The sequence below is a fragment of the Notolepis coatsorum genome, assembly GCF_963971535.1.
Source record: "Notolepis coatsorum genome assembly, chromosome: 6".
In the NCBI taxonomy this organism is placed as follows: domain Eukaryota; kingdom Metazoa; phylum Chordata; class Actinopteri; order Aulopiformes; family Paralepididae; genus Notolepis; species Notolepis coatsorum.
Window position 1 is genome coordinate 97,878,087 of NC_140170.1, and position 144,179 is coordinate 98,022,265.

General features: G+C 43.9%; 5 protein-coding genes across 6 annotated transcripts in view; 3 read left to right on the forward strand and 2 right to left on the reverse strand.

The window, feature by feature from the left end:
- Positions 1 to 39,805, forward strand: part of cacna2d2a (calcium channel, voltage-dependent, alpha 2/delta subunit 2a) — a gene marked incomplete at its 5' end in the record, with an annotated part of 125,353 nt that extends 85,548 nt beyond the window's left edge. Inside the window, 16 exons of the mRNA XM_084315695.1 lie at positions 2,470 to 2,530; positions 3,947 to 4,044; positions 4,940 to 5,030; positions 23,130 to 23,192; positions 23,523 to 23,626; positions 23,767 to 23,865; positions 24,591 to 24,682; positions 24,775 to 24,822; positions 27,922 to 27,993; positions 29,565 to 29,717; positions 31,192 to 31,244; positions 32,159 to 32,214; positions 36,947 to 37,070; positions 37,651 to 37,760; positions 38,776 to 38,858; positions 39,458 to 39,805. Of these exons, the coding sequence (XP_084171821.1) occupies positions 2,470 to 2,530; positions 3,947 to 4,044; positions 4,940 to 5,030; positions 23,130 to 23,192; positions 23,523 to 23,626; positions 23,767 to 23,865; positions 24,591 to 24,682; positions 24,775 to 24,822; positions 27,922 to 27,993; positions 29,565 to 29,717; positions 31,192 to 31,244; positions 32,159 to 32,214; positions 36,947 to 37,070; positions 37,651 to 37,760; positions 38,776 to 38,858; positions 39,458 to 39,580 (1,430 nt within the window). The 3' untranslated portion in view covers positions 39,581 to 39,805. The remainder of the gene's footprint in view (positions 1 to 2,469; positions 2,531 to 3,946; positions 4,045 to 4,939; positions 5,031 to 23,129; positions 23,193 to 23,522; positions 23,627 to 23,766; positions 23,866 to 24,590; positions 24,683 to 24,774; positions 24,823 to 27,921; positions 27,994 to 29,564; positions 29,718 to 31,191; positions 31,245 to 32,158; positions 32,215 to 36,946; positions 37,071 to 37,650; positions 37,761 to 38,775; positions 38,859 to 39,457) is intronic.
- Positions 39,806 to 42,326: 2,521 nt separating this feature from the next.
- On the reverse strand, positions 42,327 to 49,461 carry abhd14b (abhydrolase domain containing 14B). 2 transcript variants are annotated; one of them, XM_084316163.1, is made up of 4 exons: positions 49,363 to 49,461; positions 48,003 to 48,217; positions 45,654 to 45,895; positions 42,327 to 43,635 (listed from the first exon to the last, which is right to left on the reverse strand). In XM_084316163.1, exons 2-4 carry the CDS (start codon positions 48,214 to 48,216, stop codon positions 43,516 to 43,518), a joined length of 576 nt encoding a protein of 191 aa, XP_084172289.1. In that variant the 5' UTR covers position 48,217; positions 49,363 to 49,461; the 3' UTR covers positions 42,327 to 43,515. The 2 variants fall into 2 exon arrangements, with proteins under 2 accessions (XP_084172289.1, XP_084172288.1); XM_084316162.1 differs by lacking the exon at positions 42,327 to 43,635 and adding an exon at positions 44,484 to 45,055.
- A 607-nt stretch (positions 49,462 to 50,068) lies between these two features.
- mst1 (macrophage stimulating 1) lies at positions 50,069 to 75,131 on the forward strand (the record flags this gene model as incomplete). The annotated part of the gene is made up of 18 exons (XM_084315696.1): positions 50,069 to 50,126; positions 50,764 to 50,908; positions 51,498 to 51,613; positions 51,738 to 51,852; positions 53,292 to 53,428; positions 57,132 to 57,252; positions 57,710 to 57,828; positions 60,692 to 60,863; positions 61,261 to 61,391; positions 61,687 to 61,789; positions 62,746 to 62,882; positions 63,034 to 63,066; positions 63,214 to 63,328; positions 63,764 to 63,841; positions 63,959 to 64,105; positions 65,326 to 65,436; positions 73,924 to 74,059; positions 74,853 to 75,131. The coding sequence occupies 18 exons, from the start codon at positions 50,069 to 50,071 to the stop codon at positions 75,012 to 75,014; spliced, it is 2,136 nt and encodes a 711-aa protein (XP_084171822.1). The 3' UTR covers positions 75,015 to 75,131.
- A 4,976-nt stretch (positions 75,132 to 80,107) lies between these two features.
- Positions 80,108 to 88,316, forward strand: LOC311229621 (uncharacterized protein; the record flags this gene model as incomplete). The annotated part of the gene is made up of 5 exons (XM_084315697.1): positions 80,108 to 80,212; positions 80,909 to 80,992; positions 84,682 to 84,732; positions 84,897 to 84,935; positions 88,233 to 88,316. 5 exons carry the CDS (start codon positions 80,108 to 80,110, stop codon positions 88,314 to 88,316), a joined length of 363 nt encoding a protein of 120 aa, XP_084171823.1.
- Positions 88,317 to 99,823: 11,507 nt separating this feature from the next.
- On the reverse strand, positions 99,824 to 117,153 carry cUnh3orf18 (chromosome Un C3orf18 homolog). Its single transcript, XM_084317808.1, has 5 exons — positions 116,846 to 117,153; positions 115,239 to 115,679; positions 114,513 to 114,538; positions 114,251 to 114,380; positions 99,824 to 100,160 (listed from the first exon to the last, which is right to left on the reverse strand). Exons 2-5 carry the CDS (start codon positions 115,497 to 115,499, stop codon positions 100,080 to 100,082), a joined length of 498 nt encoding a protein of 165 aa, XP_084173934.1. The 5' UTR covers positions 115,500 to 115,679; positions 116,846 to 117,153; the 3' UTR covers positions 99,824 to 100,079.
- Between the last annotated feature and the right edge of the window lie 27,026 nt (positions 117,154 to 144,179).

Consider the following 144,179-nt stretch of genomic DNA (forward strand, 5'->3'; position numbering starts at 1 on the left):
TAAGACATCTGCTCTTTCATTTTCCTCTGGTTTTGCTCTCACCAGTAAGACGTCTTGTCTCTTTCATTTTCCTCTTTTTTTTCTCTCGTCGAAAATGTTTTCTTTTCTCTCTTTTTTTGGAGAAAACAATATTTTTATTCAAACAAAGTCATTGAATAAAATATTGTCTGTGATCCCCCCCTCCTCCTCCTCCTCCTCCTCCTCCTCCTTCCTTCCCACCCGACTCCCCCCCCCCCCCCCCCCCTGTTTCTTTTTCTTGCTCCTTCTCTGATGGATCCACACAGTGTCATACACCAAGGGCAAGTATACACCATAATGGTCCCCCCCCCCACCCTCTTACTCGCTGTACCTCCTGTTGCCTCCTCCCACACCCCCTCGTTCTGAACCTCCTTCCCCTCCTGCTGCGCCCCCCCTCACCCTCACCTGTCCTAGCCTGCTTGCCTCTGTCTTGCCTCCTCCTTCTCTTCCTCCTTCTCTTCCTCCTCCTTCTCCTCCTTCTTCTTCTTCTTTTCTTCTCTCCTCCTCCTCCTCACTCTCCACCAACCCCACCCCCGCTGCAGCTCAGATCTCACATCTCTCTCACGGTGTGGCTCCAACTTCCAGTCCTCCAACCTCACACCACCCACCCTCTCCGCTGCTCCTACAGTCACACTGTGCTGCGTATGTAGAACACCAGAGGAGGACAGATCACATGTCCCCCTCTCCTTCCCTCTAACTGTGGATAGCTCCAGTGGGCAGTTCTGCTCTCTCTCTCTATTCTCTCTTTCTATTTCTCCTTTAATCGTTCTCTCTCTCTCTCTCTCTCTCTCTCTCTCTCTCTCTCTCGTTTCTTCCTATCACTCTTGTGTCTCTGTCGCTCTTTCTTTCTTTTAGTCTTTCTTCCTCCCTGTTGCTGTCTTACAGTGTCATGTAGCTAAGATATGTCTGAACTGATTATAACTCTAGTGTATATGATTTGAGGGATCATATTTTTTTTATATGTGTATAATAAGAACAGTCCCCCTGCTCAGAGATAATAGCAATAACCAGGAGCAACTGAGCTGTAAAATCAAGGGCTAATAATATGTATCACTCTTAACGTATTCATAGTAGGTTAAATACACAAGTACACAATCTCATAGAGCAGTTGCTAACTTTATGTAATCATAGTATTCCATTACAAAATCATCACAGACACAACAAGTGATCAAATAACTTGATCAAATAAAAAAAGTTGATTATCATTAAACAACCATGACCAATGAGCTGTGTTCGTGGCATTGGCACCCTATTGGTAGGAATGAGAATACTAAGTATTAGCACAAAATGGCTAGAATAAAGTAATTCATAGCAGAGTATTTTCAGGATCTGTATTATTTAGTGTAAACAACGCAATATGACTTAGTTTGTTAACCCTGATTAAAGAAATGAATGAAAGACTCCTATCTCATGTAAACCTCAGCCATCGTAGCTGAATTGGACTGCCGGCTGTCTCTGCAGGGCCCAGTGACGTCCTTCCCGCCAGGGTCCTCTCCGGTTGTCGGGTGTAGCGGAGTGTAACCCCCTGTCTCTCCATCAGCTTGTCTTCCTCCACCAGTCTCACCCCTCAGACTGCCTGGGGCTTGGCCCAAACCCGCTTCCTCAACAGAACCGCGACCCGGATGTGCACGGCATTGTGGGCGGAACACTACCTGGGCACTCTATTGTAGATGACAAAAGTATTCGTAGCGTTTTTTATTATTATTTTTTTCTACAATTCGAAGTGAACAAAACGTGAAAGAGTGTGTTAGATTTGGCAGGAGACTAGTAGTGTCTTGTTTAGGTGGATTCATAAGTTGCCCCTTGATATGCCCTTCACAATGCAATGCATCTCCTCCTCATTATGCGTCTCTCTGCGCCCTCTCCCACGCCAGTCTGAGGGGTGACCACTCTCCATCAGGACCCCCCACCCCTGCGCCACCTACCTCCCCCCTCCCCCCCTGCAATAGTTGGCCATGTTGATGCCTGCCTGAAAGAAAATTCAACAGATGAATAAAAGCACTGGTTGTGTGGGTAAACCTGTCCGAGAACTCGCTTCCTGACGTCACGTAACGTCTGGCAAAGTCAGTTCTCCGACATCCAAAGTACATGAGATTGAAAAAAAAACAATAATAATAATAATGAAATAGCGATTGTTGGATGATGAATAAACAAAACAAAAAAAACAGAAAGAAATAGAGTGCTGGTAAAGCAGTGTTCCATTGAGCGTCAGGTCTGCATTCGTCGAGGCACCATATTGGCTAACGCTGGTGTTCCCCTCATGATTTCCTCAGTGTGGCTATGGTAAACCTTTCTGCGTGTGTCCCCCCCCCCCCCTCCTTGCACCTCTGAAGAACAGCTGCTGTTTTTAATACCCCCACCCTTCCTCCTCCTTCCTTCCCCTACAACCCCCACCCCACCGCTGCTCTGCTCGCGGCTCTTCCTGGATAATCTTCGCCCTTTCTGTTGCAGATTTTGAATCTCTGCTGCCAAACAGTTTTGAGTCTGAAGGACATGTGTTCATAGCTCCCAGGTAGCTGTGTGTGTGTGAACGCCTGCTGTTCCCTCCAACCGTTTCCTCTTGACGGTGTTCACTGTTGTGGTTTTTTTTGTCTCCCCCTTCCTCTCTACGTCGCTTTCTCCCCCCACCCCCCGTCAGATTGATTTCTAACACGACACGTTTGTGTGTATTCATCGTTTCCTCATCATGAGTTTCACCTTTCGTCTTGCAAGGTTTCTGAAATTGTAATGTTGAGTTTTTTCTTTTTGTGTGTGTGTGTGTGTGTGTGCTGTTATTTTTATAAGTGGTTGCTGGTTTTCATCCATTTTCCATTTTTTTTATTCTCCATTTCTAGCGCTTGGTTTCTTCCAGCGAGGAGCGTGGCAACACGTGTGTTACAACGCCCTTTAACGACAACAAAACAAAGATAGAATTCATCTTAACTCCCATTATTTGGAATCTACTGTAGTATATCCCCCCCCCCCCTCCCTCAAGCTAACCCTACCATACCACAAAATATATATACCTTCTTCAATCCTAAGCACATTGTCTATGGCATGTGAAGTTCCTTCTGCATGGTGCTACGGTGGTGCAGCATGTTTTCATTTGTACACATGTACTGGTTAACCCTTCAAAAAAAGTGTCATGGTATTTGCCAAGAAAGTGTCATGGTATTTGCCAAGAAAGTGTCATGGTATTTCCAAAAAGGTATCATGAAAATACCATGATATTACCATTGGTATCATGGTTTAAATTGGATTATACCATGGTATTATTTAAGTATTATTTAAGGCAGTGTACAACAGAAATTACCATCAAAACCATGATACTTTTTTGTAAAGGAGTGTTCACTTGAGAATGAAACGGTTACTGCACTACATACAGTAGGCTACATCTCAAAGATAGGATGTCGTGCGGGGAGAAAGAGGACAAATGAAATCCTCTTTGCGTGGTTTCTTTTGGTTCTCAACCCCTCGCGGACCTCAAGCAGCGGCCCCTCGTTCTGAATAACTGACAGAACTCACTCCGTCACCGTGTGACCTGTGCTGTGTTCAGCAGCCCTGTCCATTTGTCACTGATGACAGCCAGCCTCGTCAGCACGTCGGTGTATACGCTCTCAGGATATGCATGCAGCGCGCATGCATGAGGCTTTGAGTGACGCGCCCACACATGGGCTCAGGCACCTGAAAAAAAAACATTATTCTATCCCCCCCTTGCATAGAGGATAGACGAGGCAAGAGGGAAAGTAAACATTCTGTGTTGTGTTTGTGTGTGTGTGTGTGTGTGTGTGTGTGTGTGTGTGTGTGTGTGTGTGTGTGTGTGTGTGTGTGTGTGTGTGTGTGTGTGTGTGTGTGTGTGTGTGTGTGTGTGTGTGTGTGTGTGTGTGTGTGTGTGTGTGTTTTCACGTCCTTGCCCCGGGGGCTAAAAATTACTTGTGGGTGTCCTCAGGGAATACTGCAATGATCTGGAGCTGTCCAACAACAACACAGAGTTCCTGCTGAACTTCATTGCCCTCATGGAGAAGGTGACGCCCGACTCCAAACAATGTGAGTTTAAGTCCCTCCGTATGGTCTTACGGCCTGTGGAACCGGAGAGGTTAATTATGCGCGTGATCAGATAATCTTGGTTGATCCGGATTTATTGTTAAAATGTGGTAAATCGAATACAAGTTAGTTTAGGAGTTTTGGTAGAGGACTTGACTTTCTCTGGCCAAGAGAATTTGGGTCAAGCTCCCTCCCTCTTTGTGGGGCGGTTAGCACTGTCGCCTCACAGCTAGAAGGTCCTGGGTGGAGTTTGCATGTTCTCCCAGTGTTTGCGTGGGTTTCCTCTGGGTACTCCAGTTTCCTCCCACACCATAAAGACATGCATGTTAGGCAGGGACTACAGATGAAAACTAGCTCATTAGCTAATTCTATATGCCCACTTTCCCACTGTATTGTTACTTCATTCTAACTAGTGTAGATAATTGTATGTGTGTGTAATTCCTTGTATGTGAAAAGCATACTTGGCAATAAAGACCTTTCTGATTCTGATTCTGATTCTGATAATTCTGTCACATTTACATTGATGTGGAAACTGAATATGTTGATTAATGTGCACTGTCCCTGGGTAAAACATTTAAATAAATAAATAAATAAATAATAAATAAACTTTGTCAGGTCACCTTATAAACTTATCTGAGACAAAGAAAGGGGGCGGGACAGGATGACCAGATGATAGGGGAGGCGAGGCGATGGGAGGGGAGGGGAGGGGTATTGTGTGTATAGTATTGTGATATATATGTGAGAATATGGGAATAGTAAATCAAATAAATCTGTTGTTTCTGTGTTCCTTTTAAAGCACATTTCCCATCATGTTCTGTGACTGGATGTTCTGTTTGTGTGACTGATGCGTTTGCCCCTTCCTTCCTTCATTATCATATCTACTGTGTTCATTGTCCAGGTGACAATCTGCTCCTTCATAACCTGATCCTGGACACCGGCATCATCCGTCAGCTGGTGGAAAAGGTGTGGAAGACTAAAGACTTGAATACGTGAGTACAGTACGAGTAAGAAGGAGTGGTTTCCCAACCAGGTGACTTTGTGATGGGTTTAAATAATCCCAAGACCAAGTGAACCTTTAAAGCTGCTGTAGGTGAGTGAGTTTACCTGCCCAGCAGAAATACACCAAGCTCTGCATCACATTTGAAGCCCATGTACGACACACGCAACAAAGGTTCTCCACAGACTCCCAGAGGCATCAGCAGCTTTAAGCTGAATAAAAAACAATTGGGCTGTCAAAGTTAGCGAGTTAACCCTTTCACTACCACACTACCAAATGGTTAACCCTTTCACTGCGACAATACAGAAGGTTCTGTATCGTAACGGCTCTCGCTCGGCGTCACTCACGCACTGTACCTCGCTTGTGCACGCGCACTGAATAAAATTCCACAATGTACCTTTATCCCAATACCTTTATCCCTCATCAGCTTACCTTCATAAGCAGGTGTGTGGCCACCTACTCGCCTCCTTCTTCGCTTTTAACACAAGGAAGTGCCTTCGGAGATCCCCACTTGACATGTTGCTAGTTGAAGAAAGTTGAGACGTGTTTACATTGTGCTTATTTTTTTCTTCTCTCATAACTATTCAAAAAGGAAAATCTAAGTCATAATGTCTACCTCGGAGAGTAGACCCACTCTTCACCAGCGGTTCTCCATTCCCGCCTCTGTCGTGCGCGCTGGTGCGGGGCTGCTGCCACTTTCGTGGTTGCCAGCCCAGCCCAGGAGACAGCCGATGGGTAGTTTGCCTCTCCGAGGAGCCGGTGCATCGGTGCCGCCGCCCCGGCGGTGGCCTGATCCCGACTCTGGTTCCGGGGAATCGTCCGTTCGTGAGCGGCCGGTTCCTTTGGTTCCGGAGGATTTGCGACGCAAACTTTTCGCGTCTGCCCGTTCACGTCGCAAAATGGTGTCCTGCAGGCGCGAACGGCCTGGGTTTGGGGAATTGCTGGAGACCAGCGAGGATGCGTCGGTCTCTGCATGCCCGATGGAAACTGAGGATTACATGGAAGAGTCGGACGGATTCTTGTTTGAAGGCCCTGTGGAGACGAGTATCCCTCCTGTCCAGGTAACACTGGAGGGGGGAGAAATGTCTCCTTGGGGCGCCTTGTTCGAGGATGTCGGGGAACCACCTCGGCCTCATCGGCAGGATGCCCTGCTATCAGCCACATCAGACTGTGGCTCCTCAACCGGTCGAAGCCTGCTGCATGTGAGGGATGCGGGTTCGGTGGAGGAAGGTCAGCAGGGGGAACTGCAGGCTTTGTTCCCCGAGCTCATGGTGGTAGCTGCCGCTGCAAACGGCGTGCCGCTGCCGCAGCCATTGCCTGCTCCTGCCCCCGATGATCTCATAGGTCATCTCTGGCAGCGTCGCCCGGTGAAAGGGGTGGACGTTGTCTACCCATTTTTCCCCTCAATGGGGGCCTATGTTCGTCGGGGCCAGGTGGTGTCTCACATCATGGGACTTACCCCCGCCTACGTACCAGTTATGCGGGTGGCGGGGTTGGTCAAAGGTATGAGAGAGGGCGTGCCACGGCTTGATAGGCCGATGGCCGCTCTCCTCTGTCCGGATGTGGTGTGGGAGCCGTTATGCAAGCCGGTTCTCCAAGGAAAATCGGCTAGGCGATTGGCATATTGGGGTGACCAGTCATTTGTCGCTGGTACACAGTCGCTGGCTGCTGCTTCTAACATCGCGCAGCTGGCTAGATTTGTATTGGGGATAATGATGGGCGGCACGGATCTGACCGAGGTGCAACGCGATCAGATCATCCAGGCGGCAGGAGCTGTACTGCATCTTACCCAGGTGCAGGCCATAGCCTCTGGGAAAGTGCGCGCCCTGGCTACCCTGATCCAGCGCCACCTTTGGCTGGAGCAGGCTCGAGTGCCAGAGAAGAAGAGAGCCCCTCTTCTGACGGCCAACCTCTCCGATGCTGGACTATTCGGGAAGGCCCTGCAGCTGATGACCTCAACGTGCAGAGAGATGGCAGAGGAGAGATCCGTTCTCCAACCCCATTTTCCGCCTCCCGTCCTTGCCGGTGGAGTCAGAAGGCTTCCACGACGTCGAGCTCCCTCCGCCGTGCCTACCACTGCCTCCGCCGCCACTGCTGGCCCGTCCAAGAAGGCCAGGAGGAGAGACGGTGATTCTGCTGCCGCCGGCCCATCCACGACCGGAGGAGACGGTAGGGAACGACGAGACCAGCAGCCGATTAACTACCGTCCCTCCGGGGCTTCTCGGGGTGGCAAAACCCGAGCGGCTCGAGGCAGCAGACGCCGCTGAGTGACTTTTTCCCCCTGTGGTCCCCTCTATACCCTCCCCGGCCCTCACGATAATTTTGTGCCTAAATAAATAAAAAAGTCCTCTTAAAGGGGGACTGTATTATTTGGCCAAACAAACTGTGTGTTTCTTCAACAATACATATGATGAGGTTGCGAAATGTGAATCTGCATTGTTACATTGAGGGATGAGTCACGTTCGTGTTATGAGATTAAGCAAGGTCTGCAAGCATACACTCAGTCATAGAAAGGTTCTATCTTAGCCTGACGCTCCACATGCAGGTAGAAGCTGGTTGTATGATCTGTTGCTTAAGCAAAGTAATGTTGATCCACAACACTGTTGTGTTAGTTGCAGTAATACTCGTATACACACGTTCCACGGCCTAGCCGTTATACTCTCTGTCAGTGTTTTTTCTATGTACAACATAGAAAGCGGGTGTAGGATTCACACACACACGACTTGGTTTTGTTCACAGTCTGTGGGTAGCGGGCATTGTATTAGCTTACGCTAGACATTAGCGTTCTACCAAAGGTCTCAAAATGCTACAGTTGTTATTGTGTGTAGGGAAAAAGGTTTTTTTGTGAGGGGGTGCCGAATAAACCCCTCCTTCCCACTTGATTGGTCAAGGGGGTTTTTCTCATTTCCTGTTGAGCCAGTCAGGGCCGAGCCGTTCAACGACTTGGCGGGGGAGGGGGGGGGGGAGGGTTGTCCTGACACGGCTCCTATTACAAACAGGAGTCATGTCCGGGGTTTCCCCCGTCATAGCATATACGTTGCTATGACGACGGCTTCCGTGAGTTAGATCTTTACAGATCTTTAGTCTGTGGTGTTAAAGTGTCGGGTTAGAGCGTAGGGCTTACGGGTCTGCTACACTCGATTTTATGTGTAAACTTGAGTCAGTTGGTCACGTGACTCACAGTTGACATGTCTTTTTCATACTACGACTCATGTGGGAAGGCTTTCTGGGGAATTTCGGTCTAAACCCTCTAAGTAAGGGGTGACTGGATGTAAACATGTAAACAGTTTTTACTCCCGGCTGTGCAGCCTGGGTTTTATGCTGTTGATGCTTCTTTCTTTGTTATTAAAAAGAGTTGGGGTTAGGAAGCATCACACCCCTCTTGTCGTTCCCCTGGGCGCCTTGGGGATTCAATGAAAGGTCTAAATAGCCTGTTTATTGATGTGGATATGCCCGACGCACACATAGTGCTAGCTCGGGGTGTTCTGTTGAACATCAAGCAACTGACTGGCGCGCCTTGGTTGCTTGGGGTTAAAACAGCGTTTTTATAAAGCAACTGGGATGGGGGTTTTTCCTCTTCCGACGGCCTATGTTGGTTGTCGACGGATTCTCGTTCATATCGGGGGATGGTGACGGAATGGATCTGAACATACGTAGAAGGGTCTCACACACTGGGGGTGGGCCACCGGGCGCGGTTCGCACCGAACGTCTGGGTGGCGCCTTCTTTTCATGTTTAGGATCAACACGCATATCTGCCCCTTCTCCTGGAGTTGGCATGTCGGCGTGGTTAGGGCACGGGACTGGTTCTGATCACGCTGGTCCGGATCAGTTAAACCCGTTGTCCGCCGGGGATGCAGATCTGCTGTTCTGGTACCCTGAGGGACTTGGGCTTTTTCCAGGGGGAGAAATGCCAGGTCGGTCCGGGTGTCACAGGGTTAGGCGCTATGGAGACCCTTGTGGGTACATAGTACTCTGCACTGTCGTAATGGCTTACGGCCGTGCCAACCTGTACACGCCCGATCTCGTCAGATCTCGGCCGCTACGCAGGTTGGTCTTGGTTAGTACTTGGTTGGGAGACCTCCTGGGAATACCAAGTACGGGGTGCTTGGGGCTGGTTCTCCATTCTTTTCGCTCTTCTCTTACGCATGGCGAAGAGGGGCCTGTTGGGGTGGTCTTTGACCTCCTCGGGGGACCCTGTGCTCCCCGTATCGCCGGGCCCGGTCCGAAGTAATGTTTCGTCGACCCGTAGGCCTGGGATAACCCTGTTGGAAACTAAAACACTTGTACTGCGGTAGTGCCCGCAGGTAAGTTTTGGAGTTTTTTCTTGAGGGGTTATGGGACCAACCACCGCATAGGGTAACGTCTGGGTGGTTGGTTCTCTGGTGTGTTGGTGCAGTGTCAACTCCCGGGTTGCCCGGTTGAGTGTGCCCCTGCACGTTCATGACGTCTGCCAATCGTGTCAGCCTTCGCTGCCTCATTGAGGGAGGCTTTGTCATGGTGGTCAACAACGCCAGCATACGCCCCTTCCGCCGGGGCGGCTGTTTCAGCTGACCCCTCTGGCGCCTGTCTCGTCCGCAGTACTCCAGGCTCGGGTTACAGCCTGTTGCCTGGTTTTTCCCCGGTGCGCTGCCTGCTTCCGTGGTAAGCCTTTGGTTCTTACGGCCATGCTGGCTGCCTGTACTGCAGGGTCAGTGTGCCAGGCGGTGTGCTATTGGGGGGACAGGGCCCGCTCTTGTGAGGGGCCTTTGTCCGAATACGCTGGCGATGTGGGGGGCGGGGTCACTAGGTGACCACCTGGTGGGGTCTTGATGCTGGCATCATGGACTTCTCCGGGCCCCTGTTTTCCAGGGGGTCCAGTCCCTTTGGTGGGTCTGGGTCTTCCTTCGCGCTCCGCTGCTACGGCCTTGCCACAAGGTTGGGTTTGCTCTTGACCCCGTGATTTCTGGGGGCAGTAACGAGGTCGTTCCTTCCTTCCGGTCGTCCCGGGTGGCATGCGGGTTGTGCGTGTGGGTAGTCGTGGGGTCAGGCCACGGTCTGCTCACCCTGTGCGTTGAGTTGCTTGAGTGCCTCTTCGCACGGTCGGGTCCGTCGCCCTCCCGTGATCCCCCAATAGGGGGGGTGCCCTCCATTAGGGGGGGTCGGGGGGGCTCAGTCCTCCCTGATCTGATGGTTGTGGGGGGCCTCAGCGGGGTATATTTGTCGGCCGATGGCTCTCGCTCGGCCTCCCTTGTGCGTGAGTGACGCCGAGCGAGAGCCGTTACGATACAGAACGTTAGGTTATAACTATAACCAAGTTCTGTTAGTAATGGTGACGCTCGGCGTCCGACGCCGCTGCAGCCCTTGATCTCACCTTGTGGTGAAAGCTTGGGAAGGAGGCGAGTAGGTGGCCACACACCTGCTTATGAAGGTAAGCTGATGAGGGGTGTGGTCAGACGAATATTGGGATAATGGTACATTGTGGAATTTTATTCAGTGCGCGTGCACAAGCGAGGTACAGTGCGTGAGTGACGCCGAGCGTCACCATTACTAACAGAACTTGGTTATAGTTATAACCTAACGTTAACCATTGTGTGTTGATCTGTCTAAAGCGTTTGACTCTGTGGATCATGCATTGCTACTGCAGAGGCTTGGCTGCATAGGTCTTGGTAAAATGGCTTTGAGCTGAAAAACTCAGTGTGTCTCAGTAGAAGATTATACCTCAGCTGCTCTTACTGTAAACAAAGGTGTTCCACAAGGTTCTATTTTGGCCCCTGTCTTATTCTCCATCTTTATAAATGAACTAGGAAATGGAATAAGCCCAGCACGGTTTCATTTATACGCCGATGATACAGTTGTTTACACAGTGGCTTCCTCTTTAACTCAGGCCATAGAGCTTCTACAGCAGTGTTTCTCAAAGAGTGGGGCGCGCCCCACAGGGGGGGGGGGGGGGGGGGGGGGGGGCGCAGAGGCATGACAGGGGGGGCCTTGAGATTAAAAAAAATAAAAAATGTGGATTACATAAAATTATCACTAAAGTGCTATCTGTTGCAGCTGCACTGTTCTCCATGAAAATACCATATTTGGATAAGTTTGACCATTTCTCAAAATCTGAAAATCATTATTTAATAAAACACAGAAAAGGATCACCAAGTTACTCTGGATAAAAAAAAACTTTACAGACAACATTGAGACAAAGCTTCCTGACACATCTCCATCCAAACTCTTGGAAGAACTCATTGAAATCTCATCTGATACCACCTGGAGAGCTAGTTTCAGAGTGTGGTGCTGAGTACCAAGTATCTCATGATGCAGCAGTTAAGGTGTTGATACCATTCAGCACCACATATCTGTGTGAAGCTGGCTTTTCATCCATGACAGCTCTGAAAACAAAATGTAGGGCCAAGTTGAGCCTTGAGGATGACATGCGTGTTGCCTTGTCAAAGACTGACAGCAATAAAGACTGTTTGCTTATTTCCTATGTTCGCTTTGTAAATTCCCAGTCACTGAGTGAAGATCTGCTGTTTTGCAAATATGTCAAAAACAGAGCGACAGCTGATGAGCTCTTCAAAATTATTGACAGTTACCTGACAGAACATGGACTGAAATGGGAGAACTGTGTGGGCTTTTGCTCTGACGGTGCGCAGGCCATGGCAGGGAAAAGGTGGGGGCTACAGGCGCTCATCAAGGGGGGCCAAACGCGCAATGGACGCACTGTAAATTCACAGAGAGGCGCTAGCGTCAAGATAGCTTAGCCCTGAGCTGAATGAGGTTTTGACAGAAGTTATAAACGTGGTAAATTTCATCAAAACCCGACCCCTGAAACCGCGCCTGTTCTCTGCGCTGTGTGAGGAGATGGGAGCTGACCATTCTGCAGTGCTGTTTCACAGCGAGGCAAGGTGGCTCTCGCGAGGGAAGGTGTTGTCAATTTGAAAGGTCACGATATTGGTGTTATTTCAATAAATTTAAACATGGCCCATTTCATGACTATTTTGTTGGGGCAAGGGGGGGGGGGGGCCCAAAATATTTTGGTCCGCCAAAGGGGGGCCTGACAGAAAAAGTTTGAGAAGCACTGTTCTACAGGATGCGTTTAATGCTGCAACACTCCTTGCTAAGGCTAAGGCCATGTCCACACAAATGGCAAATTATTTGATCGCTTGCATCGTTCTGCCACACGGAACTGCGTTCTGGCAGCCTGAAGACGGTACTTTTTGATACTAGCTCCCAGAGAGCGCAATTCTGAAGACGGCCCCCGTTGCGTCACCATATTTACAAGCGATACGCATCTTCTCCTGAAACGATGACGCGTTGGCCCACTTCTCCCTTACCCCGCATGCGCAAACTCTCAGCCAACATCACAACAACAATGGCGTCGTACAGAGTAGTTGTGTTCGTGGTGCAGAAGTTATTGAGCCTGATCGGGCTTTTGCGGCAAACTGTTCCATAGCATACCCCTTCAAGTTTCAAGTTTCTTTAATAGTTGTCATACAGAAGTACAGAATACTTTTGTACAAAATGCTTCTTACTGTTGCGCTCCAGAGACTGTGCAAGACAAGATAAGTATGAAATAAAAACATAGTAAAATTAGAAGTAAAAAAAAAAGAGGTCACAGTGTTCAGTTTAGACATATGTACAATGTTCGATGCAGAATAGACGTAGTTACCATACAATATACAATACTGTGCAGTGTACTAATATACAATACTATATAGTGCAAGGCAGAAATGGAGAAATGGGACGAGGTGCAATTTAGGTACAATTCACAGTAGGTGTACGAGTTGTAGTGCAAATCCTTTATCAATAAATATAAAGTGTAAGTGTGTTTGTGTGATCTAAAGTGTGGAGAGTGGGTGCTGCAGTGTGTTGTTTGTTTGAGTGAGTGTGTGCGTGTGGGTGTGTGTGCTGTGTGCATTTGATGGTTGTTGCATAGTGATTATGCAACATGTGATTATTGCATTCAGTTGATCATGACAAATCCTCTCTTACCTTGACGATTAAAAAGCCTCCATAATTTAGTAGATAGTATCCCCATGGCATGGTGTTGAGCTGTAGCCAGCAAGCTATGCTATCAATATTAGCTAAATAATTAGCGTCACATAGCTGGCCTTTTTCTGAAAACCCAAGCACATATTGTTCCATAGCATACGCCTTCAGTTGATCATGACAAATCCTCTCTTACCTTGACCATTAAAAAGCCTCCATAATTTAGTAAATAAATCTGTTGCCAGCCAGCTAGCATTGATGCTATTCAAAATGCTATCCACATTAGCTAAATAGCTAAGCAACTAAATACAGACAACGTTTGCTAGTCGAAATGACTGGACACACACAGGGACAAGTTAAACATCAATCAATTAATTTATTCCAACAGGTAGTTTGAGCCGCGGTCTCTCTCTCTCTCTCTCTCTCTCTCTCTCTCTCTCTCTCTCTCTCTCTCTCTCTCTCTCTCTCTCTCTCTCTCTCTCTCTCTCTCTCTCTCCACTCCCGAAGTACGTTGCGCCGTGTGTCACTGGAAAAGTAGGTCAGCTCAAAAGCACAGAACCGGCCGACACAAGTTAAGCTGCTAGCAACAGACACTATAACACTTCCGGTCGGGGGTTTTCAAAATAAAAAAGGAAAGACATTTGTTTTGTACATTTGTGGCATGCACTTATTATCTTGAGACGTTTTCGTTTTTACAGAAACCTTAAAATGAAACGAAAACGAAACAGAGGAAAATCGTTTTAGTGTGGACATGTCCTAAGACAGGTCCTTAACACTTTGAGTGCCATGGGTCCGGTGCCCCGGAACCCCGTTGCGTGCCACCACCCACTTCAATGACAGAGCTCTCATATTTGCGAACGCATAAACTATATCTTAAATTATGGCTATGTGTCTAATATGGCCGTCGCTTATCAATGACTTTTTTGCAGTCAACATTGTCAAAACGGATTGTTTTTTAATCGGTTAATTTCCGTTTTGTACCATTTTGAAAAACGCTCGTTTCTTGAAAGTTTCCGAAAATTTCAGAAGATTCTGTGATAATCGCCCTTTACTGGAATACACTGGAATACACAAAACACGTTGTCATTTTTCGGCCTATTTATGAATCGTTTTCAAATAAACGCTAGTATATGTGTACTTATGCACGCTATATACACACATATGGCACACGCTGCTATATAGGTGAAAATAGCTCTGATTATCTCAAGACTGGTAAAATAGATTCCTTACCTCAGATCAGATGTTCTCCAAAAAGATTATTCCAATTCCTGATCGCCATTCCAAATATCGATTGCGTTTATTGATCCAACGCTGGGTACTGGAAACACACATTTTCCGCTGTTCTGGTGGTGGGCGATTACTTGGATCGTCTCCGGTTACTTGTCTGACAAGTAAAATGTGGAAGCAGGACTTTTTTTTCTCCATGCGTTTCATTCAATCCAATCCAAAGGGGTGCAGTACCATCCGGAGAGACGATAGGGGGCGGTATTTTCCCTGTTCGAGTTCAGACAGATCCCCACTGGTAACATGAGGCTAGATTGATGAAAAATTTATGGAAATCGATAATAAAAAAAAATAACAATCAAAAACTAGATCTCTCGTCTCTCTGGCACTCAACGGTTGGCATGAGCTAACGAGAAATCTCGTCGTTGGCACTCAAAGTGTTAATGCAAAAAAGACCAAGTACATGACCTTTTTTCGCTCTCGAGCTAATACAGCTGTCCCTCCGATTCTGACACTGGAAGGGACATGCCTAGACAAAGTAGCATCCTACAAATATCTGGGCATATGGATTGATGAAAAGATGCCCTTTGATGTACATATTGGGATCCTACTGAGAAAACTTTGGCCTAAACTAGGCTTTTTCTTCCGTTTAAATAAATGTGAATGAGTTCCTTTCTGTTTGTATTAGACTATGGCGATGTGATTTATATGCATGCTCCTTCCTCCCTGCTTAAAAAGCTGGATTCTGCGTACCATGCTGCTATACGTTTTGTAACGGGTGCAGGCTCTCGCACCCACCACTGCACGTTGCATGTCTTTAGGATGGTCCTCTCTGTATCAAAGAAGACAATCACACATGGTGATTTTTATCCTGAAGTCATTGTTTTTCTTTTTTCTTTTTTTGATTATCTTTTTCCCCCTCCTTCTTTTTCCGATTTTTCTCCCATCCCACTGTTAGTCGTTATGCCAATTCCCAACCCCCTTCCTGGTTGTTGCGCACTTTCCCCTACTGTTGGTCCGAGAGGCCGGAGACTGTCACATGCTTTCCTCCGACGCATGTGCAGCCAGCCGGCTGCCAGCCTGGCCACGCAGATTCTCACCGGGAGAGTGTAACGTGTGGAAGGTCGCACTACCTCTCTCCAGATCCTACCCTTGCTGAGCAGGCGCCCCGACCGAACTGTAGGGGTCGCTGTCCACAACGTCCAGGACCCACCCACAGCTCCCCTCCCCCTAACTCAGCCAAACGAGTTAGTATAGCGATCAGCCCGAGCCAAGGCAATGCTGACTCCCCGGGAGTTGAGACCGCAGTCTCTTGCATTGGTGACGAGCACAATCTCCGCTACGCCACCTGACCGCCTGAAGTCATTGTTAGGTAAGCTGCCTTTATATATCTCCAGACTTCTGTCCTTTTATACTTGCTTTTTTAATACCAGACAAGCAGCAAATGGGATGCTTTTAAATGTTCCTTTGATGCAGTCAGAGCTTGGTAATACTGCATTCTCCTACTATGCTCCCTTTTTATGGAATACGCTGCAAGTGAGATTTGGTCTAGAGGCACTTCCTACTGTGAATGCTTTTAAAGGTATGCTACGACTAGCCCTTCATGAAACATGTAACTGTTTTACCCGATGCTATTGCTGATCTGATTATGCTTCTTGCCACTGCACAAATGGCCATCTGTGTTTGTATTTGATTTGTATGTTTTTTGTTTAATGCCCTTGTTTTTATGTTGAAACGTGTTGTGTGCCGTGTTGGTCAGGACTCCCTGGAAGAAGATATCTTGTTGTATCTCAATGGGACATTCCTGGATAAATAAAGGATATACTAATTTTTTTTACCTTCTGTAGTGTGGTAGTGAAAGGGTTAACACAAATGCATATCAACACCACTATTTCTTTTTCACATTCAGTCATACCAGTTCATATATCAAGAACAAGTAATGTCGTTTTGGTGACTTCTTCGGACAAACATTTACGAAGAGTACATTTTAATTTCTGACGTGCATTTCTTCTATGTGTCTGTGTCAATATGCCCAATGAAAATAACCTCTCACATGGTATCGCGCGAGAGGGGGAGAGAGATAACCTCAGTTTTACTGTACAAAACTATATTAGTCTGTAAAAGGTTGGCAAGAGATTAACATTGGACTCCATTCAGTTGGATTTGTGACACTGTTTTGATTCCACATAGTAGAAGGTGAGGTCTCCCTTTATTTTCCTCATGTGAGGTTGGACACAATTACATTGTGTGACTTGCTTTAGAAGTGTGAGTGATCCAGGGAATGATCCTTGAGTAATGGAAAATGTAGCTCACCAATGTGTCTGTTGTTGCGACGCCTTGAGATCCATCGTTTGGTTTAATGCTTAAAACAAACAGGGGATGTCTGATTGGTTATTGATGTGGGGAGCTGTTGCTTTTGGCCAATCAGATGGTTTTGGCCCGCCAAGTGGTGTTCCTGGGGTCGCATCGGAAATCCATTGCATTGCTCGTGATAAAAATACAACTCATGTGCAAAACCACCTGCTGAGGCTGTGAAATATATATATATATATATGTAACGGTTGTGACAACGTCACCTTAAACTTTGATGCCCCGAGTGGGAGTCGAACCCCGGTCTCCCACGTCCGAGGCAACAACACAGACCGCTATACCAAGAGGTGAATTCACTACTTCGCAACGTGTCTATCTGTCTTTGAGGATGTGAGAGTGAGTTTAACCCATAGCACCGCTACTCACCCCAGCCCTTCTTGACTGCGCTTCACGATACCATCCGTTACACTCACCCTCTCAAACTCACTCCACTCCACCCAAGGCACTTCGATGCCCCGAGTGGGAGTCGAACCGCGGTCTCCCACGCCACAGGCAACAACACAGACCGCTATACCAAGAGGTGAATTCACTTCTTTGTACAGTGTCTATGCGTCTTTTGAGGATGTGAGAGTGAGTTTAACCCATAGCACCGCTCCTCACCCCAGCCCTTCTTGACTGCGCTTCACAATACCATCCGTTACACTCACCCTCCATAAACTCACTCCACTCCACCCAAGGCATCCGGGTCAGTCGGCACCATTGTAACGGTTGTGACAACGTCACCTTAAACTTCGATGCCCCGAGTGGGAGTCGAACCCCGGTCTCCCACGTCGCAGGCAACAACACAGACCGCTATACCAAGAGGTGAATTCACGACTTCGCAACGTGTCTATCTGTCTTTGAGGATGTGAGAGTGAGTTTAACCCATAGCACCGCTACTCACCCCAGCCCTTCTTGACTGCGCTTCACGATACCATCCGTTACATATATATTAATGCTGTTAATCGATTAAAATATTTAATCTGATTAATCGCATGATTGTCCATAGTTAACTCGCGATTAATCGCAAATGAATCGCATTTAAAAAAATAATAATAAAATGTATCTACCTTAAACAGATCTTTTTCAAGTTCCAAGTTTTAATACTCTTATCAACATGAGAGTCAACAAATGCTTGCTTTATGCAGCCATTTAACACAAGAGGATGACCCTCATGCATTGCAAATTTGCATCAAATTCAAAACAGAGTGATGCACAAAATAACTTAAAAGAAAATAATAATTTAAAACAATGAATAAAGTGTGCAGCTCTCTTTCTCTCTTGCCCCTTCCTCATCTCTCTCACCCCCCTCTCTCTCTCTCTCTCTCTCTCTCTCTCTCTCTCTCTCTCTCTCTCTCTCTCTCTCTCTCTCTCTCTCTCTCTCTCTCTCTCTCTCTCTCTATATATATATATATCTCACACACACACACACACACACACACACACACACACACATTTATAAATAAAAATCGTAAAAGTTAATCGTGAGTTAAAAAAAATAGTGGCGTTAATAGAATCGGGCAATACCGTGTTAATACCGCGTTAACTTTGACAGCCTTATATATCAGGGTTCATCTTAAAGCTGCTGGTGCCTCTGGGAGTCTGTGGAAAGCCTTCTGTTGCACGTGGGCTTGAGAAGGGATGCAGAGCACTATTCAGCTGGGCAGGTAAACTCACTCTGAAGTTGCCTACAGTACTGCAGCTTTAATTCAAGTATACAAGAATCGCCAAAACTCTCTCTCTCTCTCTCTCTCTCTCTCTCTCTCTCTCTCTCTCTCTCTCTCTCTCTCTCTCTCTCTCTCTCTCTCTCTCTCTCTCTCTCTCTCTCTCTCTCTATATGGGTAATGCATGTATTCCCGGTAACCTGCCCCATTTCTAAGCCATATAACCCAGGACGTTATACGAACAACATTAAAATCTTTTCTCATGTCAAGAATGATTGTTAGATTTTTGCGGCGGCCATTGAACCCCTGTCCATAGCTCTTAGAGCTGAATCCTTGTTCTCTGGCATTAGGAGGGGAGGTAGCGAGCATAAAGTATCTCTTTATGCAGACGATCTATTGCTCTACATATCAGACCCAATGGCTGGTATCCCAAATATTTTGTCTCTTCTAAAGGTTTTTGGAAGCTTTTCTGGCTACAAATTAAACGTACAGAAAAGTGAATGCTTCCCAATTAATGATCTCGCCCGGAATATTTCCCATCGCCTTCCATCTTTCCAGATAGCGGATACTGGTTTTAAGTACCTGGGCATTAACATCTGCCAATCTCTTTGCTCTCTTCGAAAACAAAACTTTACCACATTAACAACAAAGGTAAAGGCTGACTTACAGAGGTGGAATGGCTTACCCCTGTCCTTAGCTGGCAGAGTACATTCCATTAAAATGAATGTATTACCCAGATATTTATACTTATTCCAAAGTCTCCCCTTATTTCTCCCCAAAGCATTTTTTCTTGATCTGGATAAGATGATCTCTTCATTTATCTGGGAGGGCAAAACACCAAAATTATCCTTGCTGCAAAGGGATAGGAGTCAGGGAGGAATGGGCCTACCAAATTTCATGTTCTATTACTGGGCCGCCAATCTTCACAAAATTGTCTTGTGGACGAGTGAACCGGACAGCAGCTGGGGTCAACTTGAGGCCAGTTCTTGCCCAACATCTTCCCTTCAAGCTTTAGCTTGTGGTGAAATGCCACTATCACCAACAAAATATAGTAAGAACCCAATTGTTGTTTCCACATTAAAGATATGGGCCCAGATGAGAAAGATATGCGGGTGGACTAAGCTCTCTATGTCAGCACCCATCTGTAATAACCACCTTTTCTTACCTGCTACACTGGACGCTGGGTTCGCTAGATGGAAGAAAGAGGGACTAATCACTTTGAGTGACTTATACATAGATGGTGTATTTGCAGAATTTGGGGACCTATGTGACACATATAACTTACCTCACTCTGACCGGTTTAGATATTTCCAGATTCGGCATTTTGTGAGGACCCATTCCCCTACGTTTCCACAGTTGCCCCCTCCATCAGGTGTGGAGCGTTTTCGACACTCGGCTAGTATGGATAGGGGCCATGTTTCATATCTCTATGATACCATACCTAGAAAAGACACGGCCATAAACAGGATTAGGACGGGGTGGGAGACTGAACTAGGGGTAGCCTTCTCGGATGAATGGTGGGGGGACGCACTAGAGGGAGTTAATACCTCTTCCTCCTGTGCCAGACTTGGCCTTATTCAGTTTAAGGTCCTTCACAGAGTCCATTATAGCAATGCCAGATTGGCTAAAATATATCCCAATGTGACAGACAACTGTAACAGATGTGCACAGTCACCAGGGGATCTAACCCACATGTTCTGGTCCTGCTCGAAACTGATAACATTCTGGAAGTTCTTTTTTGATACCATCTCGGAGGTACTGGAGATTACTATAGTGCCCTGCCCCCAAATTGCTATCTTTGGGATCCCCGAGGAGGATGTGATCTTGACCAAAAAACAACACAATGTAGTGTTGTTTGCCTCACTGATTGCCCGCAGGAGGATACTCTTGCATTGGAAAGCAGAACCTCCCCCATCATCCAGATTATGGCTGAATGATGTGATGTCATTCCTAAAACTGGAAAAAATGTAATTTACAATTCGAGGATCAGCTGATAAATTCTACACACATTGGCAACCGCTAATCTCATATGTAGATAGAATAGATCCGTTTCCTCCTGACTGAAGTTATGTCGAGTGCCATGTAGGGGGGGGACAGTTTTCACTGAGTGGGCTTACCTGTTGATTGGGGTTGTTGGGGACAGTAGGCGTGTATTTATTTAATCTCCCACCTCACGTATTTAGGGTCATACGACCTGGCTTGTGTATCGGACCTGGAGTTGCACTTATGTTTCATTATATCCATAGCAAATATACTTATCCTTTAAGAGTACCATATTGCTGTTAAAGTGGATCCTAATGTCACATTTTGTATTTTTCTTATTTTATTTTGTATGTATTTATTTACTTTTGTACTGTCTTTTTTATTTTTTGGGGTGGGGCGGGAGGGAGGGATATTCAGTAAGGAAAAAACAAGGGACATGACATATGTATGCAAGATATGAATGTAAATGTAATCTTTGAATAAAAAACTTTGTTTATAAAAAAAAAAAAAGATTGTTATAGATGCCAAAAAAAAAAAAAAAACATCATGTAATGAGGGATGGCGGACCTCTAAAGTTGACCTAAGTTACCGGGAATACCAATTCACTATCTCCTCCAATTTAAGAGAGAATTAAGATGTTTTTGTTGTTTTGTAGGGATATCATCATCATGTAACATAATACCATAGTTCTCTCCGGGTTATCTCAAGAGAATTCAAATGTAGCTGAATCTGAAGGAAAAATACGGGTAGAGGGATATGAGTCAACATAGTTCATGGCCTTCAATTGATGACAAACAAAAAAGGCTTAATTTTCATGGCAGATGCATGATATGTTTTGGGCATGATCTTGGCACCCCAATGAACAACCAAAATGAGTTTCGTCTTTTGTGGCCAATTATTTTAGGAGATAATTACGTTTCACATATTGATCCCAGGTTACCGCGAATACCTATCCTCACAATTCCAGATAAACACTTAAATCTCCTATTTTACTAAAGATTGGTGAGATTTTATTTTTGGAAATCATAACAGCAATAATAAGGGTTATGTGTAAACCAGAATTACTAGAATGTGTTGTGTTTTGTCTGTTAAAATGAGCAAAAACAAGGAAAGGGTATTCCCAGTAACTTAACAAACAGGTGCAAAAAATACAGTTCTAGAACAAGTATTTAAATTTTTTCTATATTCAAGAAAGTGGAAAGGAACCCAACATTTTCAATTGTCTGCACACAATCGTTGTTTTGTTATTCCAAGATGGCATTTGAACAGAATTTTGGAAAAAACAGGTATTCCTGGTCACCATGCCCCTAGTCAGTCTACACCAACCTGCCCCTAGTCAGTCTACACCAACCTGCCCCTAGTCAGTCTACACCACCACCATGCCCCTAGTCAGTCTACACCACCACCATGCCCCTAGTCAGTCTACACCACCACCATGCCCCTAGTCAGTCTACACCACCATGCCCCTAGTCAGTCTACACCACCACCATGCCCCTAGTCAGTCTACACCACCACCATGCCCCTAGTCAGTCTACACCACCACCATGCCCCTAGTCAGTCTACACCACCACCATGCCCCTAGTCAGTCTACACCAACCTGCCCCTAGTCAGTCTACACCACCACCATGCCCCTAGTCAGTCTATACCAACCTGCCCCTAGTCAGTCTACACCACCACCATGCCCCTAGTCAGTCTACACCACCACCATGCCCCTAGTCAGTCTACACCACCATGCCCCTAGTCAGTCTACACCACCACCATGCCCCTAGTCAGTCTACACCACCATGCCCCTAGTCAGTCTACACCACCACCATGCCCCTAGTCAGTCTACACCACCACCATGCCCCTAGTCAGTCTACACCACCATGCCCCTAGTCAGTCTACACCAACCTGCCCCTAGTCAGTCTACACCACCACCATGCCCCTAGTCAGTCTACACCACCACCATGCCCCTAGTTAGTCTACACCACCATGCCCCTAGTCAGTCTACACCAACCTGCCCCTAGTCAGTCTACACCACCATGCCCCTAGTCAGTCTACACCACCGTGCCCATAGTCAGTCTACACCACCACCATGCCCCTAGTCAGTCTACACCACCATGCCCCTAGTCAGTATACACCACCATGCCCCTAGTCAGTCTACACCAACCTGCCCCTAGTCAGTCTACACCACCACCATGCCCCTAGTCAGTCTACACCACCACCATTCCCCTAGTCAGTCTACACCACCATGCCCCTAGTCAGTCTACACCACCACCATGCCCCTAGTCAGTCTACACCACCACCATGCCCCTAGTCAGTCTACACCACCACCATGCTCCTAGTCAGTCTACACCACCATGCCACCATTCTATTATATATGCTAGCCTACCCCTGATAATATTAATACATTTAATTAATGTGTTAGCTTGTAGCTAACGGCCTGGGCCTCCATGTTGTGTTGTTAGCTTGTAGCTAACGGCCTGGGCCTCCATGATGTGTTGTTAGCTTGTAGCTTGTAGCTAACGGCCTGGGCCTCCATGATGTGTTAGCTTCAATTAATTAATTACCGGAATACATATAAGTTACCGTGAATACCTATATGGTAATAGTATTCCTGGTAACCTCTCCTTTTCACAAGTCACCGGAATACATATCAATATCAGGTTACGGGAATACCTATTTAGGTAACCAAGAATACCTAGGCATGGTATTCCTGGTACCTAAAGGTATTCTCGGTTACCTATAGGTTACGGGAATACCTTTCTCCAGTTACCGGGAATGCTTTACAGATACCTCTCTCTCTCTCTCTCTCTCTCTCTCTCTCTCTCTCTCTCTCTCTCTCTCTCTCTCTCTCTCTCTCTCTCTCTCTCTCTCTCTCTCTCTCTCTCTCTCTCTCTCTCTCTCTCTCTCTCTCTCTCTCTCTCTCATAGGTATGGCTTCCTGGCCGTGTTCGCCGCGACTGACGGAGGCGTCACCAGAGTCTTTCCCAACAAGTGAGTCTCCTCCTCTCTTTCAAGGCCATGCATGCATCTGTTTTGATTGATTGATTGATTGAAAACTTTATTAACAGATTGCAGAATGGGTACAGTACAGTACAGCTCAATACATACAATTGTTAAACAAAGTTTGCCTTTGACGCCACGGCCCTGAGTTACAAGTGCACCCCCCCTTAGATCTTTCTTCGGAGCGGCTATACATTTAGCAGTTTTTAAACCGTCCCACCACCGTGAACATCTAGGACAGGAGGCTGACCCTTGGTAAAGCTGGGTGTATAGATAGATGATAGATTCACAGCTTGGATGTGTGCCGACTTAAAACCCCAGGGCGGCGGAGACATGGGAGGAGGACCCCGAGCCATTTAACGCCAGCTATTACCGCCGCAGCCTGGACAACAAAGGCTACATCTTCCGCGCGCCTTATCGGACCGGTGAGTGATGCTCTGCTCTAAAGTGGCCAGGCCAGACCTCCGGACTCGCCGCTGCTTGTATATGATGCCGGTTCTCCTTTGTTCCTCCCTCCCTCCTGACGGGGCTGAACCGCTGTGTTTTGTGTCCTTCTCCCCGTCAGCGAGAGATGAGCTGCTCAACCCCGAGAACGACACCATAGGGGTCCTGGTCAGCACGGCAGTGGAGATCACAGTGGGAGGGAAGACCATCAAACCTGCAGGTGAGAGAGAGAGGGAGGGGAGGGGAGAGAGAGAGAGAGAGGGGGGGGGCGAGAGGCGGGGAGAGAGAGAGAGAGAGGGAGGAAGAGAGAGGGAGGGGAGAGAGAGAGAGGGGGGGGAGAGAGAGGGGGGGTAGAGAGAGAGAGAGGGGGGGGGAGAGGGGGGGAGAGAGAGAGAGAGAGAGAGAGAGAGAGAGAGAGAGAGAGGGAGGGAGGGAGAGAGAGGGAGGGCAGAGAGAGAGAGGGGGGAGGGAGAAAGAGAGGGTGGGGACTGGGGAGAGAGAGAGAGAGAGGGGGGAAGGAGGGAGAGAGAGAGAGGGGGGAGAGAGAGAGAGAGAGAGGGGGGGAGAGAGGGAGAGAGAGAGCGAGATAAAGAGAGAGAGGGGTGTGGGGGAGAGAGAGAGAGAGATAGAGGAAGAGAGAGAGAAAGAGAGAGAGGGGTGGGGGGTTGGTTCTGGACTCATTGTGGGTTCTGTATTTTAAAAGATAATTATGTCTCTTTTATGTTTGTTGTTTGTAATATCTGGCACCTTGTGTGTCGTGTGTCGTGTGTGTGTGTGTGTGTGTGTGTGTGTGTGTGTGTGTGTGTGTGTGTGTGTGTGTGTGTGTGTGTGTGTGTGTGTGTGTGTGTGTGTGTGTGTGTGTGTGTGTGTATGCATGTGTCTTTGTCTGTATCTATCGGTCTGTCTCTTTTTTTTCTCTGTATTCTCCTCATTCATCTCTATTAGTGGTTGGAGTGAAACTAGACCTTGAAGCGTGGGTGGACAAGTTCAAGATCCTAGCCAGCAACCACACTGACAACCGCCAAGGCTCAAACACGGTAACATGACAACAAACCTGCAGTTTGTTATGAAAACTATACAGCTGCAGAATCAAATGACGTTAAGATGATCTATGTGTTTTCTATGGCAGTGTGGACCAAACAGTGGCTGTGAAATGGACTGTGAAGCCAACAGTGACGTAAGTCATTTAACATTTTGAACGAGATGCTGAGATGAGATGAGATGAGATGATTTGAGTTTAGTTGAGTTGAGGTGAGCTGAGTTGAGTTGAGTTGAGTTGAGTTGAGTTGAGTTGAGTTGAGTTGAGTTGAGTTGAGATGAGATGAGATGAGTTGAGATGAGATGAGATGAGATGATTTGAGGTGAGATGAGATTCATTCAAACCTTTATTTATTCTCGAATAACAATTGAGGTCACTCTCATTTTCAATGTCATCGAGACTTACAGACATTTCAATGCATACATTTTTTATAATATAATAATAATAAATAACAACTCTATCTATATAGCACCCTTCACACATGGACCGCAGCCTAAAGTGCCCCACAGCAAGTAGCACAAAATGAACATAGGCATAAAATCAGCATACAGTCGACAGAATAAAAACAATGTATAAAATGGAGACAGAAGAATAGGTATAAAAGACAATAACAGTAGTGCAACGTAGAACGTGCAGAGATAGGCATAATAGGCATAAAATAAGTACAATAAGTACAGTGTTGCTCAAAGGCATGTGAACCCCCCTGGGAACAGCCAGTCCACAAACACCCCACACATCAATCCCCATCACATCCCCATCCAAGACCCTGATAAAGCATGTCATGATCAAAGGAAAACATACAGCTCGCGTGCCACTCACACTCACACACCGCCATGTATGGCAACGGGGATGCCACCCCCGAAGAGATGAGATTAGATGAGTTGAGTTGAGATGATAACATTAGTTGAGTTGAGATGATAACATTAGATGAGATGATAATATTAGATGAGTTGAGATGATAATATTAGATGAGATGATAACATTAGATGAGTTGAGATGATAACATTAGATGAGATGATAACATTAGATGAGATTAGATGAGTTGAGATGATAACATTAGATGAGTTGAGATGAGTTGAGTTGAGATGATAACATTAGTTGAGTTGAGATGATAACATTAGATGAGATGATAACATTAGATGAGATTAGATGAGTTGAGATGATAACATTAGATGAGTTGAGATGAGTTGAGTTGAGATGATAACATTAGTTGAGTTGAGATGATAACATGAGATGAGAGGAGATGATAACATTAGATGAGTTGAGATGATAACATTAGATGATATGATAACATTAGATGAGTTGAGATGATAACATTAGATGAGTTAAGATGATAACATTAGATGAGATGAGATGATAACATTAGATGAGATGATAACATTAGATGAGTTGAGATGATAACATTAGATGAGTTAAGATGATAACATTAGATGAGATGATAACATTAGATGAGTTGAGATGATAACATGAGATGAGAGGAGATGAGATGAAATGGTGAGATGAGTTGAGATGATAACATTAGATGAGTTGAGATGATAACATTAGATGAGATGATAACATTAGATGATATGATAACATTAGATGAGTTGAGATGATAACATTAGATGAGTTAAGATGATAACATTAGATGAGTTGAGATGATAACATTAGATGAGATGATAACATTAGATGAGTTGAGATGATAACATTAGATGAGTTGAGATGATAACATTAGATGAGATGATAACATTAGATGAGTTGAGATGATCATTTAAATATAATAAAGCAACAGATAAACAAAGTAGAAAAATTACTTGTTGACATATCTACGAGAATCAGCAGATTGCTACAGACATAAGGAGGGTTATGTACTCTAAAAAATTTGGACAATCTTTATCTTCTTTATTTTATCTCGATAGATCATTGAGGAAAAGCCCTCATTTACAATGACATTGAGAGTACATATACTGTACGATAAATATAATAAATAATGCTAAAATAATACAAGAGATAAGAAAGAAAAGAAAATATAAATTAATGAATTAAAATCAACTGCAGACTGTGGTGGAATGGTCGGTGATTAGGGATTTAAACAGACTAGTGTATTGAGTTTTTTTTTTTTTTTTTTTACTTTATTTTTTAGCGTTTATCGCTTTCCTGGTCAAGCATGACCGACAGTTGCAGGGTGAAACGGGAGAGAGAGCAGGGGGAGTCATTCGGCAAATGACGGCGAGTCCGGGAATCGAACTCGGAGTCAACCAGATCCGTGACGCAGCACGGAGTCCCGCGCGAGCGCGGTAACATGGTGTGCTACTGGAGCACCCCTGTGTATTGAGTTTTAGCACAGAAACTAAAAGCAGATTTCTCCAGCTCAGTACAACTCTGGGGACTTCATTGAGTCCATCATCATCATCATGCTAAGGTCCAGATGTTCAGTCTAATATAATAATAATAATAATAATAATAATAATAATAATAATAATAATAATAATAATAATAATAATAATAATAATAATAATAATAATAATAATAATAATAATAATAATAATAATAATAATAATAATAATAATAAAATAATAATAATAATAATAATAATAATAATCTAATAATAAAAAAGTATTACAAGGAGGAATATCTCCAATAATGGCTTTATATAAAAACAGAAGCCAGGTATTTTTGCCAAAGAGAACCACCCAACCTTATTGTACAGGATATAGTGGTGAGTACCATAACTATCACCGGTGATAAATCTGAGGACTGAGTGATATACGGAATCTAAGGTCTTAAAGAAACACGCCAACATTTTGGGAAATTACTGTAGCTTACCGTCTTCTCCAGAGAGAGACAAGAAGATACATGGCCGGTTAGCCTAGGCATTGTCCAACTAACACCTCTCCCGAAGGCTAACCGGCCATGTCCGCTTCCATTCATTGTGCTAAGCTAGGCTAACATGCAGCCAGATAGCTTTCTACTGAACGCACAGAGAGGAAACTGGTATCTATCTTCTCGTCTCTCTCTGGAGAAGACGCTAAGCTAATTTCCCAAAATGTTGGCGTGTTCCTTTAAGAGTGGAAGCAGCAGCAACGTCTATAAAATACATCTCCATAATCCAAGACAGATAAAACTGCTTCAACGACTCTCTTTCGGCTAATCATTGGGGGAACTGGTTCCTATATGAGAAGCGTATCGTTTCCCTATTGTCTGTACCTTGACATCTGGGGTCTCTCCCATCATCTCCCCCTCTGGCTGTGTCTCCAGGACCTCCTGTGTTACCTGCTGGACGACGGCGCCTTCCTCATCATGTCCAACCAGAAGGAGGACTGGAACAAGGTGACGGACTCTTCTTCACACTGAAGGTCATGTGGGATATTGTGGATATCATGAAGAACGTACTCAGTCAACTGAGGTCCGATTAATAAGGTTTAGCCAGATAGATAGAATATTATACAAGATAGTTAGATACATGGCTGAGGCTTCCGCCCCAGGTGATCAGCTGAAATGACCCAGGTCGAAAAGACAGATTGGTGTCGGGAGGAGCCCTTTATAGTGTGAAACAGGGGGGGGGGGGGGGGGGCTATATTAATCCCAGCCGAAGAGTGCAAGAGCGCTTCCGCATTCTTCCCCATTCGCCGGTAAGCAATGCGCATTTCCTTTTCCTTCGCCCAGGTGCTCGCCGCGCATGCGCATGAGGTCCTCGCTTGGTTCAGACCCCCATTCAACACGGTTAATCACAGATGCCAGAACGCGCCATATTAAAGCCTTTGGTTCATATTAGCAATGCTGGTCGCAACGCTGGTCAATCACATTAACGCTGGTCAATCACATTAATCACAGAACACGCCATATTAAAGCGCTAACTTGTCTTGACTCACTGTTACTAACATTCGCTCTATTAAAACAACAACTGTGATATATCTCCTGCATCTTCTCACCGGTCTCTCATCTCGCTAGTGAGTTCAAGGGAAAGCTTCAAGTACAGGAAGGAGACATTAGACTAATTGCAACACAGTCAGTCACACAGGTTTCCATAGGCGTATATGTCACACTGCTATAGTACGTAGCATCAATGGACTTGGAACTCCTATTGTACATTTGACTGCTTTTAATCCTTGCCAACTATTTACTGACTCATTTCTGTCTGTGTGACCCATTGTCTGGCAGTCCTGCTGAATATTTAGCTCTGCAAACACGCGTAACTACTTCAGTTAGCTTATTCAATTGGGTTAAAGGGTAAATTGTTAAATGATTGTATTTGTAAAAGGACATTACATCTCCATCTGGTAGTCTATATTGATGTCTTGGTTTTACCTTCACTCTATGAACAATGCCCAGTCACTTTTTTCGTTGTTGTATAAAGTTGGCATTAGTCATATTAATTTATTATAATTATAGTAATATTTTTTTTTTTTTTTTTTTTTTTCATATTGTGTTCAACTTTACATGAGTTGCTTGAGGATACTGCAGGCTACCAGTACGTCCATCGACATGAATGAATGAATAACGTTATGGCGTTATGTGGTCCTCGTTTGGATAATATGTAAAGTACAGTTGACAGCTGCGTTGTGTTAACGTTACAATGTACAGGGAAATAACGTTATGGCGTTGCGAGTGAATCTGGTCCGCGTCGCGATAATATACATGTATTCCATTTCGGCGTCTGAGCGGGGAAAAAGAAAATGCGCATTTGGAGGGCGTTACCGAAGCCAATCAGGGCAAAATGCGGAAGCGCTCTTGCACTCTTCGGCTGGGATTAATATAGACGCGGGGGGGGGGGGCACAGGATAGTGGACAATGGGGATGGGAGGGTGGACATTTGATATCCACGACAGTCATCATCAGAGGATCCTCCTCCCGACGCAGAGCTAACGCTACTCGTCTGCCTCCACCACCTCTCTCTGCAGGTCGGCATGTTCTTCAGTGACGTAGACCCCTCTCTGATGCACGCCCTCTACAACAACTCTTTCTACAACAGCAAGAAGTCCTTCGACTACCAGTCTGTGTGCGAACCCATGCCTAGCAGCAGCACGGGGGCCGCGCCCAGAGGGGCGTTTGTGGTGAGAACCTTTATACTAGATTGTGCTACTGGAGGACTGGAGGACTGGATGATGGATGGATGGATGGATGGATGGATGGATGGATGGATGGATGGATGGATGGATGGATGGATGGATAGATAGATAGATAGATAGATAGATAGATAGATAGATAGATAGATAGATAGATAGATAGATAGATAGATAGATAGATAGATAGATAGATAGATAGATAGATAGATAGATAGATAGATATATAGATAGATAGATAGATAGATAGATAGATAGATAGATAGATAGATAGATGTAGATAGATATAGATAGATAGATAGATAGATAGATAGATAGATAGATAGATAGATAGATAGATAGATAGATAGATAGATAGATAGATAGATAGATGTAGATAGATGTAGATAGATAGATAGATGTAGATAGATATAGATAGATAGATAGATAGATAGATAGATAGATAGATAGATAGATAGATAGATAGATAGATAGATAGATAGATAGATAGATAGATAGATAGATAGATAGATAGATAGATAGATAGATAGATAGATAGATAGATAGATAGATGGATGGATGGATGGATGGATGGATGGATGGATGGATGAGTAGGTGGGTGGATGGGTTGATTAATGGATAGATAGGTGGATGGATGAGTAGGTGGGTGGATGGGTGGATAGATGGATGATGGATGGATGGATGGATGGATGGATGGATGGATGATGGATGGATGGATGGATGGATGGATGGATGGATGATGGATAGATGGATAGATGGGTGGATGGATGGATGGATGGATGGATGGTTGAAGATGGTTGTGGGCGACAGTGGCTCAGGAGGTAGAGTGGTTGCTCTGGTAGTCGGAAGGTTCCCGGTTCGATTCCCGATTCCCGTAGCGTGTCAAAGTGTCCCTGAGCAGGACACTTAACCTCTAATTACTCCCGATGTGCAGGTTGGCACTTTGCATGGTTGCCTCTGCCATCGGTGTGTGAGTGAATGGGTGAATGTGAGGAACAAAATTGTAAAGTGCACCAAAAATGCACCATTGACAGACAGACAGATGGATGGATGAAAATTCTATAAAATTTTACTTCATTTAAATAATATAAATGTCTTGGAACACAATTAGAATGTGCAAGATGCAATAAAACATTACATAAACACAAAGCATACACGTGTAGAAGAAATTAATTAATTAAGTTAAAATGTACACAATCGGGCGGCCGGGTAGCGCAGCGGACTAAGTGTCTGTATACCACCACAGAGACAGTGGGATCGAATCCAGCTGTGGTGCTTCCGGGTTGGCCGACCGTCCATACTAACACAATTGGCAGTGTTAGCGGGTGGGAAACCCGGCGAGGGTGGGTCCTGGTCGTTGTAAACAGTGACTCCTACATTAATTCAGTAGGATGGAAATACTGTACTATTACTGTACATCATCCATTGTGTTTGTATGTTTCTCATCACTTCTCCACGTCTCCAGCCCACCATCGCAGACTTCGTGAGCCTGGCCTGGTGGTCATCAGCAGCCGCATGGTAAGAACCTCATTCAGCGAGAACCTCATTGAATATAAAACACCTGCAACTTCCCATTTCAACTACAGAATATTACGCATACATACTCTGAAGGGGTTTTATTCCAAACATTTATTTACAATTTATAAAAAATACAAAGTGATTGCACCGTCAGAAATGTCAGCAAACGATTTTGTAATGTAAACGCCCGAGGATAGCTGCTGATGGACAAACAATCTTTTTAGAGTAAGATGAGAGTAAGCAGAGTAAGAGTACATGGACGCTTTAATATCTCACATGGCACTTATTTGGTTGATAACCTTGTACCATTTAAATTCATCATGTATACAATGCTATACCGCTTGAACTGCTGCGGTCAGGCAAGTGCTACCGGAGTCTCATGGCCAGTACAGAGAGACTCAGAAGGAGCTTCTATCCCCAGGCCATCAGGATGCTCAATGACTCCATGTAACAACCCATCATCTGCACTCACTGCACACACATCCACATGCACACACTCACTTTAAACAAACACTCACCTTACCACTCACTTTACTCACTTTAGACACTTTAACACACTTTATATTTATCTATTATTAAAGAGATTTGCACTACATTCATACCTCATTTGCACCCTACCCTAAGTGTTGTACCTCATTTCTGCATTGTACCTCACTGTTACTCATGTTACTCTGTATTGTATATTCATTGTATATATGTTTATTGACTGAACATTCCTTTACTTACTTTTTACTTAATTCTTAATGACTTTTTTTACTGTATGTAGCACACTCTCAGGGGCTCATACAGAAACAAGCATGTCATCATAAAGTATTCTCTATTTTGTTTTGACTAATAATAAACAAACTTGAAACTTGAAACTATATCCACCAGTCAGCCTACTAATGCGGTAATGTACTAACCTCTTCCTCCAGGTCATTGTTTCAACAGCTCCTCTATGGGATGGCCTATCACAGCTGGTTCATCACTGGTGCGTTCAACTTTTAAGAGACATTTTCACAGAACATTTGATTGTACTATTTTGTGCACTTCCAGATTCTATTTTCACAGCACATTGGCACATTTTAATTTCAGCTGAACACAATCTGTGTACAAGCATAGATCTACACACAGTATGTTTTTCTAAATCTGTACTGTGTCATTTTGGGATAGAAGTGTGAACCTCTGAAAAGTCTAAATAGTGTCTGACAAAATGTATCTTTACTTAAATAAAGATCGCATGGGGGCATCTGGGTAGTGTAGAGGTCTAAGCACTCGCCTACCACCGCAGAAATACCTCCGGCTTGGTCAGTCGTCCCTACGACCATAATTGGCAGTGTTCACATGTGGGAAGCCGTGGGGTATGAGTCCTGCTTGTTGCAATAGCGACTCCTACTGGTCAGTCTGGGCGCCTGTTCAGCAGGGGAGGGGATCTGGGGATCTAGAGGTTGACTGTTTAACAGCATTGCAGATTCTCACGTTGAGATCGGAAACAAGTTCTAAGCATTCACTGTTTCTTTTCTGATTGTTTTTCTATTTAAAATCGTTCCTCTCAAAACAACAGATAGCTGTTGACTTTAGGTTTGATATCTCTTCAAAGGTCACTTTAAAGGAAAAAAGAACATAATGTATGTTCTGTATAATATAGTTAGTATAGCTAGGATAGTTTAGTATACATAGTATAACTGTATATTGTATAGGATATTGTATAGTAGTGTACATGGGACCCATTACCTTTTAATTCCTTTAATTTAAAGCGCTATATGAATGCAGTTAATTTATAAATGCAGTCCATTTCTCTCTATTGATTGGAACATTCCGTATGAATGTGTATGCATGTGAATGAATGTTGGTGGTGGTCGGAGGGGCCGTATGCGATGATTATTCACCACGCTTCCGTGAGTCTGCCTCAGGGCAGCTCTGGCTGCAATAGACCTGTCGCTAAACCACGCCCCCTTTGAAAACTCAGTCAAGCTAAGCCGACCGTGGATGACTCTCGTTGACGATGGCCGTAGGTAGCCCCTTTCCTGACTGTGATGAAAGCCTTGCTTCACAGTCACGAAAGGGGCTATGCCGTGGGAGATTTACCACAGCAGGTAATAGACCTGTTTTTTTTTTAAAGATAACACAAATATTTCATCTAGAAGCAGACAGAGAGGGTTACAATATGCAGTGGAAAAGTACGTTCATGAGATACACATTTACCTTAGACCTCCATGGTGATGCAAGCATTAGCTATAGATAACGTCGCATTACTTACAGTTGACTTGATTGAAGATTACAAGAACTATGACGATAATCCATGATTATTACTATTGCTGATACATTTAGTTTAGTGGTCCAACGCAGTATACGAGCTAGACCGACAGTTGTGTCACTACTAGTCACTAGAATGAGGAAAAAAGTGAGAGCTGTCACTTGTCATAGTTGTCAACAATCCTCCATAAAGGGGTGAGACGTCAGAGAATGGTATGCTGCACATTCTAGTGTACATCAGGTCAAATGATTGATTACACTAACTATAAATGTATAGTGATAGAGACCAAAGTAAAAATACCTAATAATAAAATAGACCTAATAATAGGGGGCGACAGTGGCTTGGGAGTAGAGCAGTCGTCTGGTAATCCGGAGGTTCCCGGTTTGATTCTCGCTCCTCCCGGCAGCGTGTCGAAGTGTCCTTGAGCAAGACACTGATGAGCAGGTTGGCACCTTGCATGGTTGCCTCCACCGTCGGTGTGTGAATGTGTGAGTGAATGGGTAAGATGTGAGAAACAAATTGTAAAGCGCTTTGGATAAAAGCGCTATATAAATACAGCCATTTACCAAAATACCTGTAAATCACAGTATATGGGTACAGGACATTTTCTTTTTCTTATAACTTTTCTTATAACACGGGCGGCTACGTGGCGTAGTGGGCAAGTCGCTCGCCACGAATGCGGAGACGCTGGGCTCGCCTGTTCGAGCCCAGCGCTCCACATTGCTTTCAGTTTAGCTGGTCGTTTATACTAATACACATTGGCCGTATTAGGGGGTGGGAAACTGATGGGTGGGGATCGGGCGTTGTGGACAGCGACTCCTACAGGTCGGTTGGTGCGCCTGTGCAGTAGAATCAGGAAGTGTCGGGGGCAGCGTGAGCCTCCCACGCGTTACTCCTCGCCACTGAGAGATCGAGCTGCGCAGGTGAAAAGATGCGACTGCTGTTACCTCAAGTACCGGAGGGGACTTGTGCTATGTATGACTTAGTCCACATTGCAGCCGGCTTGTGGGAGGCAAGAAACAGCGTTCGTGACAGGGGAGGGTTGAATTGGATGATACGAAAATTGGGATGGGAGAAAATATAGAAAATGGGAGAAAAAGTGGATACAAAAAAAACTTTTCTTATAACACTAAGTATAAGTTATATTTAATATAAATATAAATAAATGCATATACAACACATTCTCAAGATAGATCACTCTGATTAGAAAAGAAAACCCACAACTAAAGTGTACATAAAAAATAGCCACTATTTTTAATATATACAATAAATATACATGGATTTACAGTTACACAAATGGATGTTCGATATAAACTGGAATAGCAAACAATATCATGTGTTGTTGTGATACATCTATGGTAATGTAACATTATAATCTTCTAGTACCTCCATTGTGGATTAATAGCCTGGTCTGTTGACATTTGCAATATCAGCAACTGTTGATGAAGATTAATTACTTTAACATTGTAAACCAGCAATCTGAGGGACACAAAGCAGCATAACTGGACCACTTTAACAACCTTCAGGTCAATCGAGGGTTGAATGCACTGAAATACAAGAACACCCTATAGAATATGTACTGTACTTTTACTTTTGAAACTTAATACAGTACTGTAGTGATTGTAATGGTACATAATTCACCCACAGACCTATTGTTAGGAACATTCTAGAAAATTAGTGCCGCCCGAACATTCTGGAACGTGTGTGATGTCATGGCAGTACATTATAGAACCTTAGTACTGCCCGATCATTCTGGAACGTTGGTGTTGATGTCATAGTAGGCCCTTCTAGAATCTCTAACATTCCTATTCAATTTTAAGCATTCTTTAGCTTTCTAGTAATGTCCACCTTCCGCGGAGCCTGCTCCACAGGCTGGCACTCCTCATCTGGAGTAAGAGGGGAGGAGAGAGGGGTGATGGATAAGGAGAGAGGGGTGATGGATAAGGGGAGAGGGATGAGGGGGAGAGGCAGTAACATCTCCAGCACACCTCATTCTGTGAAAAAAACACAAAAAGCTGAGTATTAGCTAAGCATAGACAGATAATAATAATAGTTCATTTATGGAGCATCTTTCATACATAAAATGCAGCTCAAAGTGGGTTTTATTGATTCCTACAAACCGGTTGATACACTCACACTCATCTGTGGCCTTTTGGAATAAACCTAGTGGCTACAGTCAGCGTTAGAGTATGGTCAGGGTTAGCTTATGGTTATGGTTGGGGCTAGGTTATGGTTATGTATATAACCTTTATTTACCAGGGTAGGTTCGCTGAGCATGAATGCTCTTTTTCAGCAAAGCCCTGCTTCACATTCACACAGTTCCATTCACACCTGGGAGCTTTACCACTAGCTGGCTCTACTAGTACTAGCCCTGCTATCAATCCAGTCCAGAGTATAAGCTAACGTTATGATGCAGAAAGCTAACCTTATGATGCAGAAATATCTGCGGTATCGTTACATGTTGGCAGCTAACGTTAGCTAGCTGCTAACGTTAGCTAACTGGGCTGGATATACGATAGCTAGTTCGCAGTCAAAGTCAAACGTTAGCAAACTAATAGTTTGGTCTACGTTTCTAATACATGCCGTCAAATATTATGTCTTTATGAATTGACCTTACCTTTGAGCAAACATATAAGTGTCCTTGGTAATGGTAGCTGCTAACTTTAGCTAACTAGGCTGGATATACAATAGCTAGTTCGCAGTCAAAGTCAAACGTTCGCAAACTAATAGTTTGGTCTACGTTTCTAATACATGCCGTCAAATATTATGTCTTTATGAATTGACCTTACCTTTGAGCAAACATAAGTGTCCTTGGTAATGGTCTTCACATTCAGTTGTGTATGTGGTCGACGACACAGTAGAATCCACCGCTTGCACTTTTCGTTTGGGCTTCGGAAAAGGTATGAAATATACTCCTCCATCCAGTCTTTCAGGGTACAGGTGTCCGAATTACAGGTACCCCACGCACAGCGTTTCACCATTGGATATTATGTAGATAATAACATAAAACTGAACTCTTGACAGTGGTTTCGATCAAAGCCGTCTGGTTTGATACAGCTTACAATCCTAGTTGACCGAGGTTTGTGCAGCGAGGATTTTGCTGTGATATGATTGGACAAATTCTATTTTGGGGCGTGGTTTAGCGACAGGTCTATTGTAGCTTACCACCACCGGTATGACTGTGTATGAACGAATAATGGACTCTGTAAGCGCTCTGGGTGTCATGAAGAGCGCTATATAAATCCAAGCCATTATTATTATTATTATTATTAATTCATAAGCTTAGCATTGTATTTGTATTTTAACTTAGTACTTTTTATCATGTCTATTTTATTATCTATTCTATTATATTGTATTTTTTTGCACAATCGAAGGCGGGCATGGCCACCTTCATTTCACTATATGTCTTGTGTATGTATGTGACAATTAAACCTCTTGAATCTTGAATCTTCGTGTTTTGCTGTAGATGAGGTGGAGGCAGAGGGGATGGACTCCAGAGAGAGAGGCTGTGTCATGATCCAGACCCAGTTCTACTTCAGTAACATCAGCAGCACCTACAACATCCTGCAAGACTGTGGGAACTGCTCCAGGTCTGTAACAAACACCACAGACACAGACTACAGACACAGACTACCTGCACAGAATACAAAAACATCTACAATCATGTTAAAAACAGGTTAAACAAAGAAGTATTTAATGACAAGAAGCCTGCACACTGGACTCTTATTAACCCTGTTTACTGAAAGACAGTAAAGTCGCTTCAGTCAAACGTGGATCTTCATCAGGTCCAAAAAAGTATTAGGGATGTCGTATACACACATACACATTACACACACACTTGCACACGCACACATGTGTGCACACACATACACACACATGCACGCACCACAAACAAACAGAGCGCTAAGAGCAGCACAGTTAAAAAGCTAGATTTATGGTTCTGTCGGCGCTAATGAACATTACTGATGATTAACCCACAGCAGAGTTAATGAAATGGTTATATCATTGGCTAAATGAGCCTTATAAGACTGTCCCATGAAGCTAGCTGATCCATTAGCAAATGAGCCTGTGATGTAAGAGAGAGGGAGAGAGAGAGAGGGAGAGAGAGAGAGATGGAGAGAGAAGGGGGGGGGGTAGTTTTTGTTGACAGGAGTTTGTCTCTCTCTGCAGGCTGATTCACGCCAAGAAGATAAACAACACCAACCTGCTGTTTGTGGTGGCAGAGAAGATGCCCTGTAACACGTGTGAGATAGAGAAGCTGTCGCAGGAGGAGGAAGAGTGTATCCTTTCTCACACGCCACGCCAGCTGGCAGCTGGCCTCTCTAATCGTCACGTTCTATCTCTCTCTCTCTCTCTCTCTCTCTCTCTCTCTCTCTCTCTCTCTCTCTCTCTCTCCCCGCTATCATAGCTTGACTGTGGGCTGGCTGCTGCTTTGTCTGTCTTCCTGGATTCAGTTCAAGGTTATTGTTATAGCTGGCTACCACGGTGTGATGAGTTATGTAGATTAGTCTGTCATTTACATTTGTATAACAGGGGCGGGAGCTTAAGAGGGCCATTTAGTGTGCAGGTGAGTTCAGTCGTGGGAAATGGTGGAAAGCCATGTAATGTTGAATCCAAGAAATAGATCCAGTATAAAAGATAGTAATAAAGGTACTTTCAATTAAAAAGTATCCTTATTGATGGCAATTGTTGTAATGCCGTCAAACAGCGACCTCTTGGCAAAATAGCCCCTCTTGGTACTGCACTTTGTTTACATTTGTTTTAGTTTTGGTCTGATGTGTGGGTTGGAGTTGAATTGGGATAGGGGAGGGATTGCTATTGCTGGACACACCTTAGGCTCTGCCAAAAGAGATCTGGAGTAATAACTACTATACTAGAATGCTATATAGCTAGAATATATATATATATATATATAAAATATATATTTGTATTATATAATATGTATGGTATAGTATAGTAACTTATTATACTGTGAATTTCTCCAGAGCCTGCGTCCTTCTTCTTCCCCTCCTCCTCCTCTGGGAGCAACAGTGGCTCAGGACTCAGAGGTAATTGGAAGGTTCCCGGTTCGATTCCCACTCCTCCCAGCAGTGTGTCGAAGTGTCCTTGAGCAAGACACTTAACCCCTAACTGCTCCCAATGAGCACCTTGGATGGTCGCCTCTGCCGTCGCTGTGTGAGTGAATGGGTGAATGTGAGGCATGAGTTGTAAAGCGCTATATGAATGCAGTTAATTTATAAATGCAGTCCATTTCTCTCTATTGATTGGAACATTCCTTAGCGCTAACGTTCACAGTCAAGGAGGAAAGTCCTTGTATTGAGATGCCTGCGATGCGGTATAGAAAAGGACCTTCAACCTGCTTCGACAACAACCGCTCTGTAAGCCTTTATCCACACCACACTGACTGAAAGCATATAGAGAAGCCATTTTGCTCTAATGTCATGCATATGAGCATGACATAAGAGCAAAATGGCCACCTTGTGAATATGGTCCATTGTAACATTTGACTACCTACACTTTCCTACAAACACCTTTTGATGGATACTAATCACTTTTGGAAATGTACCATCATATATTTAAAAGATAACAGCATTTATGCAGTAATTACTAGTAGTTTTTCTTACTTTTGCCTAGTTTGTTATTGTTCTATTTTGTTTGTTTTCTACTATTACTATATATTTACTTAGACTGTTTTATGGTTATCACCTTAGAGATGTCCATCTCTTTTTCAAGTGGGCTCTGACCAAGAGGGCAGCACAGATATAGTTTCACATATAAAACATAAAACAACCATAAATGAGAGCAAGTTAGTAAAAGCCAAGTATTCAAAATAGAAGAAATTGTCTTCATGTAAAACATGTACTTTGTTTTATTAGTAGATTGGGATTACTATTGTTATTATTATTACTATAAATACCCTACTATATTGTCAAAATCTACTAAATAAGTAATTATATCCACAATCTTCCCTCTGCAGGAGAACACATCAGACTGTGGGCGGGGCTACTCCTTTGGCCCCTCCCTCTACACCCTACTGGCCCTACAGCTGGTCCTGCTTTATCCAATCATCAGCCCCCATATTCTATTTATCCTACTTTAATTCTGTCTCCCCTCCTCACATCCTCCTTTTAGTCCCTCCCCTTGCTCCTCCCCCTCTGCTAACCTGTACACCCCGCCCCTATGCCCTACCCCTGCTCTAGTCATAGGTAATAATGGGACTTCCCATCATGTCAAGCTGGAAGCCCTGAGTACCGCACTAACCCAGCTAGCTTCAGTCCTTGTCACTTAGTAACGATGACAGGAAGACGCTCGTCGTGTCCTCTGCCAGTTACCCTCATCTCCAGGAAGAGTGGGTAGTTGTCGACACCACCTGGACAATTCGAGGCAACATCAGAAGAAGAAAAATCACCCCCCCCCCCCCCCAACCTCCCGTCAAGAGGAGGAGTTGAATAGGACAGGTTGATGTCCTTGTCCCAGAAGACCTCCCACCACACATGGACTCAAAAAGAGTTTAGGTTGCCCTGTCTGTCCACCTTTACCTCTGTTAGTCTCTCTCTCTCCTTCTCTCTCTCTCTCTGTCATATCAGAGTTTTCAACCACTCTGCCATTCGCCTCTCATAAGGGGCTACGGACCATGATTCAGCCATAATAGCTACCATAAAAGTATAGGATGGAGAAGAGAAAATCAAAACAAAAGCGCAAACCGCCTGAAGTGACGAGTATTCAAAATACAATCCCTAAGTTTTAGATTATCATTTGCAAAAGGGAGAAGTTGTTAGGTGTTACTTACAAAAAAAAAAAAAGACATGAATTAATTTATGCACTATATCTACTTCTTGCCAAAATGAGATAGACTTTCATGTGGTCTTGTTTTTATAGCCAAATTAGTAAGAGAGGCGGGGGGGGGGGGTTAGAATTAGGACAAGAGTTATAAAAGAGACAGAGGCTGAATACTGGTTCATGTTGTACAGCTCTCATGTTCCAATGCTCAAAATATCTAAGAGAGAGAGGTAAGAGAGGCTTGTGCCTGTCAAAAGATGTCCATTGTGATTATGGCGAACGATCTTCTGTGATGGTAATGTCATTGCTCACAGCAGTGTTTCTGATATCCACGGAAGCCAGGTAAGGGCTACAGTATATGATCGGACCACACTCAACTCTATTGAAAGATTGTGATTCTTGTGTGTGTGTGATTGCTGTACAATGTGAATCAGTGTTCGGCCACTGCACATGTAGGATCTGGAGTGCTGTAGGTGGGAGTGTAGTATTCTCCTTTCTGGTCAACTGACCTCTGACCTCTTGCTTTTGGACTGATGGGGGGGGGGGGGGGAATAAGAAAAAAAAAGAAACCTGTCTACTCTCTGATGTGAAAAGCTCATCTTCTGCCAACCCTCATCATGGCTGCTCCAGTAACCTCTACCCATGTTCTTAAAATGACTATCTATGTGCTTACTCCTGTATACAACAACCAGATGCCGATAACTCTGCCTCATGATCTTCTCAGTAGTTCCAGGTGGGCTTTTGTTTTGGGCAGACGTTTTTAAAAGCTTGTATTACCTTTTGACCGATGTCGCTCTGTAACTTCAGACCATTCGCTGCTGGGGGGGATAGGGGCTTGTCAAACCTAACCCCCCCCCCCCCAGACAAAACTCGAGTGCAACAGAGGCCACTAAATATGGTGATCACATTGCAGTTGTAATCTTGTACATGTAATCTTGTACATGACAGTACGTCATTTTGATCAGTATGAAGTGAAATGTCATTTAGACTCCGACGTGTAGGAGCCGCTCTCTGTTTCATAGTGCCTTGATGCACTTTGTTTTTTTGGAACGCTTTTGGCTGTATACAGTAGAGCTACTGTATGGTACCTTTATAGAGCAGCCGTGTGGACTGTGGATGGTACCGAATCCTGATAGGAGTCATTCTCTTGGCTATAAAGTTAGCTTTACATAGAGCCACCCTACTGGCTCCGGCTTAATGTAGTCCTCCACTTGGCTGTCGTCACTGTCCCTCCGCACTGCTACCTGACTGCCGTCCTATACAGTTACCGTACCGTTCATTTACAAAGCCATGTATAGAGCAATGGTACACTATCAGTATAAAGCCACTTAACTGGCTGTAGGACGTTCATAGGGCCACCTGACTGCTATAGTTGCGTTTTTCTGCCTGAATCGTATGTACGTTTGTGGTTTGTGTGTGCGGATGTTTGTATGTTTTTGTTTTTATGTTTTACCCCTTAAAGGGAGTGTCTTTTAAATGCGTCGTGCGTATGAGGGATGACAAGTGTGGTAGTATAGCCGTTTTCTCGTTCCTATATCGCAATGGACAAAGTGTTATACAATGTTGTCACTGGGGAGGGGGGGGGATTTTAAGAAAACAAAACTATCCAATCCATCGGTTTGCTCAACGTTGTCCTAAGCGGGCAATACGCCCCCCCCCCCCCCCCCCCCCCCTCCGATTCACAGAGGTGTCTGAAAGAATGTCTAATATGTCTGTGTGTTTTCTGTTTCCAAGGCAACATAGTTACCAAGCCTCTCTAAATGCCTTAGTGTTATACAGTATGAAGCTCTTAGTCAGTGTTTTCCCTCTTATACACACACACACACACCCATTACGTCTTTTGCTCTCTCATCATTCACATGCACACACCAACAGAGAGTCTCCTCTAGGCTGTTGGTGTTCTGGAGTTAAGTATAGTGCGGTCTAGTTTTGTATTTCAACACGTCTAGAAATGGTGAGCTCTTGTTTCACAGCTGTTTGATTAACGCTTGAAGTGGAGGGAGTTTTAAAGTGGAAACCTCTGACCCTGATCCGCCCACACACACACACCTCAGTGTGTTCCCCAGACAGACAGTCTCACACAACAATATTAACGTTGATCACACAATCTGTACAGAGTCCTAGACACCATTTGGTGAGACGAACATGCTGGAATAGTAACCGTGGCACAGCTACAAAACAAATTAAATAAACAAATTTCTCTGAGAGACGGTTAACCGAATTTAACATTTTAAATTGGTATTTACAATTGGCTTCTTCCAATATTCCATGCAGGATCATGCATCCTGACACAGTTGTGTTGCCATTCTATTCTGGCATTGCTTTGTCGTCTGTGTCACCCTCCACCAAGTTAATTCTGCCTGTAAATCCTTATATTCACTCGTCTGTAAATGAAACGCTACACTTGCCTGTGGAAATGTACCCCCTGTGACTTCCTCTCTTATCCTGGCTCTGTACACTTTAACACACATACAACCCACGAACACACACAAGTACGTAGGGCTACTGTATGCGCTCACGACGCACACGTGCACCCAATACGCGTTATGCACAACGCACACACATACATATACAGTATATAATGAGCAAACATACGATGACACTTGTTCATGCCGGCCCCTGTTGGGAGATGCTCAGCATGCCCCCCACCCCCCGGCGCTTTTGGTTCCTAGAGTGAGTGAACCCTGTGGGACATCAAAGAGACAAGCTCAGGGCGTGGGTCTCCACAGAGCAGCGACGAGACTGTGTCAAACGGAAGGTCAGAGAGGGAATTGTGTTGATGTCTGTGTGTGTGTGTCCCGTCGAGGGACTCGCGCAATTGTGTGAAGGACACAGGTTTGTTTTCTGTGGTTTCTGGAGAAAAAAAATTACTTTTTGCCAAAAAAAATAATATATATATGATAAGAAAAATGGGAACAGCTTGGGGTGTGAGAGGGAGGGGTCTGCTTTAGGACCAGTCTACACACAAAAAAAGGGAGGGTATCTGCGGAAGCCCCGCCCTCCCTCCCGACACTCTGCTGTTTCAGTGGTAGGTGCGTCTCTCTGTGGGAAAGATACGTGTGTGTATGTGATTCTGTAGTCTGTAGTCTGGTGCTATGTGACCATGTTTGACAAAAATGTGTGGAGAAAAAAAAGTAACAGTAACAAAAAAATATTAAACAAGAGTAAAAGAGTGAAAATCAAGTCAAATCTTACGTGAAGTGTAAAAAAAAAATACCGTACCAATGCTACGTTTGAGATCTTTTTTAATATTATTTATTTGAGTTTGTTTCTTGTGCGTGCGTGTGTGAGTATGAATGTTCGTGGGCGCAGAAGATTTAGCTCCTTCTCTCTGGGCATTGGTCCGTGTCGCTCCATTCTTTTGTACAGATGAAGCTAAAAAAAGAAAAGAGAAAAAAAAGAGGGCAAAATTTGTAAAATATTGTGTCTGTGACTCCTTGTAAAATATTTTCAAATTGTTTATTACAGAGAATCAGTTATTAAATAATGTTCATATTTTTCACTTCATTTCAGTGTGGTGCTTTTTTCCCCCAGTTAGTGAGACAGATGATTCTTATGAATTGCTTTGTAGATTAGTAGTGTTTCTAAGCATAATTAATTATATCTATGAATGGAAGCGGATAGTGCCGGTTAGCCTTTGGGAGAGGTGTTAGTTGAACAATTCCTAGGCTAACCGGCACTGTCCGCTTTCCATTGCTTTAAAACCACGGCCTTCTCCAGCCCGCCACCTGAAGAGGATCCAATTCAGGTAGGAAGCAGGGGGTGTTCTAACTTAGGAATTATTTTACACCAAGGGACTAATTACTACTTTTTTTCCCTTGGTAGCTATAGCATTATTATTATTATTATTATTATTATTATTATTATTATTATTATTATTATTATTATTATTATTATTATTATTATTATTATTATTATTATTATTATTATTATTATTATTACCGTTATTATTATTATTATTATTATTATTATTATTATTATTATTATTATTATTATTATTATTATTATTATTATTATTATTATTATTATTATTATTATTATTATTATTATTATTATTATTCATGGTAATATTATCATTATTATTATTAATATTGTTATAGTTATAGTTATGGTAATGATTATATTATTATATTATTATATGGTATGAAGCTGTAAAGTGCACTTGAGCTGACCATTATGTTAAAATAAATATGAAGTTTGAAAGGGGGCAGGAAACATACGTTTTCTTCATCCTGCTCCTTTCCGGCCATGGGTGTATCATGTTAAAAAAAATATGTTGGTGACATTGTGCAAAGATTAACTGTACCCCCATGTACAAAAAAAAACTACAATCAGAGCCATTGTGATCAAACAATTGATCTGCTGCCTCAGTGAGCTTCAGAAAATAAGACCTTTGTGAATTATGTGAATATGTACTGTTGGATTGTGGTGATTCCATGTACGAATAAATAAATTATGTATTAAATTAATTTCAATCTGAAAAATAATTAGAAAATATTCTAAGTTGAGTAACTTAGAATGAAACAAAAGTCATTTAAATGCAACAGTGGAATGGAGGCTGTAATCAAAGCGCTTCTGGAGCGTCTGACGAATGATGCGGGACAAGTGAACTGGTTCACAGGGCGTTGAGGAACTCTGTGAGAGCCGCGTGCCAAGTGTCCGGGTCGTCCAGGTAACAGGGGTGTCCCGCCCCTTTCATCACCACTACTCTGTGATTGGGCAGATTGCTCAGGTTACGGAGGGACACCTCTCCAAGCTGAGCATCCTGGTCACCATAAACAATCAGGACTTGAGTCTGGGGGGGGGTCAAGAGGGAAAGGGGTACACATGAGAACAGATGATGTCACATTCACTAAAATAGAAGAGGACAGTGTTGACCTATCTCAAGCTCCGCCCTCTTTTCTTGATCCTCCAAGCAACAGTTGTGTTTGGAGGATCATGTAAGGAGGGCGGGGCTTGACAGGTCAATTGAAACCTTGAGATGAAGAACCATAATAATTATGTTAGTTTCTTTCTGGACAGTCCGTGTATTTTCAGTTGTGTGAATGTGATACGTCCAAAATAACTCAAACTCTACCGTCTTTAACTCCTCCAACTTACCATCTTGAGGTAATTGGGTTTGAAAACTTTACAATCTGAATCACATGGTTCTTCCTCTGAAGGATTCATTTAAAGGGAAATGTCATCTATTTGAATAATTCACATGTTTCTCCAGTTAGTATTTGTGAACACGCACCACTCTCTTCTCTGAGAAATCGGAGAGAAATGTGCAGGTAAGTACAGACAGGTGAGGATAGGTATATATGCGGTGGGAATAAATATGGTATATACAGCATTATAGTTATCACGCTGTCATACAGAGCTACGGGTTATGTGCAGGTTGTGCGCTCTACCTGAATGCCTTGGTATTGGTCTGCGGTGAGCTTGTCGGTGCATATGGGAGCTATGGGGATGTAGGCCTTCACCAGGTCCTGGTGCTGGAGGAGGAATGGGAGGGAGTACATCCCGCTGAGCGAAGGGCTGATCAGCACCACAGGGCCCAGTTCTAGCCCCTCACACACCTGCTTCAGGAACCCAGCGGGGGCCAGCTCCCCCATCGCCGCCGGGGCCTCCGCTGACTTTGATTGGCCGAGGCCTGCGTTTGTTCAGGAGGAGAGAAAAGGAAAATTAACTACAGTCAGACCTGTGGTGTTCCAGTCAGTTTTTTGCCCAAAGCGTCAAGAAATTACTAGCTATTTTTATTAAGAAGCACCATGTGAAATGTGGTGGCAATATCTAGTTAGCATGAGAAAGATGTGTTGTGCTTAAAGGGAATAGATCCGTTCGAGAAAATGGCCATTAAAGTGTTTTCAGTAGCTTTGTGTACACAATGCAGTTCATACATAAATGAATGTGATATGTATAGTTGCTTTCTTTATGTTTAATGAAAACACAGTAATTGTAGAGGCAATTTATAATTTAAAAGAATGTTGACGGGTCTGAAATAGGGATGGGCACGAGTAATGTTTTCCCAGATGGAGTGATCGCTTGAATTCCTCGAGGGATGATCGATTCCTCGTTTAGGGAAATCTATTTTTAGAATGCATCTTCAAGAACATGACAGCAATAGATAAAATAGATCCATTACCTCCTGACTGAAGTTACCGTATGTCGAGTGCCATGTGGGGGAGGGGAAATTATCACTGAGTAGGCCTACCTGTTGATGGGGGTTGTTGGGGCCAGTTGGTGTATATTTATTTAATCTCCCACCTCACGTATTTAGGGGCTTATGTATCGGACCTAGAATTGCACTTATGTTTCATTATATCCATACCGAATAGACTTATCCTTTAAGAGTACCATATGCTGTTAAAGTAGATCCTAATCTCACAATCTTCGTATTTGTCTTTTTTATTTTGTATGTATTTATTTATTTTTGTATTGTCTTTTTAACTTTTTCTGGGTGGGGCGGGAGGGAGGGATATTCAGTAAGAAAAAACAAAGAACATATGACATCATCTGTATGCAATATATAAATGTGAATGTAATCTTTGAATAAGAAACTTAAGAACATGACAGCAGCAATAACAATGCACAGCAATGCACAGCAATGCTTAATGCTTTTGCTCAATCAAACAGTGCGTTTTCAGATTTCTTAAGAATTTTTCTTTTTGTGTTTTGGTACAGGACGTCTTCTCTTCTAGCAGTAGTAACAGTGTTTGGGTCGATGTAATGTTGGCATAATTAACGTTAATAGTTAGTTAGTCACAACTTCAGCATGTCTCATCGTAGCAATGCTCTATGAATGCTACGCGGAGTGCGTGACATTGCTGGTCTATAAGGTGCTTCTGATCTACAAATAAAAATGTCTGCTATACATTGTGTTATTACCCCATTGGGGGGGTTAACCATCCTTTATTGTGTGCAGTGAAACTATGGTTTGTGAGATTAATCTAGACAATAGTTGGTGGTGGAAGAAGTATGTTGACTTTACTTAAGTAAAAGTACAAATACCCAGATAAATTTGTATAAAAGAGTACTCTGGTAAAGGTAAAAGTCCTCCATTCAAATTCTACTTAAGTAAAAAGAGAGAAGTATTTGCCATTGAATGTACCTAAGTATCTAAAGTAAAAGTATGCATTCTACATGACGATTATGTATTCCAGTGCTTGGGAGCATGCAATCCTCGATCCATCGACCTCTAAAGGTTCTGTTAAAGTGGTATGTGGTCCAGTTATGCTGCTCTGATTAAAGGTTCTGTTAATGTGGTATGTGGTCCAGTTATGCTGCTCTGATTACATCCTCTTGAAGTTGGCAGGCTTCAAATGTGAAAGTATATAATCTTCATACATTTGTGCCATGTTTTCTATGCAAAGTCTTTTTCTTCAAAGTAACTAGTAACTGATGGGTTCAGATAAGAGTAAAAAGTACAATATGTCCTTTGAAATGTAGTGGAGTAAAAGTATAACGTTCCCTAAAATGTAACGTAAAGTACAAGTAGCTCGAAATTGTACTTGAGTACAATACTTGAGTAAAAATACTTACTTTCCACCACTGACGATAGTGCAACGTTTCCTGGTAGAATTTTTTTTTATTATCTCTGAAACCTCTTCAAGCAACCACAACAAAAGTGTTTAATTTAGGCCAGAGTAAGGGTGATCTTAGATTATATCTACTGTAGCTTAATGGGCTTCAGGAGTTGGACGGAGGGCTGGTCTGTAGCTCTATACAGAGCTGAGCACCTCTATCCACCACAGACTCACCTGGTAGGTCAATAGCGACCGCACGGCACCCTGCCTTGGCCAGGGTCTCTAGTGTACCAATGTTGAGCCAGTTCTGGGATGAGAAGCGTATGCCGTGAAGGAGCAGGACCGACAGCCTGACGTCCCCTGTGGCCGGCTCAGCTTGTCTGTAGAACAGTGGTGCCTTGCAAGACTCCACATTCAGACTCCCATCTGTCACTTTAACAGATGACATCCTAAACATAAGATAGAGAGAAAGAAAAATCTATATCACACACACTGTAAGGGGTTCAACTATAGGCACTAGTTCAACTAGGCACTACTACTATAGGGCAAAGTATAAACTGGGGTTGTTAAAGGGGAACTTCACCGAAAAACTATACTGATTTATTTAGCACATCATTTCACACACATTCAAAACCTCTGTTTTGGGAGATGGTTGCCAATGTTTATAGATATTGACTTAACTGTCCAAGATCATTGGAATAGCACCATGTAAAATCCGTTTGTGCACGTGTGCTACTGCCAACTAGGAGCACACGTGCACAAACGGATTTTACATGGTGCTATTCCAATGATCTTGGACAGTTAAGTCAATATCTATAAACATTGGCAACCATCTCCCTAGAGACTTATTCTTCACAAATAGAAACTAACCTGTACAGTATTATAACAGTTCATTCTATTTTCGGGTTGACTGCCCCTTTTAACTATTAAATTACTTCAACACCACGCATTATCCACATATAACAATATATTTGAATGATATACATTCCTGTTGTAGGCTAATACCAATGTAATATAATGATGAATGATTTTGACTTCTCCAGTTTTTTGTTTATCTTGTGTTATGTTTATATTGTTTACCTAATCAATTATGCACGTATGTAGAATTAAAACTTTGGTTGTGCAGATTAATTCAAAAGCCTAGGGCGGCCTACTTCATATACTTTCAATCGAAATAGCAGTGAAAGAGAAGGAGTTTGTAATGCCAAATTGTCTGATCAAAATCCAGATCTGACAACATGTATTTTGCAACATCAAATACCACAGCCTTGCACAAGTTGATTGATTGATTGAAAACTTTATTAACAGATTGCAGAATGGGTACAGTACAGTACAGCTCAATACACACAATTGTTAAGGGGATGCAGACCAGAGAAAGACTTTCGTCTTGTTTACATCAGGGTCCCCCATTTTCAATTCATCATAACATAATGACATACACGACATACAGATAGACAGTACTGCTACATCTATACATTTATGACATACCAGATTTGCAAATACAGTACTGTTTGTGATACAAAAAGAGTCCAGAAAAGAGAGTATATTGCTTCAAAAGCAATGAGCAAAAAGAACTACCTTTGTTTTACCTTACCTTGAAGGCTTGGGCTACTATGTAATGTATAATGATGTGGATGAAGGTATGACCGTGTCTGTGGTGTAACTTCTTCACCAACAAGACAGCTCTCCAGCCAGTTCCCCCTTCTCCCCGGAAAGGGGAAGGAAACCTAAAGTAATCCCTCTACTGACGTCTAGCGTTCATCGCGTGAATTACCTTTTCATTCTTGCGGCGAAGAACTGAGTTCGAGGTATGATGTCAGCGATTACACTTTTCTGTATACATTTCTACTTGAAAACAAAGTTGAACCGTTCAGATTGACCGTCTTTGACGTGCAGAATAATCCAATATATTACACTTTTTTCTTTTAAAACGGCCTCATGATAATAAAGGAGCCAAATTCACTGATACGCCATTTTCATTAATGATTGATGTTATTGATTGGCTGTGTTTTGGGGATAAGGACCTTTGTTTGAATAAGGTCTCAATGTTCATGTGCGTGGGTCTTCATCAATTTATTTCTTAACACTGAATTTCCCCGTGGTTTGCCATGCATCTCAAAGCTATTATTAGATACAAAGTATATTCATATGGATATGAGTGTTCTGCTTACAGACCCATGCTGTAGGTCTTACTTCGTAAAAAAAAAGCGTCAGAAGGACACGAATCCAGAGCACACGTCTTTGGTTGCCTCCATCCAGGAGCGATAACTTAACAATACACCTTGTCTTCCACAGAAACAATGACACTGTTGCTCTCCTGCATTCTCCTCGCATGTCACAGTGGATTGGTAATAATAGGTAAGAACGCTGTATCATTTATGTGGCTAATACAACCTGCTTTATACCTACTATTGTTGTGATATATTGTCAAAACGTGTGGTTTTTAACGTGTAACCTGAAGTCACAAATATGTGAGGAAATCATGTGCTTCTGCTCATACCTATATTTAATTGAACATTGATACTCTGTACAGTATAATATCATTATCACAAAACGAATGGGCTCTCTCATTGGAGCCCAAGCATAATAATGAGCTAAATGCTAGATAACTCAGTGTAATTTAATGAATAGCCCACCAGGTAACAATTGGATACATTATGTTATTAATTATCATTCCATTACAGTACACAAAAGGGAGATTATTGCTAATTCATTGCTTTTCTAATGGGGTAATTGTTACTAGCTTCACTAACAGTTGCAATGTCTTGGTCCAAAGGTTATTATTTGTGCAGGCCAGTGCCCAAAATGTTGATTTGTTGACTCTCAAGTACCCAGCATGCATAGCCAGCCACACACACAACCCCGCTGTGAACAAGGAGTGACATTGGAAACCAGATAAATCCCAGTAGAAAATGGCAATTGTATTGTCATACCAGATACAAAACAAAGGTTAGGAGTAAATCCTGTGAGCTTGTGTGTGTCTCTACTCACACAGGACACCGCAGTCCACTGAACGACTTCCAGCGCTCAGAAGGAAGAGAGCTGGTTCCTACATCATGGAACTCAGCTAGAGTTCTGCTGCTACCGGGCCTGAGCCTGGAGGACTGTGCCACACGCTGCTCCCAGTCACTGGAATGCAGGTGTATATCAATACCCCCCCCCCGTCACACACACACACACACACACACACACACACACACACACACACACACACACACACACACACACACACACACACACAACCACACACAACCACTGAGGGTGACAGTGGCTCAGGAGGTAGAGCAGTCATCGCCGGTAATCGAAAGGTTCCCAGTTAAATTCCCGCTCCTCCCGGGCAGCATGTCGAAGTGTCCTTGAGCAAGACACTTAACCCTTAACTGCTCCCGATGAGCAGGTTGGCGCCTTGCATCATGGTTGCCTTTTCCGTCTGTGTGTGAATGTGTGAGTGAATGTGAGGAACTAAATTGTAAAGTGCTTTGGATAAAAGCAATATAAAAATGCCCCATTTACCATTTTAAAGGAACACGCCAACATTGTGCTAAGCTAGGCTAACATGCATCCATATAGCTTTCTACTGAACGCACAGAGAGGAAACTGGTATCTATCTTCTTGTCTCTCTCTGGAGAAGACGATAAGCTAATGTCCCAAAATGTTGGCGTGTTCCTTTAACATGTTGATATAACGGTGTATGGAAAAACGTGTCATGAAAATGTCCCTCAACACCAGAGCCTTCAACTACGAGACCCGGCCCGCCGTCAGCTGCAAACACCTGCCCTGGGTGAGAGACGGGAGCAACGCAGAGGTGAAGCGGAACGTCAACTGTGATCTCTATGAGAAGAAGGGTAAAGACGTGATACCGCCCCCTCTCTTGTCATACTGTTACTGCAAAGTGTTTTTTTCTGTACAGATCAATGTAACCGATCTAATTATAGGACCCGGGCTGATTTGTTCTTGCATTATGCGCAGTCTACGTGAGGCAGTGCATCATGGGTAAAGGAGAGGACTACCGTGGCAAGGTGTTCATCACGAGGAGCGGACACACCTGCCAACAGTGGTGGTCCAAGTTCCCTCACGACCACAGGTGAGACCGTCGGTTCAATGAATGAATGAATGCATTTATTTCGGTCTTCTTTTACAAAGCAATGTACATTTTAGGACATCTATAAAAAAAAAAATATTACAGAAAAAGGGGTAGGCTGAAGCCGAGGCTTATAATTGCCTACCCTTTTTACATTACATTATTAACAAAAAAAACTAAAAACATAATTCAGTACATAATTTTGCAAAAACAAAAGGTTACAAAAGTTTCATAGTTTTATATACAAAATTGAATACAGTTATGTTATAATAAAATATAATTAGGATAATAATAATAAGGTTTTATATTTATGTATCACCTTATATTTGAATAATATCTTAAATGTATGTATCGAACTACACATTTCTTATTCGTTGTCACAGTTATTCCATAGTTTTACCCCTTTAACTTTTTATATTTGTCCTTGCCTTTGTGATATTGAAGACACAAGTTCCCCTGAGTTTATACCGGCTCTCTAGTTTGGAACAACTCCTGTTTGTTCTCATCTAAACCTCCTGTCGACTGTGGTGTTCTTGTGCTATTCTTGGAAGTGATGGGGGAACGCACCTGCTGCCTGACTGTAATTACATGGTGTAGAGATGGTGCCTACATTTGGTTTATCGTTTGAAAATACAAAAGAAGTGTAGGGGGGTAGCGCTCCCCTTCTCACTACATCCCTTGTCAAAGTGGAAGTGATTCATGTCGAGACTGTACAGCAGTCCTACCGCTTTTGTTGCTAGGATGGATAAGGTTACTGTAATCTGTTACAGGTTGCCGATTACCTGTTTAAAATAGAAATCAGTATAATCCATTAGATTACACCAAGCGAGTATCGTAATATGATTACTTTCAATTATTATTATTATTATTACTTCCTTCAAAATGTGCAGAATATAAAGCTTAAAATCCCATTTATTCCAATTGAAGTTTACAGTAGGGATGCTCGATATTGGCTTTTTTACCGATACCGATATTCCGATATTGTCCAACTCTTAATTTCCGATACCGATATCAACCGATATCAACCGATACCGATATATGCAGGGTTTCCCCGTCCAAAAAACGGAATAATTTCAGGTAACTAATAATTTCACTGGATATATATATAACAAATATTGTTATTGTTATTGTTTTTTTTTGTTTTTAAACCGATACCGATATTTTCCGATATCACATTTTACTGCCGATATCGGCCGATAATATCGGTCGGCCGATAATATCGGACATCCCTAGTTTACAGTATTCTAAATTGACTGCAATTTCAATGTTGTTGTTGTTATTATCATCTACAACCACGATAAACCATGATTCCAAATGACATACATTTTTATTTTGTGTACATAATCTGAAAAAAGAAAATGCCTTTTCATCCCCAAACATGATTCTTAGTAATCCAGCAAGTAATCCCATTACATTGAATGTGTTACTTCCCAACCCTCCAGGTGGACTCCCACCGCCACCAACGGCCTGGAGCTGAACTACTGCAGGAATCCGGACGGGGATCGTATCGGGCCGTGGTGCTATACCACTGACCCGGAACGACGCTACGAGAGCTGCAACATCCCCCACTGCAAAGATGGTACAGCCCACTCTCTCTAACGCAGTCGGAGCATCAGTCAACATAAATCAAACATCATATCATTGCTGGCACATAAACACTTTGGAACTGCAGTTCTAGCGATTGTTATCTTTTTAATTTAAATGAACGTTTACATGGTTTTGAGTTAAAGTCCCAGTCCGGATTTATTTCTTATTTTTTGGGACAATTTATTATATTCTATATGTAATGTATTCACATACACTCTTGAAGAGTTTTATCTGTGTAGGTGTGTGGCCCTATGTGTGTATGTGATTCTATAGTCTGTAGTCTGGTGTGTGTGTTTGTGTGTGTGACCATGGTTGACTAATGTGTGTGGGGAAAACAGTAAAAGAAAACAAGACTAGGTCAAAACCTAGCATATGGCTGGACTGTGTATGGTCAATGTTTCAAATTGTGGCCAATTCCACTTCTCAACAACAGACATTTGTGTTAGTGAGCAGCTGCTACAGCTGTGAGGGAGTTAGTGACATAGAGCTGCTTCACATATAAAAACTAGGATTCATTATTGACGATTTACTGATGAGATTTGACTGATCATAGAGCAATTAGGTTATTGTAGGCAAAGGGATGTCGATAGGATCTGTGGCCATTTTCCACCTGAGAGGATAATTATTGTTAGCAGCTTTAATTACTAGGCATATCGTCAACCAAATAATCAATAATGGACTCAATGGTTCATTATTGACCTATTCCACGCTTAGTGTAACAGTGGATGAAAACGCTAAAGGAACTGTGTACTTCTTCCACCACTGCCTCCGACGGTGATACACACACACTACTGCCTACACACACACACACACACACACACACACACACACACACACACACACACACACACACACACACACACCGCTGCCCAACAGCCCCTCCTCCTCCCGTCACAGTGCTGACTGCTACTCAGCTCTCCTCTCTCGTCTTGAAAATAGTTTGCAGGTCTTGTCACTGTTAGCTTGTTGAGTATGGCAAGAGCAGAGCCTCCACGACCGGTTTTGATCAGGCCTTGTACTTTATCCTCCTGCACACACTCAGAGCTGATACTCCTAGCTCTCTCTAAAAACAGCAAAAACAACAAGAGTGCTGGAAATGCTTCACGTTTGAGGTGAAACAGTTGTACCCTTCCTGCTGACTTTAAATCTGCACATTTGATACCGGTGTTGGTGCCATGTACAGGAGTGCAGTTGTGGATGAAGAGAGAGTAGGGAAGGGGGCCTTACGTGCATTAGTCCTGCTTAGTGTGGCACACACATCAGTGCGGGAGAAAGTGAGGGAGGTTAGCAGGCAGAGCAGCCTTGATGGGCGCTTCCTGGTTGTCCCTGTCAAAGCGGGCATAAAATGTATTACGGGAGGGGTCAGTGGTTTGGGGGGGAGTTGTTGGTGGATTTATAATCCGTCATGGCCTGGATGCCCTGCCACATGCATCAGGGGTCAGAGTGGTCGAAGTGCTCTTCAACCCGTAGCTTGTGGCTGTGGTTGGCCCGCTTGATTAGCATTAGCATCCGGTGGTATATAGGCTGCACACTGCAGTCACAATGGTAGCTGTAGATTCCCTGGGCTGGTAGACCATGCACCATTAACCATGAGATATTCCATGTTAGCAGAGCAGTGACTCTTAACACTTTGGACGCCAGACCCGATGATAGTCGGGTTTACTCGCCGACGCTTGGGCGCCAAACCCGAGTATAGTCGGGTTTTCATCGTTATTTCTTTTATTCGATATTTCCATTCATTACAGGCACACGGACATCTGGGTTAACATGGGGAATCATTCTGAGAATGCCAATGTGCAATACCGGCCGCATCCACCCAGGTGGCAGTATCGAGCATGCTTTGAAACATGATATCTTGGCCTGTGGGTCGATCAGAAGTCTCCGGTCGGATTTCTATTGGTCGGGCAGCGTGTATATTTTCCCCAACGGAGTTTCACTTCCGCATTCAATTTGCGCAATCTGATTGGCCACTGAGGTTTTTCTCAGCGTCAATCGCGTTACTCCTAACAAACTGGTTAAGCTTGGCGACTCTTTCGAAGTCGCTCTCTTTCGAAGTTGGTTAAGGTTAGGGTTAGGGTTAGTTGGTTAAGGTTAGGGTTAAGGTTAGGGTTAGTTGGTTAAGGTTAGGGTTAGGGTAACAGCCTGCTGGCGCGATTGTTAGGAGTAGCGCGATTGTTAGGAGTAACGCGATTGGCGCTGAGAAAAACGTCAGTGGCCAATCAGATTGCGCAAACCGAACGCGGAAGTGAAACTCCGTTGGGGATAATATACACGCGGTCGGGCAAGGGGACCGGTTGTCCCGATCTGAGTGAGAAGCGTGAATTGCTCCCGGATGTGTGGCGGATTATGTTGGCGACACGATCGACACCAATACTGGGACTCGCAATCAGATAATTGGAATATTTTTTTTGGGGTACATCCTAGTGACGGTAAGGCCTATATGGTATCAATTCTGCTGTGATCCAACCATGAATTCACTTCGATCACAATATATGTGTGTATTTTACTCCACAACGTGTGCCGTTGGTGATGATCAAAGCATCAAAAAACTACCCCCCACCCCCACCCTTTCATGCATTCATGATGAAACATAATACCGATAATATAGATGTGATTTCAAAATAGTAGCGTGTACAGGCGAGAAATGGCAACGTTTTTAGTGAATTGCACGTATTGCTGCATAGCGTAATTTTCTGGGATTAGACAGGATTATTCTAAAACTATAGTCATATTCACCACGGTATAAAACGGGAATGTATGGATGAAAAAAGTATTTCTTAAACACATATTGAACGATAGTCGATGTCAAATGGGCCATAGTATTGTATCCATAGCTATAATATAGAATATAGTTATAGCCCTGCAAACACCGCCACGTGTTCCTATATTTTAGAGCGTCGCGCTTTTAACAACACATCACGCATATCCCTGCGGCGTCCAAAGTGTTAATGGTGATATGTGCACCAGGTTGTGTTTACATAACAAACCTTCACCTCTGGTCTTACCGGAGCCATCAGCTGTTCTGTCTGCCCTGTGAGGAGTGTGGCCTGGTAGCTCAATAGCGCTGTCAGGAATTCTGTTCTTAAGCCAGGATCCGGTGAAAATCATGACGTTGCAATCCTTAATCCATTTATGATTGATGACCCGTAGCTGCGGTTCATCCATTTTGTTCGCCAGAGACCGCACATTGACGAAAAAGATGTTTGGCCAGTTGAGGATTATGATCTGACTCTGATCTATTCTAGTGCACCGGGTTTGCATCTGCAAAGAGCATTTGTAGCACTCAGTCAAAAAATAAATAAATAATATCAGATATAGGTATTTTTTTACTGTTTTACATTACCAATGTAAACAAACCTTTTATAATATAATATAAATAATATAATATTAAAACCTCATATTTATTAGTTGTTTAATGTAAATTAAATTACCCATTTCTGTATAAATGTGGATTAGGGATTGAGCCTTTAAGAGTATTTCATAAAGGCTGGTTTAGGAGCCAGTGTGGTACTTCAGTGGTATGTGGTCAACAACGTGAAGGTCACGCGGTGATGTCTGACTCCTGGAAAGTTATCTCTTTGTAGACACAGCGTGACAGCAACACAACATTCTTCTCAAGGGGCCAGTCTGTCACTCTGACTCTCTCGCCCACATGTTGTTTACCGCTGTGTTCTTGTTTGTATTTCCTTCCACAGCGGTGTGTATTACGTGCAACGGAGAAGACTACAGAGGCCAGGTGGACCACACCGTGAGCGGCCGAGAGTGTCAGAGATGGGATCAGCAGCATCCGCACCAACACATCTACCAGCCGGAGAAGTGCTCTTACTCACACACTTTGTGTTCTATTAATTTAATTTATACATTCGCCTGCACGCCTAATTATGTCAAATCCTAACTGAGATGAAGTCAATAGGCGTTTAGGTGTTTGTGTGGGTGTGTGTTTCAAGTAAAATTTTTGTTTTTATTTGTACATTATAGTGAAATGCTTGGTTCTGTAGGAGCCTCCTGAAACAGTAAATGTGAGGAACAAATTCTAATATAGAGCAAATTAACAATGCACCATATATAAGATGTGATGTGGTGTTAAAACGTGTCTATAGTGAATGTTAAAGTGAGTGTGTGCATATGGATGTAGAATGGATGGGTTAGTGTTGCGTAGAGTCCACATTGAGGCATCCTGGGGATAGAAGCTCCTTTTGAGTCTGTACTGTACTGGTGTGTGTGTGTGCGTGTGCGTGTGCATGTGCGTGCGTGTGTGCTTGCTTGCTTGCAGGTATCCAGATAAAAGCTTGGATGACAATTACTGTCGCAACCCTGACGCGTCTCCGGTGCCCTGGTGTTACACCACTGACTCGGACGTGGAGAGAGAGAGCTGTGAGATCACCAAGTGCTGTAAGAGAGATGAACCACGACCCCACGCCACCTTCCCACTGCCCATGATATCGCTTCTAACTGCTAAACCATTGTCTTAGCGTCAATTGTACAGTCCTTCTCGCTGATGTCTGCGATTTCCAGAGGACAAAACGCAAACCGTGTGTTGATTCACCTGGTTCTGAGAACATGGCGTGTTCAGCAACACATCAGACTTGGAATCATCTTTTATTTTTCTTTATCCACTTTTTCTCCTTATTTTTAAATTATTTCTCCCACCCCAATTTCGCATTGCCAATTCTCCCCTCCCCTGTCTTGAACGTTGCTAGACTATGCCTCCCACTGGTCGGCTGTAGTGAGGATAGAAGCCTTGCATCACGTGTCCCCTCCGGTACATGAGGAGGCAGCCTGTCGCATCTTTTCACCAGACAGCGCGGACTCTCAGTGGCGAGGAGTAACGCGTGGGAGGCTCACGCTGCCCCCGATACTTCCTGATTCTGCTGTACAGGCGTCACCCAACTGACCTGTAGGAGTCGCTGTCCACAACGTCCAATCCCCACCCATCGACTTTCCACCCGCTACCTCTGCCAATTGAGTATGACGACTGGCCCAAGCCGCAGGCAATGCCGACTCGGGGAGTCGAGACCGGAGTCTCTTGCATTGGTGACGAGCGCAATCTCCGCTACGCCACCCAGCCGCCTTTGCCTGCTGTCTTTTGAACAGAAACATGACACGTTCACATTCATCAAATATTTCCACTGAAAGCCAAGTTAATCTCTACATCTGCCTTACAAAGGCAAAAAGCGTTCACTTCAGTTACTATAGTTTGCCTTTGTAGGGCAGTACTGATATAATGGTAATAGTACATGTAGAGATGTAGAGATATAGTGGTATATATACACATGTAGAGGAGTACAGATATAGTGGTATACATACACATGTAGAGATGTAGAGATATAGTGGTATATATACACATGTAGAGATGTAGAGATATAGTGGTATATATACACATGTAGAGGAGTACAGATATAGTGGTATACATACACATGTAGAGATGTAGAGATATAGTGGTATATATACACATGTAGAGATGTAGAGATATAGTGGTATATATACACATGTAGAGGAGTACAGATATAGTGGTATACATACACATGTAGAGGGGTACAGATATAGTGGTATACATACACATGTAGAGGAGTACAGATATAGTGGTATACATACACATGTAGAGATGTAGAGATATAGTGGTATATATACACATGTAGAGGGGTACAGATATAGTGGTATACATACACATGTAGAGGAGTACAGATATAGTGGTATACATACACATGTAGAGGGGTACAGATATAGTGGTATACATACACATGTAGAGATGTAGAGATATAGTGGTATATATACACATGTAGAGGGGTACAGATATAGTGGTATACATACACATGTAGAGGGGTACAGATATAGTGGTATACATACACATGTAGAGGGGTACAGATATAGTGGTATATATACACATGTAGAGGGGTACATATATAGTGGTATACATACACATGTAGAGGGGTACAGATATAGTGGTATACATACACATGTAGAGATGTAGAGATATAGTGGTATATATACACATGTAGAGGGGTACAGATATAGTGGTATACATACACATGTAGAGATGTAGAGATATAGTGGTATACATACACATGTAGAGGGGTACAGATATAGTGGTATACATAAATCAAAGTCAACGCTCTCTGTACAAGCCCTGCAATAAAGGCAGAGGGCACGGCTGGGTAGCGCAGTGGACTAAGCACTCGCCTACCACCACAGAGACTCTGGGATCGAATCCAGCTGTCAGCGGTACCTCCGGCTTGGTCAGTCGTCCCTACTAACACAATTGGCAGTGTTAGCGGTCGCCTGTTCAGCAGGGAGGGGATCTGGGGGAAATAGCGTGAACCTCTGCACACGTTACGTTCCCCCAGTGAAACTCCTCGCTGTCGGGTGAAAAGAAGCGGCTGGCGACTCCACATGTATCGGAGGAGGCATGTGGTAGTTCTACATAGGGGTGGGCAATATGACGATATTAAATAAATATCGGGTACAGTTCATTAACGATACACTTTCTAAACATATCGTGGACATCGTGATGTTTTGCACAAAACCTCACGTCGGGTTCTAAGCCGCCACGGCTGAGATGAGACTTACTTTAGCGTAGCACGTTCCTCTCTCCCTCACACAGACACACTCGTCCAATTTACGTCACATACACACACATACGCCTAGAGAGGTGGTAACTAAGTTAGCTAACTAAGCTAAGCTAACTAACGTTAGCCGCCAACCCTGGAAACGCTCACAGGGGAGTGATCCACGACACCAGTTCCAGTAGGGGGGAGGGCTTTAGAGGAAATGTCAAAATATCACAATATATATCGTGTATCGTGATAGAGCAAAAAAATATCGTGATATAATTTAAAGGCTGTATCGCCCAGCCCTAGTTCTACACCCTCCCCAGGCCGACGGTGGGGCAATGCGCACAACGTCCAGGAAGGGAATTGGCATAACAACTAAATTGGGATGGGTGAAAAATACAGAAAGCCCAAAAATAAATTGAATAATACAAAAAAAAAAGAAATAAAGGCAGAAACCTACTTTGGGTGCACTGTGGAGACGGCTTCAGCATGTATTTCAGGGCTTGTACAGACCGGAGCGTGGCCCCATTGACTTTGTGTTAGTCCGTGACAAACTACCACAAAGCTGCAGGTATTCAGGATGAAGAATGGCGCAGATTGTGCTGAAAAAGCACTCTTTATTGATCGCCAAAGTTGCGGTTATGGACGGCACATCATCCCCTCATCTGCTCCCCTCCTCTTCTCCCCTCCTCCCCTCCTTCAAGCTGCTGTTCCCAGGAAGCGCCACCGCTCCAGCTTCACCACCAACTGCTTCCGCGGCCGCGGGGAGGACTACCGCGGCAAGGTGAACGAGACGGCCTCGGGGATCCCCTGTCAGCGCTGGGATGGCCAGTACCCCCACGAACACCCCTTCTACCCCAACACGTACGAGTGCAAGTGAGTCAGGCACAGAGGAGGGCGACTGAGGTCTGGATGTAGCGAAGGACGAGAAGCAGGATGATGGTTTTCTATTAAACGTTTCTAAGGGTGACGAGTGGTGAAGGATTTGGCGATATTCACACCTGAAAACTTTTTAGGAATGAAAAAGAAATGCAGTCTTTGGGTGTAGTCATTTATTGAAATGTAACATTTTAAATTAAATAAACTTTATACTTGAGTTCTGGGCCTCATCCATGTTGAAACTGGCCCCTTTTTTAATGTGTGTGTGTGTGTGTGTGTGTGTGTGTGTGTGTGTGTGTGTGTGTGTGTGTGTGTGTGTGTGTGTGTGTGTGTGTGTGCGCGCGCACGTGTGTGTGTGTGTGTGTGTGTGTGCGTGTACCACATTGCATCCCAGGGGCCTGGAAGAGAACTACTGTCGTAACCCAGATGGTTCGGAGGCTCCCTGGTGCTTCACATCTGTGGCTGAGTGGAGGACTGCTCTCTGCCTACAGATCAAACGCTGTGCAGACGACATCGAAGCTGAGGGTACGCTGCCCCCTGCTGGTCAACATGGCTCTGGACAAGAGATTCGGATCTTAAAGGCAGACTGAATTGGACACTGTATTGATTAGTCACTAATGTTAGCCCTGGAATGTTACCCAGTAATCATTAGCGGGTAACATTAACAATTAACCTATGGTCCGATGGATCTAAAACACTTAGGAATACTTGAGGGCAGATGGTATCTGTCTTAGATTCTTGTCGCTGTCTAGATTCACACTAAATGCTACAAGTAATTCAGCCAGATCACTTTTCTTTTCTTTCTTCTTTCGTTTCTTAGATTGCTACCATGAAAATGGTATAAATTACCGGGGTTTGGTTCGCAAGACCCGCAAGGGTATCACCTGCCAGAAATGGAACGTCAACACGCCTCACACAACCAGGTAGGATTTAAAAGATTACGAGATACATAGCAAAACTAGATGAGCCTGGCTTCTCTGTACCTGTCAGAGAAATTCTATCAGGACTAATCTCATTGCGTCCAGTTGTTTTTAAATGTGTATATCCAGTGTCTAGGCAAATTATAATAAATTATAGGCAGTTTGTAGGCGGCTGGATGGCGCAGTGGACATTGCGCTCGTCACCAACGCAAGAGACACCGGGTTCGACTCCGGCTGTCGGCGTTGCCTCCGGCTTGGGCCAGCCATCATATTAACTCAATTGGCAGAGTTAGCGGGTGGAAGTCGATGGGTGGTAATCTGGATGTTGTGGACAGTGACTCCTACAGGTCGGTTGGGGACGCCTGCACAGCAGAGACAGGAAATGGCGGGGGTAGTGAGCCTCCCACACGTTACACCTCGCCAATGAGAGTCCGCGCTGGCAGGTGAAAAGATGTGACAGGCTGCCTCCTCGTGTATCGGAGGGGACACGTGATGCAAGGCTTCTATCCTCCCTACAACCGGCCAGTGGGGGGCATATGCGAGCAACGTTCAAGACGGGAGGGGAGAATTGGCACAGTGGAATTGGGATGGGAGAAAAATAGAAAAAGAGGAGAAAAAGTGGATCAAATATTTTTTTAATCATTTACAACTACTATTCACAATGATCTTAAAATGGGACAAATGATGTTAGTGTTTATATTTTAGTGTCATACATCTCACAATATAATGTTTTGGATTCAATAATTTTAATCCAACAAGTAATTAGATATAATAATACAAAAAAAGTGCCTGTAATTGTTTTAAACGTGTTTAAACAGTAGTGGATTACAGATACCAATTTGTTATTGTAATCATATTTAACTTGTAACTGTAATCCAGTTACAAGTGATCTAGTTCATGGTTAATGGTGCTCGTGAAATGTTAAATGTGCTCCATGGTGATGTTGTGGTTTAACCCAGGATAAACCCAAGGACCCACCCAGAGGCCAACCTGACGGAGAACTTCTGCCGTAACCCTGACGGGGACCAGCATGGACCCTGGTGCTATACCACCGACCCTAAGACCGAGTTTGATTACTGCGCCATCAAACAATGTGGTACATTTTTTTTTTATCTAAACATTTTTATTTTATGATTCCCTTATTCTGTTTTTATATAGAAAGTGGGGAAATCATCCTTAGCTGTTGTTGTTGTTGTTGACAGGCAATTCCACAATGAATCTGCTTCTCATTGTTTTTCTTTTAACAGCTGGTGAGAACCACAGCTGGACCGGACCAACAGGTTAGTTTCTGATTGCATCTGACACGACCGTGAATAATAATTCCAACCTCAAGGTCAACTTGTCCTCATCTTTTTTTTACCTCATAGACTGTAATCTCTGTGTTTCACTTTTGCGCACGTGTCATCGTGTCTTGTTTGTGGACACAGAGCAGGTGGAGTTTAGCGAGTGCGGGAAGAGAGACGACCGTGTGGCCGAGACCAGGATGCGTATCGTAAACGGCGCTCCTGGGAATTCTCCTTGGACCGTGAGCCTCAGAGACAGGTCTGTCTGCTCTGACATGCATAACCGCTAGGGGTGTAACCATACACACTTTTTGTGATTCGATACAAATTCTGAGATCACGAATTCAGTTTGATTCTTTATGCATTAAAATGTATTCATACTACAGAGAGGATTATATATGTGTATAGAGTATATACTGCACAGCTTGGTTTGGCTCAGAGAAATACAAATAGTGTGTGTGTGTGTGTGTGTGTGTGTGTGTGTGTGTGTGTGTGTGTGTGTGTGTGTGTGTGTGTGTGTGTGTGTGTGTGTGTGTGCGTGCGCCGTGCGCCGTGCGTGCGTGTGTTCCCTCCCCTCCTCCCACTCAGAAGAGAACCAGAGAAGGAGAATACAGTTTTAAATGTCAATACACTGTATTGAATATATATAGAGAGATTGTTCCACCCCTAATAACCACTGACTTCTTGTGTGCAGGAAAGGAAACCATTTCTGTGGAGGATCACTGATTAACTCCAACTGGGTCATCAGCACCAAGCAGTGTTTCTCCTCTTGGTAAATATTCTTTATTTACGAGACAACACATTTTAAACATTTACAACTGCTGTTATGATAAGGCATAGATCATGTACAATATTGTGTGTGTGTGTGTGTGTCTGTGTCTGTGTGCAGTTATGTGGACCTCCCAGGATATACGGCTATGATGGGGACCTTGTTTCGAGATCCCGCAGAAGGCGACCCTGAAGTTCAGACCATCCCTCTCACCAAGATAGTCTGTGGACCGCCCGAGTCTCAGCTGGTCATGTTACAACTGGAATAGTGTGTATACTCCAGGGCCGTTCTTGACTCAAATTAAAATGTTATTTCATTAAATTCTAGTTAACATAAAGGTTTAGTCATAATACGAATTAAACCAGGCCATTGAATGTAGGTATGTAAAATTGTGTTTCACACATTATTCTTCCTCTGCAAATGCAGTCAACACAGAAAGGTGGAACTACTTTAGAATCCATTAAATTAACACATTTTCAGAACTCGTACATGTTATTCCTATTGTCTAAGACAGTCCAACAGTATTTGTGAACTCCCTTCTAAATCCAAAAACTAAATTGGTAAACTTAAAGGTGCTGTAGATCACCTTTTTTACGTAGAGACAGAGCTTTTAGAAAGGTGCTGAATTAAAAGTATTGCTTCCCCCCCTCCCCCCCCCCCCCCCCAAATGAATGAATTTATAATTAAAATAAATAAATTGCAGAAATGTTGTTGTTTACATGTTGCAGGCATCCCTTCCCTACTTGTCATCAGGTATAAAGTCCTGCTTTATAAAGTGTTCGCCAACGACGTCATGACATTATGTGCGTGCAGACCCGAAGCAGAGAGGAACGTAATCCTGGTCAGAACAACGGGGCAGATTACAATAAATTTGTTAGCCATGCTAGCGATCTGAACAATCAATCCATGCCAAAGCTAGATATGTAAAAGGTGAAAGAATCACACTCGCAGCCATGCTGATTTGGCTAAATGACATTCAGCCATTTTAGTTTGAAACAACTTTTAGTCAGGGGAGTGCCATGGTTTCTCCATAGAGCCCCATTGTACTTCTTTGGGCGCAGCAGCTCGCGCAGGTCCGGGGTAACTTAGTCACATGACTCAGTTGGTATTGCTGATTGGCTCGAACATGGTATGTTTGTAAACAGCGAACAGGTCTATGGACAGTGAATTGGGAAAGATGGTGAAGGATGGGTGCTGGGTCCGAAAATACCTGGCAGGCTTGAACAGAGAGATCCAAACACCAAACAGCTCCTTTTTTAAAGGACTTTTATTTCCTGCTATTGTGACGTTTCGAGCAACAAGGCTCTTCCTCAGACTTCTGACTGGAAGAAGGTAGCTCATGGCTCCCCATGGCCATGGAAATAGCTTATTGGAATTCTTAATATGGGTGTCGTTCCCCTTTAAGACCAAAGCATATTTTTAATATCACACATACTCTGCCATAATCCATGGACTTTTCCTTTGTGTTTCCTTCTCTTGGTCCCTAGCCCCGCCCAAATTAATGACCGAGTGTCTCAGATCTGTCTTCCTCCAGAACGCTACATCGTACCAGAGGGGACCAGCTGTGAGATAGCCGGATGGGGTGAGACTAGAGGCAAGTACTCTGAACTTTGACCTTTCTGCGTCCCTTTATCCTTTCCTTAACGGCCCAGTCTGAACTTTGAGAAGTGAACATTTGATCAGTTTCAGTTTCAGTACATAGGGGTGTAACAGTACACAAACACCACGGTTCGGTACGTACCTCGGTTTTGAAGTCACGGTTTGGTATGGGTTTTCGGTACAGTGGGGGAAAGTTTGGCTTTCCATGTTCCACTCGGGTGATGTAGTGTGCAGTTACTGTTAAGTAGGGCTGTCAACGAATATTCTATATTCAAATGAATAATCGACTTGTACAAAAAAAAATATATATATATATATTATAATATTAGATTGTGAAAAAAACAGCCCCCGGTGGGCGTCGGCCTGAATGCGCTGCATGACAGAAGGTAGACACGCAACATCATCAAGAACGTGCGAGTAGTAATGAACAACAACAACAACAACTGTGACCATCTGTCGTGAAGACAGTGATTGCACTCTGAGCAATCTCAAGCCCCGTTTGGAAATACTTCGGATTTTGATTAACTTCGAGACAGTTTTATGCAAGCTATGGAAACTACAGCTGGCTAACGCTATTTTAGGAGTTCTAGCGTCAATAACGTAAGTAGCCTACTTTTCTGTTTTAGCACTTATTATATATTGTAAATCATCCCTCAGGGTAAAACGTTATTGAATAGAGAAAAAAGTGTTGCAGGTCCCGTTTCATATAATTAATTTGATCTCCGAGAGACCGCCCCTTCTCAATCAAGCACCAATTCCACCTCACGCGCTGAGAGAGAGGGTGTGTGTGTGTGTGTTCGCCACACTATGAGGCTATGCTAAATTACAGGTAATCTCTCAGTGTTGTGCGTCGGTTGAACGAACACCCGGCCCTTTGCGCAAATTATATTTTGGGAAAGGGAGTCTTTAATAAAATGTTTGCATGCAAAAAAAAAATTCTGCATGTGCGTTCCGTTAGTGGGCAACATACCGTTGTATTAGTTCGGTACATAGCACGAAGGTCCAGTACTGAACTGGTTCGATACGGATACGTGTACCATCAGGGCCGTTTCTTGCGGTTGCATAGAGCCCCCGAACTGCCATAAAAAATATATTATCATTTAAAAAAATATATATATTCACTCAATACACTGTAGGCTATATATATATATCTTGTAGGGATATAACAAATCAGCTTAAAATGTAACCGATAGGCTACTGCTTATGACCGCAAGTGGGCGTTTCTTTTTAATAAAAGAAAAAGAAAAAAACATAAGTAGCTTACTGACAAAAATGTAGTTGCATTTCCATTTTAAAGGGTAGTTTCACAAAATGGGGGCCCCCAAAAAGCTAGAAACGGCCCTGTGTAGTGTTACACCCCTAACAGTACACATTAATCAACATTTTAAACATTTTAAAGCAGCATTAATGTTAGGGTTTGAACCGACCTCAATCGCACGGCACAGACAGGAAGTTCAGAGTTAGCCAAATACTAGGGCGTATTTATTTACAGAGTCACAAAAGGGGTAAAGTAACAATTATGAAACAACAAGGGAGACTGCCATCGGCAGAGTTCTCTGCGGCTCTGCAGATCCTCCTGGTGATAGCAGTGGGGAATCGGTATTTGATGTTGTAGCGGCTCTGCAGATACTCCCAGCTTTAACTCGAGGTGGAAAACGGAGAGAGAGAGAGATATCAATAACAGTCCAACGAAACACAGAGGCAGTGTGGTTCCCTCCTCCCTTAGCTGTGTCCAGAACCAATGAACAGTAACAATCTTCAGTGTTCTCCACAACACACAAGTTAGCTGAGTTTAGTGCAAACAGAAATGATATCTTCAGTGTCTCTTCTAAACACACACTTCAACTGAGTCCAGTGCAAGCAAAAATGATAATCTTCGGTGTTCGTCACACACACAGACAGAATAATCCAGAGGGGTTTGGTTCCAACTCACCCAAGCGCAAATGCGTAAAGCGGGTAAACGAGGCGCAGCTCCAAACGGGGAACAAGGTTCTCATCAGCGGATCTCCACAGAAAGTCCTGGAGGGAAAGTAGACGAGGTACAGCAACGGGGAAAAAGCAGGCAAAGCAGTTGTATTTCAAAACGACCCGACATCGATTGAAGGGAAGTCCCAGTATAAAAAGCCTCTGGGGCGCTAATCAAAAACTATGACAGGTGCACGCTGGAATTGATACTTGCTCCAAAAGCGTGTGGCGGGGAATGCACCAATCAACACAGCACCTTAAAGGAGCGGAGCGTATGGCGGGGAATGAATCAATCAACACAGTACCTTAAAGGAGCGGAGCGTGTGGCGGGGAACGGACCAATCATCACAGTACCTTAAGAAGCCTGTGGCGGGGAATGAACCAATCCTCACAATTAAAGAAGTGGGGCCTGGTAGACAGCGCTGCATGTGAGTGTGGAGACCCTGAGCAGACTGTTGAGCATATCCTGACCATCTGCCCCCAATACAAACCGCCCTCGGAAGCCAGCCTCTTTGACGTGGGACCAGAGTTAAGGCCATGGCTACAAGATACGGAGTTGGACCTCTGACGTTACACGAAAGAGAGAAGAGGGCATACAGTGAAATGCGGGATAGTGTCTTTGTTATAATAGCCAGGTCTTGAGTTTTTTTTTTATCGTATTTCAATTGGTAGGATGTTCCAAAACTGAGTGGCTTTGACTGCAAAACAGGATTGACTGAAGGAGCTGGACCTAAACAGCACAGTACAGTCCCCTCTCTGGGTAGATCTTGTGGACCTGTTTGACAAAAGTACTGAGAGGTGGAGGGGGCTTGCCATTTAAGATCTTGAACAGTAGGCAGGCATCAGTGTATTTTGTCAGGTTTTCCCAGCTGAGGATTCTGTACTTGCTGAGGATGTGACAGTGGTGGTAAGTATATGGTTTTCGGTCCAGCACCTTGAGAGCCTGTTTATACAGAGAGAGAATGGTCAGTGACGTAACAACGGCTGCTGGCCATTGAAGGCCATTGAGTATTACAATTCCAAGATAGAATACACAGAGAACATTCCAGGAAACTTGCACCAGAAAGGGGTAATACAGCTATAGTACTGTGTTACAACCCCTGAGGTCTAAGGGTAAAGGGCTGTAACATAAACATTGGTTGATAGAAAGGACAGACCAGGTTTGTAAACAAATTATATTTATTTATATGCAAAGGAAGCACAGGTAACTCAAGGGTGAGCCAAGGTCAAAACAACAAACAAACACCACTATTCTCCAACATAAACCAACCTAATCCATGGTAAAATAAATGACTTAAACTACCCTTACCTAACAAAAACTGGAGAAAACAATATCCAAAGGAAATGGCAGCTCACCCCATCCGTGCTTCCTGAAAAGGGAGAACATAACACATAGGGATACATACAAGAATGGTAAACACATAATAAAACAATCTATAGCTCTCAATGGCCACACATGCAATTTCCAAAACAAAGGCAATTTCACAAAGGCAATTTCACTAAGGCAATTTCACAAATAAATGCCATTAAACAAAATACCAACAATACCAAGTTGCCAACAGGCCTAGCCTCACACCAGAGAGAGAAGACTGATCTGAGCAGCCATGTCTTAAACAGGGTGTGGTGATCCGGGATTGGGTGGTGGGTGATGGTTGTTGATTGGGTGCAGGAATCCTGAAACCCATAACTTAACATTATTTTAATTTCTTTATTTATCCAGGCAGGTAAATTAAGAAGAAATTCGTATTTACAATGATGGCCTGGCGAGAGGACAAAAGGGCCTCTCGAAGGGTAGGCTGGTAAAGATATGCCTCCTAAAGTGTGTAAACGGAAGTACAGGCTGCCTGTTGCTTAATAACAGCGGAACAGTGCAAAAATGCTTCCGCATTCGTCACCGCACGCCACTACGGTAATGCGCCTTTCATTTTCCTTCGCCCAGGTGCGTGCACCGGCGGCGTGCTTGCTCAGGTGCGTGCGCCGGCGTGCTCGCGAGGTGCCTGCGCATGCGCATGAGATCCCGCCTTGGTTCGACACATATAACACATTATTGGTTCAATTTGGTTACATATTAACACGCTTTGGTTCAATTTGGTTAATCACCATACACGTGATGGACGCAGCAGGCGATCACTCCTATTGTTATTCAGCTGCGCCGAGGTACATGATTGATTGATTGATTGATTGATTGAGCAACATGAGCTAACTGCTGAGCTAACATGGAGCTAACACGCAGCTAACTACTGAGCTAACATGAGCTAACTGCTGAGCTAACATGAGCTAACTGCTGAGCTAACATGGAGCTAACATGCAGCTAACTGTACATGATTGATTGATTGATTGATTGATTGATTAATTGATTGATTGATTGAACATGGAGCTAACATGAAGCTAACTACTGAGCTAACATGAGCTAACTGCTCATAGTCTCCCAGTCCCTCCACTCTGCAGTAAACAGACATCACTGATATAGAGTGTCTGGTCAGTAACATGGGTCTAGAACCCACCTCACCCCTGCCCACTTTGACAACCTAGGATGGCTTAGAGTAGACGACAGAGGCGTAGTACATTTTCCTTTTTGAAAATCATCTGACATGAAGATGGAACACATTTTTGTTGTTAATATTATTTATATTACTGGTAGTTCATACAAGACATTATCCTCTCAAAACATTGAAGCTCATAGTCTCCCAGTCCCTCCACTCTGCAGTAAACAGACATCACTGATATAGAGTGTCTGGTCAGTAACATGGGTCTAGAACCCACCTCACCCCTGCCCACTTTGACAACCTAGGATGGCTTAGAGTAGACGACAGAGGCGTAGTACATTTTCCTTTTTGAAAATCATCTGACATGAAGATGGAACACATTTTTGTTGTTAATATTATTTATATTACTGGTAGTTCATACAAGACATTATCCTCTCAAAACATTGAAGCTCATAGTCTCCCAGTCCCTCCACTCTGCAGTAAACAGACATCACTGATATAGAGTGTCTGGTCAGTAACATGGGTCTAGAACCCACCTCACCCCTGCCCACTTTGACAACCTAAGATGGCTTAGAGTAGACGACAGAGGCGTAGTACATTTTCCTTTTTGAAAATCATCTGACATGAAGATGGAACACATTTTTGTTGTTAATATTATTTATATTACTGGTAGTTCATACAAGACTTTCTTTGTAAAATATGTCATAATGACTGTAGCATTTGTGTGTGTAACGTACACTGTAAAAAATAAATGTTTTTTCACAGGAAATAAATTCACTATTATTTTACAGATTACTTTTGTTTTTCTACTTTAAGTGTAAATGCCATACAAATATAGTAAATTACCTTTTATCAAAATATTAACCATTAAATAAAGGTTGTAATTCCTTCATAGTTAAATACAGTAGAGGTTGCATACTTCATTATCTAAAGATGGTAAGTTAGAGTGTTGTGTTCACTCATAGTTAAAGACTGTAGAGGTTGAGTACTTCATTATCTAAACATGGTAAGTTAGTTAGAGTGTTGTGTTCAGTCAGACAGTAGACAAGTAGAGGTTGAGTACTTTATTATCTAAACATGGTGAGTTAGAGTGTTGTGTTCATTCATAGTTAAAGACAGCCGAGGTTGAGTAGTTTCTTCTGATATTCCATAGTAAAGTACACGTTAACGTTACAATGTGTTGTGTTCACAACACTGTTTAGTTAAAGACAGCCGAGGTTGAGTAGTTTCTTCTGATATTCCATAGTAAAGTACACGTTAACGTTACAATGTGTTGTGTTCACAACACTGTTTAGACTGACGACGCGTCGTGAAGTACACGTTAACGTTACAATGTGTTGTGTTCACAACACTGTTTAGTTAAAGACAGCCGAGGTTGAGTAGTTTCTTCTGATATTCCATAGTAAAGTACACGTTAACGTTACAATGTGTTGTGTTCACAACACTGTTTAGTCTGACGACGCGTCGCGAAGTACACGTTAACGTTACAATGTGTTGTGTTCACAACAGCGTTTAGTCTGACGACGCGTCGCGATAATATACTATATTCGCGAAGTACACGCTAACGTTACAATCGTCGCGATAATATACTATATTCCATAGTAAATTACACGTTAACGTTACAATGTTGCGTTGTGTTCACTCATAGTTAAAGACAGTTGTGTTCACTCATAGTTAAAGACAGCCGAGGTTCCAAGTGATTCGTTGCAATGTACGCGGAAATGCCATAGCATTTGTCTAAGTGGCGTGAAAAGAAAGGCGCTTTACCGTAGTGGCGTGCGGTGACGAAAGCGGAAACATTTTTGCACTGTTCCGCTGTTATTAAGCAACACGCGTACAGGCTACAAGCTTTCCGGTTTCGACAAAACAATTATAGAAACGTGTGAAGTGCACAATATTTCCTCGTTTAAGCCACTGCAACGGCTTTGCCTGAAGAATTTACTACATGACCGGGACGTTCTAGCTTGTTTGCCGACAGGATTCGAGAAAAGTTTGGTCCGTTCGGAGGCAGCTTCCAGGGGAAGTACATACACCGGAAATGCTACCCCACACTTTCGGCCGTAGTTCTTTACCAGGCTTTATCTCACAGAGGAGATACAACTGGGAACGAGGTTCCTTGAAGGGTAACAAGGAAAGGGGATACAAAAATAAAATATAAAAGAGACAGATGATACATACATCACAGAGGTAAGGACAAATTATTAAAGGGGAACTATCTTATAAATGGCCTTTTCCAGGGGTTTGCATTGTTTTCTAGCAATGTGGGGTTGTACCAACACTGTCTATGTCTCTAATTCTCATGTTGGCGCATTCCTCCAGTTCAGATGTCACGAGATCCTCCCCCACTGAACTAAGCCATTCTGAATTTACGCGTACAGTACCTCTGACGTGTACAAATTCTCATCTACATACCTAACGCCCCCTCTATGGTTGTAGTCACCGCCCACACTCAAGCAGCGAATATATCCTTGCATTCATTTCCTGATGATGTCGTGATCCGCCAGCAATGGGCCAAGTTTGTGAGCTATGGTGATCATGACTTGTGGAGACTATTAGAAGAGGACAAAACAATCACACTTATGGATGATAACGTGCGTTTTCACCAACTACATTGGACTCAGCACTTCTGGTAAATCATAAAAATACTATAGTCATTGTGCCGAATTCGGACTCCCTGCCAGAATCCGACTCCCCCTCGGAAAGGTATCCCCGGTTGCCCCCTCGCGTGAACGCTCATACACTCTATCAGCCTACCCAGCATGTAATACGTTCTTTGTTAGAACTCAACTCGTTATTATTGGCGCATACACTATCAGATTTCTGTCATAAAACGATAAAGCGGACAGAAATGCGGGAACGTTCGAATTATATTTAAAAGGTTTTGACATTGTAAAACGAAATAAGTAGAGTTTTGAAGCTGTAAGCAGAATACAAGTCATATGAACACCCATGATATAGGCTACCTGTATCCAGAGCATTATTGTTTTATGACAGAAATTTGATAGTGTATGCGCGTTCACGCGAGGGGGAGTCGGATTCTGGCAGTGAGTCCGAATTCGGCACAACACCGGCTGAGGAGGTAACATTATTTGTCGCCGAGTTGAGAGCTCCCCAGACTACAGCTGGGCGATCGCCTACAATGGCGATCGCCTAGAGCCAACTATTGGATATTATTATGAAGAGGAAGAGGGCAAATGGTGATGATCCATCCATAACACATTTTCACCAGACTATGTTGGATTCTAGTATTTTCAAACAGGCTGTTTGGATGTAAGTTCCTGGATGTAACGTATATAGAGTAGTATGGGCGGAGCTATTTGCTATAGTGCATGTTGGTGACTGTCACTCAAAGCGCATTGCGAGTATGGGCGGAGCCCAGCCAAAACAGCTTGGTTTTTTTAAGGGGAGAAAGTCCTGCTCTACAGTACTTGATGAGAAATACAAAACAATGAATTTATTTGAAAAAAAAACCTTACAGATGTGTTCCATATACTTACAGGAATTGTGTAAAATTGCCCAAATAGTGAAAGAAATAGTAAGATAGTTCCCCTTTAAAACACAAACATCAAACAAACAACCAAATAAAATTACAAGGTATGTAATACATGAAGCAGAACAGTCAACTGCTGGGTGGCAGTTGCGCGTGTGTGTAAACAACTCTGTGATAGATCCTTAAAGGTAGTGAGGGGGATCTAATGATGGTGTCACACTGGTATACTGGCCATTGAAAACTAGTGGAGTGGTAGAATTCTAGGATAGGATTCTTAGGAAAGATTCCCCAAAAAACTCACAATTGAAAGGGTTAGACACTTTCTTCACACACTAAAAAAAAAGCATCCCAGATGTCTGCCCTTGAAGGATCGCTTTCACTAATGTTGCATCTGAATGAGATCGGGGTTGAGATTCTCAACCAACAGATGGTGTTATTTCCAGAATCACACAGCGTGTGTCCACTTTTCTCTCTCCTTCTTGCCATCCTCCCTCATCCCTCCTTTAAAAACCCACTCTTTCTCCCTCTGTCTATTCTCAAGGTACCGGAGATGAGACTGTCCTGAACGTGGCCCAGATACCGGTTCTCGGCAACAAGGAATGCAACAAATACTTCCGGGGTCGCGTGCGGGAGAACGAGATGTGCGCCAGCTCTTTCCAGGGCGGGGTGGGCGCCTGCGAGGTACGGCTTCTGTCCTCGGTGTGCTCCAGGGGACCTGTTCAGGAATAGTGAAGGAATAGGGTTCCAAACTTCCTTCAGAGGGTCAGGGCGAACAATATTGCTACAGCACAAACTAAGATTGAATGCTGAAAGAAACAGTGAAGATTACAATCATTCCAAGTGCATCATTTCAATTAAATGATGAAATTATATAGTCCTATAGACCTGTTCGCTGTTTACAAACATACCGTGTTCGAGCCAATCAGCAATACCAACTGAGTCACGTGACTAAGTTGCCTCGGACCTGTGCCAACTGCTGTGCTAAAAGAATACAATGGGGGTCTATGGAGAAACCATGGCACCAACCTGACTAAAAGTTATTTAAAAAGAAAACGGCTGGATGTCATTTTGCCAAATCAGCATGGCTGTGAGTGTGAGCCTTTCACCTTTTACACATCTAGATTTGGCATGGATTGATTGTTTAGATCGCTAGCATGGCTAACAAATGCAAATATATTGTAGTCTGCCCTGTTGTTCTGACCAGGATTATGTTCCTTTCTGCTCCGGGGATGCGCGTGCACACTGAGTCTGACATACAGTATACAGCGAACAGGTCTATAAATCAAACTTCTCTGCTCACCATGTATTATGCACAACCAGAATATATAATAAGAATGATGAGCCAAGGAAATATATATATATTATATATATATATGGGGAATACTGTTTCCGGCTTCAGCAGCAGGCGTAATAAGTCAGAACAGAGTGAAACAATGTGAGCTGCGTATCAGTACACTGTGTTGTGTCGCTGCAGAGAGACTACGGGGGACCTCTGGCCTGTCAGAACAGTGACTGCTGGGTGCTGGAGGGAGTGATCATCCCCATGAGACGCTGTGGACACCCAGGTCAACCCAACATCTTCATCCGTGTGTCGGTCTATGTGAACTGGATCAAGAAGGTCATTAAGATGGCTTAGGAACCAATGTTTGCACAGTGACCGATCTGCCTACCAACTATGTTAATAATCCAATTTAATTTCTTCTTTTTTTCTTTCTTTTCTCCCCCTCACAGATACTTCTCTCACAGGCAATATTTCCGCAATAATCCAATTCTAAGCATTATGTTTATCTCTATTATCTATTATGACATTGTTATAACAAGCAACAATATCCTATTTTTATGTGATGTCACAATGCTTCTGTGGAGCCACTCTGTGGCAGCCTTTTTGTGTCCCTGCCATTCCATACTGTTTCATTAAATTAAGGACACGCAATGGTGCATGTGAAAACAAGCCATCGATATAAAATAACAAATATAGTCTTCTGTGTTGTGTTGTTGCATACAGTCAGTGGTGAAATTGGTGGGACAGTAATGTGAAATGAGTTGTATTTGTATATATGTGAATCTGAGACTGTCAGTGATTGATTCCATGTATTTGCTTACATCTTAAAATATGTAAAAACTGTTGATATCTAACCTGACCTGGTCTGTTACACAGAACCATCGGGGAAGTTGTCCATTGAAACTGTTTGGAATAGGGCTGGCACCTAGCGGATTATCTGCCCGTAGCTGCCGATAGTTCGCTGATTGGTCCGAACAACTGTGGTTCGGGCACAAGTGCATAACTCGAAGCCTCACAAAATGGATTCTTGCATGATCTTGTGAAGTCATCTGCCATGCAATGTTAGTTGATATCAGATTTGAGATAATTTTACCCAAAATGTGGCTTTTTCCATTGCAACTCACCTGCAGGCCTGTATGGCACAACATGAAGGATTTGGAATACCGTACTTTTCGCACTATAAGCCGCACTGGACTATAAGCCGCAGGTGTTTTAATGTTTAATTACCACATGTAATTAGCATTGGGACACAATACTGTCGGACAAATAACAAGAATTAACTAATTTACAAGTTGTATTAAGTTTAGCAAATAAGGGAACAGATAAATAACATTTCAATGCAGTCAAAAAAGCAATATTTTGATTTTAACATTTTCGGGTTTGGTCACGTCAAGTCACATATAAGCCGCACCGTTATATAAGCCGCAGGGTCGAAAAATCTGGGGAAAAGCCGCGGCTTATAGTCCGAAAAGTACGGTACATTATGAATGACTCCATGTCCTACCATAAAGTAGTTTTGGTGTAGTTTAACAGCCAATAACCAATATCACCACCACCACCATCATAAACCCAGAAGTGGGGTTGATTTTTTAAAACCTATAGCCTAGATGAGCCTGCTGAACTGATCCTGTTTAACCCAAGAACAAACACTTTGTAATTGTTTCAGGTAACAGCAGGTTAACCAGGTTAACAGAGGTGGGAGGTTTATGGTTGTTGATTTAAAAGCCCATAACCAGCTGTGTATTTGACACTGTACCAAAGTGTGGGACGCTATTCATTAAACTGCCCCATAGAAACTGCAATTATGGCTTTACAGATTATCCCAAATGAAGATATCAAAAATCAAACTATGATGATCAACCATAAGCTTTACACACTTACAAACCTATAATTTGTTTGAAGTCAATGTATCTCATACCATACTGATTCTCGGTTGAAATTTGATGGACAGACCAAATAACGTAGACCTACTCGCCAATGAACACCAATAATCAATAACTTAATGTCTGTGCTTTTGCATTGCGGCCATCGGGTGATTAGAAATGCTAAATGTCGTGTGTGTGCAGCAGAAACAACCGATTTCACTCAACTGTCCTCGTGCTTTGCCACAGACTGTATGTGCGTGCATCGTCCGTTTGTGTGTGCACGCATTGTGAGTCTTTTTGTACGTCAAGCTTTTTAACTTCCTAATGTCGCCTGAAAACACTCTTGTCCTCTTACCACACAGTTGTACACCTCCCTCTCCCTCCCCTGTGCTCAATGGAGCTCCGAAATAACTTCTTTGCCCCCAGCCTCTAAAGAAATCCCTCCTCTGCCTGTCTTTTGATGCCTGCCCCCACCTCTAAAGACATGCCTTTGTGCCTTATGCACAACTGTATGCGCTGCACATTCTTTCTGGTTCTATAGGAGGATTTTTGTAACCCGGGCCTGATGAGCCCACGGAATTCAGCTTAAATAAACCTCAAGATCAGAGGCCAGCACAATCTCAGACACACCGGCCTGCCAGTGCTCTCTCTCTTCTCTCTCTTTCCCCCTCTCTATCTACGCTTCTATCTGTCTCTCTGTACCCCCCTCTCTTTACTATTCTCTCTATGTACCCCCTCTCTACTATTCTCTCTGTACCCTCTATCTCGTCCCCCTCTCTTTCTCTACCCCTCTTTCTGTCTCTTTCGCTCTACCCCTCTTTCTGTCTCTCTCCCTCCCTCCCTCTGTAACTTGCATACCAATGCTTTTGGACACATTCTTTTGCCTGTACACTTTTACTGTGTGTGTATATACTATATATAACCTACTTACAGTGAACAAGTAGGCGTGAATGGTGAAAGTACAGAAAATGTTCTCACATCCACTGACCAAACACTCACAATCACACCACAGCTTTCTATCCAGCTTCAATGGCAGCTTGGCAGTTATGAATGATTGTATCATTCTGTTCACTTTCGTCGAGTAATATTTATAGTAGATGAGTAATCAGATACACGAGTGACTGTCGAGTTCTCAATGACTGTTGAAAAGAGTTCTGGGTGAAGTTGACTGAGACAGTTAATAAATGAGCAATTCTGCTGCAGATACATTCTTATCAGTTCTCCTTCCTTTCATTTTAACTGAGTCATTCATTGAACTGAGTTTTTCGTTTTCCCAGCTCATTCATCTACCATGAGATTTGGTGAATTATATGAATATGTACTGTTGGACTGTGGTAATTCCATGTACGAATAAATAAATGATGATGATGATGACTTCATGAATAGTTCGACATTAACTGGACCGGGAGGGTGTATTCACCTGTAGGCTTTAGACCTTTTCTTTTGTTAGATATAGTTAATTAAAATTGCAAACTGAAGCTGAAGTGGGGAGAGTGAAATCCCTGATCAGAATAACCACTCTTTATTTATCCATTGTGCTGATCTCAAGTAAATAAGAAATTCAACTATTCTTCATTTTCCCCGGGAACCTGATCTCAAGTAAATAAGAAATTAAACTATTCTTCGTTTTCCTGGGGAACCCTCCCAATGAGTCCTGCAGCGTCAAACTAAGGAAAATGAACAAAAAATACATTTGCTAGACTTATGTTTTAAGTAGCCTACTTAGAGGTGTCATTTAGGAAAGTGTTGTGATATCCACCTCTATTTCGTACTTTTGTTTAAATGGTATAGGCCTTTGTGCCGAATTGGCCAGTGTCTGATTGTATGAACCAAAGCCAGTATGATGCCCATCTCACTCAAGTGGGTGGTCCAGTGAACATTAGGGGCGGGGTCACCCGTCTCAGCCCACCCCCGTCCTGAAGCATGCTTTAATAGAGAAAGTATGCAATGCATATATATATTGCACAGCTCCAGCCCCTATTATACTTCATCTGGGTGGTTGTGACCGAACGTCTAGAGATCACACATGCGCGAATAGAGGAGATTGAGTGAAAGAGAGAGTGAGGTTATCCTTTAATTCCAGCCAATGAGAAGATCTATGTTTGAGGTTGATAATTAAGACCAGTTATATTGTTCAGGTTCAGCAAAAGTCGACAACACGACTTACTGCAACAAGGTAAGTTACAACACGCGTTTGATATCATGTAGCCTAATTCTTCTCATATGTCATCGTTGCCATACATATTGTAGTAGCAGGACTATTCTGATTGATAGACATGCAAGTCTATTTGGAACAATTTAATATTTTACACCTGTATCAACAGCATTTAGCCGAACTGCATCAACTTTAGCTGTAGCTGAATAATGTGAGTTTGTGTCAGTGTAATGTATTCGAGTGATGGAACAAGGCTAAACAGGGGATGTGGAGATACTCTTGTGTTGGTGTTGAGGGTGGAGGTTTATATGCGATGGAAGTCGACTAGATAGCCTACATGTACAAACCTAAGGCTCAATTTCTACTGTAGATGTGACAGGTCCACACGTTTTAAAATGGTTAGTTATTATGTGCGTGTAATTGCGGCAGGCCTAGGCACACTAAATTAGACCAATTTGTTCAAATGTGATAACAATCAAATCAATATTATTCCTAAACACGTTTGATGACAGAACAATGCTAGGAAACCCATGTTGAGTTATCTGAAATATGTACTTGTTAAATGATCTTTCTATGCTGGATAGAGGATGGATAACCCGGATCAACATTTTGGATATATGATATTGAGTTGTGAATATCTGTGCTACTTTTAGTCTCTGCAGTTCGTTCGCATGTTTCCCTTACAGTACTTCCTTACCTCCTCCTCTCCGTCCCCTATGGGACATACGGCTGCAGTGAGATCTCTCCGTTGCGGTCTGGCCTTGGCACCATGCTGTGCTCCTCTCTCTCCCCATGACAGGTTCATCTTGTCCAGATCTGTCACAGTTCTGCACCAGGTGGTTTTGGGCTTCCCGGGTTTTCCTTTGCCCGGTGGTGTCCATCTTAACCCTTCTGTAGTGTGGTTGTGAAAGGGTTAAGATAGACACCACCGGGCAAAGGAAAACCTTGTGAAAGGGTTAACCCTTTGGTAGTGTGGTAGTGAAAGGGTTAACTCTCGGGATCCGGTCCTGCTCCATTCTTAGCGCATGGCCCAGCTATCTCGAACGTCTGTGTGTGATTCTATGGTGATGTTTGGTGATTTCTTGAGATTCTCTGAGATTTTGTTTGGCCAAAAGATATGACATCTCATTCGTCTGAGGCTATGGCTGCTGCCAAGGCTTACATAGGGTTAATAGGTGTTCATTTGTTTGGGCAGAGAGAGAAGTTGATGTGGAATATGTACCAATTTGAATTAAATGCCAGGATATTAACACTCTTAACACTAATAGATCCATACATTTAGCCACTTAACAAGACAAAAATCACCTCGTTATGTTGTCCCCAGGTAACCCCTGCTCCCGACACTCAGGTCTTCCCTTCCTTCATTTGAGGCCTGTGCTTTGGGCTTCAATGCCTACGGCCCTTGACGCTGGTGGACACACACAGGGATGAGCAACAGTGGGACCAAGGAGCCATCTCCTCAGCCAGGCACGGCCCAGTCACCCCCCCAGCCTCCACGCAGGGGCAGGGGACGGCCACGGAAACAGCAGCAGGTAAGACCTTTGACCTTAAAGGTACTGTAAGTGGTATTATTTTGTTAAAATAAGTGTTAAATAGCTCTACACTCTGACAGCCATCACTGATATGTTGGTCAGTGTTTGGTCAGTAACATGGGTCTCCCTGTCCCTCTGCTCTGCAGTTAAGAGAAAATACATTTTCTGGTATCCCTTCCCATTTTATCCAACCAGGAGAGAGAACCCTAGATATTTTTACTTATTTCAAGATTTCTTGCCACGCCAAATTATTACTTCACTGGTAGATTATTTTACTTGTTTCAAGGACACATTAGCTTATAACTAGTTTTTATTTCTTATTTTTGTCAGACAATTGGATAAAGTGAGAAGGGATACCAGAACATTTATTTTGTGTTTACTGCAGAGCGGAGGGACTGGGAGACCCATGTTACTGACCAGACACTCTATAGCAGTGATGGCTGTCAGAATGTAGAGCTATTATTTGAACACGTACGTACTGTAGACCACTTATTTTAACCCCAAAAAACACCACTTACAGCACCTTTAAGTCACACAGTATTTCATAATATACATGGAGAAACATTTAGCTCATCATCCAGCGCAGCTCGCCTCAACTCAACTGCGGTCCAGCTCAGTTTCCTGGCTACAGCAGACACGTTATTTATCCAATCCAGCTTTTGTCGTGGGTCACAGTGCCACGTCTGATCTCTGCAGGAACCCACTGGACCCCCGACTCCAAAGCGACCCAGAGGACGACCCAAGGGAAGCAGGAACAAGGGCCCTCGCGCTGCACCAAAGGTTAAACACACTGGGCTGATTAACACGCTGGTCAGAATGTAATGGTTGAATCCTTAGTTGTTGTAACACCATTACGAATGTGCTACAATGGTAGAATTTATTGTATTTTTCCAACTAGATATTGAATAGTAATTAAGCAATTGCGTCATTAGTGCAACAAAAAGAAAATCTGTGAACTCATAATTAATGTAGAATGAGGTTTGGCATCTCTGGTTAAAGTATAACTTTATAAAAGTGTGATGCATATTTTGACAGAAAAATGCCTAGTCTGTCTGATCCTGTCGGCCGGCACCTCGTTAACACAGGTGTGTGTTTCACCTTGATCATACATATTTGGAACACAGTTCAGTGAATGAGCAAAGCCTGGCTATGGCAATGTTGTTATAAACTTTAGTCTCAGTGCTGGGACAGGTTTAAGGTGTTAAAGGAACATTATGGCAAATGTGCTCACCATCTTCTCCAGAGTCAGACAAATCAAATCAAATCAAATTTATTTGTAAGGCCCGACAACACACGTTAACACTTTCCGTGCCAGCCGTGCCAGTCTTATATACCCCGTTGAGTGCCAACGCTCTATTCAATGACAGAGCGCTCACATTTGTGAACGCATAAACTATATCTTAAATTATGGCTATGTGTCTAATACGACCGTCGCTTATCAATGACTTGTTTGCAGTCAACATTGTCGAAACGGATTGTTTTTTAATCGGTTCATTTCCGTTTTATACCATTTTGAAAAACGCTCGTTTTTTGAAAGTTTCCAAAAAAATAAAAAAAAGATTCCACATGAATCGCCATTTACTGGAATACACAAAACACGTTGTCATTTTTCGGCCTATTTATGAATAGTTTTCAAATAAACGCTAGATTATCGATAGTATATGTGTACTGCACGCTATAGAAGCGGGCTGAAAAATCGATTCTCTTATTTCCTGATCGCACACACACACACACACATACACACATACGGGACACGTTGATATATAGGTGAAAACAGCTCTGATTATCCCAATAGTGGTAAAATAGATTCCTTACCTCAGATCAGATGTTCTCCAAAATGATTATTCCAATTCCTGATCGCCATTCCAAATATCGATCGCGTTTATTGATCCAACGCTGGGTGGTCGAAAGACATATTCCACGCTGTTCTGATGGTGGCCGATGACTGCACTAGGCTCGGATTACATGCCTGACAAGTAAAATGTGGAATCCAGACTATTTTTTTCCCATGCGTTTCATTCAGTCCAATCCAATGGGGTGCAGTACCATCCGGAGAGACGATAGGGGGCGGTATTTTCCCAATTCGAGCTCAGAGAGAGTGCCAGTGGTAACGTGAGGCTAGATTGATGAAATATGAATGGAAATCGTTAATAACAAAAATAAGACAATCCACAACATAACCCCATGAAGGTTGTAGCAGCAGGCCTAGGCACACTAAATTAGACCAATTTGTTCAAATGTGATAACAATCAAATCAATATTATTCCTAAACACGTTTGATGACAGAACAATGCTAGGAAACCCATGTTGAGTTATCTGAAATATGTACTTGTTAAATGATCTTTCTATGCTGGATAGAGGATGGATAACCCGGATCAACATTTTGGATATATATCTCGTTTCTGGCACTCAACGGTTGGCATGAAATAACGAATTATGCCGTGGCTGGCACTCAAAGTGTTAATGTCCCCATGGGCCGTACATGTCTTCTTTAAACAAGTCAAGAAGAAACATCACAATAATTCAAGGACAAAACAAAGACACCATAAGGTCCAATTTTTTTTTTTAAATAAATGCAAAATAAATAAATGCAACACTCCCAGACATACCCCACCCCAGGTAAGGAAAAACTCACTAAAACCTAGCAATAGGAAAAAATGCACCACAGGCAATGTGGAGGAGAGAAACCTTAGAAGGGCCATTCAAGGGGGGATCTCCCTTAGATGTCGGTGATAGTAGTGTTGCAGTAAAAACAGGCGAACAGTTGGTAAGCATGCACTCATGTGTGTAGTGAAACACAGATGAGTGCATGCGATAGCAACTGAACATTTTGAAAAATTAAAGATAGAGCTGATAGCGATAGCAACTGAACATTTTTAAAGATTAAAGATAGAGCTGATAGCGGATCTATTTGAGGCACAGGGGCGGCGCAAAGAGGGTCGCGTCCTGGATACCAATTCCCCCCCTTCAATGGTCTAGAATGTTCTATTATGACCGCACCCCAACCGTTCTAGAAGGTTCTATGTTCTAGAAGGTTCTATTATGACATCATATGGTGGTTAAGCATTTACCCTCTAATTCCCCCTTCTTATAGGAGAATATCCGTACCCATATATCAAGTTAAATATATTTAACAGTAGAAAGCTATCCGACTAGCTAGCCTAGCTTAGCACAAATTAATGGAAGTGGATACGGAACACTAGCCTAGCTTAAAACTCTGGGAGGTGTTTTGGGCCAACAGCTAGGCTAGCTGGTCCGTATCCACTTCCATTAATTTATGCTAAGCTAGGCTAGCTTGCAGCCGGATAGCTGAAGACAGTATTTTCCGCAATGTTGGCGTGTTCCTTTAACACATTTTATTATATTGTATTTTACATAATCTAAGAAGAAATGTTTTTATTACACACAGGAATATAGCTACTTAATGTAGCTTCATTGAATCTGAAGGGTAGGTTTCAATATTGGAGGAAGCCTGTTTTATTATCTCTAGCCACTAACCAAGTATGGGTTAGCCATAATGTCCAGAAGCCATTTTTGTAGTTTGTTGGTTCATTCAGCCTCACATGTGGGGGTTTCACCTGGGAGTGGCAGGTGGTGGCCTAGAGGTAGAGAAGCCGACACTTTAATGTCGATCACTGTTCCATCCCTGGCACCAATAGGAGGGTGTTTTCCAGCTGTGGGCTGGCGACTGTAGAGTAGCTGGTATTGCCCATCTACAGTATCCATTATCTCTGCCAAAATGCTCTTGAGCAAGGCATTGAATTCCAAACTGCTCCAAGGGAACTGCACTGTGGGCGACCCTGTGCTCTGACCTCTCATAAGAAATGTGTACATAGAGCTGCTATGTATCTTGAGACGTATATGTGATGAGACACGTCCCAACCCAAGCATGGTACATGGTGTAACATAACTGGGAGCATATCTCAGCGCTGCTTGTTCAAGTCAGTTGGGAATGGTACAAGAGATTTCTCTGAAAATCAAACACAAGTCCCTCCAAACTCACTACAGTTTATAGAGCTAAAACTTGCAGTAACAAGAATGTGCAAAGGAACACGCCAACATTATGGGAAATGTGCTCACCGTCTTCTTCAGAGTCAGACAAGAAGATAGATACCAATTTCCTCTCTGCGCGTTCAGAAGAAAGCTATCCGGCTGCAAGCTAGCCTAGCGTAGCACAAATGAATGGAAGCGGATACGGACCACTAGCGTAGATGTTGGCCAAAAACATTTACATTTTTCTGTCCAAATATGTATGACACTTATACAAAGTTATAAAGTTATACAGATGCAAACAAAAATCTCCATACCTCATTATGAAGATGGTAAGTGCATTTAACATAATGTTGGCATGCCCCTTTAAAGGAGGCTGCTTCCAATTCCTCCAAAACAAACACACCGGCATGAAAACATTTCAAATGAAGACGTTGTGAGTCTTTTTTAAAACCCACCATTTATCCCCTCCGCCTCAGAGAGCAGAGCCAGTCGGGGAGAGACGACCGCGAGGGCGACCAAGGAAATGGGTATGGAGCAATCACTCTGACAATATGATTTATTATGTTGTAAACGTGTTTTCAAAGCCTCTACGGTCTCTGTGTAGATATGCCAGAGATGCACGGCTATAGTCCTTGAGGAGGAAGGCTTTTTCCTTTTCATTCAATTCATTCAGTTGCCTTTCTCTCCACAGCCACAGAAAGTAACTCAAGAAGTAGTTGAAGAGCAACAGGTGAGGAAAGATAAATCTTTGTATGAAGGGTTTTTCTTTTATGGCTCAAAGGTAAAAAGAAATTTTACAAAAAAAACAACAAAGCACTTTGGTGTGATACATAAGCAATTGTCTGACCAAAGACCCAGACGTATTCAAATGAAGATATTAATTATAGTTCGGAGTTCTTTGCGAAAGCAAAGCAGATCCATGATCCAGATATAGGTAGCTGTATTTATTCTCCACATTTAAGATTTGATTGAGTTTTACTTTCGGTTTTGATAATAGCCAAGAAGAATGTATATATAAATAAATAGAATAAAATATAATAAGAAAATCTATCAGAGTCGTTTAGATTATATAATACTTCTCAACACTATGCTTTGCTTGTTATTTACCATAAATGGGCTTCATTGGAATGAATGATAATGAAATAATTCAGAAATTGAGGGCGGCTCTAAATTCCCCAAACACATCCAAAGTATCACCCCTCGAATCCAGTCTTACTATTGTGATTCACGTGACTGAACATATACACGGCAAAATGCCTGTGAGAAACCTCTTGTTCATTCAGCCCTCTTGTTCATTCAGCCCTCTTGTTCATTCAGCCCTCTTGTTCATTCAGCCCTCTTGTTCATTCCAAGAATAGACAAATTACACAACCGTTTTCGGTTGGTTTTTTTTTTTACCTAAAGAGGCCAATAAGTTCTCTTGAAGCCTTCCTCGTCTTGTCTCCTCTCTCACAGATGAACAGCGTTTCAAAGAAGCGTTTTTTTTCTCTTGACACTTAAAGAACTGAAACTGCTTTAAGGCAAACTCCCTTTCTCAGACGCAACGCACGCGAAAGGGAAGAATGAGTCAATGTCAAAAGGGGAAACCTGAACCAACTGCTCCGTTTCCTGACATAACCGTCCTCCTCTTCCTCACGCCTTAAGGTCTGACAGCCGCTGGAACTGTACCCCCCCCCCCCAACATAGTCACTCACTTGACATTTCTATGCTCTTATTTTGGGTTGTTTTTGTAACTTATCCCATTACACTATGCTTACACGTATACCTATTAACCCTTTCAGGGTTTTCTTTCTTGTTTTTTCTCTTCCTTTTCTTATTTTTCCCCCATCTCTGACACAGGTCCAATCTCAATGTCCTCACTCACAGACTTTTGATGCACATTCGCTCCCGCTAACTTCACGAGGGAACAGTAAGTGCATGAGGGTCTCTCACAGCCCGTTATGCACACTTTCCTTAAGTCTGCAAGTCTGCAGACTTTGCCTGAGGGAATAACCCACAATTCATAGTGTTAGGGATACCCAATAGGGATAGGGATACCCAAGGGCGGTGGCCACAATCCAAAGTGAAGGTGTTGATTGAAGTGCGTGAATTCTTAAAATGTTATTCCAATGCATTGTTTTACTTATTTAATTATTACCAATAAAGGTGAAAAAGGTTTATAATTTTTTTTTAATAAAATCTTTTGTAAATCTATATAATATGAGCACATTTTATTAACCTGAAGCTTGCAATTTCATTTATTTAGGTGTCTCACCTACTGTATGTATGTGTATATCTATGTGCATATGCAGGCCCCGTGGATTCATCATAAACCCACATTCACACTTTTATGTAATTTTTTTGTCCATTCGATGTAAAATCAGAGGTCTTAGGTTACTGACGCTGTACTGCACAGCTGATGTTGACTCTGTTGACTGAGTGGGAGGGCTGTTCCACATGCTCTTCCTACTCAGAACCACCTGAGTCTGCATGTCCTTAGTCTGGACATTGAGATTCAGCTGATCTGACCTGGTGATCTGTAGGGGAGAACGGGGGACGTTGTCACACTTTTTACTCTAGTGTGAATTGCTCATCATCAAAACATCTTTCAATAGTCATTCCTACATTAAATTGAAGCTTAAGATGTTGGCTTGAAATGTGTATCCCTCTCATTTTCCAACGTATTGTAACAAAGAGTTAATCACCTATCAAAGACACTCTGTCACAACCAACCCCATCATGGGGATGGTTGTCACAGACTATGGGGTTGGTTGTCACACCATGTGTTTTAATGGGGAAAATCTTAAAAAGAAGACAAGAAGGCAGAACAAAATTTGAAAGTTTAATTGCATTGACAAGTTGACAAATACATAACTTAATGCATCTTAACATGAACATAAACAGGAAACACATCTGTAGGCCATCCTATATAACAAAATAAGAACACAATAAATCGGCCTAACAATAATAGCCTACACAACATGTGACAACCAACCCCAAATAAAATGTGACGACCAACCCCAACTGGAATGTCTTGATATATAGCATCAAGGCTAACAGCCATCTAACAACTAGTTAGCTAGCTAACAACAATCTAAACTATAGCTATCCCTTCACACTTTTTAAGGGTAATAATTGTTTCATTATAAACAATTGTGTAAAAGCCTAGAAGAAAAATACTGAGCGGAATATTTACGAATGGACATGAAAAACACAAAGTCCTCTCACCTCAAATTCAGCTGTTTCACTCCAAAGATGACAATGTAGGTGAACTCTGACCCCAATTCTGGACATTTAAATACCAAAGTATGGGAGACAGGACCCTCTGGTAGTGAAATATAATGAATGTGACAACCTACCCGTGTGACAACGTCCCCCGTTCTCCCCTAGTCTTCTCCACTGCATGTAATAATACACACCTCTGCAGAAGAAAATAATGTCCAAATATTGTAACACAGTTCTACAGTAGCATGTAACATGTGTTAAAGATGCACCAACTAAGATTTTCAATCATTTGAAATGGGGGCCGCATTGCGTAAAAAAAATTATAAAAACTACTAACCTTTGTACTGTCTTTTACTACTACTAAGGAATCGACCTTGCCTACACTACTACCTACTATTCTAATATCTCTATACTACTATGCACTCAAGACTAGCACTCAAGTTCGACACTGTTTGATGAACAATCTTACTTACCCTTAGCTGCCAGAGTTGTACCCTTCCTGCTGACTAGTTGTACATAACTTGAAAGTCGCTTTGGATAAAAGCATCAACTAAGTAATTAAATGTAAATGTAAATGTAAATGAGTAGACTCGATCACATACAATTACGTGGAATAAGCAAGTATTTTAGTGGTTGAGTCTACGTGGTCCTCTTTCTGTTACCTTGTACACTCGACCACTAAATGGCGCACTTATTCCACGAAATTGTATGCGGTTACATCTACACAGTCCTCCTTTCAAATGAAATATTAGTCAGTGCATCTTCAACTGTGAGCTTTACTGTGATTTCTTTTCTCTTTTTCTTTTGCACCGTCCTGCTCCAGGGTCCTTCAGAAGAGGCTGAAGATCCTTCGTGGTCGGAGGCGCCCTCACCATCTCAGGCTCCAACACAGGGGGAAGGGGAGTAGGACAGGGTGCTCCTCTACTTATTTCAAGGTTTGGCTTCAAACAAAGAGGTCCTCAGTGTGACTCAGAACAACAAGGGAAGGAAAACAGAATTGATTGCAGATGTTTTCCCCCCTGCTGTGTAGAACAGTCGTGGGATAGACTGTAACCTTGGGTCGGTTCCATATCAGTATTTGGGTGAGCGACGGGTAAAGCGTTAATCATTTGTTTGATGGAACAGAGAATTTGGTTTATGTTTGGAGTTATGCAGGTTGTCAGCTTTGCCCGTTACTGAGATCCTGAGTTTGTGTGTCTGTGTGTGTGTGGTTTTGGGATGAACAGAAGAGGTTGAAGAAGAGCAAACAGTTGCTCTTGCCAAATTGGACCGATATTTCGAACCGTGTTACTAAATCAAGAGTCGTGTGATCCCTCGAATGATCAAACAGAAGCTTAACTTTTATACTTTTATATCAGTGACATTATGTCACAATATTTACAGCGTTGAACCAATTGAATGAAGAAGAAAATAAGTTTTTTTTTACATTATCATGAACGTCAATATGTTGTCGACATGGGCATGTCACCATACTCAGGTTTTTACTGTTGCATTGCTTTCACCACACAACTCACTGAAACCTCAGGTACGAAGTAATTCAGGAACACGTTGTCAGTCTACTCAATATGCTTGTTGTGCTGTATTTTGTTGTGCATTTCTGACCTGTATTTCACATCCACAGTATGCCTCGACACAAAGACCTCAGCTCAGCCTCAGTCTCTATAACCTCATTCTACCTCAGCACCACAAAGGACAGAAAGAGCTCCACCAGTAACCTCCCTCTCTCTCTTTCTATCTGTCTCTCCCCCCCTCTCTCTCACTTTCTATCGGTCTCTCCCCCCCCCTCTCTCTCTATCTGCCCCCCCTCCTTCTCTCTTTTTATCTGCTCCCCCTCTCTTATTCTATCTGTTTCTGTCTATCTGGCTCTCGCTCTCTCTCTCTCTCTCTCTCCCCCTCTCTCTCCCCCTCCCCCCCCCCCCCCCCCCCCCTCTCTCTCTCTCTCTCTCTCTCTCTCTCTCTCTCTCTCTCTCTCTCTCTCTCTCTCTCTCTCTCTCTCTCTCTCTGTCACTCAGTGAGTCACTCAAAGAGTTATGGCGGTGATGCACTGGGCAATCTTTTAGGCAATACAGATGGGAAAAATCTAGCAACAGGCATTAAAAAGAGGGAGATAGAGACTTTCTCTCCAGATGACCTGACAAGGTGATATGTGATTTAAAGCCACACTCAGCTGCTTAAGAACCCCCCCCCCCCCCCCCAGCAGTTTGACCAGAGTGAAAATGACAATGAACAAAAATGTGTGCAAAATGAGTGCACAAATTTGTGTAAATAGTTATGCTAATCTAGCCAGGTAAAGCTAGCTAGCTAATCCTTAGAATTATTACGAGTTGTCTCAGCTGATCAGTCGCAAAGACTCTTTCTAGCCTTCAGTGATGGAGGGGCAGCGCCCCCACCAGAGCAGCCATTTTGACTTGTAGATGGGTAGACATAAAGGTGTAACAACATATTTATATGCTGTATCTATGGTTATAGAATGATTCATATTCTATATTTATTAGACTACACCTTTGTTGGTGGTTCCATGACAAGTCAAAATGGCTGCTGTGAAAAGGGTCCACATAGGACCTATAAAATGTATTATTTCCAAAACAGCTGAGTCTGGCTTTAAGCAACAATGTGGAGGCAACTCTTCTGCACTATTGACCATTAGAGTTTTCCCCACAAAGTTGCATTGCTTATCGTTGCCTTTAGTGCTCGCACGCCTAGTCGCCTACATCAATAAACCTCTCACGGGTGACATCTTTTCTGTCTGCTACCAAGTCTCTAGGATCTCTAGTAGTTATAGGAAAATGAATGGACTATTAATAGATTGCTCCTAGCTTTGTCTGTGGTTCACACAGCTGTGGTCTTGTTAACAAAGCCCTCTAATATACTGTACATTTATCTATATCTATGATAAGGCAGGCGATTTTTTATTTTAAGCGGCAGTTTAAAAAATAATTTAAATGTAAATTCCCTAGCCAAAACTAGCTTAGCAAAAGACATTTCAGATCAGGTGACCCGACGTCACCAGCGTCAGTGCATTCTCTGTAACATCCGGTCATTTAGGGTTAGCAATTTGGCTTTTAAAAATTGGAACTTTAACAAGGCATAAAATCCTTTGGTGAAATGCAACTTTCCCATTAACCCTGCATAAAGTATCACGGAAAAGGGAAACCCTGTTCATTTCTGCCATAGCGTGAGGTCTACACACAAAATACCTGTATACGCGGAACACACCTATGACACATATCTACAACCCAGTCTAACTGCAGAGCACAAGAAGAAACACCATTATCAATGCTGCACTGTTTGTATTGAAACATGAAATTAGACGTGCTAGAAATCAGTCTATAGTTTACAAAAACCTGATGATGCCAGTATTTGTTTTGTAGGTCGTAGATTCATATGTAATAACAATTTTTTTAGTATGTTCTCTCCTTTGAATTCTTAGAATAACCTTTTTTTTTTTACTACGATGTCATCATGTATTCTCTGATTCTTACACTGTAAATTGTATGTGACACTTGTCTCTGTGATTTGATACATGATACTATAACAAGGTAACATATAATAATTACAGGTATTAAGTCAAATGTAGTATATCATTTACTGAGTATCATTTAACAAGTATGCAAAACACGGTATGTTAAAACTCTTGTTATTGTTTCCACTCCTTTCTTAAAGGAGCACTTCACCCAAAAGTGATCATTTGTATTTCAATTACTCACCCTGTGTGATGCCTTAGATTCATGAACAAAATTATTCTGTCTCCCCGGTGAACGTAGAATAATAAAAAGAAAAAAACTGTAGAAATACTTGATGAATTTAAGTTTAACGACAGCAAAACTATATCAAAACATCCACTCTCACAACTTGTGCAGTATAATCCAAGTCTCATGCTCAGTACTTCACAAACACATACATTTTGGCAAATAATCTCGCTAACGAAAACATTTAGGGTTAAGTGCTGCCTTCAAATGGAACTTGTGTTTTCCGCGTTAAATATTCACGAATAAAAATAAAATCATGAATTCTAGGCATCACAGGGTGATTTTTGTGTTTAGTGCTCCTTTAAAAGATATTCTTTCAGACCCTGATTCGAATGTCAATGTTTAGCCTCACTGGGATTACTTCCCTGCCTGGCTGCTCCATAGCTTCAAGTAGCCTCTTAAAGAACCCGTCTCTCCCCTCATATGTATCAAGGCATTTATTTGAACAACTTCTCAACATAGTACATTTATTACCCGTTAGAAACCAACAAATTGCTGAGAAATGTACATACTGAATGTTGACATTCAGCTTGTTTCTTATTACCAAGGTTTGTAATATCTACTCGTGTTGTGCTGCTTGGTCTATAGAATCTGTAATGCCGCCAAACAGTGACCTCTAGGTAAACGAGCCCCTCTTGGTACTGCACTTTGTTTTCATTTATTTTCTTCATTTTGGTCTAATGTGTGGGTTGGAGTTGAGTGGGGAAAGGGGGGGGGGGGGGGGGGGGGGGGTTGCTGCTGGTCACACCTTAGGCTCTGCCAAGAGAGGTCTGGAGAAATTCACTTTAACAAGTTACTTATATATATATTATTATATACTGTATATATATATATATATATATATATATATATATATATATATATATATATATATATATATATATATATATATATATATATATATGTAGTATATAGCTATAATATATATATAACTATATAGTAACTTATATATACTGTTAATTTCTCTAGACTTGGCAGAGCCTGAGGTGTGACCCGCAATACTGTAGCAACCCATCCCCTGCCCCCACTCAACTCCAACCCACACATCAGACCAAAACAAAGTGCAAAGATTCTACCTTTAAGTTTAAAATGGAACTCTGGCCCCAGTGCTACACCCATAGCTCTTCTGAACATTCCACCTTGTTGTCAAGGAAACCGTGATCGTTTTGTCATCATAGTCTAGATCTGATTCTCGGGGGGGGGGTTACTGTATTGCCCAGTAATTATCATGTATTTCAGCACTGTTGATGAAGGTACAACCGCAACAAGCCAAATCCATTGAAGTTGTCACTATGTTAGTAGTATGTTTGTGTATTTCTCAGTATTGACTTTCCCTCTTTGACTACCTCTGAAACCGAACAAGCCAGGGTCCTCGCCACTATCTGCGATGAGAGCTCCGTTTGGTTTTAGCTTCACCTGCTTTACCTCTCTCAACCTTGTAGACCATTGTAGATCTAGATCTTAGAAATGATTGCCTTGCGAATAATAGTTTTGGTGTAATCATCTCACTACATTCATATCACTCATCATTTAAGGAACTGATCATAACGTAACGCCCTCTTCACTTGATCATTTGTGATGATCTGTGCTTCAGCAGTGTCAGGACGTTACAGAACACCACACAGTGAACAATTACTTTCTCATCTTATCATCTCATGTCCCGAAATAGATTTTATAGTCATCTATATCAAAATGATATTTTCTTTAGTCCTGGAAAGCAACTGACCCATCCTGTATTTGAGGATATACATTAAAAAAACCATTACATTTTAGAATAATGGCACCCCCTTCCACCACATAGAACGAAGGTTATCCTATAACCCTAGTTATATGAATACTGGCTGAGCGTCTCGCTCTGCCATTATGATATATCATCTCTCCAGCACCTACTGTGCCTGTGGAAAATTTTACATGCACCTCACTTGCACGTGACCACGCCTACTCCTGTGCGTGCCTCTACAAGACACCGGAAGTGGTCACGTCCACGCCCTTCCAAGTTCGAATTCCATACGTGGAAAACATCCAAGGGACCTCAGGGCGCTGAGGAGCGAGACGCTCAGCCAGTATTCATATAACTAGGGTTATAGGATAACCTTCGTTATATTATCATACTGGCCAATCGCGTCTCGCCATTATGAGATCAAAAGGGGCAGAGCGGACGCGTGGCCACGTCAAATGCACCCCTTGAGGGCCCGTGAGCCCCCGCCAGGAAGGAGAGGGGTCCCGTCCACCCGCCCGTCCTAACGAAGGCAGTCAACTACAACCAATGTGCGGAAAAGGGAACCAGGCACCCCAGAATGCACAGTGCAAGCGGGACCACGTGTGACACAGCACACCGCGGTCCACACCCACCTGCTAGCCCACCTGATGGCGGGATGCAGGAGAGGTCCCGGACCTCAGGACTGCCTGGGAGACAGAACCCCCAGTCATGTCCATGAGGTAAAACCTAACGAAAGGACCCGGGGAGGACCAGGAGGCTGTAGCGCAGATGTCTTTCACCAAGGCCCCCCCAACAGGGTAGCGGAGGCCGCCACTCCACGAGTGGAGTGTGCCCTGGCGCCTGCGGGGGGAACCCATCCAGCCAAAGTGTAGCAGAGGCAATGCCCTCGCACAACCAATGTGACAGGCGTTGCTTGGACAACGCCTTACCTGCGTGAGAGCCACCGTAACAAACAACAGTCGATCGGTAGCCCTGAGATCCTGCGTGCGACTAAGGTAAAACCTTCAGCGCACGAACAGGACACAACAGGTGAAGGCTCGCCTCCAACTCACTAGTGTGAGGAGGAGGGTGAAACGCCTGAAGCACAATATCCCTGGAGCGATACGCTCCGGATCTTCTTTGGCACGAAGGCCGGATTAGGCCACAGAGACGCCTGCTATCGGCCCGAATAGACAGGTACTCTGACCGCACCGAGAGCACACCCACGCGTCTAGTGGAGGTGATAGCCAAAAGGAACGCGGTCTTAAAGACAGACGATCCAATGGCGCCTGCTCAAGAGGCTCAAACGGGGGCCCCAACAGCCTTTCCAGGAACAGTTGGAGGTCCCGACTCGGAGACAGAGCACATTCCACAGGCTTGAGACACCGTGCGCCAAGCAGGAACGTCCCACGAGAGGTTGTCAGAACAGTGTTCTGCCATCAAAGCCCACATGACAAGAATATATAGCTGCGGCGTATACCTTCACTGTCTCGCCTATCCAGGATAGACTGGAGAAAGGACAGAACCGAGTCCCCTCACACCACTCTCGAACCATACGCCACTTCCCTGCGTAAACCGCGGTAGTGGACGGAGCGCGCGTGTTCCGGATGGCGTTAACCATAGTAGAGTTAAGGCGCATCCCCTCCAGATTCACCCTTTCAGCAGCCAAGCCATTAGAGGCTGCCCCAGAACAGATGGCAGAAACAGTGTTCTGCGTGCCTGAGAGAGGGCCCGCGGTGACCATGGAACAGGCCACGGCGGGGCCACCAAGAGCTGAATCAGGGCCGGGCACCACACAGCTGTGCCCCGGTCCAACGCGACCAGGATCAAAGTCCTGCGCTCCTGACGTAACCGCCCCAACAGTCGAACTATCAGGTGTATGGGGGGGAACGCGTATAGAATCCCGGGTGGCCACGGACCGAATCGGCCGGCCGAGACGGGGGGAGCGTACTCCTCCCTGTATGTTGATATACGACGCTGACGTCGTGCTGTCCGTCCGGATCAGAACATGCTCGCCCATCACATGATGGCCGAGCTGTCCGAGGACTAGAAGCACTGCCTTCAATTCCAACACATTGAAATGTAGTGCAGACCGGGCAGCATGGTCCTTGCCAGCTGCCCACTACTGCGTCGGTCCGACACTTCCCCCCCATCCCGTGAGGGAGGGGTCGGTGAATACCGTGACGTGTGACAGCCTGCTGCCCATGGGGACCCCGCTGGTGAGGGCCCCAGGCCCCCCCCAGAGGGCGAGGTCCCCCAGTACTGACATGGGAACCTTCAGCTGCTTCCACTTGACTCTCACAGGGTCTATTTTCATACTGAAAAACCCACCTCTGTATCCTCCTCATGAAGAGGAGGCCAAGAGGGACCACAGCTTGAGCAGATGCCATAATACTGAGCAGGCGCATCACGGACAGCGCCGTAACCGTCCTGCCAGGACGGAACCTCCCGAGCACGCAGAGAATATCCTCTCGCCGCCGCTCTGAGAGGAATGCCCACATAGACCTTGAGCTTAGAATTAAGCCCAAGTACTCCACCCATTGACTGGGAAGAGGAGCACTCTTCTTCCAGTTTACAGCAAAACCCAGGCTGGTGAGGAATTCCACCACCTGCCTCTCATACCTGGTATGAGACCTGGCGATCTCCTCTGACCGGCTGAGGACCAGAACGTTGTCTAGGGTAGAATAAAATTCGTATCCCCTGATGACGCAGAGGCCCCAGCGTGGTCTCTACGCACTTGGTGAAGATGCGAGGAGCCAGAGAGTAACCGAACGGCAGCCTCTGGTACTCGTACGCTAAGCCCTGAAACAGGAAGCGTAGGTATGTCCTAGGAAGGAAGATCGGGATGTGAAATACGCATCCTTCAGGTTTATGGAGGCGAACCAGTCTCCCACTCTGACAGCGCTTAACAGGTGGTTGATGGTCACATTCTGAACCTTCCATGGGACAGTTCCAGTATGGGTCTGACACCCCCCCCCCCCCCCCCCCCACCAGAGAATATCGGGAGTAAACGCCACTCATCGCGTCCTCCCATGGGACCACGACGATGGCCTGCTTCACCACCAGAGAACGAATCTCTTCGGCCAGGGCTGTCACTGCAGTGCCGCGGACTCTGACAATAGTCTGTACCAAACCCAAAAACGGAGGGCGGGGGTGTGCAAACTGTAACACAAGCGCCGCCCTCAGCCCCTCTCCATCCACACCGACATGGCACTACTGTAGCCATACGTGGTAAAAATTCCAAAGCGCCCCCGCCGCCAACTGGCGCCGGTTCGCTAAGAATCGTAGACAGGTGGCCCGGTCCCTCCCGCTGTGCGTTGTCAACCCTGGACTCGCCAACCGGGTGTCTCGCGGAGCCGGGATATCGCACCCTGACTCTACCAACGAAGCAATCGCACCCAAGGGGGGGACCCCGACAGAAAGGGGCTGTCTGATACGGGGGGAGCGGCCATCACCGCTGGTGACAGAGGCTCCCCCGCTGAGCATCTTCCTGGCTTAGCTTGCTGGGGACAGCCTGCTCTGCAGCTGGACATGCATGGTGTGTGGTCCCCACACACTGCCCGATAAGGTGGGTCCCTACACACCGTAGCCCTGTAGTGATATTACTACCTCCCGTAGTGTAGCGGGGGGGGGAGTAACCGGAGAGTGTGCTAGACACAGCTAGATGGCAACGGCGTGCCCATTTAATATAGCCGATCCCTCGGCCGCCGAGGCTGTCGGCACCGTGACCACCTGTTCTCTTTGTGTCCAGGTCATCTCAGGCGGGGGGGACATGGCCGGGGGCCTCGCCGCAGCCGCTGGCGAGGCCATGCTCTCACCTCTGGCTGCGTGGTGTGGGGCGGCGTGGAGCCCAGGTCAAATACCGCCCACGCCTCTGTGGACAGACCAAAGTCCATCCGCGGTGAGGGGAGCCCTGAGGAGAACCCTCCTCTCCTCCTCAAGGGGAGATTGCTCCAACCAAAGATGCCTGTGAACAAGCGTTGACAGCATCCTAGCCCTCCCTGCGGTTATAGCTTGCGGCTGGGTCAAAAACTGAATAACCTCAAAACCTTGCGCGATGGTTGACGTCGGCTGGCCCTAAGGCCCCACCACCCGACAGCATTTTTTACAGAAAAGCAGTCAATTGAGCAATGTTATTAGTTGCTGCTAATTCTGTACTGCAGCGGTATAAGCTTCATCAGCCCACTCAGCCACCTGCCGGGCCGACTCGCCTATTGGCGTCGGCCGGGCGGGATACCGTTCTACCATGTCAGGGCAAAGGACCGATGCCACCTGCTTCTCTAAGCACGGAACACCAGTGGCGGCTGCTGACCAAAGTCTAATACTAGTGAAGCACTGCACACTAGTAGTCATGCAATAACCTCCACTGCGGCACACCTGTGCACCTGTGTAAGGGATAAATGAATGAACGAAAACTCCATTAACAGATTGCAGAATGGGCACACTTACCACGGCCCAATACACACTATTGTTAAGGGGTTGCAGATCAGAGAAAAACGTTTGTCTTGTCTACATCAGGGTCCCCCATTTTCAATTCATAGATTCATAAATGCACACCTGTCCTGAGCCCTGTCGTCAGGCCATCCACCTGTATAAAGGGTAAATAAGCCCCAGCCAAACCACCAACATTATACACCGATTGACCGTCAGTAATGAAATGGTTAAACGGAGGGAAAACTGGACAGTCCAGGCGGGACACATGGAACGGAGCCCCAAAACATTCGCATTAGCAGTAGCTGCGTGCGCCAGGATAATTGGAAAACATTCAACGAGTCATGTTGACCACATTCATCCAATATCCAGCCCCCCCGCGCCAACACATCGCCCGGTCATCTCACGAGACAACGAGTAGTATTGAATATGCTAGTACCAACGCCTGTCGGCGTCGGTCCTACCTGAGCGTGGCGTGGCTCGACTGCGAAACGCTGCACGTAGTCCATCGGTCCACTGCCAAGAGACGAGGAAAGTTCAGATTAGGACCAACGTTCTGTCCGGACGTGCCGAGAAGGGTCCGGGGGCTGGCGTACTTCTGGCGAAAGTCCAACAGTGCGTCATTTCTGCCTTTGCTTCATAACAACGTTCCACCTGGTTGAAGTGCATATAGCAGCTCCATGGATGGAAAAGAATAAGGAAGGGCGTGGACGTGACCACTTCCGGTGTCTTGTAGAGGCACGCAACACGTGCAAGTGAGGTGCATGTACAATTTTCCACGGGCACAGTAGGTGCTGGAGAGATGATATCTCATAATGGCCAGTATGATAATATAACCTTCTTTCTATTGGGCCTTTCAGGTTTTTTTTTTTTTTTTTAATTGTTGTTGTTGTTATTGTTGTAATGTGCTCTTGTCAATGGCCAGGAACCATTGTTGCATCATCATTAGACTATTCAAATCTCAATAGTCTACTGTATCTCGCATGAGATTGTACACCTGAAAGCATTTTAAGTCGACGTTGTCCCGTTTTTATTATTATTTTAAGGCCTTTTAAGTGTTAGCAGCAGCTAGCACAGATCGCCTTGTGGCTGACTCCTTGGCAACACACCGCAATGGACAGTAAGCTACTTCCTTCTTTTTGGCGTTAGCATTTTCTCTTTTACAAATGTACAGAATAACTAAGTCACCAACTTTACATGAAATCTCCAATTATTTCTAAAATATTAAAATGCTAAAATACAAAGCCTAATCCTTTTCCGCAATAGAGAAATATATTTTTGGACACGGATGTTCCAAATATCAAGCCCAAAATTACTTATCACTTAGGTCAGGGGTGTCCAACCTTTTTTGAACCAAGATCTACTTTTTTATTTACCACCTAGCCCGAGAGCTACCAGCCAAAATTGTATATTGTAAGCCGTCATTTGAGGCTTTATAAAAGCAGCATAATGAACACAAATCTGTCAGTGCCGAGTCTGACCTCATCTTAAATAACAAACAGCATTGCTTGTTGTAGTTAACAAGGAGAGGAAGAGTTGATTTAGCAAAAAAAAAAAAAAAAATTTTTTTTTTTTTATAATTGAATTTTATTAATCAAGATCTACTTGAAATCAGCCCGCGATCTACCTGTCGATCGCGATCGACTGGTTGGGCCCCACTGACTTAAGTGGTCTGTAGAGTAACAAAATAAGAGTTCTGAGGAAACCTTACCATACCTCAAAGTGTTCATATTTAAGACTTAATCTTTTAAACAGTTGCTGTAGTTGTAGTAGAGGTATTTTCATGTCAACTTGAGATATGGTCATTTCATAATACTTTTTTAAGATATCCACTTTGTAGTCATGTACTGTATAACATTGATATCTCCTCATCCACCTCACCTTAAAGTGAAAGAAATACAACCATGTGATATATATTCTGTTACTCTTTACTGTGTGATTTGTAATCCTGCTTCATTATCTCTCATCAATAAAAAGAAAACATCACATCATATTTGTCATGGATTTTTACAACAAAATAAAACACATCTGTTGGCTTTAAAAACAGGTTTGAATAATGTTTTAATGTACAGTAATCACCGAAACAAACACTGCTCCGTTGCTCGAAAAGCGAACCAACGACTTGGAAGAGGGCGGAGAGTTCACTAGAGACAGGAGAGACGACACTAGTCCAGTGTTCACGCTAATTCAATTGCTAGACTTCAAACCACACCCAATTTTTCTTTTTAAATATGAATATAATGCAAAACTATTTCCACTACTTCCTCATCAAACATGTTCAACATTAACTGGGCAACGGGCTGCCTTTTCTCGTGTGCCGTGTGACAAACAGTGCAAGATCATCTCTTTTTTTTAAGACGGCACGTGTTCCCCAGTCAGAATCCCATTGTAGGTCAATGAAGACCATGTATGCATGACCGGGAGTGAGTGTGAAGTCGTGAAACAAGTGGGGAGACACTTAGAAGTAAAAACACCCCCAATAAAAACATCAACAATTAAAATGCCATATGTTCACCAACTTCCCTCACACTTAAATCCAGTTATTCTTTTTTATTTTATTCCTGAGCAACAGATTTCCAGGATGGGGGAACATAGCACCCCTCCTCCCCCCTACACACACACACACACACACACACACACACACACACACACACACACACACACACACACACACACACACACACACACACACACACACACACACATACACACACACACACACACACACACACACACACACACACACACACACACACACACACACACGCCACTAATGGTTGGAAGAGTGCCATTAAGCATTGAGAGCGTTGGCTACATCGGTGAAGACCAGACGACTGGGCCTCTGTGTCGTCCCCTGGGAGGTGGTGAGAGTCTGTCAGATGAGGTGGGGGGGGGGGCAAGACAGTTAAAACTGTTAGTGACAGACATTAGGTTACCACGGTGACTAGCTTTGAACTTCAGTGAGCGCAGCCAGTCACGAGTCACGATAATTCGTTTTCCTGGTGAAACCAATAATGTATGTTCCACGCTGGCGTGACCGGACTGGCTGTGCTCACATGTGTTCTCTTCGTGTTAGGAGTCATGGAGAAGGTGGAGAGGTGGATGGATTTCATATTAGCCGCCTCCCGCCAACCACTTAGAGGTAGTAGGTTTAGACTGGAAGATTTTCACACTCGGAATAGAAACATGAGCGATAAGAGAAAATTACCTTATCTCAAGCACTGCCCTCTTTTCTTGATCCTCCGATCACAACCGTTGCTTCCCTTTTGTCCAAGGGAAGCAACAGTTGTGATTGGAGGATCGAGAAGAGGGCAGGGCTTGAGATAGGTCAATTGTGAGTGGCAGGGGTGGGAAGGAAGGTTAATATAGAATATGTGAAAGGTAATATGGATGTAGACTCAAAGGTTAAGATAGTGACGCTTTATTGTTGTCTAATGTTCTAGGTATACTTCGCTGGTTCCCGGCCCACTACACTTTGCTTGCTTTATATGACAGCCAGGCAAATGAACATAGGCTGAAACAAACGTTTGATCTCCTGGGCGACGGTACGGCATGCAATTTAAATTTTACTTACTCAGAAGCATTTAATATTACCTAAACATAAAACCTGGGCCACTTATTTGTCAAACACTCACCCCGAAGTCCAACTTCTCAAAATGTCAATGTAGAGTCTAGTCTGTCTGTTTACTGGGGGCTGACATCTTGATTAGAACGATTTCTTTTAGTTATTTTCACTCCAAGTTGCATTTGTTTCATCATGGCAGTGACCAGTAAACAGACAAGACTCTCCATTGAAATTCTGAGAAGTTGAGACCATTTCAACAACTTCGGGGTAAGTGTTTGACAAATAAGTGGCCCAGATATTTTTTTATTTATGTTTAATATAAAATGCTTCCAAGTAAGTAAAATAATCAAAATCAAAAGTGTGTTTTGGTTCATTTGCACGGCTGTGATATGAAGCAAGCAAAGTGTATTGGTACATATGCAGCTGGGATCCAGCAATGGTACTGGAGCACTCTGCTCACTCCTAATGTAGTTACTGGAGCACTGCTCACTCCTAATGTAGTTACTGGAGCACTCTGCTCACTCCTAATGTAGTTACTGGAGCACTCTGCTCACTCCTAATGTAGTTACTGGAGCACTGCTCACTCCTAATGTAGTTACTGGAGCACTCTGCTCACTCCTAATGTAGTTACTGGAGCTCTTCTCACTCCTAATGTAGTTACTGGAGCACTCTGCTCACTCCTAATGTAGTTACTGGAGCACTCTGCTCACTCCTAATGTAGTTACTGGAGCACTATTCTCACTCCTAATGTAGTTACTGGAGCACTCTGCTCACTCCTAATGTAGTTACTGGAGCACTATTCTCACTCCTAATGTAGGTACTGGAGCACTATTCTCACTCCTAATGTAGTTGAGCACTTCTCACTCCTAATGTAGTTACTGGAGCACTCTGCTCACTCCTAATGTAGTTGAGCACTGCTCACTCCTAATGTAGTTACTGGAGCACTTCTCACTCCTAATGTAGTTACTGGAGCACGTCTCACTCCTAATGTAGTTACTGGAGCACTCTGCTCACTCCTAATGTATGAATGAATGAATGAAAACTTTATTTAACAGATTGCAGAATGGGTACAATACAGTACGGCTCAATACATACAATTGTTAAGGGGATGCAGACCTGAGAAAGACGTTTGTCTTGTTTCCATCAGGGTCCCCCATTTTCAATTCATATAGACATTTATGACATACATAACATACATGACATTTATGGCATAGGGACATATAGGTATTTAGTACTGATACATTTGTGACATAGGCGGTATTCAAATATACAGTACTGTTACCCCTAGATCCTGACAGAGTATATACATATGATGGGGAGGGGACTGTACATTAGGAGGGGGTGGGTGGGTGGGAGGGGAATATACATACGGCGGGGAGGGAATATATACATGCGGTGGGGAGGAGACTGTCTATTAGGAGGTGGTGGGGGTTTTGGGCATTTACGGTGGCCAGTTTCGAATTGCAGCCTCCCGTAGGTGCTCTTTAAGGGCGGTTTTGAATGTGGGCAGGGATTCACATTCCTTTACAGCTTTGGGTAGGGCGTTCCACATTGTTGTGGCATAATTGCGAAACGTGTTTAGTCCCTTGTTTGAGCCGAATCTGGGTTTAACATGATTTGTTGAGCTTCCTCTGGTGTAGTGGTTGTGGTATTCACTGACCTTTGGGAAGTATTTTGACATGTACATGGGCACCCCGGTCGTATAGTGTATCTTGTAGACCAGGCCCATTGCAAGTTGCTGTACTCTGTCGTCTACTCTAAGCCATCCTAGGTTGGCAAAGTGGGCAGGGGTGAGGTGGGTTCTGGGGTTCAGGTCAAGTAGTAGTCTGACCAATTTGTTTTGTGATGTTTGTAATTTTGTTTTAAGCGCCTTTGAGGTGCTTTGGTACCATGAGGTGCACGCATAGTCATAGTACCCTTGAATGAGTGCTCCTGCCAGAGTCCTCAGGGTATTCTTGTTTACCAGAGAGGAGATCCGGTACAAGAATCTAGTTCGTTGGTTGACTTTTTTTATTACATTGGATGCCATTTTGTCACAGGAAAGATTTGCCTCTAGGATGGAACCCAGGTAGGTAATTTCGTCTTTCCTTGTGACAATATTGTCACCCACTGTAACTGAGAAGCCGTCGGTCTTGCTGAGTTTGTTATTTGAACCGAAGAGAATGGACTCTGTTTTGCCCATGTGTAATGATAGTTTGTTATCAGCGAGCCATATGCAGATTTTGCCTAGTTCCGTGCTGAGGGTTTTTTCAACCTGCAATTTGTTCTTGTCAGAGACCAGCAGGGCTGAGTCGTCCGCAAACAGGAACAAGTTGCAGTCACAGGCTGACGACATGTCATTTGCATAAATTAGGAAGAGTAGCGGTCCTAGTATGCTTCCTTGTGGAACACCACAGCTCACTGTGAGGGGGGGGGATAGAGTACCGTTTACCTCTACCATCTGTTCTCTCCCCTCCAGGTAGGATTGCATCCAGCTCACTGATAGGCTATCAAAACCAATTGCTTTTAGCTTGTCCATTAGAATGGAGTGATTGACAGTGTCGAAGGCCTTTTGTAGGTCCAGCATGACCATGCCGCAGTATTTGCCAGCGTCCACCTCTTGTTTGATGTGGTCGTTCAAATAGAGGAGGCATGTGTCAGTGGAGTGGGACGTTCTGAAGCCAGATTGGAATTCGTAGATTAGGTTTTTTTCCGCCAGGTACTTTTCGACCTGTTCGTAGACTATTTTCTCCATGACTTTCGAGATGGAGGTAAGAATAGAAACAGGGCGGTAGTTGCCTGGGTCTAATTTGCTGCCCTTTTTGTGTAGAGGGGTCACTCTCGCAATTTTGAAGTCCTTGGGGACGTGCCCCTGTTTTATAGAGAGGTTTATTATGTGTGTGATGACTGGGGTGATGGCGGCTGCTGCGTCTCTGAGGAATTTGGAGGGGATGTTGTCATGGCCAGTGGCCTTGTTAGGTTGGAGGGCGCTCAATTTTTTGAGTACCTCATCGGTTGTTACCATTTCAAGTTTGAAGTCGTCTTTGTGGACCCCTAGGTTTTTGTAGTATGCTACTATGTGTTCTACCCCATAATGCCCTGAGTGGGAGGGTAGTTTGTTTACCAGTGTTGTGGCTATGTTTGTGAAGAAGATGTTTAAGTAATTGGCTACATCCAGCTTGTCTGTGATGAGCGTGTTGTCCGTCTTTATGTTTATGTTTGAGAATCTGGTTTTAAGTTTTTTACTGCAGCCTAGTTGATTGTTGAGTAATTTCCAAAGTTCGCAGGGTTTGTTTTTGTTTTCCTCAGTTTTGTCGTTGATGAAATTTCTTTTTGCGGTTCTGATCATGGTGTTTACGTCATTTCTTAGTCTGTTTCTTTGGATTTTTAGTTCAACCACGTGGGCTTGGAGTTCACTGTTTGAGCTTTTGGAAAGCTTTGTCTGACTTTTATGAAGTTCAGAGCTTTATGTAGTTACTGGAGCACTCTGCTCACTCCTAATGTAGTTACTGGAGCACTCTGCTCACTCCTAATGTAGTTACTGGAGCACTCTGCTCACTCCTAATGTAGTTACTGGAGCACTCTGCTCACTCCTAATGTAGTTACTGGAGCACTTCTCACTCCTAATGTAGTTACTGGAGCACTCTGCTCACTCCTAATGTAGTTACTGGAGCACTTCTCACTCCTAATGTAGTTACTGGGGCACTCTTCTCACTCCCAATGTAGTTACTGGAGCACTCTTCTCACTCCTAATGTAGTTACTGGAGCACTCTTCTCACTCCCAATGTAGTTACTGGAGCACTCTTCTCACTCCCAATGTAGTTACTGGAGCACTCTTCTCACTCCTAATGTAGTTACTGGAGCACTTCTCACTCCTAATGTAGTTACTGGAGCACTCTGCTCACTCCTAATGTAGTTACTGGAGCATGTCTCACTCTTAATGTAGTTACTGGAGCACTTCTCACTCCTAATGTAGTTACTGGAGCACTCTGCTCACTCCTAATGTAGTTACTGGAGTAGGCTTGGGCGGTATGACGGTATACCACGGTATTTAGAAATACCGACAGTATTGAAAATCAATACCGTCAAAATCAGTTGGGTTTCAATTTATATTTACACTGAAACGGAGTTTCGACGGGGACTGCACACACACAGCACAGCCAGCAGAGGGCAGTTTCCTAATGATTGATTGGCTATTGTGAGTCACGTGAGAACACAGAGGTGCATCACACTAACCTCAGTAACCTGTATGCCTTTCCTCTATCTCTGAGCAGACTGCTAAAGCTTAAGCAATAATAATAATACGTTACAATTGAACGATGAAGCGCCAACGTTAACCACCGTCACTCCAGCCCACGATGAGCTCCCTGACCACAGATGGCTAACGTTTTGTCAAACGAGCTAAACTTGCACACACTGTCGCATTTGGACAATTAAAGGACTGGAGTCTGTTCGGATTTAAGCAAAACCCTCGCCTCCACGAGTCGCCAGTGACTTCATCCAGCACAACGAGACTACGAGAGACGGAGGCACTTCTTTGGGAATGTAATATAAAACAGGGTGAGTGAGTGTTGATTTTTTTTTTTTTTTTTGTATATATTTATTTTTGGCGTTTTATCGCTTTATTGCTACTGGGCAGTCCAGTAGAGAGACAGAGCAGGAATGGGAGACAGAGTGGGGGGAAGACATTCGGCAAATAACGACGGGTTCGGGAGTCGAACCCGGGTCAGCTGTGTCGCGGCTGAGCGCGCTATGTGGTTCGCCACTGGGGCGCCCCTGTGTTGACATTTTTTAATCATAATGCAACTGGCTCACGTTGATACGAGGCTAACTAGCTACCGTTAGCTCACGTCGATACCTGGATGGTGCCGGCAGGCGGCAGTGGCTACTGGCTACCTTCTGTGATTTGTTTACTTCGAGGTTGAAGAAAGTGCACTTTCAGGTTGAAAGAACGGCCCTAATCTCAACGTGTTTCAATATAAGCAAGCGTTATGTATGGTGATAATAACGAGTATATTGTTAGCTCCGCCGCTGGATGCTGCGGGCTTCTGGCTACCATTCTGAGAGCTAACGATAGTAGTACTGGATGCTGCGGGCTAACTGGCCATCTCCGTGATTTGGTAACACGGGTTGCCACCCCCCCCCCCCGCTGATGAAAATGAAAGTCATACCGCCATATACCGTATACCGGGGTATTAGGTCATCAAGGTATGACGGTATGAAAAAAATTATACCGCCCAAGCCTATACTGGAGCACTCTTCTCACTCTTAATGTAGTTACTGGAGCACTCTACTCACTCCTAATGTAGTTACTGGAGCACTCTGCTCACTCCTAATGTAGTTACTGGAGAACTCTGCTCACTCCTAATGTAGTTACTGGAGCACTGCTCACTCCTAATGTAGTTACTGGAGCACTTCTCACTCCTAATGTAGTTACTGGACCACTCTGCTCACTCCTAATGTAGTTACTGGAGCACTTCTCACTCCTAATGTAGTTACTGGAGCACTCTGCTCACTCCTAATGTAGTTACTGGAGCACTTATCACTCCTAATGTAGTTACTGGAGCACTTCTCACTCCTAATGTAGTTACTGGAGCACTCTGCTCACTCCTAATGTAGTTACTGGAGCACTGCTCACTCCTAATGTAGTTACTGGAGCACTTCTCACTCCTAATGTAGTTACTGGAGCACTTCTTACTCCTAATGTAGTTACTGGAGCACTTCTCACTCCTAATGTAGTTACTGGAGCACTCTGCTCACTCCTAATGTAGTTACTGGAGCACTTCTCACTCCTAATGTAGTTACTGGAGCACTGCTCACTCCTAATGTAGTTACTGGAGCACTCTGCTCACTCCTAATGTAGTTACTGGAGCACTTATCACTCCTAATGTAGTTACTGGAGCACTTCTCACTCCTAATGTAGTTACTGGAGCACTCTGCTCACTCCTAATGTAGTTACTGGAGCACTTCTCACTCCTAATGTAGTTACTGGAGCACTCTGCTCACTCCTAATGTAGTTACTGGAGCACTTCTCACTCCTAATGTAGTTACTGGAGCACTTATTGCCATTGATTCCAAGAGAGCAACTGGAGAAGACGATCTGGACCCTTTCTTTCTCCAGCTCTCTGCCTTGATGATTTCAGAATATATAACATAATATATATATTTATTTTATAATTAACTATTATATCATGTATAATTCCTGATAGGTATAAAGTGTGGATGGTTTCTCACGTTACTCCATTGCATAATGGAGGAGATAATAAGTGATCTCAATAATTATCGTCCCAATCTCTAAATTGTCCCGCCTGTCTAAAATACTGAAGATTTTTCTAACTATGTATTTGGTGTTGAGCCATGCTGAACCAGTGTAACATACTAGTGATGGGCTCCCTTTGCACTGGTTTCACTGGCCACAACAAGTGAATGTTGTTAGACATTTGTTTAAGGTACAGTTTAATGCCGACCAACCTGTCTCTTCAATGCCTATGATGTTTTTTTAACCAACGAATATTTTGTGAACAATAAAGATTGTATTTATTTTTTTAAATAAAAAAGTTGCATTCTGGTCATATAGCTTGAACAACATTTGAACCTGTTGTCTGTGGCTACGGGGTGCCACACTACTGAACTATTACTGTTATCACGTCAACCTTAATTAACTAGTGATACATATGGCAAAATCACAAGCAGTGTATAATTATTGCCTCCAAGTGTCCCTGTAGCTACACACAAAGTCCATGTAAAGTCCAAAGCAACTGTGGTAAAGTCCATAACCAAATAGAATAACGTAGCAGGCTGATGATGTCCACCAAGTCCACAGCTTTAGATTATCTCCCCCCCCAGGTGGCAGAGAGAGGGGAGGCAACACACACACAGATAGTGAGAGAGAGGGGGGAAAGATAGAGAGGCACATACAGAGTGGGAGAGAGAGTTCTCCAGCTGGGAGAACACAAGAATGAGAGAGAGGAGAGGGAGAGAGACACACACACACACATTATAGGGATATACGTGGTGAGAGAAATACAGAGAGAATGACAGGTGTTTTAGCCTACTCTTCATGAGTACATTAGTTTTCATAATTCTCTCGCTGTACCCAAGTGCCAAACATTATTGGAGTTTCAGGATACATTACATGAATCTAGTGCTGCCTGAGGTGTCCGATCTAGCACCAAAATACGTTAACAGCTGACTTGATTAATAAGCTCATCACTGATGATCAATTTCCGAGGGCCTATTTTAAACTCACTCAGAGCACACACACACACACACAGGTGGAAGAAGTACACAGTTCCTTTAGAACCAAGGTAAATGAGTGCTCAGATAAAAAAAAAAATCATTTGTTTATTTGGACGGGACAATGCAAAATTAATGAACACTGTGGAGTCTAAAAATTGCCGGATTTAGCACGAGGCTAATCCGTTGTCCCCAAACATAAAAACAGGACTCATAGAAACAGTAAGAAATGTACAAATACATAACAGCATTTCACATGTGTTCACATGACTGGTTGGACTTCAGCCATTTTTTTAGTTGCCCTCTAAAAGAAGCAAGGCTTTCCCTTATGGAAATGGGGAGACTGTTCCATGTTTGACTGCCTTTTATGGACAGGGCGTTTTGGCCAAACGTGGTCAGTCTACTTTGGACCATGCAGTCACCTCTGGTGTCTGACCTGGTGCAGAGTCCAGTGTTTCTTTTTTTGTAGATGAATTCCTGTACAGGAGGGGGAGCTAGTCCATGTAGGCATTTGTAGATGAAACAAGAGCTTTTTAAGACTTTGAAATTTTCAAAGCTCAAAAAGCTATATTGTTTCAAAATATTGCAATGGTGGTATGCCAATGGTTTCCTTGCAAATACCTTGATGGCTCTATGATAAAGCTGTTCGATGTGTTCGATAAGTCCTCCATGCTCGATCCATTGACCTCTAAAGGTTGTGTTAAAATGGTATGTGGTTCCGTTATGCTGCTCCGATTAAAAGTTATGTTAAAGTGATATGCTGCTCTGATTATGTCCTCTTGAAGTTGACAGGCTTCAAATGTGAAAGTATTATAATCTTCATAAATCTTTGCAATTTTTTTGCCGTTTTCTATGCAAAATCTTTTTCTTCAAAGTAACTAGTAACTGATCGGTTCAGATAAATGTAGTGAGCAAAAAGTACAATATTTCCTTTGAAATGTAGTGGAGTAAAAGTATAAAGTTCCGTAAAAATTGTAAAATACTCACGAAAAGTACAAATAGCTTGAAATTGTACTTAAGTACAGTATTTGAGTAAAAATACTTAAGTTACTTTCCCACACTGCACACAGATCTTTCATTTGCGACACGTTTGATTTTGTTGTTTCACAGTACCAATATGTTGATCATGTATGAGGTCATAGCAATGACTGATGGTTGCGAGCAGGGACCGAAACTAAAGCCTGCCGCCCGCCAGGGCGCTCAGTTTTTACCTTTGGCGCTTGACACTTAGAGGGCTGCCCGCCGTGTGGCGTGTAGTTCATAACGATACTCATTGTGCGAGTACAGATTATAGCCTCTCTCGTCTTTTTTTTCTCCGCCGCGAGATCGTTAAAAAACTACAAGTCCCACATTGCACTCAAGTCAACGGTCCAATCACAGTAGAGTGACGTGACTGGTTTCATGAGAAAGAAAGCAAATGACCAATCGGAAGCTCTCATTTGGCTTGTTTACTTCCTGAAACGCCACCATTGCAATATGCAGGCAGTCTGCTCTAGTCTATATCGGACCTCCATGAGCTACCGTTACTGTTTAAACAATGACCCAGTCAACTATTCACTTTTAGTTTAATACATGACGAGGCATTGTCTAACGGTATCTAGCTGGCTAGCTACTGATAGCTGCTGATATCAACAAATGCTCCAGCAATAGTCGACTCGAGTGCATAATACCTCCGTTCCCTCGTTAGCTAGCTTAGCTAGCTCACGTTAGATATATCTGTCCCAGTAAACTAAATTGTCTTAACGTTATCTACCGGGCTAGCAGTAGCTACAGATAGCTCCTGATATCAATGTCTTATAACATTGATTGAATGCGTATTCTAGCTGAGGGCATGTTGAATGTGATTTGACAAAAGAACCGTAACGTTATAAATAGGGTCCAGCTGCATCGCCGGAGAATCCTTGCATGCTGAATGTAGGGTCTAGCTGAATATAGGGTCTAGCTGCAGGGCCGGAGAATCCTTGCTGGAGCTGGAGGCTACTCAAGTATACACACAGACAGTGGAGCTGTTTGCAGATAGCAAGCATTTTGACTTATTGCGTGGTGGCGATGTCTCGCAGATAATACAACTACAAGTATGATTATATAATATATATTTTATTTAAAAAAAAAATTATATAAAATATATATATATTTTTTTTTAATCAAAAAAATTTTGGCAGGTAAGAAATATGCTTGGCGGGTAGACTCTTCCCATCTACCCGCCACTGGCCGGTGAGTCAAAAAGTTAATTTCGCTCCCTGGTTGCGAGGATGTATGAGGTCAGAGAGGAGAAAGTGCCCCTAATGTTTAGCAGTGATACTGACAAGTGGCATCAGACGTTCTGGAGGGTAAAGTAAACAGTTGGCTTGAAAGTTTCCATCCCACTGACCCAGTATGCAGGCAGACAGTATGTAGCTAAGGCTTAGCTTGTCAAGTTAAAAAACAGTTGTCCAGCTAATTACTCATGTTTAAAATAGCGTGCAGAGTGCGAGTGGGGGAAAGATCACATGTGGTGCAGCAATTGTAATTCGACAACATCGGATCTAGTTTTCCCTCCTTGGACCAAATGACGGAAATCCGTTTTAGCAACGGAGAACTTTAATCCCTGAGAGAGTAGCTCGAGTGCACCTTGGCTTAAGATTCTCCATGTTTCTGTAATGTGACGTTGTTCTTGTTCATCCAGGAGATATTCCACCATTTAGTATTGTGTTGAGCTGGTGACTGCGACGGCAGCTCATATTGCTTATTAGAAGGTTTTGTTGTTTAGGGGCAATGGGGCCCCATTTCAGTCTCAGGAGAAATTAGATTTTCTCATTTAGGTAACTCTCATTAAGGTGGCTTTATCACAATTCAAACCTAATTTGGGTGTAAGAGCTCACACAAACATGTTATGGCCTGATAAAGTCAGAGCCCCATTCATTGTCTATGGAGCAGCCCCAGATTTAGCCGATCACCGATCAGAGTTCCCCCTCTAGCTTCAGGAGAGAGAGGTGCGTGTTCATACACACTAACTGAACTGCCACACAGGAAGAATGTAATGTCTGCATTTAGAATGTGATTTTAATTTTTTTTTATAAATGGGTGGCATTTAAAGCCTATGGACGATTCTGCCCAAATTTGCCTTATATGTTGTCACAGTGGGCCAAGTCTCCCATAAATCAAGAATAAAAAAATGCTATTTCCGTGACCTACTGTAGTACCGGTAAGTTCAATCAATATTTGTGAACATGAGCTACTCTTTCGCAAAGTCAGAAACCAGAGAAGTCATTCGTTTCACTTGCGTTGTTTCACAGTGTCAATCATCTCTGCCCAAAGAGGAAGTAAACTAGCCGGTGCTACATATACTATATATACGTATATTATGTTCCCTCAATATATTGAATAGATTCAAGAGGTTTATTTGTCACATAGATACCAGGGCATACAGTGAAATGCGGGTAGTCATGCAAATCATATTACATCATTGCCCTCCCCCATATTTCTTTCTCTCTTTTATAAATAAGAACTGAAAACGAGTTGAAAAACGGCATCTGTGCAACCTTGTTTATTCGCCGTGTCCATGGAAACGGTGATGAACACAGCCATATTGTTTCCTTACGCAGAAAAGATAGTCCATTCACTTTTCTGATAACTACTGTACACCACTGCATAACTCAAGCTTAACACATTGAGTGCCACGGACGTCATATCTCGTTTTATTAGCCCCCCCACTGAGTGCAGACAACGATTATTATCGTTTAATTTTTTTATTAGCGATCCGAATTCATATTTCATCAACCGAGTCTCCCGTTGGTACACCAGCCCCTACAGGAGCTCAGATATCGTCTATCCCTGTATAACTGCAGGTTAGTCGCTTAGACTGACCTGGGATCTGTAGATCTGTAGAGGTGGAGCCAACTGGTTCCTTGTGCTGGCGAGCAGTCTGCTCAAGAGGGATCTGATCGCGGGACGGAAATCAGCCTGGAATATATATTTACAGCAGCCAATAATCAATCAATAACCGTGATCGATATTTGGAATGGCGATCAGGAATTGGAATAATCTTTTTGGAGAACATCTGATCTAAGGTAAGGAGTCTATGTTACCAGTCTTGGGGTAATCGGAGCTGTATTCGCTGAGATAACAGCGTGTCCCCTATGTGTGATGTGGCTGTTTGGCTGTTTATTTGAAAACAATTCATAAATAGGCAGAAAAATTACAACGTTTTTGTGTATTCTAGAATATTCCAGTAAATGTCTTTTATCACGGAATCTTTATATTTTCCTTGAAAACGAGGGCTTTTCAAAATGCTATAAAACGAAAATTAACCGATAAAAAAACAATCCGTTTTGACAATGTTGACTGCAAACGAGTCATTGATAAGCAACGGGCAGATTAGACACAGCCATAATTTAAAACATAGATTAGGCGTTTTTAACGCTAACATTGAAGTGGGTCGCGGCATTCAAGGAGGTTCCGGGGCACCGAGCTCCGGCACGGAAAGTGTTAATGTTGGGTGTATACAGAGTATCACTAATAACCAAATTGGTCACGGATTTCGTACAGATTTTGGCTTCCTTGGGCAGAGCTGGCATGCTGTGACATACAGGCGTAGAGACAGCTCTGCGTAGGAGTGTGCAGAGAAGTAAAACTCAAATCTGTGAGCTCCTCCTGTGGAAATGAATGGGAGACGGCCCTTCTAACGTTTCTCTCCTCCACATCGCCTGTGGTGCTTTTTTCCTATTGCTAGGTTTTTAGTGAGTTTTTCCTTACTTCCTTATGTCTGGGAGTGTTGCATTTATTTTGGATTTTATGGTGGTTTTTGTTCTTGATTTATTGTGATGTTTCTTCTTGACTTGTTTAAAGACTTGTCCAGCCCATGGGGACATTAACTTGTGATTTCGGGCTTTACAAATAAATTTGATTTTGATTTGATTTGAGACAGATTTTGTAGAACCACAGATTTTCCGTTAAATTTTTTATACCCAAATGAGCTTCATTCTATAGTAGTATTCTCAGTTCTGAAATAGAACATGTACCCATATACTCAGAACATTCCCCTGGGAGTTCTGTCATCTGTACCATCTCTCCCAATTCACTGTCTATGGAGCATTGGAGCAGCTTCATGGAGTTTTAGCACTCAATAATAATAGACAATAACATGTCTAAATTCTGAAAATGGCTGTAGTTCCCCTTTAATACCAATGCATTTAGAGCAGACTCTGGTCCGCACTGGGAGTTTTCCCGCCTCGTGAAATGTGCTTGTGAATAATAGAGATACACAAATACTCTGGTTTACATGATAATGATAAAAGTCTACGTGTTTATGTAGTCCTGATTGCAGATGAACACGCTCATCTGTAAACATGTTTGTTCGAAGATGGTGGTGGCATGATGTCAGGGCGGCTTGACTAACAACACAAAGCTCAGCTTGACTTTATCCATTTGGTTAAAGTTGGTTACACTGTCATGGTAAATAGGATGATGGGAGCCACCAACCAATGGCAGAGAGTGATGCAACAGCGTGTGTTGTCACAGATCAATATGTATAAAAGGTGTGATGATTCAAGGTGATGGTCTTTTCTTGCAAGACATGACTCCGGCATTCATTGCATGTAATCAATAAAGTACTGCGTTAATTTTGGAAACATTTTGTCATTCTATTTCATTCTACTTCAAGAGTCCAGTATCTCTGGCGACATCAATTATCTCTGGATATACCGAAACGTACCTCTCACGTGTCAGAGTAGCAATGCTTCCCCACAGAAGAGTCACTACAGTCTAGAACGCGCTCTTTAGCACGCCTCAAGTTCAAGTTTGTTTTTATTCGTCACATATAAAATACATGTACATTACAGTGAAATGCTTGCTTCTGTATGAGCCCCTGAGAATGTGCTTCATACAGTAAAAAAGTAAGTAAAAGAGGAATAACAGTATACAATATACAAACTAAAGTACAACCCAAGTACAATGAAGTAAGAATGCAGAAAATGATGTACAAAAACTTCTCTTCTCTTTTTTTTTTTTTTTTTTTTTTTTTTTTTTTTTAACAGGCAAGGTGCAAATGCACATGAGGTATGGATGTAGTGCAAATCTCTTTAATAAATATATACATATGATGTAGTGTTAAAGTGTCTAAAGCGAGTGTTAAGGTGAGTGTTTGTTTAAAGTGAGTGTGTGTGTGCAATGAGTGTAGATGGATGGGTTGATGTTACATAGACCTTGGCATTGGGACCCGCAGCGCTGCCGTCCCGGCCGTGGTCCAGTAGTTCCTGTTCCAGCAGGTCGTCCTGTTCCTCCGCTGGGTCAAAGTTGTACATGGGCATGAGCTGGTGTCTCAGCTTCTCCAGCCTGCCCGGCAACAGATGAGACAGACAGAGAGAGAGACAGAGAGAGAGAGAGAGGTCAACACACGGATTCTCGAGGCAACGCTGAGACTTTTTTCAGTGTAGTTGCGAGATCTTGAAATTGAAATAACCTCACCTCTTCCGTTTCCGAATATACAGCATCTGAGATGGAGACAGGGAAGGGGACAGAATGAAAAAGGGAGGGAGCAAAAGTCATTATTTGATAAGATCGGTTAACGGTTACCAATACACAACTGCTCCATAAAATGTAGAAATGATCCACCAGCAAGCGCATTTTACCTTCACTGATAAGTGTTGAGGGAAAGTTAATTTACATTTGTGTTGCTACTATACTGTATATACAGTAAGTAGCCTGTTGATATGCTGATGATATGCTCTGAATAGTCTAATTTATTAAAATAAAAAGGGGATCAGATTGAAGACACACAGTATATAATGAGCATTGCAGGTGAATCAGAATCGTCAATGGATTACATAATAGAGGCCTTGCACGGAATGTTTGTGTAGTTCCGTTTCTTCCAGCATGGCTGCCTGTAACATAGCAACCATTGTTTTGTACATGGCAATGGAAGAGACAACGGTTGCCATGTGTTGATATGAGAAATATATCATGTATATAATTTGATGTCTTATTACTGGATCTTGTAAAAAAAGTGACAGTAAAATCATGCTTTTCCAGCGTTTTACCTACTCTACCACTGCACAGAAATTAGTTACCAGTGGTTACAGGCAGCCATAGTGGAAGAAAGAGAGCTACACATTCTAAGGCCTCTCAGCAACACAACGTTATAGACAATTTACTTCATAGACAACTGCTAATAGTGCTTAAATGATTTCTTACAATGGCCAGTGCCAGGGCAATGACAGTGAGGATGCCAAACGGCAGCAGTACCATGCCCATCCCCGAGCCCTCGACAACCATCTCGGGAAGCACGGTGCCATTGAAGATGGTCTCATTGGTCGTTATGGTAACGGTCATTAACGTTGTCCTGGATGTAACGTTGTCCCTGGCGCTTGTGGTCGTCGGGACGAAAGGGATCGTGGAGGTTGTAGCGGTTGTGGAGAGAAAGCTAGCGGTCGTCTTAGCCGCGGTCAGAGCCATGGTCTGGTGTGTGTGGCCTTCCCAGAGGACAGACGGATGGACGTATGATCTCTATATGGAGGTTTTTCTGTCTTTCAGCCCCCGGTGCGTCTCATCATGGCGGACACAGGTTGTCCCCCTGGCTTGGGGTCCTCTGAACCATTGGGAGTGCCTTGGCCATATACTCTCTGGGAGGAGAACCTGGAGGAAATACAGTTCCACACCATCACTTGGCCACATGATCATTGGACACGCAAAGGAGATTCCTAGTTACAACATGCGATCTATAACTTCCATACGATTTCCCAAATGAATTCACAAGACACCCAACCCAATGTATCTACATTTGTTACAACAACACTCGTCAACTGCATTCTTTTTAGCTGTGCATATGATTCCCCCCCCCCCCCCCCCCCCCCCCCCATAGATTATCCATTTATATATAAATAATAATAAAAAAAAAAAAGCTCCTTCAGTACAGCGACACCCCACCCCCGATTTCATCCGGATGAAACCCATAACTGATGGTACCGGCAGAGTTGTGGTGGGTGTTTTGGGCAGGATGTGGCTAACAAGAGGCACAGGAGGAAGGTGGCAGAACAAAACAGATAAGATACTGAGGAACACACCAACCCCCCCAGGCCCCCAGAGTTGTAACAGGCACTGTGAGACAATGTGTCAGAAAGCGCCTTCATTGTTTAAACTGACAGAATCGAACGTGCAGCAGCTCCCACACACACAAATACCACACATGGCTTCCATAAATACCCACAGCATCCCAGACAGATTGTACTGTATGCACACGTGCACACTGCACACAACACGCACATGCTCACTCACTCTCTCTCACACACAGAGAATTGTAGGTCCCCATTAACCATTAATGATGCTGAATTTCTGCATGTAAAGGAATATTCACATCTTGAATTATTAAGATATCTACTGTGGATTCTATACTTTTGCTGTCATTCATTTTGTTTACATGCATCTCTAATGTAGATGCATTTCATAGCCAGTAGTATTATTACACTGCTATAGTATCAGAGAAAGCCATGGAAAACCAAGAAACATGAGCCAGTCTGGCTTCTCCTGCATTCTCTAATGAGTAACATGTGCGGCTGAGGCAAACAACCAAGGGCTGGATTCAGACATTAGAATTAGAAAACAACCACATTTACACATGTGTTTGTGTAAACTGTTGCGAGGTCCCTCTGCTGTGTTGTTGCTATTATGAAATATAATTGTATTTTTTGTTGTTGTCAACATGCCGATAAGGCTGGCTGCCTGTCTCTTGGGAAAGTCTGTGCTTCTAATCCTGCCAAGGTGATGTAACGGTCCCACTCCACGGATTAGTGTTCTATACCTACCTTCAAATATAAAGGTGGGAAGGTCAAAGGGGAGTCAGAGCACAGGGAGACGGATAGAGAAGGGATAATATGTGTTGAGGGGGGAGAGAGAAGGAACGCTTCCCCCTCTCTCTATCGCACTCTCTCTCTGCGCCTCTGGTTCTCCCGGTAGAAATGCAGCCAGGCGCTACAACACAGACAGGCTGTTTACATGGAAAACACCGCCATTCTCCCTGACGACGGACTCACTACACCGGGCGGCTTCTATCTCATCGAGATCCCTTTTCCCCCATTCCTCGATTCCCTCCGAGGCTCTGCTCCCCCTCCTGTCCCGTTGTCCCTGTTTCGCACAACAACAGTGGCAGCTCAGGGATGCTGCAACCAGAGATCCCTGCTCCGAGCTCCCTCCCCCCACCGCCGCTCAATTGGTCAAATAGCTTGAAGGTGACAGCTGCGATTGGCTCCCTCGACTGTCTGTTTGGCTTTACAGGGATGAGAGTGGGATTTACAGCACCACAGATGCTGGCAGGCATAGGCGTTATTTTTTTCCGTAGCCGCATTTCTGGCAAGACGCTCTCTGATTGGCCGACGTCTGTTTCTACACTGGTTAAGCTTAGGCACTCTTTCGAAGTTGGTTAAAGGGGAACTATCTTATAAATGGCCTTTTTGAGTGTTTAGCATTGTTTCCTAGCTATGTGAACTTATATTAATATGATCTATGTCTCAAAATTCTCATATTGGCGCATTCTTCCAATTCTCCTCTCACAATATTCACCCTCACTGAACTGAGTCATTTGAAAATGTGCCCTATATGTGATGTCATAAAGACACCGCTGCATGTTAATGTTCAGGCGGCGCCGGCACGGCGCAGTGGTTTAGGAGCCCAGGCTCAAAATGCTGTTTTTGAGGACTTGATTAGAAATACAAAACAATGAATAAAAAAAATATATATATTACAGAGGTGTTCCATAGACTCACAGGAATTGTGTAAAAGTGCCCAAATAGTGAAAGAAATAGGTTAGAGTTTGTCTAGTCAGACAAACTCTAACCTTAACCAACTTCGAAAGAGTGCCTAAGCTTAACCGTCGAAAGAACTTGCCGTCACGCTCTAAGACAAACTCTAACCTTAACCAACTTCGAAGAGTGCCTAAGCTTAACCAGTGTAGAAACAGGCGTCGGCCAATCAGAGAGCGTCTCCGAGAAATGCGGCTTGGTTTGGTATTCACGCGGCAGGCCCAAGTGAAAGACTGCATCCGGGTGGTGGGAATACTTTACCCAAGGGCGTGTACCACTTCCGCAACGTATTTGATTTCCGGGGTTGGCCTGATTGGCCGCGACGGCCACGTGACACGCGTGGCACGCCCCCGTGGCAGCCGCAGCGGCAAGCGCGCTGCTGTTGGCGAAAGCAGGATGAGAGAGCGTAGATTTAGCTGTGTATCATTTAATCATTTATCATTTAACATTTGAAAGGCATACATTGTTGTCATACAGAAGTACAGAATACTTTTATCCAAAATGCTTCTTACTGTTACACTGTTAGAGACTGTGCTAGACAAATTAATGACTAATTCGGTCTGAAATAGCGTAAATAATGTTAGTAAGCACTGCTTATATGCTTATTATGTCTGCAGGGTACAGTAAACGTTTCTCCCGGTACATTCTGAAGAGCACACCGCTGTATGTTGGAGAACCAGCGGTCTTCCGCTCCTCCTCACTCGAGTGAGAGCAAAGCCGTGCACCTCGGCACAGCTCAGCCCTGTGTGAGACGCGAGCAGGAAGGAGGAGATGGGAGTCCTTCCAATCGGAATATGTTGTTTCTTTACACATATGTTGGATTATGAATATGTCTTTTACATGTTACATGTTTAATATAGGCATGTAAAGTAAAAAAGGCTACAAAACTGGGACACTTTTCTTTACACAGTTCAGTGACATGTCTTGTTTATTTTGGCTATAAGATGATGTGATGTCTTTAGAAAGCTAAGAAAATCCTTGTTTCAATAGTATATGAAACTCAAAATGCCCTTTGTTATTAATGTTTCACATTTTGTTCATCATTTTGGAAATAAATTCTATTTGAATAAATGATATTTTTGAAAGCTAACCTCACCTTTTAATTGCCAAATAATAACATACAATCTTACCAGGGGTCAAAACAATGCCATTTACTGCTTTTTATATAGAAATAAAATGTATATTATGCATAATTGAGTTTGGAATTTTGGCCCGGCCCTCCAACATATTTTCAGTTGCTCATTCGGCCCCCTGGGAAAAATAATTGCCCACCCCTGATCTAGAACAACTGCTCGAAGGGATGGATACCTATGTATATATGAAGACTGTTGTTTACGAGGACAACCAGGGAACCATTGCGATTGCTAGAAACCCTGTGTGCCGATGTCGATATAAAATATCATTTCATCAGATCTGTCATCAGAGAAGAAAGAATGACACTGATTTATTGTCCAACGGACGACATGGTAGCAGACGCTATGATGAAACCTGCTTCCAAACTGAAATTGAAGAGATTTGCAGAGGTCATGTTTGGTGTGTAAATATTGACTGCCATATTCTTTTTGATGTTCTGAACTGTATTATTTTCTTTGTAAATTGTTTTTGAAGAAGTTATACAGTGTGCTATACAACCCTAAGTGGGAGTGTTAAAGTTAGAGGTTATATGTAGGATTGCAAGTAACTGTCTAACTGTACACAACTGTTTCCACTGACTGTACATAACTGTTTCCAATAGAGGGCGCTATAGGCGGAGCCGCTAATGCTACCACCAGGTGGAGAGTATTTAAGGAGATCCAATCCAATCCAATCCACTTTATTTATATAGCACATTTAAAACAACAAAGTTGACCAAAGTGCTGTACAAGTCCACAAACATAGGATAAAACATAAAACATAAAAATTGAATAAAAGCACACAATAAAACAGTACAATGTGTCACATAAAAAAGGCCAGTCTCTCAAAAACGGTTTAAAAAACAAAAGCCAGAGCAAATAAGTGTGTTTTGAGGCGTGATTTAAACACCTGCAGAGTGGGGGCCTGCCTAACATGCAGTGGCAGCTCATTCCAGAGCTTTGGGGCTGCCACTGCAAAAGCACGGTCCCCCCTAAGCTTCAGCCTGGAGTTTGGAACGGCCAAGAGGAGCTGGTCAGAGGACCTGAGGGACCTTGGAGGAACATAGGCTTCCAGCAGGTCTGAGAGGTAACCCGGTGCCAAGCCGTTCAAACATTTAAAAACAAACAGTAAAACCTTAAAATCAATCCTAAAACGCACAGGAAATGTGCTCCCGCTTTCGCGTTCCCGTCAGCAGACGGGCAGCAGCGTTTTGCAACAACTGCAAACGAGAGAGGGAGGCCTGACTGACGCCCACGTACAGGGCATTACAGTAATCAAGGCGAGAAGTCATAAAAGCATGGATAACCGTTTCAAACAGCCTCCTAAGTTGGAAAAAGCTCCTTCCCACCACAGTATTGATCTGCTTGTCCAACTTTAGGTCACAATCAAATTTTACTCCTAGGTTGGTGACTGTTGGCTTCACAAAAAGCCCAAGAGGGCCCAAGTCACCAGGAGGAGGCACATGGCCATTGCTGGGACCAAACACCATGACCTCTGTTTTACTGTCATTGAGACAAAGACAGTTTGATGCCAGCCATGCCTTAACATCGTCAATGTCTCCTCCCCCTCTCTCTTTCCCACCTGCTTCTCACGGAGAGAACTCATGTACTGCTGCCTTGCTATGTAAATAATAAACCATGCAGATTAAAGGCTGAAGGTAGAAACCATGTCTCATGACCACATTATTGTCGCCCCATAGCCAGACTCTGTCAACAAAACCTATCCTTTTTGTTTGTTTATTTGTAAAAAAAAATTGAAAATTATTTGTTTATGTTTCTTTATTTGTATGTGTAAGCATTCGAAATAAAATAATTCATTCATTCATACCTGTCAACCCTCCCGTTTTTCCCGCGATTGTCTGGTATTTCAACCTTCTCTCCCGCCGAATTTTTTTATTTATACAAAATGGCTGCTGCCAGAAGTGTAGTTAGCACAGGAAGTCAGACCAGAAGACGGTTGCCGACAAACTGTCGGGCAAAGTGGGGTTGTTCCCGGAGAGCTCACTCTCGGCCGTGGTTTCTCAGTGTATAATGTATGGTGCTCTCCCTCAACATGCGAGTAGGGTGAGACAACACCATTCTTTAGTCCAAATAATACCCTACTTTATACTATATTATTGTCATTCGATGTAAAGTCAGTCTTACATTGGCACTGCTTTAACGTTGCATTTACCATTGCTGTATTAGACCCAGGCCATGTGTCAGTATAACTTTTGTAAAGTAATGAAGCGCAAATGTAAAGTTAATCAATACACAATGAAACAATATCTTTATCTATATCACATGTCAAAACTACTGTTATGGTTTGTAACCGACCCCAATCGCACAACACAAGACAGGTATGATGGTTTGCCAAGAAACAGATATTTATTTAGAACAGGGAAAAAGGGCACTGTCCCTTTAAGGGAGAAAACACAAAACACTGGAATAACACAAGAGGGGAAGGTAAAGTGCCTTTAAGAGGCGGGCAGGAAAAGGGAACACTATGGGAAGGTAAGGGAACGCCTAAGGGAAGGTTAAGGGAACGCCTAGGGAACAGAGGAACTAGAGACTAGGAGAACTAGGGAAAGAGGACTAGGGACTAGGAGAACTAGGGATAGAGGACTAGGGACTAGGTGGAACTAGAAGGGGAGAACTTGGGACAGAGGGGACTGAGGCCCGCGGAGGCGGGCTGGGGAACAGGGAGGAACTGGGGACAGAGAACCGCGGAGGCGGGCTGGGGACAGGGAGGAACTGGGGACTGGTGGGAAAACATCTGGGCCGCTCTGCAGAACAGAGGAGAGGGTTAATATTCAAAGGGAACAAACAGAGCAGATGCAGAACAGTCCAAATAACAAAGTAACAAAGTAAATACTATCTTCGTGTGAACAAACACACAGTGGGAGATGAAATGTCCAAAATAATATCCACGAGAGAACAAAACAGAGTGGGAGATGAAATGTCCAAACTAATAACTAAGTGAGAACTAAAGGAGGCAATACGCTGGGTGAGTGACATCACAATCAAAACTCACCCAGGCGTATGCGTAATGGTACAGGAACAGCAGCGGGACGAGGGCAAGGGGCATTACGCTGAGTGAGTGACATCACAATCAAAACTCACCCAGGCGTATGCGTAAAGGTACAGGGACAGCAGCGGGAACGGGGGCAAGAGGCATTACGCTGAGTGAGTGACATCACAATCAAAACTCACCCAGGCGTATGCGTAAAGGTACAGGGACAGCAGCGGGAACGGGGGCAAGGGCACTACGCTGAGTGAGTGACATCACAATCAAAACTCACCCAGGCGTATGCGTAAAGGTACAGGGACAGCAGCGGGAACGGGGGCAAGGGCACTACGCTGGGTGAGTGACATCACAATCAAAACTCACCCAGGCGTATGCGTAATGGTACAGGGACAGCAGCGGGGCGAGGGCATCGCCACCGGGTGGCTGGCTGTCCGAGCCGAGGGACAGAGTGCTGGAACAGTGGCGGTGGCGAGGGTGTCGTCCACCGGGTAGCCGCTGTCGGAGCCGAGGAACAGAGTGCGCGCCACACCTTGGTGTGCGCGTCGGAACAGTGGCGGTGGCGAGGGTGTCGTCCACCGGGTAGCCGCTGTCGGAGCCGAGGAACAGAGTGCGCGCCACACCTTGGTGTGCGCGTCGGAACAGTGGCGGTGGCGAGGGTGTCGTCCACCGGGTAGCCGCTGTCGGAGCCGAGGAACAGAGTGCGCGCCACACCTTGGTGTGCGCGTCGGAACAGTGGCGGTGGCGAGGGTGTCGTCCACCGGGTAGCCGCTGTCGGAGCCGAGGAACAGAGTGCGCGCCACACCTTGGTGTGCGCGTCGGAACAGAGAGACGCATCGGGGTGCGTCTGCGAGGAGGAGTGTGCCAAGCACGAAGGTCTAGAAGATGCGCGTCTGCGCGCTGGTCGGGAGAGCGTGCCGAGCTCGAAGGTCTGAAGTGGAACACTGGAATACCTCCCGTAGAGGATTAGAGAGCGCAGTACAGTGTCTCCCTCCAGGCAAACGGCGACAGGTGGCGAAGGCTTGAGCGCATCTGGCGCGCTGGTCTGGAGTGGAACACTGGAATACCTCCCGTAGAGGATTAGAGAGCGCAGTACAATGTCTCCCTCCAGGCAAACAGCGACAGGTGGCCAAGGCTTTGCAGATGCGCGTTGCGCGCTGGTGACTGGAGAGCGTGCCAAGCACGAGGATCCTTGGAAGATGCGCGTTGCGCGCTGGAGACTGGAGAGCGTGCCAAGCCCTTGAAGATGCGCGTTGCGCGCTGGTGACTGGAGAGCGTGCCAAGCCCTTGCAGATGCGCGTTGCGCGCTGGTGACTGGAGAGCGTGCCAAGCCCGAGGGTCCGGGAGATGCGCGTTGGTCTAGATGTGCGTCAGGACGAACAGCTGCGCTGGGGTCTGCAGTGGAACGCTGGGGTGCCTCCCGTGGAAGTTACAGGGAGCGCAGAACAGTCTCCTCCACAGGCTACGGCGACAGCAGAACGAAGGCTGGAGCAAAACATCTCAAGGCTGGAGAAATCCATATACAGCATTGGTAGACCAGAGGATCTCCCGAAAGAGTCTAGATGTTAGAGAAAATGACTCAGCATGAATACAACACGACCCCACGCCGAAACGAGGGGAAGAGCCCTGGTATTTAAAGCCCACAGGGGAACTAATTAGCCTGCCACCACAGGTGCGAGAGGTAATTGATCATAGTCCAGGTGTGGCCACTGAGAGTAAACGAGAGTAAAGAACGAGAGGGTGGGGGCTAGAGAGAGTGAGTGAGAAGGGAATTTCTAACAGTAGGCTTAAAGAAAACAGAGAAAGTTGGTGAGCAGCGGACAAAACCTCACAGTACCCCCCCCTCAACGGGAGCCACCCGGCGACCCAAAACAAATACAGACAGAGTGGCAGGGGGCAAAACAAGAGGTACTGGCCAAGCCAGCAGGGGAAGCCACCACAAGAGTGGGGCTAGCAAAAGAAACAGGGTCGCCGAGGGGTAACTAGGGTAGCAGAGGGGCAACTGGGGGAACTGGTCTAGAGGAACTGGTCTAGAGGAACTGGGTCTAGAGAACTAGTCTAGAGGAACTGGTCTAGAGAACTGGTCTAGAGAACTGGTCTAGAGAACTGGGCTAGAGAACTGGTCTAGAGAACTGGTCTAGAGGAACTGGGTCTAGGGAACTGGTCTAGAGCAACTGGTCTAGAGGAACTGAGGGGCAAGCAGGGTAGCAAAGGGGTAACCATGGTAGCACCGGGAAAGGGCTAGCAGAGGGAAGGTTAGCTGCCAGGGCACTGATAGCTACAGGGCCTATGCTAGCTGTACTGCTACATCAACATAGAGGCTGCGCAAGCTGCCGGAGCCAGGCTAGCAGAGGGAAAGGGTAGCTGCCAGGGCACTGATAGCTACAGGGCCTATGCTAGCTGTACTGCTACATCAACATAGAGGCTGCGCTAGCTGCCGAGCTAGGCTAGCAGAGGGAAAGGGTAGCTGCCAAGGCACTGATAGCTACAGGGCCTATGCTAGCTGTACTGCTACATCAACATAGAGGCTGCGCTAGCTGCCGAGCTAGGCTAGCAGGGGGAAAGGGTAGCTGCCAAGGCACTGATAGCTACAGGGCCTATGCCAGCTGTATTGCTACATTAACATAGACTGTGCTAACAGCCGGGGCCAAGCTAGCAGACAGGGCTGGACCAGCATGAGAGAACAAGCTAGCTGGAAGGACAGTCCTAGCTGTGGGAATACTGACCTTGCTAGCTGAAAAGGCAGTCCTAGCAGTGGGGGATAAACTGACCTTGCTAGCTGAAAGGGCAGTCCTAGCAGTGGGGATGCTACACAAAAAAGTGGAGGCCATGCAGAGGGACCGGGTTAGCTGCTTGGGCCTGGCTAGCTACAGGGCCTATGTCAGCTGCAAGGCTGCATTAACATAGAGGCTGTGCTAACAGCCGGGGCCAAGCTAGCAGACTGGGACCATGCAGAGGGAAACTGGGTTAGCTGCCAGGGCATGGCTAGCTACAGGGCCCATGCCAGCAGCAAGGGCTGCATAAACATAGAGGCTGTGCTAGCAGCCGGGGCAAAGCTAGCAGACAGGGGCTCTGCTGAGGGACTGGGTTAGCTGCCAGGGCATGGCTAGCTACAGGGGGGTCAAACAGGGCAAAACGGGAAGCAAACAGGGGAGCTAACCGGGGAGACTAACAAGCTAAACAGGGGAGTAACAGGCTAACAAGGGAGCTAAACAGGACTAACAAGGAAGCTAAACTGGGCTAACAGGGAAGCTAACAGGGCTAACAGGGGAGCTAGAGGGGAGACTAACAAGCTAACAGGGGAGCTAACAGGGCTAACAGGGGAGCTAGAGGGAACAAGAAAAAAAAAGGCAAACTCAACATACACCGTCTGTGCTGGCTGGGGTCGTCGATTTGGTGGGGTCGTACTGTTATGGTTTGTAACCGACCCCAATCGCACAACACAAGACAGGTATGATGGTTTGCCAAGAAACAGATATTTATTTAGAACAGGGAAAAAGGGCACTGTCCCTTTAAGGGAGAAAACACAAAACACTGGAATAACACAAGAGGGGAAGGTAAAGTGCCTTTAAGAGGCGGGCAGGAAAAGGGAACACTATGGGAAGGTAAGGGAACGCCTAAGGGAAGGTTAAGGGAACGCCTAGGGAACAGAGGAACTAGAGACTAGGAGAACTAGGGAAAGAGGACTAGGGACTAGGAGAACTAGGGATAGAGGACTAGGGACTAGGTGGAACTAGAAGGGGAGAACTTGGGACAGAGGGGACTGAGGCCCGCGGAGGCGGGCTGGGGAACAGGGAGGAACTGGGGACAGAGAACCGCGGAGGCGGGCTGGGGACAGGGAGGAACTGGGGACTGGTGGGAAAACATCTGGGCCGCTCTGCAGAACAGAGGAGAGGGTTAATATTCAAAGGGAACAAACAGAGCAGATGCAGAACAGTCCAAATAACAAAGTAACAAAGTAAATACTATCTTCGTGTGAACAAACACACAGTGGGAGATGAAATGTCCAAAATAATATCCACGAGAGAACAAAACAGAGTGGGAGATGAAATGTCCAAACTAATAACTAAGTGAGAACTAAAGGAGGCAATACGCTGGGTGAGTGACATCACAATCAAAACTCACCCAGGCGTATGCGTAATGGTACAGGAACAGCAGCGGGACGAGGGCAAGGGGCATTACGCTGAGTGAGTGACATCACAATCAAAACTCACCCAGGCGTATGCGTAAAGGTACAGGGACAGCAGCGGGAACGGGGGCAAGAGGCATTACGCTGAGTGAGTGACATCACAATCAAAACTCACCCAGGCGTATGCGTAAAGGTACAGGGACAGCAGCGGGAACGGGGGCAAGGGCACTACGCTGAGTGAGTGACATCACAATCAAAACTCACCCAGGCGTATGCGTAAAGGTACAGGGACAGCAGCGGGAACGGGGGCAAGGGCACTACGCTGGGTGAGTGACATCACAATCAAAACTCACCCAGGCGTATGCGTAATGGTACAGGGACAGCAGCGGGGCGAGGGCATCGCCACCGGGTGGCTGGCTGTCCGAGCCGAGGGACAGAGTGCTGGAACAGTGGCGGTGGCGAGGGTGTCGTCCACCGGGTAGCCGCTGTCGGAGCCGAGGAACAGAGTGCGCGCCACACCTTGGTGTGCGCGTCGGAACAGTGGCGGTGGCGAGGGTGTCGTCCACCGGGTAGCCGCTGTCGGAGCCGAGGAACAGAGTGCGCGCCACACCTTGGTGTGCGCGTCGGAACAGTGGCGGTGGCGAGGGTGTCGTCCACCGGGTAGCCGCTGTCGGAGCCGAGGAACAGAGTGCGCGCCACACCTTGGTGTGCGCGTCGGAACAGTGGCGGTGGCGAGGGTGTCGTCCACCGGGTAGCCGCTGTCGGAGCCGAGGAACAGAGTGCGCGCCACACCTTGGTGTGCGCGTCGGAACAGAGAGACGCATCGGGGTGCGTCTGCGAGGAGGAGTGTGCCAAGCACGAAGGTCTAGAAGATGCGCGTCTGCGCGCTGGTCGGGAGAGCGTGCCGAGCTCGAAGGTCTGAAGTGGAACACTGGAATACCTCCCGTAGAGGATTAGAGAGCGCAGTACAGTGTCTCCCTCCAGGCAAACGGCGACAGGTGGCGAAGGCTTGAGCGCATCTGGCGCGCTGGTCTGGAGTGGAACACTGGAATACCTCCCGTAGAGGATTAGAGAGCGCAGTACAATGTCTCCCTCCAGGCAAACAGCGACAGGTGGCCAAGGCTTTGCAGATGCGCGTTGCGCGCTGGTGACTGGAGAGCGTGCCAAGCACGAGGATCCTTGGAAGATGCGCGTTGCGCGCTGGAGACTGGAGAGCGTGCCAAGCCCTTGAAGATGCGCGTTGCGCGCTGGTGACTGGAGAGCGTGCCAAGCCCTTGCAGATGCGCGTTGCGCGCTGGTGACTGGAGAGCGTGCCAAGCCCGAGGGTCCGGGAGATGCGCGTTGGTCTAGATGTGCGTCAGGACGAACAGCTGCGCTGGGGTCTGCAGTGGAACGCTGGGGTGCCTCCCGTGGAAGTTACAGGGAGCGCAGAACAGTCTCCTCCACAGGCTACGGCGACAGCAGAACGAAGGCTGGAGCAAAACATCTCAAGGCTGGAGAAATCCATATACAGCATTGGTAGACCAGAGGATCTCCCGAAAGAGTCTAGATGTTAGAGAAAATGACTCAGCATGAATACAACACGACCCCACGCCGAAACGAGGGGAAGAGCCCTGGTATTTAAAGCCCACAGGGGAACTAATTAGCCTGCCACCACAGGTGCGAGAGGTAATTGATCATAGTCCAGGTGTGGCCACTGAGAGTAAACGAGAGTAAAGAACGAGAGGGTGGGGGCTAGAGAGAGTGAGTGAGAAGGGAATTTCTAACAGTAGGCTTAAAGAAAACAGAGAAAGTTGGTGAGCAGCGGACAAAACCTCACAACTACTTTAATAAAACAAGATTTCCGTTTTTCATTTCTACTCATTCATCCAAAACAAGACAGCAATTCTACTTCTGCATGCACCGGGATAATTGAGCTCATAGCACAGATTTGGAGTTGATAGAATGGACATTGCTGTTCTTAGGAAATGTTGCACATGGTGGAAATAATGGAAATGAACATTTCTAACATTAACATTTAGTGTGTTTAAAGTTGATACATTGAGGCATGGTAGAATTTCACTTTATATTACAGCAGTATCCGTTTTTAACATTACAATTAGTGTCTGACACTATAGACACATGTCGTATATTTCTAAATGAAAACATGAATAAAGCAAACTATAAATGTACCAAAATATTGAGTTATAAGAAGGAGCCGGAAAAACACCATGTTGGTAGAAAGAGGGTAGAGCCAAGTCGACTCTCCCATCACCCCAACAGATGGCTGACCTTAAGATAATTACTGGGCCCTCCAGGCTATATTAAGATAAGGCAGGAAGGACTCTAGCTAAAAGAGGAACAAAAGCTTACTCAAGAATGACCCATTTGCCCCCACCGGTCGAACCTATTTGGTAATAACAGACAGAAGGAAGGAACTAAAACAAACTGAAAATAACAGGGAGATCAAAAGGTCATATTTACCCTAAGTAAGGACTTTCAAGTTACGACATGGCAGAATGGTTAGGGGACAGAGTAAAAGGAGTGGTAAAAAGAGCCTCTCAGATAGACGAGTCAGCAGCACTCAAGTAAGGCCAAATGTTCAAAATGCATCCAGGATATAGAGAAAACTAATAAGGTTACATGTAGGCATAAACTTTTAGAAACTATTAGAATAACTTAGTCACAATAAAGAAAAGAAACTCTTAAAGCTAGAAGGTAAAACTATACCGTATTGGTCAAATGTTCATCAGGAAAATAAGGTGTTCTATTAAAGAACGGATATATAGGGTTTGTTATCTGGGCACTGTCTGGAAAAGTAGTCTGGTTCTTATCTAGACTATGTAAACCTTTTAGTCACAAGTATGATGTTGTATTACTCAGTGAAAACTACCCTCTCATTAAGTAATGATTAAAGTGTCAGCAGATTCAAACTGTGAAAACCGTTGTCAGAAGACCCAGGAAATTGTGTAAACATGTGGTCACAGGACACCCTCAGACAAGTTCTGCTGGAATGTGACAGGAATAGGCAGGGTCTCCCCCCCCTCTCTCTCTCTCTCTGTCTCCCCCTCTCTCTCTCCCCGCTAATAAAAAGGGCGAATGGCGACTTATGAGACACAGGACTCACACCAAAAGGGGACCTGGAGAGACAGACAGACCTGGAGCGACACACACACCCGGTGACACTCAGAGGAGACGGAGAAGGATCCCTGCAGAGCCAAGCAGTGACACAGAGGGACTGAGACCCGATGACAGACGATGACAGAGATCGCATCGCAACTTGAGCGCTGAACCTCCACCGACGGAGAGAGGATCATCACCCGGAGCTTGAGAGCCGAGCCGGAGACTCAGAGCCACTGACACCCAATGACAGAAGATCGCTTCGCAGCAGGAGATCCTGCCACGGAGAGAGATGAAATCAAGCGCTCCTTGCTTGAGCGCTGAGACTGAGGAGACCAGGTTGTCTTGACAACCAGACCAGCGAACAGCACCGAGAAACGACAACAGCCAAATGAAAGAGACGATGTACTGTTTTAATTCCTAAAGCTGTTTTATTAATAAACACCGCCGCCCGTTGATTTTGACCATATCGTCAGTCTCCTCTTACTTGAAACCGAACATCTGAAAATACCTAAAACCATGCAGAGGAAAGGGTGAAATAGAACACTATACGATCAATGAATTTAGATAGAGAAACATTGCATTAAGAAGATACACTTCAATTGGTGCCATGACCCGTCCTGCATTTCGACCAGAAACCGGTTGAAAAACGACAGCAGCCACTTCTCAAGGACACGGAGAGGTTCTCTCCCCCTCATCGATGCTCTCTACGACTGAGGACGGAGGATCGTCACCGTTGCGACCGAGGCCAGTGGGAATAGGTAAGTAGTACTAATGTGTTTAAAATTGGTAAATGGTCGAAGCAGTCTCGCATTTTGGGGTTACTATTGCATTAGGTAGAAATGAGTTGTAAATGGACCAGGATAATGTTGGTGTTGGAGGGGTACCGGGGTCCAGGTTTCACAACCTGGCTCTGGTCTCAGCCACACACCGGCGCTGCACTTAGGGATGTTCAGATAGGATACCTATAGTGGGTACAAGGCCAAGTGAGGAGAGGAAATAGATGTCTGTATTTAGTTATATCAGTTTAGGGGATAGGCTAGGGATTAGGAAAAATATTTGAGGGTACCGGCGTAGGAGCAGTAGAACGGAGATTAGTCACAGATAGCGGGAAGTGGGACTGTGCGTGACGTAGTGGTTCATAAGAAGGGTAAAGAGGAGTAGTCAGATTTTAAGGTAGAGTAGAATAAAAGAACCGTGGTAGTACGGGGGTAGCCTGGTTCCACGAAGAGAAAAGAGAACAGAAAACGGAGTGTAGAGTAGTATAGGATAACCGTGGTGAAGTTCAGGGATAGCCTGGTTCCGCGAAGAGAAATAGAGAACAGGGAGATAATTGGTTGTTTTTTTTTTTTTTTTCCGCGCCATCATTCGCGGACTTCACTCTTAGAATCGGCACGTATAACAGACGAGTTTAGAAAGACGTTTTCATACAGATCTGTTGTAGTGTGACCCGACGGAATCTGCTTAAAAAATTCGCCTTTGGTACGGATTTTTAAGAAGGTATTTGGTCGATTTGGGGGTGAGACAGGTAAAAGCTCCCCAAACGGCGCTGAATATGAAGATTGAGAGGCTGAGAAGAGGAATGTTGGGGGGGGGAAAGTAACCTTTGGAGATAATGCACTTGTGGGAGAAATGCGTGGGGTGACTGCACAGGGGATTAGAACAATAGGAAGAATATTGTGTGAAATGAAGCAAGGAAATGCGTTTGGAAGGAATGTGTGCATAAATGAATGGTAAGTTTATGAATGAAACATTGTTTTGCTTAGTATATGTGTTTAAATGGATGGATGTTAGGAGCTCTGAGTGAGTGTCAAGGTATTTTTTGTATTATTATGAACCAGCTGGTGGCCAAGGCTGCAACGGAGAAACCACACCCCTGTCCTGCCAGCATTAGCTGAGCGCGACGCGACTAACGTGTGGACGCTGTGTTGCGTTGTCGAGTGAATTGAATGAATGGCATGTGTGATGGGACCTAGGAGGTGTGAAATGTTCGTTGAAATTTTTCATAACGGTGGTGTGGAAGTCTAAAATTAATGTAGTAAAGATCAAAGAAAACGGGGATTTTAGAGCCGATGACGTCACTGGAAGCGTCGGAGCTTGGGGTGCGTTTGATACTGTGTATTTCGGTCGGCGGGGCCAAGCGGGCGAGCATGCTAGGATGAGGATAATAATATAGGTTCTGTAAACGGGGGCTTAATAGGATTAAAGTTATGTTACGGGGTGTAGCTGGGGTTGTGTAAACGTCGCGATGTGTTGTGCCGCTCGAGTCAACAGGACTGGGCCGTTTAGGAGGAGTGGTGTTGGATGCTAAGCTAAGCTAATAGGAGCTAGCTGTGCTAAGCTATCGAAGCTAAGATGCTAAGCTACCTGTGCTAACAAAATAGCATGATTGAACTCTCGGGGAATCTCGCGTGTTGCTACTCTTTGCTAGTGCGGGATCTTGGGGAGGCGGATGGACAGGTACTTCCGGTGTAGAGGGTTCTGGGAATTGTAGTTTTGTGGTTGAGGTAGAACGTCGAGTTGACGTCTTGGGGTGGTTTACGTAATGACGCACTTGCGGGGGAGGCGTGGCGCCTCCTACAGGAAGTGGTGAGTGCTGTGGTGCGTTGGTGATGGACAAGACGTTCCAGCGGAGGGCGCTGTTGCCTCTTTTATGGTTTCACCTTTAAGGGTGGAACGGGGTGCAGTAAACAATAGAGAGCAGTTGTGATTATAATAGGTTTTGAAGCGCGGCAATCTGTGGGAGTTTGTGAGTTCTTTTTATCGGTTTTTTTCTGTTGTTGATGATGGGTGTGTTTCCTGGTTTGATTGTAGGTCTGTATTTGTTATGGGCCAGGGGTAATGGCGCTGGTGGAATAGTATGGGATAGATGTGTGAGTTTGTTTGTGACTTTGGTTGCGTGAAACCCCCCCCCTTTTTTCCTCTGTCTCTTCCTCCCTCCTTCCCTCCCTCCCTCCCTCCCTCCCTCCCTCCCTCCCTCCCTCCTTCCCTCCCTCCCTCCCTCCCTCCCTTCCCCCCCCCTCCCCCCCCGCCCCCCTCCGCTCCATCCCTGTCTCCCGGCTTAACTTTGTGAGGGGACAGGTGCACAAAGGGAGTTTTTGTTTAGTATAAGGTTGCCTGATTGATTGATTGATTGAAATTTTTTATTAACGGATTGTTTAATGGGTACGATACGGTACAGCTCAATACACACAATTGTTAAGGGGATGCAGACCGGGGGAAGACTTTCGTCTTGTTTACATCAGGGTCCCCCATTTTCAAATTCATCATGGGCGTGGAGTATTGGTTATATTAATATAGTGTTACTTGCTAAAATAGGATTACATGAGGATAGATAGAATATTCATGATCATTTTTTTGGTCTGATTAAAGTTAAGGTTGATTTAGACGGATTTGGTAGTAGTTAATGTTGCATTGTGTGCCCCCCCCCCCCCCCCCCTTTCCTCCCCTTAGTCCCTGTATCCCTGTATCCCTCCTTCCTTTTTCTTTTCCCTTCGCCCCCCCTCTGTCTATCCTTGTGCTTCGCCATCCCTAGGTTTGTGGCATGTTGTGGGGCATTTGGTTGTAGGTTTATTTGTACTGCGTTGTTATTGTATATGTGAAGTAGGTACCGGATGGGCGCTGGCCTGTCTAGGTGCAGGTGGTGGTAGGATGATTTGTGATATTCTTGGTGTGGTAGAAGCTTGGGGTGATTCCGTTCAGGTTCGAAACTGAAGGGAGGACGCTTTGGGCTGTGGGTTGACGGTTCTTTGTGTATTCGGAGAACTGGGAGGATATTGCGGTGGCATAGTGCGGGTGTCCATGAAATTATTAACGTGGCCAGCTGTACTATGTGTCGGTCAGGGTTTTAGTGATCTGAGTTGCTAAAAGTTTATTGTTTTCCCTGATTAGGTGGTTGGTAGCAGTAGCAACACTGATTAATTTTTATTAAGTGTTGTGGGGGGTAATGGTTGTGTGTAAGGATGAATGAAATGGATGTAGTATGAGAAGTGAAGCGAAAGCGAATAATACATTTAGTCGATACGCTAATTGGAATAATACATTTAGTCGATACGCTAATCGGGCATTTAAAAGTAAGAAATAAGGTTAGGATGAACAGATTCATCAAGCAAAGAGAGATTAGAATCAGATGAAGGACCAGGTTTACAAAGGATTATTAGACAATGGATAGGAAGGGGATTAATGATTATATTTCCCAGGAAACTAGGTGAAGAGAGCACACAGGGGATTGGAAAACTCCAGTGTTCCTGTTGAAGGAACGGACAAAAAACAAGATAAGCTGTATCGTTATTTTTTCAAGCAAATCACACTGTGTCTCTTTAAAATATTAGTATAGTGTTGCCCGACATTTCCAATGCGTAACGAAGAGTGGAAATAATAAGGGAAATGCCACTGTATTAAGTCTGGATTTCTGCTTTCTTTCTATACAGATGCTCGGCCGGACAGATGCTCTAACGACTTCCATAACCTTCTAGGGAAAAACGGCTTTAATGCGCCTTGGTATAAGTATGTGTGTTTAAAGGGACTGTGGTTTGTTGACCATGCACATAGGTCTGTTGGTGATTGGCCTCGTCTAGAGCTGACTGTCCGGACCGAGGAGCTGTCGGGAAACGAGGTATTTGGAAGTGAAATAATAGTTATTCCACTGTCAAGGGTGGAGGTAGTTGTGTTGATCTTGAGATATTGAATCTAGTAAAACAGTACAGCACAAAAAGAAATGAGACAAAGATGATTTGATTGAATGCTAACGTAAGACGCTGTGAAATACATAGATAATGAATTGGAGAAAAATGTATTGTCAAAATGCAGAACAGTAGAGAATGTATCTGCGAAAATAACTGTTTCCAATCTATTGTGTGTTTTGTAAATAATAATCCAAAATGCAAAAAGGACAGAGGGAAAATTGATTCCTTCTGTGGAAAATCGGAGCAGTACCAGAGACCTGCATACAACGAAGAAAGAGGCGGTGGTTAGCACAAGATACAACAAGAAGAAAACGGTCAAAAACGAGTTAGCAGTAAAGGCCTTAGGAGGTTTAAACAGGGATAACTGACAGGGATGAAAGCAAAGGATAATTGAGGCCTCAGTGGTCTTTTTAAGGAGTAAAAATGATTTATGTTGCTTGTTTGAATTTCCCTCAAATGTTTAGAGAGTTAATCTTTTAGTGGTGTGATGTATTAATCTTTTCTTGCAGAGTCCATTACACAAAATAGACATTTAAGCTAAGTACATGGATAAATATAGTCTTAAACGAAAAGAAGCTGAGAATGGTACGATCATCTCTTTGCATAGAGAGACGGACCTAGACTGGATGTCATAATAATAACTGATAATGTATATAAACTGTGAAAGGAGGGAAAGGTAGGTGAAATGATGATTTTGTAACTGTACAGATGGAAAGGGGTTTTGTAGTTTGATTTGGGTCAATTTTGGATTTTTTTGAAATTTTGAAAAATATTAGCAAGAATTATGGATATGATTTTTAACATGTTTAATTTAGAATATTAATGTTGTATAGGAGGTTATTAAACCCCCTAAGGGTGGATTGTCGTATATTTCTAAATGAAAACATGAATAAAGCAAACTATAAATGTACCAAAATATTGAGTTATAAGAAGGAGCCGGAAAAACACCATGTTGGTAGAAAGAGGGTAGAGCCAAGTCGACTCTCCCATCACCCCAACAGATGGCTGACCTTAAGATAATTACTGGGCCCTCCAGGCTATATTAAGATAAGGCAGGAAGGACTCTAGCTAAAAGAGGAACAAAAGCTTACTCAAGAATGACCCATTTGCCCCCACCGGTCGAACCTATTTGGTAATAACAGACAGAAGGAAGGAACTAAAACAAACTGAAAATAACAGGGAGATCAAAAGGTCATATTTACCCTAAGTAAGGACTTTCAAGTTACGACATGGCAGAATGGTTAGGGGACAGAGTAAAAGGAGTGGTAAAAAGAGCCTCTCAGATAGACGAGTCAGCAGCACTCAAGTAAGGCCAAATGTTCAAAATGCATCCAGGATATAGAGAAAACTAATAAGGTTACATGTAGGCATAAACTTTTAGAAACTATTAGAATAACTTAGTCACAATAAAGAAAAGAAACTCTTAAAGCTAGAAGGTAAAACTATACCGTATTGGTCAAATGTTCATCAGGAAAATAAGGTGTTCTATTAAAGAACGGATATATAGGGTTTGTTATCTGGGCACTGTCTGGAAAAGTAGTCTGGTTCTTATCTAGACTATGTAAACCTTTTAGTCACAAGTATGATGTTGTATTACTCAGTGAAAACTACCCTCTCATTAAGTAATGATTAAAGTGTCAGCAGATTCAAACTGTGAAAACCGTTGTCAGAAGACCCAGGAAATTGTGTAAACATGTGGTCACAGGACACCCTCAGACAAGTTCTGCTGGAATGTGACAGGAATAGGCAGGGTCTCCCCCCCCTCTCTCTCTCTCTCTGTCTCCCCCTCTCTCTCTCCCCGCTAATAAAAAGGGCGAATGGCGACTTATGAGACACAGGACTCACACCAAAAGGGGACCTGGAGAGACAGACAGACCTGGAGCGACACACACACCCGGTGACACTCAGAGGAGACGGAGAAGGATCCCTGCAGAGCCAAGCAGTGACACAGAGGGACTGAGACCCGATGACAGACGATGACAGAGATCGCATCGCAACTTGAGCGCTGAACCTCCACCGACGGAGAGAGGATCATCACCCGGAGCTTGAGAGCCGAGCCGGAGACTCAGAGCCACTGACACCCAATGACAGAAGATCGCTTCGCAGCAGGAGATCCTGCCACGGAGAGAGATGAAATCAAGCGCTCCTTGCTTGAGCGCTGAGACTGAGGAGACCAGGTTGTCTTGACAACCAGACCAGCGAACAGCACCGAGAAACGACAACAGCCAAATGAAAGAGACGATGTACTGTTTTAATTCCTAAAGCTGTTTTATTAATAAACACCGCCGCCCGTTGATTTTGACCATATCGTCAGTCTCCTCTTACTTGAAACCGAACATCTGAAAATACCTAAAACCATGCAGAGGAAAGGGTGAAATAGAACACTATACGATCAATGAATTTAGATAGAGAAACATTGCATTAAGAAGATACACTTCACACATGTTAAAAGTCAAAGTCAACTTTGTCATTTTCCAATTTGTGCAAGACATACAGAAAAATTCAATTACATGCCCCCCTTCCCACGGTGTATATAGAAAGAGACAATAAACACAAAAGTAACATAGGCAAGGCCAGATTAAGATTTCAGAGGCCTCTGGGCCAGACTCTTGTGGAGGCCCCCACACACACATACACGCACAGTGGCGTTTTTATATGTAAAACATTGGTGGGGCAGCCACTAACCAAGGCTACATACCAGGCAAACTACAGTAATAAAAATGACAGTAATCGTTGTTCACAAATTTCGCACCACATACACATAGGCTACAGGTAAGCCTGCATTGTTAGTCGTGAAAGCAAATTAATCTGTCCATGCTGAATTAAACCCTCTATTTTCCTCAGACTTTCCTTTTTTTGGATTTATCCATGGTTAGCTTACTGGGGGGTTGGAAACTCAAGATTAGCCACTTGCAGACAGCAGGGAGAGGCACGGGGTGTGACGTACTGAATATTTTAGTTGATGAAATATATATATATATATTTTTTTTTGAACAAATGTTTTTTATTTACCCTTTTTTACATAAAACCAGACACACAATACATAAACAGTAGAAGTCCACAATAAATCACAGGACTATGATTGACATAATAATAACAATAATGACAGTCCAGTACTTAAATCAGAATAAATGTAGATTAAAAGATTTACCCATAATAAAAACAATACAATATATGCTCTTGCTCGCTCCCCCCCCCCCCCCCCCCTCAGGACCCCCTCTTGGACAAACCATCCATTATTACGCTTAACACCAGGAATTACACATTCATATACTAACCTTTATCCTCTCCACCACATCTAACCAGATTACTATGCTGGCTTCATTAACACCTAAAATTCTTGCGGTAGATATCTCTAGATAAATCACATCGAGATAGGTAAGAACCCATACCTTCCGGCACATTTTATCCGGTTGAATCCAGCGTGATGCTATCAGCTTTTTAGCTGCCGTAAGACCGGACAAAATTAGTGTCTTTACCTGTATAGAGGCTGCTAACTGAGAAACATCATTCAACAACAATACAGAAGGCAGTACAGGTATGGTCAGAAATAAAAGTTCTGATAATTACGTGGTTATTTCTTCCCAGAATATCTTAACAGGAGGGCATACCCAATACATATGCATAAATGTACCAATATCACTGTTTAAACATAAGGAGCATCGAGCGTCTTGTTTAAGCCCCATTAGGTGCAAACGTCTAGGGGTTAAGTAAGTCCTATGAATAAAATTAAGATTAATCTGTTGATGATCCGGGTTGCGTGATGAGAGCCGAACGTTTGCCCAAACTTCATCCCAATCAAAATCTACCTTCAAGTTGGGTATATCCTTCCTCCAGACTAAGTCTAGAGGAAGGACCTCATAATCGAGGATGTAAGTAAGTGTCGATAAAAATCAGAGACGAAGCCTCTCGATGTCTCTTTTCCGTAAAAGAATTTGTGATATCTGTGGTGCTCAAGTGGCACCTTTAATGGAACTCCATGAGCCCTTAAAGCTGCTCTTAATTGTAGATAGAAATAAAAAGTGGATTTGGTGAGGTTAAATTTGTTAGATATAGCTTTAAAGCTGCAAAAACCCCGTTCGTTGAAGACATCACCCAATGTATGTATGCCCTTCTTTTCCCATTTGGTAAATCTGATAGGTTGTCGTGCAATAAGGAGTGAGTTGTTATTAAATAGGGGAGAATGAATATGCCATTTATGTTGGTTAGTACATTTTTTCTGTGTGTCACGCCATATCCGAATCACATGTGTAATAAGAGGGCCAAATTTTAAGTTGCATTGCTTAATTGGTAAATTGGTGTATACTATATCCTGCAGTCTATGTGGTGCCACTATGTTCTCCTCTAATGGTCTCCAGGATACAGGTGCTTGAGAATCAAACCAAGTGATCAGTGGTCTTAAAGAGAACGCTTTAAAATAGTAGCGGAAATCTGGGAATGCTAAACCCCCGTCGGCTTTATTTCTCTGTGCAGTGGATCTTTTTATTCGTGGAGGTTTATTGTTCCAAATAAATTTATATGCGGCGGATTGTAATTTTTGCCAGTAACCAACAGGGGCGGGGGGGGGGGGGGGTAACGGCAACATTGAACTGAAAAAGTTGATTCTAGGCAAAACATCCATCTTAACTATTGATGCTTGGGCCTGTACTGAGTTTTTTAGTTTTGACCACCTGCTGAAGTCGTTTGTGATCCTATCTAGGAATCCGGTATAATTATACTTCACCGTTTGGCAAATAGTGGGAAATATTTCAACTCCAAGACATCTAAAGTGTTCTACCATTGGTATATTTACTGGGAGTGAGGTAGTCTTCGCAGTCACATTAAGTGGAAGGAAGGCCGATTTTGGCCAGTTTATCTTAAATCCTGATAGATTGCCAAAATCATCTATTACCTTGAGAAGATGAGGTAGTGAGGTGGTAGGGTTTTGCATGAACATTATTACATCGTCCGCATATAAACTGATATGATGCTGTGTGCCCTTAATTGAGATCGGCTCTATGGATTGGGATTGTCTTATATACTGTGCCAGAGGTTCTAGAGATAGAGCAAACAGTCCGGGACTAAGAACCCTGTCTGGACGAGCGCAACACAGGGAAGTTTGGGGAGGTGAATTTCCCTGTTATAATCATGGCCGACGGATCTGTGTATAGTACTTTGATCATATTAATAAATCCATCTCCTAACCCCATCCTTAAGTACTGCCCATAAGTAAGACCATTCCAACCTATCAAAGGCTTTCATCGCCTTATTAGCTAATACTCAGCTTTTTGTGTTTTTTTCACAGAATGAGGTGTGCTGGAGATGTTACTGCCTCTCCCCCTCATCCCTCTCCCCTTATCCATCACCCCTCTCTCCTTATCCATCACCCCTCTCTCCTCCCCTCTCTCCTCCCCTCTTACTCCAGATGAGGAGTGCCGGCCTGTGGAGCAGGCTCCCCGGAAGGTGGACATTACTAGAAAGCTAAAGAATGCTTAAAATTTTATAGGAATGTTAGAGGTTCTAGAAGGTCCTACTATGACATCATCACCAACGTTCCAGAATGATCGGGCAGGACTAATGTTCTAGACATCACACATGTTCCAGAATGTTCGGGCGGCACTAATTTTCTAGAATGTTCCTAACAATAGGTCCGTGGGTGAATTATGTACCATTACAATCACTACCATACTGTATTAAGTTTCAAAAGTAAAAGTACAGTGTGGTATAATCTCAGTCTCAAACTGTTATGGGTTATGGAATATTGTTGTGAGTTTTGATTTAAGGTCGACCGCTACGGGGAGAAAATGAACTGTAAGGCCAGTGCACACACCTTAGATAGGTACATTCTGTTCTTAATATATTACTACTCTGTTATTCCCCCAAAGGTCACGTCCTTTGCCCCCTGCAACGGTACACATAGTATAGGTCTTGAGACAAAGTGATTTAGCATACAGTTTTAAAAGTAAATACAGTCTTCTCCTCTAACCCACGTTGGAAACTAGTAACACAATAGAAACTGGGCTTCTAGCTGGCTAAAGTTAGCATTTGAATAGATAGTGTTGTTTACCCAGCAAAAGTAGAACAATAGGCTGTGAGATGCTACTCAACTGTTGAGTAGAAACCCCCCTCAAGCTATCTTGGGGGCCCTAGCACCTGGCCTGACCTGATTAGGAGGCAGGATGCCAGCTGTGTGTAAAACCCTAGTTACAATTAAACACAGAGGAACCATTTGGTCTATAAGGGTGTAATCACCACCAAAACTAATAGGAATCCCTTAGGAAAACTAGACTAAAAAGTTATAAGATAGTGTATTGATTAAAATAAGACTAAACCAGATACGTATCCACCATTTCAAAGTATAATTAAGCTAGTAATATAGGAAAAATAGGAGATTAAGGTGGCAAAATAGGTGTAAACTACTTAGAAAATTATACTAACTTAAAAAATAAGGTTATAGAATATTTATGATACAACAGTTTGTTATAACTCCAACAAATAGGCTAAATTGGTACCTGGAAGGCTATAGAAATCAGGAAAAGACTTAAATTCAATGTTTAAATGTAGCCATAATTAATCTATAATCCTTTAGTTAGTAAAATCAAATACTGTATACTATAAACACTAAAGCTCCAGAACAGTACTTTTGTTCTTAAAAATAGAGAGGTACTGCTCTAGGTTCAAAAATACTCCATGTAGGGTGTGGTGTAACTTCTAAGATGGCCGCCGACCCTAATTCAAAATGGCCGCTATGAGCCTTAGCCAATCAGGACGTAAAGACCCGCCCCCTGACGAACTAGGTCGTTGTTCGCTCAGGGGCGGGATTTATCCTTTAAGAAGAGGTTGCATCGAGGGAGACAGAAGGAAGCTCCTGAGAACATTGTATGCACAACTCAACCGGAGGAAGGACCTGCCTGAAGACGCTGAGGACGAGAACAAGAATTCCTTTGTCTCCTGGCAACAAGAAATCAACAACCAACGAGACGCAACAACCTACGACTCCTAACTACTTTTTAGACTGGACACAAGTGAATCGTGGCATAGTACTTTTCAACTTGTGTTCAGACCACTTTATTTGATTGAAACAGAATATTCTTGTACACTTCTAGTACTTTGAATAAAACAGATCTGGGAAATAGAAACCTCTCAATTGATTCCTTTCCTCCGCCGTGCAACAACAGTTTTTGGTAATACGACTTAGAGCTATAAACACAACGCAGTAAAGAACAATTATTACGATCAGGGAAGCTCTGGTCGATCTTACGTTAACAGTATTCTATAGGCATCTACTACTTAATCTTCATCAACAGTTGCTGATATTGCAAATGTCAACAGACCAGGCTATTAATCCATAATGGAGGTACTAGAAGAAAGGGTAACCAAAATCATGTTTCTCATTCCAAGGGTCATCAATAATCACAGAACATGTTGTGACTATGACTAACGGGTCATTAGACTGACAATGTGTATCCAGCGATAACATTTTAATTAGATTTGTGAACTATGGGTCTGGGGTTGGGACAAAATAAATGTTAAGCCTCGTCACAGCATTCATTTGGCTACAAGAATATAATGGTAAATTACCATAGATGTATCACAACAACACATGATATTGTTCGCTATTCCAGTTTATATCGTACATCCATTTGTGTAACTGTAAATCCATGTATATTTATTGTATATATTAAAAATAGTGGCTATTTATGTACACTTTAGTTGTGGGTTTTCTTTTCTAATCAGAGTGATCTATCTTGAGAATGTGTTGTATATGCATTTATTTATATTTATATTAAATATAACTTATACTTAGTGTTATAAGAAAAGTTATAAGAAAAAGAAAATGTCCTATACCCAATTACATTTAGTAATTTGTGCACATCATAGTAGCAGTTTCTCATTCCTCAGAACAAATTGCAAATGCTTTTGGACATGCATCAATTGCTTTCATACAATTATCTGCTGTTTTATAACATTAACATTTGCTTATGCCATGTCAGTCAAAATTAACTATACTTATGATTGCTGAATAGTCATTCCCTATAACACTAATAGTCCTCATTTCATTGCTTGAGTCATCATTACATACAAAAATGTTGAACTAGTTGTCAAAATCTGTCAATTGTGGACCATGTTGTCAATCACGGCCTCACAATGGCTGAGGCTGGTCGTAGGGTGCAGCCAAATGTTGAGAGAACCACTGTACATTAAATTACTGTATTCAAAAATTTTGTCGGGAGAGGTGTGTATACTGGACAGTAATTCAGCACTAAACAATCTGCACTGCACTACTGCCATTGTGTCATACATGAAGCTTGCAGTGGGACAAGAACTTGTCACTTTTTACATTTTACATTTAGACTTACAGCTTTACTGCAGCACAGATTTACTGTATTGTAGTGTAAATTAGTGTTACAGTAAATATTTGCCATATTTACAGTATGGTGTACTGTACTGCAGTACAGTATTGTACACTACAGTAATATGGGTTACTGTAAAGCAGTATATCTCATGTTTACTGTACATTACTGTAATTTTACTCTGAACCACATAGGATTGCAAGACAACCTCGGAGAGGTGGAAGGGGCCCCTTTTTACTCCGCAACGAGAGCAAGCCATTTGTGCAATGGTGATTGCAAACAATGCCATAAGGTTGAGAGAGATACAAAGCACTGTTATAGAGGATGACAATATCTTTGGGAATATTGAATCAATTGACAAGAGTGCTCAAGGGAAATTAAATGCGCATGAAACAATTGTAGTACAATGTGCCATTTGACCAGAACAGCGACAGAGTGAAGGAGATCCGGCACCAGTATGCACAGGTAAAACATTTATGTATGTGTTCTATGCATACTCTAATGTTCAGTGCTGTAAACAGGTTACTTTGTGTAGTGCCATGCAATACACTTACATGACAGTTCATACTGTACAATATGTTGTCCAAAATGCATTGTTACACAGGAAAGGTTTAGTTTTTATCTCTCTCTCTCTTCTGGGATAAAGCGTGTACCAGGGAACCGCTGCACACATTCATATACGTTGATGAGGCGAGTTTCAATCTGGCAAAAGGTAGAAGGCGTGGAAGAAATCACATTGGACAGAGAGCAACCATTGATGTCCCAGACCAACAAGGAGGGAATATTACAATGTGTACAGTGTGTACAGTAATGTGTAACTGTAGATTTCAAATGGCTGTGCAAATAGTGTATAGTGCTGTCTTGAGAATTTTCAGGTAGTGTCACCAAGATCTGACTTTTTTGCATTGGAAAACACTTACAGAGTGATCTGTCATAATGAAAACATGACAAAGCCATTTGACTATCTTGTTCATAAACAATGGTGTCAGGACTTTTCATTTTGATGACACCGACACTTTCATTGACATGAATACTTGCTTTTGAAGAAGGAACTATCCATTTTGAGCAAGTGACACGCTTTTGCAGGTTATCATCTAGGTTTTGCAGTTTGTACTAATTGTTTTGAGAAATACACTAACTGTTGTGCAAATGTAAATAGTGATGTGAGAAATGCACCAAAGCGACTGAGAAAAACTGTATATGCCACATAATTATGGCATCACTCACCCAAATGTGCTTTTTTTTTCTCCTCGGAAATTTCATAATGTAGGCTATTTGGTCTAAAGACTGAGTTTCCACTGTGCTGTATGCCTTTGGAAGATACTCTCCCAATCCCTAGTATATACTCCAGTGTATAGTAATGGACAAAAAAAACTCCCATTATGTCATCCAAGTGAAGAGAATACATTCAAATTTGAACAATTTATTGAACATTGCACACTCTCAATGGCAAAAACGCCATAACAATAACATAAATTTAAAGAGGGTGGGAAAGCTGCTCATTTTCAACGACAAACAAAACAAACAAAACAACAATGCAGGAGGGCGGCTAGGTGGTGTAGTGGGCAAGGCGCTCGCCACCAATGCAGGGGACGCTGGGTTCGAGCCCAGCTCTCGGCATTGCTATCAGCTTGGCTGGTCGTTCATACTAACACAATTGGCAGTGTTAGGGGTGGGAAAGCTGGTGGGTGGGTCCTGGTCGTTGTAAACAGCGACTCCTACAGTTCGGTCGGGCGCCTGCTCAGCGAGGATAGGATCTAAGGGGGGTAGTGTGATCCTTCCACACGTTACACCCTCTCAGTGAGAGTCCGCGCTGCCAGGTGAAATGAAGCGGTTGATTGGCTACACGTGTGTCGGAGGAAACACGTGATAGCCTCCACTCTCCCAGACCGACTGTGGGGGGTAGGTGCGCAGCGACCAGGAAGGGGATTGGGAATTGGCATAACGACTAACATTGGGATGGGAGAAAAACGGAGGAA

Excerpts from the sequence above, each read along its gene's own strand:
- cUnh3orf18 (XM_084317808.1), bottom strand. The coding sequence starts at position 115,499 with ATGGCTCTGACCGCGGCTAAGACGACCGCTAGCTTTCTCTCCACAACC. Across the intron at positions 114,539-115,238 it reads TTGCCCTGGCACTGGCCATT|ATGCTGTATATTCGGAAACG; the intron begins GTAAGAAATCAT and ends TCTCCATCTCAG. Across the intron at positions 114,381-114,512 it reads TATATTCGGAAACGGAAGAG|GCTGGAGAAGCTGAGACACC; the intron begins GTGAGGTTATTT and ends GTTGCCGGGCAG.
- abhd14b (XM_084316162.1), bottom strand. The coding sequence starts at position 48,216 with ATGTCATCTGTTAAAGTGACAGATGGGAGTCTGAATGTGGAGTCTTGC. Across the intron at positions 45,896-48,002 it reads GGTCGCTATTGACCTACCAG|GCCTCGGCCAATCAAAGTCA; the intron begins GTGAGTCTGTGG and ends GAACAAACGCAG. Across the intron at positions 45,056-45,653 it reads ACCAATACCAAGGCATTCAG|ACTCAAGTCCTGATTGTTTA; the intron begins GTAGAGCGCACA and ends ACCCCCCCCCAG.